Here is a 144,179-nt window from a genome sequence, read left to right as displayed (position 1 = left end):
CTGGCTTGAATATTAATATGTAGAGTAGAAGATAACAATTCAAAGTGTATGGATACACGAAGATAGATCAATTGGTAATACAATTAGACATATAGCAATACGCCAATAAGCCTTCAATCACTGATTGAGCGTCTGCAAGCGGTTGAACTTATTTATCCAACGCTGGAATGTAGTAACCGCCCAGCTTGAAACATACAAACACAGCAAGCCAGCTAAAGCGGAACCAAGCGGCAACAGCTATGCAGATGTATACATACACAGTCTCAAGATAATGCTTGTATTGTGTTCAGCATAAGTTTTACTTAGCTCATCATGTAATCTTAGGCAGTTCTCCGCGGTTGGTATGTCAATTAGAAGTATCCGTTGTCTCCGTAAGTGCAGGAGAAATAATGGCAACAGTCCGGCACACAGTACCCCGAGGTAGGTAGGCGGGGTCAGTTTGTTAGCTAGTCAGCTGATACGGTATAGCCAATTCTGACGCGTTTCTCCGGGCAGTCCGGTTTCATCAGAGGAATGGTAGTTGTTTCACATGCAAAACAATTTATAAGCCGATCCGGTCACATGACCAAAGATCGCAAAAATAAAAACTAAAAATGATTCAGATCATCCTCTTATACATTAGGTTGAGAGACCCAACCATCAAAACACTCATAGATAATTCAATTAAAAATTCATAAATAAAGACAAATATATGTTTATAAATAAACATGCAGCTTGATTCATGTTGTCATGACTACCGCATGTACTAAATAAACCAATTTAAACTTAAGATTATAATTATAATATAATTCCCTAATACAAAACAATTAGAATATAAGAAAAAATATATTGAAAATATATAGAAATTATATATTATAATAAAGTTGTCGCAAACCCATGTTACTAAGCACCTTTTGGGATGCATCAATTTGGACCAATACCTATAACTTCAGATTGATACAGGTAAGTGTAAATAATTAAATTAAATAAAGAATAAGAAGCCTTGAGCGTTAGACCACTGCTGCTGCTGCTGGGGGTGGATCTTCAACCCAGAAGCAGACCAAGAAGAAGACTACTAATATAATAAGCCAAATAACCCAGAGAACCCCTCCAGGACTGCTGCCTCTGCCAATTCTCGGGATACCCCAAATATAACCTTTACCGTTCTAACTTTTCCATGGACAACTAATAACCACCCTCCTCTTACCCCTCCTTTCACACCCTAAATTACCCTGTGCTCCCAATCTACTCAATGCCAATCTCCACTGCTTTTTGTATATGTTTATTAAAAATGATCATGCCGATATCTGACAAATGCACCCGATCTTGCCTATATAACCCAGGAGTGCAATCCTCTAAGGCCAGATGGTAAATGGCCCCATAATTCCCATATAATCAATTGCTTTCGTATTCACTATTTTAAAACTTCTGTTTGCTGCTTTACTATCAGTGGCCTGCTACCACACCAGGCGCTGTACAATTTCAGACCAGAGAACCATACACCCATTGAACACCTTAGTGACCAAAACAGAGTAATTGCAAATATTAAGTGCCAACTCTACAGAGAAAATATTTCCAATGTCATGACTGTAATATATTCCCATCCAGGCATTGCTATCACTTGCAGATTCTTGCCAACTCTGAGATCACCAGGGCCAACCACATTCCTCTACTTCTGAGCCAATGAAATTATGCTTGCACAGGGTCAAGTCCCAGTTTATATCCCAACAGCATTTCTGCTGTCCTTACTCCTGCTTAATGTATGTAGGAGCCCCTGCAAATTCAGATCTTATTGTGCTTGGTACCTACAAATGTAACAGCATAGCATGTAATACTGGTAAGCATTTCATCTTCTCCCTTCTCCCTAGGCTATTAATGATGTTGCCCTCCATACCTACTCATGGCACCTCCATGGTTGTGCCTATGTGAAGGAAATGGGTACTTACATGTGTTGCTTCAACCACTGCTGCTTTCAAACTAGATTTTTACATGCTTGCAAAATGTTATTTAGTGACCCATGTCAGATCCTCATTTAGAAATAAAGGGCCCAGAACCTGCAGGAGCATGTACAAAAATGTATTAATCCTCTGTACTGACCATATGCAAGAATCATGTAGCCTTTTCAGCTTGATCCATCTCCCTTTGACTAAGTGTGGCTTTCTTTACAGCTACCAAGGAGTAGATGAGTTCCTTTAAGTCATGCAGCTTCTGGTCTGGAAAGTGAACAAGCTGTTGCAATGTGCTAATCTCTCTGCCAAGACAGCACTGTCATTGGGCCTACCAATTTATATGCTGCTAGTAGCACCCTGAAATCCACTGTTGAACAATATTATCTACAACATCACTCTGCTTCTCTCTTATATAGACCCTTATTAAATGCCCAGCAGACAGCTTTACTCATGGTCATTTGCCTTGTGCCTTGAAAGCCAAGTACCAGCATGCCATTCCCCCATAATCTCTGCGTGTTTCTGATATGGTATGCATATTCATAAATAATGAAAAGCATTCCTGCGGAGTTTCTCCCCAATAATATTAGGTATTGTCACAAATGCCTGTAACCAGTTAATGAAAGTGTTTTGTACCTGAATCTTAGCCCACTCTTAGCCCACTCCTAAGATCACTATCTGATTTTACAAACTAGGTCCTGAAAAGCTTTTCCCAACGTGGCAATCTCTATGTATTCCCCTTTCCACAGTCTTTCTTTCATTCCCATTGTCAAGTGTAAGCCCAATGGTGGAAACAAGCACATATAAGCCTCCTTGCAATTATCCCCCAGAATTTGCACCCTTAGCTCCTGACGCCATCTCTCTTTTAAGCACATGCCGTGTTACTGGTATTTCCTCACTTGCCCCTGCCCATGCAGCTGCAGCTTGACTCCCTGACAACATAGGGGATAAACAACCTCTTAATGTTTCCTCTATTGGGCCTGTGCATGCTGACCTATCATCACCTTCCATGCTTACTGTTTCATCCATAAAATGCACAACTAGCTAAACGGTGGTTGGACCATTTTGACCTATCACACCTTGTCTTTCTACTACTACATCAATACCTGACCTCGTTTGGGCCCTTCTGTTACTTGTTTGTGAGTCTATAAATTCTGTACCACTTCAGGCAATTGTGATAGATGCCCCGTGCTGCGAGTACTCCAAGGAATGGACTACAGTGGCTGGTGGCAATGTTTCAATGATAAAAATAAGGCTTAAGTATCCTCAGTATTGAATGTTCATTATAAAATTGATGTCAGATGGGGGGGGGGGGGGGGCTGTCTTAATAGTACATGGGTAGGAGGTAGGCTATTAATTTAATGGTAGAGTTTAGGTGGCAGCTAATTATTTAATGGGTGCTATTTTATTTGTGGGGTGATGGTGTGGCAATTTAATTTGTTGGTGGCTTCTGTTAACTTAAGATGGGGTTACAGAACATTTAATTTAATTCTGTGGTGGTTTGGCGCTATTAATTGAATGTGGGGCTGAGTTTGGGGAGGAGGGCTATTTCTTAAATGGGAATATTATTTAATGCCGGTTATGGTTGTGAGAAATGGTTATATTTATTAAACGTAAATCCTATTAATTTTTGGCTGGGGCTGTTTGGAGGGAGGGAAGTAGATTTATTTATTAAATGTGAGGACTATTATTTTAATGTTTCGGACTGGACAGAGGCCTTATTATTAAATCAGGGTTTGGTCCAACTGCAAGGACAGTTGAGAGGTATGTCCTACTTCACACTGTACTACTCGTGAATGCGGAGCTTCGTGCACCTAACAGTAGTGCACACAGTATTGCCTGTGTATTTGTCTAAAATGTATCTAAAATGATAACCCCCTTGTTTAAAGTGCCCCAGGCCCACCAGAGTCTTTTTCCTGTGCTGGTGATACGTGGTTCTTGCATTGATTCTATTGCCTGCCTTCTACCTTGCACTGGTCCCATTCTCAGATCACTTTTTTGAACATATGGGCAGCCCCCTCTGCACTGACAATATCATTAATCCTGCCTCCTTTGCACTTAATATATCACCAGCAAACCATTCACTATGCCATTGTCTGCCAACCCTTCCTACACTAATTCAAACCACCAACAATCACTGGGCACATTTAGGACTTATATACCCAGTTGTTACAAAATAAGTGTTTTCTTGCAGATGCTTGAAGGATTTTACCTTTGTGGTGATCGCACTGGATAGCCATTTATTATAAGGACTATTTTTAATGCATTTTTTGAAACACACAGTACACATTTTTATATATTAAAACAGAGAGATTAGACTGGTAGTTTGCATTTCATGACATCAGTGGGGTGAGGTGCTTATATGCTTCTCTGGCAGACTGAACAAATACCATTGTGCCAACATGTTTCGTAATAGTTTAACTTATTAAACAAAGTAATATATGTTACTATGAAGGGAATATTGGAAGGATGTGTTTGTAGGCAACAAAACAAATGTGAGAACAAAGGCATAAAACAGCCGCAGATAATGTAAAAGGATTCATGTAATTTTATAGAACAGGACTGGCAGCTTTTTCCCTGTATTGCTTTAGAAATGACCCACTGTATGCTAAGTCGTCACATCTAGGTTTTCCTAACTGTTACTACAGCCAAATTCCAGTAATTCTAAATCCCTCCTACTTTTGTGTTGGCTCCACCTATAGTTGTTTTTGATCCCGCCCACATGAAGCCCCTTCAAGAATTTTTTCCAGGGCCACTTTAAGTTCCCAATCTGTCCCTGCCTACAATCCAGCTCTCACCACTTTGATTGCAGTCTTCCAACATGCCTTTGCTCCTTCCATCAAATATGCTGAATGACGGAAACTGCAGCAATTACAAATGACTGGATGCACTATGTTGTCTCTGAGTGTTCTTCTTGAATGAAAGAGAAGTTAGCACATTTTCTGTTTTTGTACTCATGCCATCCCCAGCCAGGCATGATGCTACTCACCCCTTCTCTTTCCCATCCCACGCACCTGATCTTGCGATATTCACTGTAAGAGATCCCCCCCCCCTGCAGCAGTCATGACCCGCAGGCTGATTCCTAGCAGACCTATGTACTAGTGTATTATATTAGAATTTTAACGCTAACTCTCCTTGTCTAGGTACCATGTCTTGGTATGTAAGGTGTATCAAACTGAATTCAGTGCATGGCTTTGCTTCTATGTGTGTAATTCTAATTTATGAGTTTAGCATGTATTTATTAAAGTATGACATATGAATAAAGTATGATATATGAATATCTAACTTATTTGTATATATTCAATCCTGACTCTTTTTTCCTTTCCTTTTTGTGATGTTGCTGTCACCTATCAGACGATGATTAATCCCTTAATACATTGTCATTTAATCATCAGCATTGTCTTGGTTTGTCACATCAGCTCCTATTTCTTCCTCTGATAAATACAATTTGGCGCCCTCTGCTGTTAAAGTCCTAATAATCCTTACAATCAAATATTCTCAAACATGCTGGATAAGATGCGATGATCCAAAAATCTGTAGAAAATAGCTGTTTTAACGGTTTTGTTCTTAGCACCCAAAATATATAGGTTTTTGTTTCTTTTGGGCTGTATTGCAAGACATTTTGACAAATGCTACTCTTTTATATTTAGAAAAGGCATGGGATCTTCTAGCTTATTACCAATGTAAACCCTCTGGTGCAAAAAAAATCAGTAAATTGGAATTAGTACCTTCACAATATGTCTGAACTGAAAATAATTGAAGAAAGGGGTTGTGAAAACAGGGAAAGGGATAAATAAACTCCATAATAGAGCTCACAGTATTGTCACAAAAAGGGCTAGATGACAATAAGTAGCTTGGGAGAGAACCTGATCATATATACCCATTATATTTAACATTAACAGGAAACACTAGGTCCACAAACTGTATGTGTAAGAAGGCTGTGGTCGTGGCCGCGGATTCAGTTCTACAGCCTTTAGTTCTCTAAATAAAATAAATAGTAACATAGGCCAATCAGAATTTGAGGGCAGCAGCCTAGTAACCAGCCACAGGAGGATGACTGATTAATGCAGTGTCCCTTGAGCACGAGCCCGGCTGTCAGCAAAGGCAGCAGTTGAGCCGTCTTTGGGGCAGCAGCTCGCAACAGCCTTGTCTCTCAATTTAATGTATTCAAGCAAAAGCTTACATATCAGGCTTTATAGGAATATAATGCGTTAATACGTATAATACGTTTTGTTTAGCCTTCTTGAGCAGGCGGAGGGCTCCACTCCGGAAGCCTTGGCTTACGCAGACTTTTAGGAGAGAGACATTTACACAGCAATTTGTGGTGGAAAGCAAACTTTGTATGCCTGCACAACCTCCGCACCATGCCGCTCCATCACTTTCATTGCAAATTTCCTGCACTACAAGGATAGGGATGTTATCCTGAAATTGGCCAGGCAACAGTGCCCATTGAAATTTGAAAATCAGACTGTGGCTGTCTTCCCAGAGTTTGCCTTGGATGTACCAAAATAATTGAGCACAATTTGCTCAGGTCAAGAGACATTTGCAAGACTTCCAGCTTCCACTCAATGCTGTTTCCATCCCATCTTAGAGTAATGGCAGAAAGCTGAACCCCCTTTTTCCTCGACTCCTTAAGATGCCATGAACTAACTAGACCTACGTCCCTTGGGAGAGCTCGACCTTAACAATGATTCATCCCAAAAGTGAGCTGTATCATGTGGGGAGTTTGATACTTTCTAATGGATAGTTGTATGCAGAGCTGGATTAAGGCTCTGGGGGCCGGGGCACTTTAGTCAGGAGGTCCTCTATGATGTAACATGGTTATTATTTTAGACAAATTTTAGATCATTAAACAGGCAATACTGTGTGCACTACTGGTGCAGTTCTGTATTCACAAGCAGTAAACTGTGAAGTGGGGCATACCTGCCAGCAGTCGGACCAAATCCGGACTAAGCGAGACAGTCACCCATATTTGGGACTGCCTCACCAGATTCAGGACAGTTGGCAGACTGTCCTGCTCTTTCCTTCCTGTTCTTGTCACTTTCACCACCTGTGGCTGCTGGTGTCTTTAGTTCAGTTGCTGCTTGTCTGGATTCTGGAATGCTGGATGCCATATTTTGAAAAAAATGGGCGCATAAATTTAGAAAACTCCAACCAGCCCCAAGTCAGGATCAACTGTAATCTGGGGAAAAAAAAGTGACCAGCGGGTCTGACGAGGGTTAAGGCACAGAGCGGATTCCAGATAGGTGAGGTTCTTATGATCTGTGAATACTGTGATAGGATGGAGAGCGTCTTCAAGCAGGTACCACCATTCTTCTAAGGCTATCTTGATGGCCAGGAGCTCCTTGTTTCTGATGCTATAGTTGACCTCACCGGGTAAAAATTTCCTGGAGTGAAAGCCACATGGAGAGAAAGTGCCGGCAGAATTCTTCTGAGAGAGAACTGCTCCCACACCCGCCAAAGAAGCATCCACCTCTATAAAGAACGGTCGTAGTTGATCATGCTGTCTCAAGACAGGAGCGGTGGAGAAAACTTCTTTAAGAACTTTGAAGGCCAAGACTGCATCCTGAGGCCAGTTTTTGGCTAACCCACCTTTACGGGTAAGTGACGTGATGGGCGAGATCAACGAAGAGAAGTTTTTAATAAATTGCCGGTAAACGTTGGGTAGCCTTCAGGCCAGAGGGTTGAGGCCAACTAAGGATAGATTCTACCTTCTTTGGATCCATTTGAAGACCCATGCCAGAGACTATATACCCAAGGAAGGGAACCTGAGGTTGATCAAAAAGGCACTTCTCCAATTTGCAATATAGGTGATTAGTACGAAGGCGAGACAGAACTTCTTTGACATGATCTCGATGAGAGGTAATGTTCTGGGAGAAGACCAGGATATCATCAAGATAGACGACTACAGATAGATACAAAAGATCTCTGAAGATTTCGTTGATGAATTCTTGAAAAACGGCAGGGGCATTACAAAGCCCAAAGGGCATCACGAGGTACTCATAATGTCTGTCTCTCGTATTCGTATTGACAATGCGGATAAGTTTATAGGCCCCTCTAAGATCCAGTTTGGTGAAAATCTGTGCTCCACGAATCCGATCAAAGAGTTCTGATATGAGAGGTAACGGTTCTTTACCGTAATAGCATTCAGCTTCCGGTAGTCAATACAGGGTCTAAGGGTACCGTCTTTCTTTTTGACAAAAAAGAACCCTGCACCCACCGGAGAGGAAGAATTGCGGAAAAAAACCACGTTCAAGATTCTCAGCAACGTATTCAGACATGGCCTGGGTCTCTGGAAGAGATAGGGGAAAGACTTTGCATCTAGGGATGCACTTGTCGGGTACGAGGTGAATGGGGCAATCCCAGGGTCGATGAGGAGGCAGGACTCGGCTGCAGCTTTGCTAAATGCATCTACAAACTCGGCATTGGCCTCAGGAAGAGCAGGCTGCGGAGTAGAGGCTAGACAAGAGATTGAAGACTTAGGAGGATGTACAGCAGTCAACAATGTTGCTTGCAGATGGATCCCCAAGAAATGACTTGGGCACAAGACCAATCGAACTGCAGATTGTGAGCTTTAAGCCAGAGTAGGCCCAGAATAACAGGAATGACGGACTGAGGAAGAATCAGGAAACTTATCCACTCAGTGTGAAGCGTTCCTACTGCCAGCCGTAAGGGACTGGTAATGCGATCAATGGAACCACTGCTGATACGATTACCATCAATTGCAGTCAGTGCCAGAGGCTGTGGCAATGGAAGAAAGGAGAGACGAAGCTTGGAAGCCAACTCAGCGGAGATAAAGTTTCCAGCGCATCCAGAGTCCACAAAAACTTTCAATTGCTGGGGGCCATCTAGAGAAAATAACGTAATAGACATCAGAAATTCAGAAGCTCTCAAGGAATAGGGAGTGAGGGACTTGGATCCTAGGACGACCTCCGAGTCATCGCCTAGGATGGGGCGTTTCCCGGCCTCTTGGAGCATGAGGAGAGGACCCGAGTCCCCACAATAAAGGCAAAGACGATTTTTGATGCATCTTTCACGCTCCTCCTGGGAAAGGCGAGAGCGGCCAATTTGCATAGGTTCCTCCGGAAGAATTACTGGAGCTTGGAACTGAGGCGCCAGGCAAGGGATGGAGCGCCGGGTCCACTCACGTTCTTGAATACGTTTCCTGTGGCGGATGTCCACCTTGATACACAGGGAGACCAAGTCGTCAAGATTAGACGGAAGCTCATGGGAGGCCAGATCGTCTTTGATACGGTCGTTAAACCCCTGCCAAAAGGTGGCTACCAGAGCCTCATTGTTCCAGCGGAGTTCTGAAGCCAAGGTGCGAAACTGTACGGCATACTGCCCAGCAGTGAGTGAAGCTTGACGGAGAGCTAATAGGCAAGAAGCGGCGGAGGAAACACGGCTGGGCTCATCAAAAACCCTCAAATTCTTAATGAAGGTGAAAGAATCTCGGAGCGTAGGATCGTCCCGTTCCCAGAGGGGAGAAGCCCAAGACAAGGTTTAACCAGAGAGGAGGGAAATTATAAAAGCCACTTTAGTCCTCTCGGAGGTGAAATTTTCTGGAGAAAGCTCAAACTGAATACCACACTGGTTAAGGAACCCACAACATCTCTTAGGATCGCCATCATATTTCTCCGGCGGTGGAATACGTAGGCTTCTGGAACTAGCGGTGCTGGCAGTAGACGCTGTTGTTGCGGAGGTAACCGTTACTGCTAAGGCCATGTGGCTTGCTGGAAGAGACCCCTGAAGGGTGTCTAAATGAGAAACAACCCCACGTAGACTTTGCAAGAGTTGTGCCTGATTGGAGTCTTCCTGATCCACCCTGTGGGCTAAGAGGAGCAGAAAGTCCCGAGCTGAGGATTCGTGCTGTCCACTCATATGGCTAGAGTATACTGTCAAGGAATTGCAGAGATGGCCGCTAACCGGTATTGGCACAACTGAACAGGGAGGCGCGGAGTCTAACGTACCCCCAGTATTCACCAGGGACCCCCGCAAGGGGGTTTGGGCTTAGCTGCAGAGGGTACGCAGGTCGCGGTTCTCCAAGACAGTCACCGGTGTAGCAACAGTAGTAGACAGGCGTAGTCAGGCAATCCAAGTCAGAGCCAACCGAGCGGTGCAGTACACAGGGAGGTTCCAGAGAGAAGTCAGGTCAAGCCAAATAGTCAAACCAGCCGGGCAGCGAGGTACCAAAACAAAATACAGGAGAGTAGTCACAGGAAGCCGAGTCAGAACCGAATAACACACTGGAACAGAAGTTCAGGAAACGCTGGAGCAGGAGTGAACCAATACTCTGGCACTAGAGATGTGTCAGAGGCTGCTTTACATACCCTATGGTGCATCCTGATTGGTTTAGGGAGATTTTGGCGGTCAGACATGCTGGCTGCAGACAGGTGAGCAGAGATAGCGTCCCGCTGCTAAGCAACAGGACGTGATTGTTAAGAAGGTGCAGGCGTCCGTCTCCTGCACCAAGTGTCAGTGCGGAGATGGCGCCTGACACCAAATGTTGCAACAAGTCTTTGGCTGATGGTTCACGATCAGGATCCATTCCAAATGGTCAGATCATACTGTCACGAGAGCCAGATAATGGGAATGGTCTTGATCTCTGTTCGAATGATAGTGTCAGGATTTCCCAGGTATTACCACGGAGAGAGCGTAAGTGGTTAAAGTGGCTTTATTAAGAACACAAATAACAAACCACCACGGATTGTGGCACAGATATACCGAAATGGGAAGACAGAGCAACAGTTCAATGGGATCAACAATTTAACAGAACTTGGCAATGCAGACTGGAGAGGACAACTTGGTGATGCAGACTGGAGAGGAAAACTTGGTAATGCAGAGTGGAACAACCAACTTGGTAATGCAGAGTGGAACAAACAACTTGGCAATGCAGACTGGAGATGACAACTTGGTAATGCAGACTGGAGATGACAACTTGGTAATGCAGACTGGAACTGACAACTTGGTAATGCAGACTGGAACAAACAACTTGGTAATGCAGACTGGAACAAAGCACATGGAAATGCTCACAGGAGTGACCTGATGATCTGGCCCAGACTGTTTGAAGCAGGCAGGTTTAAATAGGCCTCATGCAGCTGAAACCACTCCCAGTAATCAAGGAGAATAATCAAAGTAGCACAGTGGCCCCTTTGGTGGGCAGTGGTACTACAAGTGGAAAGCATAACAAATCCAATAGAGTCACTGCAGACAGCAGCTGCAGAGTGCAAGTTGTGACAGTACCCCCTCCTTAAAGGGCGGATTCCAGACGCCCAAATACTAGAAATGGTCAGAAAAGTCAGAGTCACAGTCCAGAATTGGGCATGTATTTGTGAAGTCTTCATGCAAGGACGGAAAGGGTATAGAAACCACGCCACAAGGGAGTTGAGATCCAGGAGAATCTTTCTTCTTCTTCCTCTTCTTCACTTTCTTTTTATGGTTTTTAGAGGGTTGCTGGAAATGGAGCGAAGAAAACGATAATTTCAAAGTTGGAGTAGCAGGAGATAGAACATGTGGCACAGATGAAGCACTGGGAGTGAGATTGGCAAGTGCTGATGCAAATTCTTCGATCACGGCCTCAGTAAAAAGCTGTAAATCAGACAGGATGGGATCCTGGGTTTCAATTAAGGGCTCTGCCCATTCCAGAGCTTCCCCTGTGAAGTTGGCCAACATGTAAAACACTTGCTTTCGTTGAGTATCAAGGAGGTTGGATACAGAGGGAAAATAGGATATACAGAATTTAATAAGAGCATGAAATTGCTGAATATCCCCATTGAAGGTAGGTGGTTGGAAGACTTGAACAGAGGATGAATTCGAATTAGCATGAGACTCGGCCAGCTCGGGTTGAACATACATCCCTGGGGACTTGGGTAGGACCCCCTTGGCAGAAGACAACCCATACTGGGCAGATGACTTGGCAGGGCGCCCGGATTGGGCGGCAGACTTGACAGGGACAGCACTGAGAGAAGCCTCAGAGCAGACAGCGCTGTGAGAAGCCTCAGAGCAGACAGCGCTGTGAGAAGCCTCAGAGCAGACAGCACCAAGTGGTAACTCGGGCTGAACCGCATAGAGTGGCAACTCGGGCTGAACCGCATGGACAGGCAACTCGGGCTGAACCGCATGGAGTGGCAACTCGGGCTGAACCGCATGGAGTGGCAACTCGGGCTGAACCACATAGAGTGGCAACTCGGGCTGAACCGCATAGAGTGGCAACTCTGGAGTGGGCTGGAGGGACAGGGCCCCCTCTGGAGCGGACTGTAAGGGCAGCGCCCCCTCTGGAGCAGACTGTAAGGGCAGCGCCCCCTCTGGAGCGGACTGTAAGGGCAGCGCCCCCTCTGGAGCGGACTGTAAGGGCAGCGCCCCCTCTGGAGCGGACTGTAAGGGCAGCGCCCCCTCTGGAGCGGACTGTAAGGGCAGCGCCCCCTCTGGAGCAGACTTTAAGGGCGCCCCTCTGGAGCCGACTGTAAGGGCAGCGCCACCTCTGGAGCAGACTGTAAGGGCAGCGCCCCCTCTGGAGCGGACTGTAAGGGCAGCGCCCCCTCTGGAGAAGACTGTAAGGGCAGCGCCCCCTCTGAAGCAGACTGTAAGGGCAGCGCCCCCTCTGGAGGAGTCTTTAAGGGCAGCGCCCCCTCTGGAGGAGTCTTTAAGTGCAGCGTCCCCTCTGGAGCAAACTTTAAGGGCAGCGCCCCCTCTGGAGCAAACTTTAAGGGCAGCGCCCCCTCTGGAGCAAACTTTAAGGGCAGCGCCCCCTCTGGGTTGAACTGGGGAACCCGGGTTCTTATGGGAGCATAACGTGTCTGGAATAGAGACAGAAGCTTGTAACTCAGAACTAGAGATAGAAGTTGAAGATGGTCGGAGTCTACGGAGCGGGCAATCCTGTAAAAAATGTACATCACTGGCACAGTAAAGACACAGTTTGTAGGTCCTCCTGCGCCATCGCTCCTCTTCGGTCAGGTGAGGGCGTGGAACACCTGGAAACCTGGAATTTGTTACAGGAATATTGGGAGGTACTGCTTGCAGAGAGTCAAAGGCAGACAAATTTGGTAATGAAATGTTAGCAGCATAGTTAGACTCCTTACAGCAGGATGTATTAGGGGTGGAAACTGGAAGTTGCTTAAGCACTTGGTTCAGCAAGGAAGATACTTGCGCTATTTGAGTGCAAAGTTGAAGAATGTCCACTTGGAGCAACTGGAACAGGGAATTTTCGGAGGAAATAGCAGCCATGGTCTTAATGTTGAATACGGAGTAGGTCACTTCCCTGGAAATCCTTTTCAAAAAAGATGAAAGCCGTGCAGCAGCAGGCTTGGTATTATGGCCAGATCATACTGTCAGGATTTCCCAGGTATGACCACGGAGAGAGCGTAAGTGGTTAAAGTGGCTTTATTAAGAACACAAATAACAAACCACCATGGATTGTGGCACAGATATACCGAAATGGGAAGACAGAGCAACAGATCAATGGGATCAACAATTTAACAGAACTTGGTAATGCAGACTGGAGATGTCAACTTGGTAATGCAGACTGGAGATGACAACTTGGTAATGCAGACTGGAGATGACAACTTGGTAATGCAGACTGGAACTGACAACTTGGTAATGCAGACTGGAACAAAGCACATGGAAATGCTCACAGGAGTGACCTGATGATCTGGCCCAGACTGTTTGAAGCAGGCAGGTTTAAATAGGCCTCATGCAGCTGAAACCACTCCCAGTAATCAAGGAGAATAATCAAAGTAGCACAGTGGCCCCTTTGGTGGGCAGTGATACTACAAGTGGAAAGCATAACAAATCCAATAGAGTCACTGCAGACAGCAGCTGCAGAGTGCAAGTCGTGACAGATAGCTTACCCCCAGAGAGGTGCAGAGTCTAACAGAGGAGAGGTATTCACAAGGGATTCCCGCAATGGTCTTAGCTGCTCTTAACCACAGGTCGTAGTCTGGGCAGAGAAGCGATGAGCTGCACAGGTAATGCTGAGAAGCGATAAAGTTGCACAATCCACGATGTCAGGAACAACAGAAGTATATGAACAGGAGTGAGAGGAGAGGCTTCTTATCAGGTAGGAAGACCTGATGATCTGACACCCATTTAACGGAGGAGGGCCCTTATGAAGGTAACTGGCTGAGGATGATCTGATCACTGCAGAGGTTTTAAAGGTTCCCAGGGTAGTGCTTTTCTTGGCCCTTTATGCGTGAAGTACTTCATAACGTGGGTACCTCTGGCCCCTTCATCAATGGTATTGCTTCATTATATTTTAATCACACAGCCTCCGTCTTAGCCAATGACTGCATCTCTGACCCTTTCTTAATCTGCAACGGCACAAGACAGGGTTGTCCCCTCTCCCACCTTGTCTTTGCCTTAGTAATGGAACCTCTGGCAGCTACAATTCGGATCAATCAAAATATCTCCGGCATCTCTTCAGGTTCTAGAACATCCAAAATCATGCTCTATGCAGATGATGTCTTACTCACCCTCATAAACCCCCATATCTCAATTCCATCCCCACTCTCCGAACTCAGAGACTATGGTATTCTATCAAACAATAGGATTAATTCCAATAAAACCGACGCCCTAGATCTTAATTTTCTTCCTCATACCCAACGATACTTACAGGACATCTTCAAGTTTAATTGGCAACCCCATCAAATTAAATATCTAGGTATCAATCTTACCAAACATTATGATAAATTATTTGCAGCTAACTTCCCCTTTTTAATCGCGTTTTTGAAACGGGATTTACATTCCTCGAACTCCCAATTCATCTCCTGGATAGACAGAGTTGCAACTGTAAAGATGAATATCCAGCCCCAGACTACTCTATTTATTTCAGACCCTGCCAGTTCGAGTCCCATCTACTGTTCTTAAAGACATTTAGTCCAATCTCCCGATTTATTTGGTCGGGAAGATGGCCGAGGGTTCGACAAAAGGGTCTTTATCGCCACTCTAAGGATAGTGACTTGGGTCTCCCATGTTTACATAAATATTACTTATCAACCCATCTCACACAAACCGTTCTAGCTCATGCCAACCCTCACACTAGACTTTACATAGACGTGGAAGCTGATCTCCATCAGATGTTTTGCATATTATTCTGGCTAGACCTTAAAGACCAGCCTCCCCTACATAGCGTCTCCCCTACAATACATCTCTCCCTGTCAGTGTGGAAATACTGCACTCAAACTTTCAAACTTATTAACAATCCATAGAGAATGTTCCCCCCCCTAGAATAATCCCTCATTTCCCCCTGGGCTCAATCCTAAATACTTTCCATATTGGACAAAGATTAATTTAAAATTCCTCCCTGATATTGTTTCAATGGATTTTTTCCTGACTTCCCCGGGCTCCATGATCGTCTCAACCTTCTCCCTTCCGCTTTCTATCAGTTCTTTCAAATTTTTCACTTGTACTACACTCAAGTCGAAATACACACAATATAAAAAATATCAGTACATTTGCAATGATATACAGCGGTGCACTGCACCCATAATTAAAATAAATATCTACAATAAGTTATTCCTATGTGACCCAGCCACAAGGCCAATTAAGGCCTTGTGGCTGGGAACCTCTCCCAGTCTCTTCCCTGTGACTCCACAAAAGTGTTAAGCATTTGTTTAAGGGTGCTATTAAGGCATTTGCACAGCTCGTTGGCCTGCGGGTGATACGGGGAAGTAATTCAATGATTCACCTGCATCTTTTTACACAGATTCTGCATCTTTTTACACAGACATGAACTGGGTACCTTAATCAGTTAACATTTCTTATGGGAACCCCACCAGAAGATAGCTATAAGGGCATCTTATACTTTGTCTGAGCAAATGTGTCACACTCCGCTTCCCTGGTATCTCTAGCCGAGCCTCTGACTGTTTCTTTCATTTCTGTTGCTAGTGTGATTATGGGCTTTGATCTGCACCTGTGACTATTACACCTGTATGCTGGCCAGTGTTACTATTGGTCAGTCTCTCTTTTTTAGGCCCTTCCTTTCTTTCCTGCATTGCTGGTTATTCAAGTCACATCCGTTATTCTGATGTCTCCGTTTGTGTGCCTGTTCCACTCTTCGTGGTAAACGCTATGATCTACACCGGTTACATGTTCCATAATCCGTGGTAAGCTGCTGTGTTCATCGCTGCTGTGTGGTCATCGGTGCTGTCTGCTGGATTTCCTAAATCTCTGCATACCCGTTCCACTGCTCGTGGTAAACGCTATGATCTACACCTGTTACCTGTTCCACAATCCGTGGTAAGCTGCTGTGTTCATCGCTGCTATGTGGTCATCGCTGTTGCCTGCTGGATTTCCTAAATCTGTGCATACCTATTCCACTGCTCGTTTTAAATGTTTTGATCTACACCTGTTACCTGTTCCACTATCCATGGTTAGCTGCTGTGTTCATTGCTGCTGTGTGGTTATCGCTGCTGTCTGCTGGATTCCTAATCTCTGCATACCTGTTCCACTGCTCGTGGTAAATGCTATGTTCTACACCTGTTACCTGTTCCACCATCCGTGGTAAAGCTGCTGAGTTAATTGCTGCCTGTGTGGTCATCGCTGCTGCTTGTTGGATTTTCCTAATCGCTGCATACCTCTTCCAGTGCTCGTAGTAACGCTATGATATACAACTGTTGTCTGTTCTACTATCCGTGCTCGTGGCAAATGTTATGAACTTCATCTGCTCATTGTTTGATCTACATCGCTGACCCTGTTACTTGTTTCAGTATTCGTGGTATACTTCAGTTACTGCTGAGTTTACTTTTATTGGAAGCTGGACTGTTTTACTTCTGCATACCTATCCCACGGCTTGTGGTAACATGAGGAGTCACATCTATTATCCGTTTGGCCTGCATGTTTGATTACTGTTCTCCATTTTACAAATCGTATCAAGCTGTGCCTATCGTGGTCGAATAGAGTTGGACTATATTGATTCTCATGCGTCAAGATTTCTATTATTGAAGAATCTGATTACTGAATTTGCAGCTTGTATTAATGAATGTTGCTGAAAGTTATTATTCCTGCATGCCTTTTATAATCATCTCTGGCAAAGCATTCAAGTCTGCACTGGTCTCTTGTATTAATATTTTATAATAATTACGGTAATCTTTGTTACCAACTTTGATGTCCAAATTTCATCATTCCTCTGCCAAGTAACTAGTTATCAGCTGTCACAGTGGGAACTTTCCTGGAGGGCCACGATCTGCAACCTGGGAGCCGCAGAAGCCCATATTCCCTTGCAGGAACCTCTGGTGAATACCTCCCAGTTTGTTAGACTCCGCGCCTCCAGGGAAGTTTAGTCAATATTCATTGGACAGCAGGATCTCACTCAATTACTTAGTGAGCTAACCTGACAGAATAGAGGAAAGAGCTACTGCTTCTGGGTACCTAGTAGCATAATCCACTATAGTCGGAATGTACTCTTTTCCTGAGCTACTGGGAATGGCTAGAGGACCCACAATATCCACAGCAACCCATTGTCACGGGCACTAGGAGTTGCTTACCCGAGTTTCACCAGATGGAACTCTGCTAGAGAGGCGGGGTTATGGCACGCACCTCAAAGCAGGCAGGTGAATGATTGAAGCAACACAACAGCAGGAGAGTAGAGATAGTCTGAGGAAGTCAGCGACTTGCAGCTATGGTTAGAGGAAAGTCAGTGACTTGGAGCAGTAAACTGGAGGCTGAAGATAATGTAGACACGAGGAGTGGACGTGGATAGGTGTTGTACCACTGTAGTGATGGGAAGAATAGTACTGGTGCAGGTAGGAAGCAGGGTAGTCGGTGGTCTGCGTTCAGCAAGTTGTACCACCGCTATGGTGAGGAGTCTGGTCCAGGTGTAGGTAGGTAATAGGAGAGTCAGTGGTCTGCGTATAGCAAGTTGTACCACCGCTGTGATAGGAGGACTTGTCCAGGTGCGGGTAGGTAGCAGGGAAGTCAGTGGTCTGCATGCAGCAAGTTGTACCACTGCTGTGAGAAGGAATGAGGACTTGTCCAGATGCAGGAGAGTGAAGTTGAAAGGCAAACTGTGGCTGTATGGAAACAGCGCGAGTAGAGCAATGTCTTGTGAGGCAGAGATGGAAGGCACAATGAATAGTCTGTATGGAGTAGATGCCTTGCAGGGAGGAGAAGCTGGTCACAGCAGATATGCACAATAACGCTAAGTAGTAGCGTGAGGAGATATCGTAGCTTGAGTGAAAGCTTGTCCTAAATGAAGCAATGCAGTAACACAGTCTATATGGGTACTTGTACCCTGTGCAGCAAACAACAATGGATAAAACTGGTATGCGAGCAATAGACAATAGTCAATAGTCAGTAGAGCATACCCAGTTGTGTAGATCTGGAATCAGCTGAGAAGTGAAGCATTGTAGCGGTATGGGAACCGCCGCTAAGTTGAGCAGGGAGCAGCGTGGAAGCTGAGGCACGAGTAGAGCTGGAAGCAGTTTGGAAACCGTACACACGAGTAGAGCTGGAAGCAGTTTGGAAACTGCACACAGGAGTAGATCTGGAAGCAGTTTGGAAACTGCACACAGGAGTAGATCTGGAAGCAGTTTGGAAACTGCACACAGGAGTAGATCTGGAAGCAGTTTGGAAACTGCACACAGGAGTAGAGCTGGAAGCAGTTTGGAAACTGCACATAGGAGTAGAGCTGGAAGCAGTTTGGAAACTGCACACAGGAGTAGAGCTGGAAGCAGTTTGGAAATTGCACACAGGAGTAGAGCTGGAAGCAGTTTGGAAACTGCACACACCTATAGTAGTTCACTGGGAGTGAGACTTCAAGATCAGGCCCCTACCTAAGGCTGCAGGTGCCTTAAGTAGGGAGGGGTGATTGATATATCAATCACATTAGTGGTCAGGTGTAGTTGTTAAAGGGACCTGCGCATGCCCAGTGCGACAGGATGGCGGACGGCCGCGGTTCCACAATGGTGTGAGCGGGAAAGAGAACCATGTACCAGAGTGGAGGCACTCACACTCCAGTGAGTGACAGTACCCCCCCTTTTAAAGGTTGGCACAGAACTGCACTCCTCTATCGGACTCAATCTCGGACGGACAGCCGTGAATTCGAAAAATCTCTTTAATAAAATGGTCAGCCAAGGTAGAAGAAGATGGTAATCCGGTGAGAGGGACGAAGTGAACCATCTTGGAGAATCTATCCACCACTACCCAGATGGTATTACATCTCTTGCTAAGAGGAAGTTCGGTGACAAAGTCCATACTTATGTGGGTCCAAGGTTTGGTAGGGATAGGTAGTGGTTGGAGCAATCCCGCTGGTGTTCTGCGGGAAGACTTAAATTGAGAGCAGATCTCACAAGCGGCCACAAATTCTCTGACATCCTTTCTGATAGAAGGCCACCAATAACTCCGGGAAAAGATCTCAAAAGTCTTTCGTTCACCAGAATGTCCAGAGAAGCGTGAAAAATGGTACCATGACAATATTCTCTTGCGTAGAGATGGCGGAACAAGAGTTCTCCCAAACGGTAGCACATTGGTGGACGAAGTGGCCAAAGTCACACATTTGGGATCCAGTATAGGATGATCGGAAGAATTCAGGATGTCAGAAGGAGGGGCAAATGCCCGGGATAAGGCATCTGCTTTCCTGTTCTTTGCAGCAGGTTTGAACGTTATAATGAGTTCGAAGCGAGAAAAGAAAAGTGACCACCTCGCCTGTCGAGGGTTTAGACATTGGGCTGTTTGTAAATAGAGGAGATTTTTGTGGTCGGTGAAGATGGTTACAGGATAATGAGCCCCCTCCAGTAGATATCTCCACTCCTCCAATGCGACTTTTATTGCCAACAGTTCTTTGTCACCGATGGTGTAGTTCTTTTCCGCGGGTAGAAGACACCGGGAGTAGAAGGCACAAGGACGGAACTTCTGATCTTTGGGAGAGAATACCTCCTAGTCCGACATTGGAGGCGTCCACCTCGAGAAAGAAGGGAAGGTTTACGTCAGGCTGCCGAAGAACAGGGGTGGTAGAAAATGCTTCTTTAAGGCTTTGGAAAGCGTGAAGGACCTCGGAGGACCAGTGTTTAGTATTGGCGCCCTTCTTGGTCAGGGCCACAATAGGAGAAGCAATAGATGAGAAGTTCAGGATAAAACGTCTGTAATAATTTGGAAACCCCAGGAAGCGTTGTATAGCCCTGAGGGTAGTTGGCTGGGGCCAAAGTAGAACGGCATTAACTTTGTCTGGGTCCATCTCCAGACCTACTCCGGACACAATGTATCCCAAGAATGGAATTTGGGATAATTCGAAGGAGCATTTTTCTAATTTGCAGAATAGGAGGTTCTTCCGCAGTCTGGAGAGAACTTCTGCCACATGTTGATGGTGGGAGACAAGATCTTGAGAGAAGATTAAAATGTCGTCCAGATAGACTACAATGCACACGTATAATAGGTCCCGGAAGATCTCGTTCACGAATCCTTGGAAGACAGCTGGGGCATTACACAGTCCAAAGGGCATAACTAGGTATTCGTAGTGCCCATCCCTGGTGTTGAATGCTGTCTTCCATTCGTTGCCTGACTTGATCCGGATTAGGTTGTAAGCGCCACGGAGATCAAGTTTGGAAAAAATCCGAGCACCTTTTATACGATCAAAGAGTTCGGTGATAAGAGGAATCGGGTACCGATTTTTTACGGTTATGGCATTGAGCCCCCGATAATCAATGCAGGGTCTTAAGGTCCTATCTTTCTTTTTCACAAAAAAGAAGCCCGCTTCAGCGGGAGAGCTAGAAGGTCGAATGAATCCGCGATGAAGGTTGTCCTTGATATACTCTGACATAGCCTGTGTCTCTGGTAGCGAGAGAGGGTATACCCGGCCCCTAGGAGGGTTCTTGCCAGGTAGTATATCTATGGGACAATCCCATGCCCGATGAGGTGGCAGGCGTTCAGATTGCGCCTTATCGAACACGTCAGCGAACGGGGCATACTGTGGAGGGAGGCCCGGAGGACCAGGTGTTATAGATGATCTGTTGATTTTGAGTGGTACCACTCGGGTTAGGCATCTATGATGACAATCCGGGCCCCAGGATGTGACTTGGGGAGTACTCCAATCAACTTGTGGTGAATGAAGCTGAAGCCATGGAAGGCCAAGAACGATGGGACTAGTAGTAGCTGGAAGGACCAGCAAAGAGATTTTCTCTCGGTGTAAGGCTCCAATTTGAAGGGTCAAAGGAGTCGTACAGTGGGTGATAAGTCCATTAATGATGCGAGAGCCGTCTATAGCGGTGACCGCTATGGCGGTTTTTAACGGGGCCACTGGTAGGGACCACTGGTTAACAAGAGCACTGGAGATAAAGTTGCTGGCAGCGCCAGAATCCAGAAGTGCTTGAGAGATAAAAGATTTGGTGGCCGAGAAGATGGTAACATCAAATGCACACACTTTGGAATCCATAGAAGATGGAGAGGAGTCCAGGGACCCTAACCTTACCTCTCCAGAACTGGTTAGGGCCTGGCATTTCCCGACTTCTTAGGACATGAGTTCAGGCTGTGAGTAGGGTCAGCACAATAGATGTAGAGTCTATTTTGTATTCATCGATCCCTCTCTCTAGATGTTAACTTAGAACGTCCTACCTCCATGGGTTCCACTGGAGGGGGAAGATGACGAACTTGAGGTGATGGGCGAGTGAACCCCTTAGAGGTGCTTGTTCTTTCAGACTCCCTCTCACGGAATCTCATGTCTACCCTATGACATAGGGAAATTAGATCGTCCAAGGAGGAGGGTAACTCTTGTGTGGTCAGTGCGTCTTTGATCTTATCCGTCAGACCCTGCCAGAAGGCAGCTATCATGGCCTCGGTGTTCCACTGTAGTTCAGAGGCGAGTATCCGAAACTGAATGACGTACTCGGCCACAGAGTGTGATCCTTGGCGTAGTCGGAGAATGCTGGAAGCCGTAGAGACAATGCGGCCAGGTTCATCGAAAATTTTGCGGAACATGGAAATGAAGAGTGCACTATCCTCCAATAGGGGGTCATTTCTCTCCCACAGAGGGGAGGCCCACGCAAGAGCCTGTCCGGAAAACAGAGAAATGAGGTAGGCAATCTTGGCACGGTGAGTGGCAAAATGGTGAGGTTGAAGCTCGAAATGGAGAGAGCACTGATTCAAAAAACCTCTACACGTCTTGGGATCTCCATCATATTTTGAGGGAGTAGGCAGGTGTAGCGTGGAAGCAGTAGACACCTGGGATGGCACTGGGGAAGGAGAAGGCGCTTGAGGTTCAATAGTCGCTGAAACAGTTTGTAGAGGAACTCCTCGGGTGGCCAGAGTCTGGAAACACTGGAACAGATGTTGCTGCCGAACATCCTGTTGTTCTACCCGAGTGATCAGATGCTGCAGCATCTCCTTAGCTGTTGGTTCCAATCCTGGGTCTGTCATGGCCTGATCTTACTGTCACGGGCACTAGGAGTTGCTTACCCGAGTTTCACCAGATGGAACTCTGCTAGAGAGGCGGGGTTATGGCACGCACCTCAAAGCAGGCAGGTGAATTATTGGAGCGACACAACAGCAGGAGAGTAGAGATAGTCTGAGGAATTCAGCGACTTGCAGCTATGGTTAGAGGAAAGTCAGCGACTTGGAGCAGTAAACTGGAGGCTGAAGATAATGTAGACACGAGGAGTGGACGTGGATAGGTGATGGTAGGTAGAGGAGGAGTCAGTGGTCTGCGTACAGCAAGTTGTACCACTGTAGTGATGGGAAGAATAGTACTGGTGCAGGTAGGAAGCAGGGTAGTCGGTGGTCTGCGTTCAGCAAGTTGTACCACCGCTATGGTGAGGAGTCTGATCCAGGTGTAAGTAGGTAATAGGAGAGTCAGTGGTCTGCATATAGCAAGTTGTACCACCGCTGTGATAGGAGGACTTGTCCAGGTGCGGGTAGGTAGCAGGGAAGTCAGTGGTCTGCGTGCAGCAAGTTGTACCACTGCTGTGAGAAGGAATGAGGACTTGTCCAGGTGCAGGAGAGTGAAGTTGAAAGGCAAACTGTGGCTGTATGGAAACAGCGCGAGTAGAGCAATGTCTTGTGAGGCAGAGATGGAAGGCACAATGAATAGTCTGTATGGAGTAGATGCCTTGCAGGGAGGAGAAGCTGGTCACAGCAGATATGCACAATAACGCTAAGTAGTAGCGTGAGGAGATATCGTAGCTTGAGTGAAAGCTTGTCCTAAATGAAGCAATGCAGTAACACAGTCTATATGGGTACTTGTACCCTGTGCAGCAAACAACAATGGATAAAACTGGTATGCGAGCAATAGACAATAGTCAATAGTCTGTAGAGCATACCCAGTTGTGTAGATCCGGAATCAGCTGAGAAGTGAAGCGTTGTAGCGGTATGGGAACCGCCGCTGAGTTGAGCAGGGAGCAGCGTGGAAGCTGAGGCACGAGTAGAGCTGGAAGCAGTTTGGAAACTGTACACACGAGTAGAGCTGGAAGCAGTTTGGAAACTGCACACAGGAGTAGAGCTGGAAGCAGTTTGGAAACTGCACACAGGAGTAGATCTGGAAGCAGTTTGGAAACTGCACACAGGAGTAGAGCTGGAAGCAGTTTGGAAACTGCACACAGGAGTAGAGCTGAAAGCAGTTTGGAAACTGCACACAGGAGTAGAGCTGGAAGCAGTTTGGAAACTGCACACAGGAGTAGAGCTGGAAGCAGTTTGGAAACTGCACACACCTATAGTAGTTCACTGGGAGTGAGACTTCAAGATCAGGCCCCTACCTAAGGCTGCAGGTGCCTTAAGTAGGGAGGGGTGATTGATCCATCAATCACATTAGTGGTCAGGTGTAGTTGTTAAAGGGACCTGCGCATGCCCAGTGCGACAGGATGGCGGACGGCCGCGGTTCCACACAGGTGTGAGCGGGAAAGATGGAGAACTACGTACCAGAGTGGAGGCACTCACACTCCGGTGAGTGACACCCATTCAAATGGATCTGACATGACAGGCAGGGGAATGAGAGGAGCCCTCCCCACATCACCAGACTTCCCAATCACCTGGCACGCATGGCATGAGCGACAGTACTTGGCTATGTCAGGCAGCATGCCAGGCCAGTAAAAATTATGCACCAAACAAGTATTAGTTCTGGCAACACCCAAATGTCCTGCTAGGGGGATCTCATGGGCTACTTTCAGCAACCCTTCCCTATAGGTTTGAGGTACAACTAGCTGCCTGTCAGCAATTACATCTGGATGCATACTCATAACATTTTTCTCACTGTACAAAAGGCCATTTTACCCAAAAATTCTATCTTGTTCACCTTCAAGACAGGACTTGTTCACCCTCAAGACAGGACATGTTCACCCTCCACCTCACTGTCGATAAACTGGAATCAGTGTTTTGTTCTGCTTTAAAAGTGTTACTTCTGAGCTTATCAGTGTGGCACACAACATGAGGTTGCTCATTCAAATCACTGCCTGAATCTGCAGCTTCTACAGTGAGAGAGGGGGGTGGAGGGGGATTAGTTCCAAGTGAACTTCCCTCCACACTTGCAGGGGTTAAGGCACAGCTTCTCTGTGCTGCTCTCCAGGTCACTACTGCTTATACGTTTGATACATTTTCACACTTTGGGTCACCATCAGAATTGGGCACATGTAAATCGATCTGACTACCTAAAACATTAGCAGACATGGTATCACATTTCGGCACAATCGCACACATTTTGCCCTGATCAAATTCCCAACCTAAGGGATTTAAAGTGTTAGTCTCTCCAACAAGAGCATTATCATCAAACACATTGGCACATTATGCCTCCCTCTGCATCACAGGTACCTGCAAATCTGCATGAGTATTCTCAGCAGCACATGAAATTTCATTACATATTTTTGTACTCATGTTATAGTGGTCAGCAGAATCGATTTTGGACAGAATGGAGTTAGTTTGCACCAGTGCATCAGAAATGACATCACTTTCATTTATATAATCAATGTGCATCCTTCCCAAATCAGTTCCCAACACTACCGTCGCAGGCAGATTGTCTAGTACCCCAAAGTCTCGTATACCTCTCCCAGATCCCCAATCTAGATACAGTCTGGCTAGGGGTACTGCAGAATGGAAGCCCCCACTCCTCGTACAGCAATAGTCATCTTGGGAATAATGTTCTCTGGGTTCACTAGAGCTGGATGTACAAGAGTCAGGTCTGCACCAGAGTCTAACAACCCAAGTGCGATTTGGTGTCCTAACTTAACCGCTTGCAGATTGTCTCTGGGGCATTTTTGGGGTCCTCCTGCACACAGGATGGCTGGCATTGGCTTTCCTGTTGGGCCTCCCACAGGAGAAGAAGTTGTTTTCTTCTTTTTGGGGCAATTGACACTGATGTGCCCCACTTTGTCACATGTAAAACACCTGCAGCCAGTTGCCAAAACAGCCCCCCCCCCCAAAAGTGCAGCAACAGCCAGTTTGGTTGATGGGGAACTCGGGGGTGATCCTCCAGGTTGCCTCTCTTTTCACGTAGTTTGCCCTGGTGCTCCCCACCTCTTTTTTGTTACAGGAGCTTTAGTAACTGTACTTGTCAGCCAGGCTAGCAGCCGCTTGCGATGTCTTTGGGTCATGATCCACAACCCATTCTCTCACCTCAGCTGGGCACAGTGTGAGGAACTGCTCCTTGAGAATAAGATCCTTTAGCTTATCATGGTCCAGTACCTGCAATCCCTCAATCCATTGATGCATCATGGGTGATAATTGCACTAGCAGTCCGCCATCGGTATCAGAGGGACTGTGCCTTGAGTCTCGGAACTTTCGCCGGTAAACCTCAGGAGTTATGTTGAAATGAAGTAACAAAGCTTTCTTAATTGCAACATAATCACCGTTCAGTTCCTGGGGAAGGTTTGCAAAGGCTTCCAAATCTTTCCCTCAGTCCAGGGGTTAAATAGCTGGCTCACTCACTGGGGTCCAGTTCCAACTGTCGGCAAGTCCTTACAGATCCCCTCAGGAACATATCAAGGTCGCCGTCTTTTTCCAACACAGGGAATTGGTTGTGACGGGCTGCTGAGCCTGGCGAGCTCCAGCTAGTGTTCGCAATTCAGCTTGTCTCTCTGCCGCCTCCCTGTCTGCAGTGGCTTGTCTCTCTGCAGCTTCCCGGTCTGTGCGGCGTTCGGCAGCCTCACTGTCTGCTCGGAGTTCTGCAACCTCTTGGAGTTGCTGGATCAGCCGCAGTGATGTTGCAGAATCAACATCCTTCAGCTGTTTGAGAGCAGTGTGAAGGTAACTGTCCAGGATAGACCCCCCACTTGGTTCAACAGAGGTATTTGTGGTAATGTCCCATGCTGTCTGCTCTCCTGAAGCAGAGGGATTTCCTCCACTGCCTCCTCTGACACTTAGCTTCTGATCAGCCTCCAAAAGCGCTTGAAAACAGTTCTTATTTCTTGCTGAGGACAACAATTCCTCTGTCGACACACAAATCCAAAAGCTCATCCTTTTTCATCTGCTTATTGTCACAATTCTGAAGCCTGAACGGTAGATGCACAGGACCCTGCCGTAAACTAGAAACAACACACCAGTTAGGTGCAGAGTCTAACAAGGAGAAGGTATTCACCAGGGACCAGCCGCAAGGCGGTTTGGGCTTAGCTGTTTCTTCATGCAGGTCGCAGCCCTTGCTAGGAGTAACTAGATGGAACTTCTAGAGGAATAAGCCTGAGGGACCGGCAAAAGTAGAGTGTCAGTTCTGCAGACAATAAGTACCACTGGAATGGGGGCAGGAGACTCAGGAGGTATTTGTTCAGCAGTCAGCAAATTTCCACAGGGACAGAGCTGAAGCGCTGTAATAATGTGTCAGCTCTGCAGACGACTAGTTACCACTGGAATGGCGGCAGAACACTCAGGAGGTGTTTGTTCAGCAGTCAGCAGATTTCCACAGGAACAGAGGAGAAGCGCTATAGTAAATTGTAAGCTCTGCAGATGACTGGTTAACACTGGAATGGCGGCAGAACACTCAGGAGGAGTTTTGTTCAACAGACAGAAGATTACCACAGGAACAGCAGAGGAGCATTATAATAGAGTTTCAGCTCTGCAGACATCTAGCTACCACTGGGATGGTGGCAGAATATTCAGGAGGTGTCACGTCCAGCAGTCAGCAGATTTCACAGGAACAGCGGAGGAGCGTTACAATAGAGTGTCAGCTCTGCAGACAACTGGTTACCGCTGGGATGGCGGCAGTATATTCAGGGGGTATCACGTCCAGCAGTCAGCAGATTTCCACAGGAGCAGAGGGGAAGTGCTGTAACGGAGTGTCAGCTCTGCAGACGAGCAGGAGGACAAGGAGCCACATCAGAATGCTAAAAAAAATAAAGAACAGGCACTGAGGGTACTGAGGAAGTGCCTTTTAAACTTTTGGAGCCAAAACTCCAACCAATAGGAGAGGGACTGAGGAAATTGACAGGACGGGTCTGCGCATGCACAGACCTGGAGCGAAGATGGCGGCACCCGACCTGGAGCAGGTAAGTGCGGATCGAGTGTATGGCCCGATCGCCCATCATGTGACACTTATAGTCAGTAGCCATCCTGGACCTCACACTTCCATCAAATAAAAAATTCAAAGGAAAACAAGAAAAGGTGGGGGGGGGGCATAAACTATATGTGCTGTATATCCTTTAAACTTTTGTAAACCTTGAGCGCAATCTCCGGTTAATTAGGATGTTGACTATCTCTAGAATCACACACCACTAGTTCACTTAAGTTCTTCTGGTAAAAAGAAAAATATTATCAATCCCACTGCTACCACCAGTTTGTCACGAATGCCCAGCCTGTCCCAGACACAGCAATCTGAACAGCTGGCGTCACCCTAGTCACTTAGCAATAAATACACCTTTTCTGCCACCACAAAGAATTTATTATGGTGTCCTTGCGTTCACCAAAACCACTTTTTAATGTTTCACACTTAAATCACATACACATGTAGCATGAGCCTCCCTGGGCTTCATAAGTTCACAAAGAATCACGGAGAACACACTAGATTAAATTTATTTAACCTGAAAAATGTTTCTAAGGCTTAGTTACAAAAAAGTTTATAACAAGACATACAATAAGTTTCAGAAATAAAATAGGAAATAAAACCAGAGTCACTACTTACTAGTAAAGACTTGGTGGTAGATTTACTAAACTGCGGGTTTGAAAGAGTGGAGATGTTGCCTATAGCAACCAATCAGATTCTAGTTATCATTTAAACTGGAAACACAGGAAATGCTGGAGGCAGGTTAGACCTGGTACTCTGGCAAAGGTGTGCACACAGGAAGCTCCTTATAAAGGCTGAGGAGCCAACGGGACAGTAGGGGGCGGCGGCACTGTTCTCAGCTGCCGCCGTGAGTCTTGAGTAGCCTCGGAACAGGACGCACATGCGCAGACGGCTGCGCCGGGAGACCCGGAACTTCCGCGTCTGTGTTAGGAACTCCAGCAGCCAAAACCACAAAACCTGGAGTCTGCTCCGAAGGTCTGGTTTTCACTGTTGCCCCTAGTGGTAGGGACAGACTTGGCCGCAGACAACGGAGGGTCGTGAGATGGGTACTGGCTGCGGAGAACCCAGGAAGGGGGAGTATAGGCAGACAGTGAATCCAGTAAACTAGCCAAGGTCAGGGGTCACTTGCAGAGAAGTCAGCAGGTCAGCAGAATCCGAGGTACAGGCCAAAAGATCAGGGACACAGGCAAGAAGGCAAAATCCAGTAAGCAGGCAAATGGTCACAACAGCAATCCAGCAGGAACAGGGAGGAGGTCAGCACAAGTGGCATACACAGACGCTATAACCGGCAGGGAGGCTAAGCCCTCCCTGCCTTATATACAAACTCTGGCCAATCAGGGCTTAGCCCTGTAATGCATCACAGGTAGGCTGATACTGACATAATTAGCCCGCAGGCTAACTTAACGCATGCGCCCGGCTGCCTCACTTTCCGGGGCGCACAGCTTGCTACACTCGGCGTCCGGCCGCGGGCCCGAGTAACCGGAAGTGACGCCCCGGTCATCATGGCGACGGCCGGGGTCGTCCTATAGGAAGGAGGAGAGTTGCGGCGGTGCCCGTGGCTGCCGCGGCTCCTGTCTGTACCCCCCCCTTTCAGGAGGGGTTAAGAAACCCCGACATCCTGGTTTTTCAGGAAATTTTTTGAAAAATTCCTTAATAAGTCTATCCGCATGTAGACATCTCCGCGGCACCCAAGAACGTTCTTGGAATCCAATATTTTTTGTATCAAAAATTCTCTGTGTCCTTCCACATCAACTGAATGAGGACTCCGAGGGGGAACATGTCTGAATTTGCTAGAGAAAATTACAGGTTTGAGTAGGGAGCAGTGGAACGTATTAGGGATCTTCAAGGAGCGCGGGAGTTTCAATCTAAATGCCACCGGATTTACCTGTTTGACAGTAACAAAGGGACCGATGAATCTGGGACAAAGTTTTTTTACAAGGTTGTCTAAGCCTGATATTATGGGTGGAGAGCCAAACCCTCTGACCAACTTTCAAAGAGCAGCCTCTACGGTATTGATCTGAAATTTTTTTTTAGTAAAAAGAGGCCTGTTTTAAGGCAGAGTGAACTTTTTTCCAGATGTTCTTCAAAATCGTCGCCGTAGAGCGAATGCCAGGAAGCCCAGAAGAATCAAGCACAGCCAGTGAGTTGGATCTAGGATGAAATCCAAAGTTGCTGTAGAATGGGGAGGTACAAGTGGAGGAGTGACAGGAATTGTTGTAGGGGTAACAGAGGGTAACAGAGTTGACCAGTTGTTGTGGAACTCAGTGATGTATAACCATAAAAATTGTTCTAAAGCCTGATTGACCCTCTCAGTCTGTCCAATAGACTGTGGATGATACGCTGAGGAGAGACTGATGTTCGTTCCTAGGAGACCACAGAAGGACTTCCAGAACTAAGCAATGAACTGCGAACCGCGGTCAGAAACAATATCCAATGGTAACCCATGGAGCCGAAAGATGTGCTGGACAAAAAGTGAGGCCAAGGTCTGTGCGCTAGGGAGCCTGGTTAGAGGTATGAAATGGGCCATTTTACTAAAGCGGTCGACCACCACACAGATAGTATTGTGGCCTGCTGAGGAAGGGAGTTCCGCTATAAAATATAGTCCACGGTCTAGTAGGGACAGACAAAGGCATAAGCTGGCCAGAAGGACGGCTCCTGGGAGTCTTGTTCTTAGCACAATTCTCACATTACAAAACAAAATCTCGAGCATCCGAAGACATGGTGGACCACCAGACAGAGCGTGAGAGATTTTCTATGGTTTTCCGGATACCTGGATGTCCAGCGGTTTTATGGTCGTGGACCTCAGTGAGGACAGCCTTCCGGAGATGGACCGGTACAAATAAGCGGTTAGCAGGGGTCTCTGAGGGTGCCAATTTCTGGAAACTGAGAAGGGTTATCCCCAAGTCCTGGGCTAGACCGGCATGAATAATTGAAGGTGGTAAGATAGGCAGCGGTTTAGTAACTGATGCATGATGTGCGGTAAAGCTTCTGTATAACGCATCAGCCTTAATGTTCTTGGACCCTGGTCGGTAAGTAATAACAAAGCGAAAGCGGGTAAAGAACAATAACCAACGAGCTTGTCTTGGATTCACTCGCTTTGCTGTTTCAATATACTGCAGATTCTTATGATCAGTAATAACTGAGATGACATGGAGGGCCCCTTCCAGCCAATGGCGCCATTCTTCAAACGCCCATTTGATGGCTAAAAGTTCTCGCTTACCAACATCATAGTTGGCCTCTGCGGAAGAGAACTTACGGAAGAAAGCACAGAGAAACAGTCAGTGGTTACCAGGATCCTTCTGGTAACGGCCGTGCCCGAGTAACTGGAAGTGGCGCCCCGGTCGTCATGACGACGGCCGGGGACGTCCTGCAGGAAGGAGGAGAGTCGCGGCGGTGCCCGTGGCCGCTGCGGCTCCTGGCAACCAGACGCGCTAGGAAGAGAAGTGGCTGGCCATCCCTAAGAGACAGCGGGACAGCGCCTAACAGTATACCCTCCTCTTCTTCCTCCTTCTCCTTTTTGGAGAAATTTCCTGAGTAACAGAGCGTGAAGATCTTGTTTATCCACCCACGATCTCTCTTCCATACCGTATCCTTTCCAATGGACGAGAAATTGCTGTTTGCCATGAAGAATGCGAGAGTCTAATATCCTGCTGATCTCAAATTCAGTTCCAGTAGAAGTTTGAACGGGTGGAGGTCGGCAGGGAGGTGGAAAGAATTCATTGAGTACAAGCGGCCGCAATAATGATATGTGGAAGGTATTATGATATTTCAGAGAAGGAGGCAGTTAAAGCACACAGGATTAATGACTTGCAAGATGGTATAGGGATCAATAAACCGTGGAGCCATTTTCATTGAAGGAACCTTTAGTTTCAAGTCCCTAGTGGATAGCCACACCTGGTCCCCCACTTTCAGGAGGGGAGTAGACCTCCTATGACGGTCTGCAAAGATTTTGTGGTGCTTTGTGGCCTTGAGTACAGCTGTTTTGGCCTTGTCCTAAATAAGAGCAAACTCTCGATAGAGGTGTCCACGACTGGAACCGATGAGGAGGATACTGGAAAGGGATCCGGAAAGACAGGATGATTTCCAAATTGTCAGGAATCAATGCAGGAATACAGCTAAGGAGTCACAATAAGGTGAAAAGCATTCAATGTTTATTTGCAGAAGAGTATGAACAGAAGTTGTAATAATGAGCTTTGCAGAATTACCAGGTATACGGCAGTTTTCAGGTAAACAGGAGGTATGGAAGGATTCCAGGCAGCAAGTGCAGGGAAATGCAGAGGTAATTACCAGGTTCACAGATGATACAGGTAAGCAGAATGTAAATAGAGATCCCAAGCAGCATAAACCCTGGAGCACAGCAGGAGGTAGTAACAACAAAGAATAACAGGATGTGACCACAGTGTGTAACATCAATAACCAGCAATGAATGCTGGGAGTCACAAGTATATATAGGGGAAATGAGAACACACCCATGTGCATGGGATAATTGGTCAACAGGTTAACCCAAGTGTGCGCCACGGCTCCCTGGGGTGCCGCGATCGCCCTCAGAAGAAAAAGAAAAAAAAAAGAGAAGAACTTGCCTATCCAGTGCCAGATCCTCCTCATCACGCCCGACAGTGTCAGTGAGGAGCAGTAGAGAGAAGACAGCAGAAAAGGAGGAAGAAGGTAATTAAAGGAACGGAGAGTGAAGGAGGCACAGAGAGAGAGAGAGAGAGAGAGAGAGAGAGAGAGATGCTGAAGAAGGGAAGGGGGACACAGGGAGATAGACTCTGAAGGAGGGGAGGGGGACACAGGGAGAGACACTGAAGGAGGGGAGGGGGACACAGAGAGAGACACTGAAGGAGGGGGACACAGGGAGAGAGGCGCTGAAGGAGGGGAGGGGGACACAGAGAGGGATGCTGTAGGAGGGGAGGAGGACAGAGAGAGAGAGAGAGAGATGCTGAAGGAGGGGAGGGGGACACAGGGAGAGACGCTGAAGGAGGGGAGGGGGACACAAGGAGAGCTGGAAAAGAGGGGGGCACAGAGTGAGCTGGCAAAGAGGAGGACTCAGTGTGTGAGATGGCAAAGAGGGGGAATCAGTGTATGAGATGGCAAAGAGGGGGACAAAGTGTGTGAGATGGCAAAGAGGGGGACACAGTGTGTGAGATGGCAAAGAGGGGGACTCAGTGTGTGAGATGGCAAAGAGGGGGACTCAGTGTGTGAGATGGCAAAGAGGGGGACTCACTGTGTGAGATGGCAAAGAGGGGGATACAGATTGATATGGTGAAGGGGTGCAGTAATATGATGAAAGGGCACAATGTGATGGTGAAGGGGTCTAAATACATCTTACGTCATTTTGACCTAACTACTTAAAAAACGGGACTACCCGGTAATTATTTTGGCTTAGGGGTGCCTTGGAAAAATTATGGTGACCCTAATTGTGCCTCGAACTGAAAAAGTTTGGGAACCACTGGGTTAACCCCTAATGCAAACAAGAAAGGCACAATAGCAGCACCTCTGGTAATAAGAGGTACTGCTGCAATACAATAATAAGGACAAAAGGCAGGAGCTGCAAGGCAAAGCAGCATGTAATGCATAAGCTTGCAGGCAGATCCTGACACAAATACAATGAAAACCGGGGAGAACCCTGTGGATTCGTAAACGTGTTGGTTATGGGAGAACTCTGCCGAGGGAAGAAATTGAGACCATTTATTCTGATTGTCAGAAGTGAAACACCGTAGAAAAGTCTCAAGATCCTGAATAATTCGTTCGGTCTGGCCATTGATTTGGGGATGATACCCAGAAGAGAACTTCAACTCTGTACCCAAATTTCGGCAAAAGGTTCTCCAGAACCGGGAGGTAAATTGGACCCCGAAGTCAGAGATAATCTCCTTAGGACAGATGTAACTTGACGATCTCTTTGATAAAGATGTCGGCAAGACGACCCACAGTGGGCAATCCAGTTAGAGGGATGAAGTGTGCCATCTTGGAGTACCGGTCAATAACCACCTGGATAGTGTTAAACCCTGCACTGAGGGGTAGGTCTGTGATGAAATCCATAGCCACGCTCTCCCAGGGAACGTTGGGAATGGGAAGTGGACAGAGCAGTCCCACCGGAGCTCTTCTAGGAGTCTTGAGTTGGGCACAGGTGGTACAGGATGCGATAAACTTGCATATGTCAGTACATACAGTAGGCCACCAGAAACGACGACAAAGCAACGCTGTAGTCTTTTTTATTCCGGCATGACCGGCAATGCGGGAGGAATGAGCCCACTGTAGGGTCCTTAGCCGTATATGGGGTGCGACACAAATGACCGGCCTGGAGGAGGAGAGGAAGGCTTGGTTCTGGTGAGAGCCACGATGTTAGAAAGATCAATGATGCACTGAGGTACCAACAGTTTTAGGCGATCAGAGTAGTCAAATGAGCGGGATAATGCATCTGCCCGTCCGTTCTTGGTACCAGGACAGAATGTGATCGTCATGTTGAACCAAGAAAAGAAGGATGCCCATCGGGCTTGCCGAGGGTTAAGGCAATGATCCTCCTGAATGAATACTAGATTCCGATGATCAGTTAACACAGTAACAGGATATAAAGCCCCCTCCAACAGATGTCGCCATTCCTCCAGCGCAGCCTTGATGGCCAGTAGCTCCTTATCCCCAATTCCATAATTGTATTCACTAGGAAGGAATCATCTGGAGAAAAACTCACGAGTGTGAGCGCCAGAAGGGGATTTTTGAAATAACACTGCTCCAATACCTACAGAGGATGCATCCACTTCTAGGAAGAAGGGTCGTTCCTGATCTGGCTGGGAAAGGACTGGAGCCGAGGAGAACGCCTCTTTTAGTATCATGAAGGCAGAAGTGGCTTCCGGGGACCAGACCCTAGGATTGGCAGATTTCCTGGTTAAGGCTGTGATCGGAGCAATGATGGAGGAGAAGTCTTGAATAAATTGGCGATAATAATTTGCAAAGCAAATGAACCTATGAATAGCTTTAAGACCTTGTGGCTGGGGCCAATCCAGGATAGCTGTCACCTTGGTGGATCCATACGCAGTCCCTGGCCTGACACGATGAAACCAAGAAAAGGTACTTGGGTCACCTCAAAAACACACTTTTCCAATTTGCAATAGAGGTGGTATTTCTGGAGTCTGCATAAGACCTCCTTGACCTGTTATTGATGAGACTTCAAATCTTTAGAAAATATCAATATATCGTCTAAGTAGACCACCACAGAGGTGTATAACAGATCCTGAAAGATGTCATTGACAAATGTTTGGAAGATAGCTGGGGCATTACAGAGGCCAAAGGGCATCACCAGATACTCGAAGTGCCCAACCCTGGTATTAAAGGCCGTCTTCCATTCGTCCCCTTTCTTGATGCGAATCAGATTGTAGGTCCCACGAAGGTCTAATTTGGAAAAACTTCGTGATCCACTGATTCTATCAAAGAGATCAGAGGTGAGAGGTAATGGGTATTGTTTTTTGATGGTTAAAAGGGCGGTAATCGATACATGGACGAAGAGACAGGTCTTTTTTTTGGACAAAGGAGAAGCCTGGGATGTAGACTTACGGATAAATCCCCATTTTAAATTCTCCGTGATGTATTGGGACATTGCCAACGTCTCCGGATGAGCCAACAGATAGGTCCGCCCCTTGAGAATAGGCTGGTCAGGAGACAAAACAATATTGCAATCCCAGGGACGATGAGCAGGCAGAGTCTCTGGAATTCCAACGTGGCCTGCTAGGGTTTGTGCCGGAGACGGTGTGGATCCACTTGGATCCACTTGCATCCATTCTAACCTTGTCTCCGTGAGTGGGCCGGTTATAATGTTAGGAACCCCTCCAGCCGGCACAACACAACCCGGAATCTACTCTGCCAGTCAGGTGTTCACTGGAGCCCCTGATGGTGGGGACAGACTGGGCCGCAGTCTGACAGAGGGTCGTGAAGTGCGTACCAGCTGGGGAGAACCCAGGCAAGAGGAGTCAGGTCCACGCAGAGGTCAAGGGCCGGCAGCAGACAACAGTATCGATGAACAAGCTGAGGTCAGGGGTCACAGGCAAATAGCAGAACGGGTAAACAGGCCAAAGATCAGGGTCACAGGAAACACGAGCAAGGTCCAAATCAAAGCCAAGGGTCATACACGGGGAGTCAAATAGAGATATCAGGATACAGGACAGGAACTAGCAGGTTAGCAGACTGGAACACAGGAGCTATAACCGGCAATGAGGCAGCAGACCTCATTGCCTTAAATACCCAGCTGAACCAATCACAGGTTGAACACACTCCTGCAGGTTAATAAAGCAGTCACTAACAGAGCCAATCAGGGCTTGCCCCTGGCCTGCACAGTTGCAGGCTAATGCCTGTAATTGCCTCCTATAATCTGGCCATATTAATTAGCCCACAGGCTGTAGAACGCTGCGCCCGGCCTCCTCCTATTGCTGGGACGCAGCTCTGAAGCGTCTACTGGTTGCCCCGGCAACGGCCGGGTTATGGCCGGAAATGACGTCCCGGTCATCATGGCGACGGCCGGGACGCGGGTGAGTGAGTCGCAGCGGCTGGGCACCGCCGCGGCTCGTAACAGTACCCCCCCCCTTGAGGAGGGGTCGAGGGACCCCGACATCCCGGTTTTCTAGGGAATTTTTTGAAGAACTCCTTCAGTTTCTTTGGGGCATGGAGTTGTCTCCGCGGAACCCAAGATCTCTCTTCCAATCTGCGATTTCTCCATTGTATGAGGAAATGCACCTGTCCTTGAACTTTTTTAGAATCAAGGACCTTTTGAATCACAAATTTTTGTGGTCCACTGGAACCTCTCCCAGGCACACTTGAAGACTGGGTTTGACCAGGAAATAGTACCGGTTTCAACAGAGAACAATGAAATGTGTTGGGAATTCTCAACGAGGCCGGAATTTTTAACCTAAATGCGACGGGGTTCACCTGTTTGATGATAGGAAACGGCCCGATGAACTTAGGGCCCAACTTCTTGCAAGGCTGTCTGAGCCTGATATTTTTTGTAGACAGCCACACCTTCTGGCCAACCTTAAAGGGAGCAGGTGGTACGATGTCGGTCCGAATTTTTTTTTGCCACAAGTGAGGCTTGTCTCAATGATGAGTGAACTTTCTTCCAGATAACTCTGAGATCTCTTGCAGTGGAGCGGATCTCCTGGATACCAGCGGAGTGGAGTGAATACAGGGAGTTAGATCTGGGGTGAAAACCATAATTGCAGAAGAACGGAGAGATTTTTGTAGCTGAGTGACAGGAATTATTACAGGCGAATTCCGCCCAGGGTAACAGGGAAGACCAATTATCGTGGAACTCCGATGTGTAGCATCGCAGAAATTTTTCTAGGGACTGGTTAACCCTTTCAGTTTGCCCATTTGACTGAGGGTGGTAGGCGGATGATAAACTGACCTTGATTCCGAGAAGGGTACAGAAGGATCTCCAGAATTGTGCTATAAACTGAGAACCCCGATCAGAGACGATGTCAGTAGGGAGTCCATGGAGCCTGAAAATATGTTGAATGAATAAGAGAGCCAAATCCCGAGCAGAAGGCAGTTTGGTTAACGGAATGAAGTGTGACATTTTGCTGAAGCGGTCTACCACGACCCAAATCGTGTTGTGTCCTGCAGAAGGTGGTAGATCCACTACAAAGTCCATAGACAGATGAGTCCATGGTTTCGCAGGAGGGGCCAAAGGAACTAATTGGCCTACTGGACGGATCCTAGGCACTTTGTTTCTAGCACAAATCTCACATGAGAGGACATGCCTCTTGACGTCGGCAGACATGGATGGCCACCAGACCGTGCGGGAAAGGATTTCTAGCGTCTTGTAAATTCCAGGGTGCCCAGCAGCCCTACTGCAATGTGCTTCCACAAGAACCGCCTTTCTTAAGTGGACTGGAACAAAAAGTCGTTGCTCCGGAGTAGCATCTGGGGCTAATTTCTGGAATCTCTGCAGTGTGACATTCAGATCTTGGGTTAACCCAGCATGGATTATGGAAGGAGGAATAATAGACTCTGGGTTAGTAACTGGAACATGGTGTGCCATGAAACTCCTGGACAGGGCATCTGCCCGGACATTCTTGGAACCTGGTCTGTAGGTGATCAGGAAATTGAACCGGGTAAAAAATAATGCCCAGCGGGCCTGTCTAGGGTTTAAACGCTTGGCTGACTGTATATATTGCAAGTTCTTGTGGTCGGTAATGACAGAGATCTGATGCGAAGCACCCTCCAACCAATGCCGCCACTCCTCGAAGGCCCACTTGATTGCCAATAGTTCTCTATTACCGACGTCGTAGTTGGCTTCTGCTGAAGAGAACTGACGGGAGAAATAGGCACATGGGTGTAGACAATTAGTATGAGGATCCTTCTGTGATAGAATGGCGCCGGCCCCGACGTCCGAGGCATCGACCTCTAGAACAAATGCTTTAGCTGGATCTGGATGTTTAAGGACCTCAGCTGAGATAAAGGCCTTTTTCAGACTTTTGAATGAGGCTACTGCTTGAGACGACCAATTAGTTGGGTCCATTCCTTTACGGGTCAAAGCCACAATGGGAGCCACAATGTCAGCGAAGTTGTGAATGAACCTTCGATAATAATTGGAGAAGCCCAGAAACCTCTGTACCGCCTTTAGATTGTTGGGTTGTACCCAATCCACAATAGCCTGGACCTTTGTTGAATCCATAGAAAATCCCTCAGAAGAGATTACGTAACCTAAAAAGGATACCTTCTGCACCTCAAACTCACACTTTTCCAGCTTGGCGTAGAGATGGTTTTCCCGCAATTTTTGTAAGACTTGTTTGATGTGAGTCTGATGTGCGAGTAAAGATTTGGAATAGATGAGGATATCATCTAAATAGACGACCACAAAACCACCCAGGAAGTCTCGGAGGACCTCGTTGATCAAGTCCTGGAACACTGCAGGTGCATTGCTGAGGCCAAACGGCATGACCAGATACTCGTAGTGGCCAGAGTGCGTATTGAACGCCGTCTTCCACTCATCTCCTTCTTTGATACGGATGAGATTATATGCTCCACGAAGGTCGATTTTAGTGAAGACAGTAGCCCCTCTTAGCTGATCAAACAATACCGAGATGAGCGGAAGGGGGTAGGTGTTCTTGACTGTGATATGATTCAATCCCCGGTAGTCAATACAAGGTCTTAACCCTCCGTCCTTTTTTGATACAAAGAAGCATCCTGCTCCTACGGGAGACTTAGATGGCCTGATGAAGCCTCTCTCCAGGTTTTCGTCGATATACTCCTGCATGGATTTTGTTTCTGGAGCAGAAAGGGAATACAAACGCCCCTTAGGTAACTTGGAACCAGGAATAAGTTCGATGGCACAGTCAAAGTCACGATGTGGCGGTAAGGTATCAGCAGCCTTCTTGGAGAACACGTCCCAGAATTCATGATACTGTGAGGGAAGCCGCTCCGGAATAGGCTGAATCATACGCAGAGACAGTGACAAACAAGACTGTGTACAATAAGTACTCCACTTGACAATCTCTCCTTTTACCCAGTCTATGACAGGGTTATGACAGGAAAGCCATGGGTGGCCCAAGATCATAGGAACCGACGAACAATCGATCAGGAAGAAGGTGATTGACTCAGAATGGAGAGCTCCGATCTTCAACTGTAGTGGCGGGGTCTCCCAGGAAATCTTGCCACCAGGCAACGGACCTCCGTCTAAGCCACAGACAGTAATGGCAGAGTTGAGTTTTACCATCGGAATTCCGGCAGAGCGGGCAAACCCGATATCAAGGAAGTTGCCTGCAGCTCCGCTATCAATGAAGGCCGACAGGTCCACAGAGCGAGCCCGGAAGGTGAGCTGTGCAGGGATTAATACAGCATTTTTCGGGGAGATAATTTGCAGACCTAGGTGAACTTTCCCCTCATTCCTTAGGCATGGTCTTTTCCCGACTTATTTGGGCAAGAACGGGAGAAGTGGCCTTTTATGCCACAGTAGAGACATAGACCTTGCGAACGTCTCCTGTCTCTCTCCTCAGAAGAGAGACGATATGCTCCTAATTGCATAGGCTCCTCACCATCCTGGGAAACAGGAACGAAGGCGGATGGAGGTGATGATGTTTCCTTTTCAGTTTTCCGCTCCTTATATCTCCTGTCAATTTTAATGGAGAGGTGCATCAGATCCTCCAGAGAGCTAGGAGACGGGTATTGCACCAAAGAATCTTTAATCTGTTCAGATAGGCCGAGACGGAACTGACTTCGTAAGGCAGGGTCGTTCCATCCACTATCAGGTGACCATCTACGGAATTCAGCGCAGTATTCTGCCGACCGTCGGCCTTGTTTCAAGGACCGTAGATGAGCTTCCGCGGAGGCCACTCGATCCGGGTCATCATACAGTAGACCCAGTGCCTCGAAGAAGGAGTCTACGGACTGCATGGCCGGACTGGTTCTGCGGCAAAGAAAATGCCCAGGACTGGGGTTCACCCTGTAGGAGGGAAATAATAATCCCAACTCTTTGCTGCTCTGAACCGGAGGAGCGGGGTCTCATCCGAAAATAGAGCTTGCAGCTCTCCCTGAAGTTCTGAAACAGGGTTCTATTTCCGGAGAACCGATCTGGTAAGTTCATTTTGGGTTCACAGATGGGACCTGGAGTCGGTTGTGAAGCTTTTGTGGCTTCTTCTTGAACAGACATACGCTCAGCCAATCCTTGCATCATCTGATACAAGGACTCAACGTGGCCTGCTAGGGTTTGTGCCGGAGACGGTGTGGATCCACTTGCATCCATTCTAACCTTGTCTCCGTGAGTGGGCCGGTTATAATGTTAGGAACCCCTCCAGCCGGCACAACACAACCCGGAATCTACTCTGCCAGTCAGGTGTTCACTGGAGCCCCTGATGGTGGGGACAGACTGGGCCGCAGACTGACAGAGGGTCATGAAGTGCGTACCAGCTGGGGAGAACCCAGGCAAGAGGAGTCAGGTCCACGCAGAGGTCAAGGGCCGGCAGCAGACAACAGTATCGATGAACAAGCTGAGGTCAGGGGTCACAGGCAAATAGCAGAACGGGTAAACAGGCCAAAGATCAGGGTCACAGGAAACACGAGCAAGGTCCAAATCAAAGCCAAGGGTCATAAACGGGGAGTCAAATAGAGATATCAGGATACAGGACAGGAACTAGCAGGTTAGCAGACTGGAACACAGGAGCTATAACCGGCAATGAGGCAGCAGACCTCATTGCCTTAAATACCCAGCTGAACCAATCACAGGTTGAACACACTCCTGCAGGTTAATAAAGCAGTCACTAACAGAGCCAATCAGGGCTTGCCCCTGGCCTGCACAGTTGCAGGCTAATGCCTGTAATTGCCTCCTATAATCTGCCCATATTAATTAGCCCACAGGCTGTAGAACGCTGCGCCCGGCCTCCTCCTATTGCCGGGACGCAGCTCTGAAGCGTCTACTGATTGCCCCGGCAACGGCCGGGTTATGGCCGGAAATGACGTCCCAGTCGTCATGGCGACGGCCGGGACGCGGGTGAGTGAGTCGCAGCGGCTGGGCACCGCCGCGGCTCATAACAATATGCAGCAGGAAGAGTGGTTAGCTTAGAGTGAGCTATGATCCGAGACTTGGGAGGCAGAACCTTGGACAGGCATCTATGCAGACATCTTGAACCCCATGCTGTAACTTAAGTGCGACCTCAATCCATTTAAGGTGAATGCATCCTTAACCCCGGTAACCCCAACATGAGGCAATTAATGGACTTGGGCAAAACCAGAAAATGAATCATCTCGCAATGAAGAGCTCCTAACATCAACCGGACTGGGGAGGTAACGGAGGAGATGGAGCCGTTAGTGACACGACTACTGTCAACTGCCGTCAAAGATAGCGGTTGAGGCAAAGATTGTAACGGAATTTGGAGCTGCGAGGCAAGATTCGCAGAAAAGAAGTTCTCGGAGGAGCCAGAGTCCACAAAGGCCGTGGTGAAGAAAGGACCTTTAGAGGTGCTCAAGATGACAGCCATAAGAAATTCTGGGGAATTTCTGGAGTAGGGAGCAACAGTGGATTCTCCTAAAGCGGTATCCCTGCCACCTTTCAGGAGGAAGAGTTTCACGGTCTCTTGGGGCAAACTTTCAGAAGATGTCCAGAGTCTCCACAATATAGACACAGACGTCGTTTGAAATGTCTCTCCCTCTCCTCTGGGGACAATTTAGAATGTCCTACTTGCATAGGTTCGTCCACGGCCAGGATAGGATTCTGGAACTGAGGCGCCAGCCGTGGCATGAACCGTTTATTAGTGGAACGTTGTTGCATGTGCTCTTGATAGCGCAAATCCACCTTGATACACATTGAGATGAGGTAATCGAGATCCGAAGGGAGGTATCTGGAAATGAGCTCGTCTTTAATACGGTCAACCAAACCTTGCCAGAAAGTTGCCACTAGCGCTTCATTGTTCCATTTCAACTCTGAAGCAAAAGTCCGGAACTGAACTGCATATTGACCCACGCACAGGTTGCCTTGACGGAGGTTCAACAAACTTGTGACTGCAGAAGCGACTCTTCCGGGGGTCATAAAAGACCCTCCTAAAGGCTTTGATGAAGGAGGTTGTGTTATTAAGAAGGGGATCCTCTCGTTCCCATAGGGGCGAGGCCCAGGCGAGTGCTTGACCGTTGAGGAGGGAGATGATAAACGCCACTTTGGTGCATTCTGATGGAAAGGCCCCTGGGTTACATTGAAATTGAATGGCACATTGGTTCAAGAAACCCCTGTATCTTTTGGGATCTCCATCAAATTTTTCAGGTGCTGGAATGCGCAGACTGGAGGCAGCTGTAGAGACCGTAACCACACTGGAGGATGCAGCCGCAGAGGACGTTATGGCTGGAGTAGAGGGCAAGGAGCCCTGTAAAGCATCAAAGCCGGTAGTGATACCTTGGACACATTGTAGATGTGCTTGGGCTGCTTCCTGTTGTTCAACCCACTGGGCTAGGTGCAGAAGTAAATCCCGGGCTGAAGGTTCACCAAATCCCTCTTAAGTCATGGCTGGAGTAGATTGTCACGACTTATACTTGCGTACCTGTTATTGTTGGCACTGTCGAAGTCAGCAAATTGGATAAATTAATTTCAATTAAAGTCTAGCAAACTTGGTTGTCTTTGTCTGAAAAGATGCGTACGGTACGCATCGACGTACAAGGGCACGCTACGGCGTGAAAGGGCGTACGCATCCACTACACGTGGCAGCAACAGTAATTGGTCTTTTACCATACATTCGCACAAACACGCATACTTATAAAATAGTACACATTAATGGTAGTTGCAGTTATGTCGAAATATAGTAGTATTTATATGTTATATCAGAGTTACATGCATATTAGTGAAATACACGGAACAGGTTGAAGGAATTACATCATGAGTGGTATCATAATGAACCTCGTTACATATCCTACTGTTTGGTTCACTCTGCGAGGGAATCGCAGAGTGCATACAAAGGCCGGTAAAATATCTCTAGCGGTAGTGTTGAAAATTAGTGGCTGAATATTGTGTTATTTCTGGAACCCTATTTTGTGGCAGAATATTGTGATATTTCTGGGACCCTATTGTTCAATATGGGTGCTAAGAAAACGCTAGAGAAGGCCAAGGTACTGCCTAAGGAAGGTCCTATTGGTTCAGCGAGATTTCTCATGTGTAAGAAATATGGTGCATACGCAACTGCGTATTGCGACACGTGGGTCAAGATGACCAAAGGTTGTGATAGGCCTTTCCCAACAATAGGGAGTTTTAATGCAGAGGTACTAAATACTGTAAAAGATAAAGTATGGTTGATTACCTCAACGAAAGTGAGGAATAAACATAATGATTGTTTAAAATTGTGGCAAATGGAAGGCAACACGTGGCAGAGCAGCGAATGCAAAGCGGAAGTAGGCGTGGCTAAAAGTACGCGCACAACGGAAGTAACCGTTGAGAAGCGTGGCGAACTCAGCGCAAGCGCGCCCCCGCCACCTTATGTGGCGGGAGCGGTAAGTACAGCCGGTATTAAAACTGAAAAAAGAAAAATTGCTAAGTTGTATCCTGTTTTAAGCCAGTTTAAATCAAGTGTATCTGAAGATGAAGATGAACCCACTGTGATTTCGGCCATTGCCCATGCTGTTAGTGTACTAGAGGCTCAGCGCAAGTATGAGAAAATGGCTGAGATAGGTGAGAGTAGCGTGATCACTAGGAGTGAAAGCGTTCTAAATCTTGAACCAGCAAATCCTGTAGTGTCCCCTGAAGTCAGTGAACCAGAGGGTGCGTACCCAGTCCGCACAATATCAGTTCCCAATGGGAAACCGGACAAGGATGGTGTAGTTCCTTTAAGAAATGTTACAATGCATTGTCCCTGGACTAGATCAGAATTACGGTTCATTATGACTGAATTCCCAGATCCTAGAAAGGAGTTAGCTAAATGTCAGAAATTTGTTAAAGACTTAGGAAATGCCCACGAACCAACCAATAAGGATTGGCGTGTAGTGTTGAGGGCGTGTCTTCCTCCCAATACTAACATACAAAAATTTATTGAAGATTGTTTGTTGGAGGAAGATGACACCTTGACTGATGAGATTAACCAAAAGAATATAGAAAGAATTGTCAAACACTTGGCCATATATTTTCCAGTAGTGGTAAATTGGAGTAAGATTTTCACCATAAAACAAAAAGACAGTGAAACTGCAGCGGATTATTTTGGTAGAGCTCTTGCATCAATGACACAGTTTACGGGGGTATCAGATATAAGGGAGAACCCACATCATAGGGAAGTAGCGGTAACAGTACTGATGGATGGTTTAAAGGAAAATCTAAAAACAAGAGTACAAACCTCAACCCCTGGTTGGAGAGGCAGCACGGTAGATTCTCTTAGAGAAGTTGCTGTGGAACATGACAAAAATATCTTTAGGAAAAGGGAAGAAAAGAGTGACAAGTTGATGACGGTGAGTATACAGGCATTAGGGGGAATGCAAACACGACCACCAGCATATAACCCACATAACGGGAAACGCAGAGTGTTGAGATGTTACAATTGCAAAGAAGAAGGACATATGAGAAAAGATTGTACAAAGGGAAGGTATAATCCTAATGAAGGGTCACATAGATATCCTCCAAGGAGGGATTCACATAGACTAGAAGACTCACATTTACCCGCGCTTATTACAGCAGCAAATGCTGCGTGGGAAATCAATAGTCAGCGCTAGGGGTCCGGTCATACCTGTAGTCTACAGCCAGTGAGGTTAACTGAGAGTCAGAGTGAAGAACCAACAATGATAGTTGACATAGCTGGTAGGAAAGAAACTTTTCTTGTAGATACAGGGGCGGCCAGATCTGTGATAACCTCTCCTTTCAATCTACAGGTGACCAGTAAAACTATTGCAGCTATGGGAGTAATGGGAAAAGTGTTACATTATCCTCTAACTAAACCCGCTGAAGTTACTATCGGGCCTCTGCATACTAAGCATTCGTTTCTCTTGGCTGCGGCGGCTCCTACTAACTTGCTAGGGAGAGACTTGTTATGTAAAATGGGATGTGTCATATACTGTACTTCTGATGGTGTGTTCTTAGATATACCGGAGAAGGTCGCACATGAGGTACAGGATATATTGGACACCCCTCAGAGGTTAATGTTACACTCTCCTGTTATAGAACAAAATCCATCTCAAGTAAAGGGGATGTTGCTGGAAATACCAGGTTCACTATGGACCAGAGATGGACAGGACACTGGACTGATGGCAAACGTAGCCCCTGTCATGGTCAATCTAAAAAGTGGTAGGATAGCTCCAAAAATTCCACAGTATCCATTAAAACCGGAGGTGGAACTAGGGGTATATCCTGTTATTGAGAGGCTGTTACAACAAGGGATTTTAATTCGTACAGCCAGTACAGCAAATAGTCCCATTTTCCCTGTGAAGAAGAATGGGGGGAGGGGCTATAGATTAGTCCAGGACTTAAGGGGAATTAATAAAGTTGTTGAGAGCCAATTCCCCGTAGTGCCGAATCCAGCTGTCATCCTCATGCAGATTCCACCGTCTGCCAGTCATTTTACTGTCATTGATCTATGTTCTGCTTTCTTCTCAGTCCCCCTTCACCCTGACTGCCAATACCTTTTTGCATTCTCCTACAGGGGAGTGCAATACACATGGACCAGACTACCCCAGGGGTTCATTGACAGCCCCAGTATTTTCTCCCAAGCCTTACATGACTGTTTGCAATCCTTTCAACCCCACAATGGGTCTGTTCTAATTCAATATGTGGACGATTTGTTGTTGTGCTCTGATTCTTTTATGTCATGTTTACATGATACTAAATTGTTGTTGCTTCATCTTTCACAAACAGGGCACAAGGTGGCAAAGGATAAATTACAGCGATGTCAGACTAAGGTCAAATACTTATGACACTGCCTCACTAAGGGGCTAAGACACCTGACAACCGACAGGATTGAGGCCATACAACACATGACTCTGCCGCAGAGCCAGAAGCAGATTCATACTTTCTTGGGGATGTGTGGATACTGTAGATCCTGGATCCCAGGTTTTTCTATTCTGGCATTACCATTGCAGGAGCTAGTCTCTTCCTCAAAACCAGAACGTGTTGCACACACAGAAGAGTCAGAGCAAGCGTTCTTTAATCTTAAAGATAGTCTGACTAGAGCACCTGCATTGGGAATACCTGATTATGAAAAGCCTTTTGAGCTATTTTGTACAGAAGCTGATGGTTGTGCAGCAGGTGTCCTCGCACAGAAACATGGTGACGCTTCACAGACCGGTAGCATACTACAGTGCACAATTAGACAATGTGGCAAGATCACTCCCAACATGTCTCAGAAGTGTAGCAGCAACGGCCCTTCTGGTAAGTAAGAGCGAGGACGTAGTATTAGGACATAATTCAACTATCTATACACCCCATGCTGTATCAGCTCTGTTAAATTCAGCCCAAACCAGACATGTTTCTTCAGCTAGATTCACAAAGTGGGAACTAGCCCTGATGGCACCCTCAAACATCACCATCAAACGATGTAGCACCTTAAATCCAGCTACATACCTTCCGTATGTGTCTCTAGAGACACAAAGGGTGGGAGGTGAGGAAACCCTGGTTGATGATGAGTTAGGCAAGAATACTGACACGCATGACTGTATGGAACACCTGAATCAGACCTTTACTGCAAGGCCCGACATACGTGACACCCCATTAGAAAATGTAGATTTTACGTTTTATACAAACGGAAGTTGCCATAGACAGACAGAGACAGGAGAGCTATGTACTGGTTATGCTGTTGTAGACGATCAGGATGTGGTAGAAGCTGAACCCCTTGGTCCACCTCACTCAGCCCAGGTGGCGGAACTAGTAGCACTAAGGAGAGCATGTGAATTGGCAGAGGGTAAATCAGCCAATATATATATACTGACTCTAGGTACGCCTTCGGGGTAGTGCACGATTTTGGGGCCCTTTGGCGTCTTAGAAACTTTACGACAGCAGCAGGTACACCAGTGGCACACTCACAACACATAAAAGGACTTCTGACAGCGATACAGTTACCCAGAACTGTAGCCGTCATAAAGTGCAAAGCCCATACCTTTGAAGAAGACCCAGTGTCATTGGGCAACAACAGGGCAGACGAAGCTGCTAAATGGGCAGCAGGGCAACCTATGACTGTATCGACCGAGACTATGATGGTTTTTCAGACATTAGACATGCAGAAATTATTTGAAATGCAAGATTTGTGTTCCCTGCAGGAAAAGGCGGTCTGGAAGGTGAAGGGATGTGGTCAAGAGTCCTCAGGACTCTAAAGGGATGGACAAGGTAAGCCTGTAGCTCCCCGAACATACTATCCAAGCCTGGCTGAAGCAGCACACGGCCTGACTCACCTGGGTAAAGAAGGTATGTGCAAACTGTTGAGAGCATACTGGTGTGCTCCCGGATTTTCCTCTCAGGCTGGTAAGAAGGCAATGTCATGTCTTACTTGTTTGAGGAAAAATGTTGGGAAAACTATTCCAACTGAGCCATCCCACATCCCTCCTACAGACGGACCTTTTCAGGTAATACAAATTGACTATATCCAATTACCACCGTGCAGGAATTTAAAGTATGTGTTAGTGTGTATTGATGTGTTTTTTTCCGGTTGGGTAGAAGCATATCCGGCAGCCACTAATACTGCTGTGTTCACTGCAAAGAAAATTGTACAAGACTTTGTGTGTAGGTTCGGTATCCCTAGAATCATTGAAAGTGACAGGGGTACCCATTTTACTGGTGATATCTTCCAAAATATGTGTAAACTCATGGGAATCAGTAGCAGACTTCACACCCCTTACCGACCACAAGCCAGTGGTAAGGTGGAGAGAGTAAACGGTACTATAAAGAATAAGCTTGGTAAGATAATGGCTGAAACTGGGTTGGCATGGCCTGAGGCTTTGCCATTGGTCCTCCATAGCATTCGAACCACTCCTAGACCTCCTCTTAATCTGTCCCCCTTTGAGATACTGTTCGGACGACAACCTCATTTGATCGTGAGTCCACAAGACGACTTGAAGTGTAATAATGAAGTGACTGTACAATATCTTATAAGAATGAGTAGACAGCTAAAACAACAACAACAAAAACTAAAAATGCTGTCATCTGGTATGCCAGAAACGAACTGTCATGATGTTGAACCTGGAGACTATGTTATGATCCGCAATTTCTTACGTTGATTGTTTAACAGACCGTTGGGAAGGCCCGTACCAAGTGCTGCTGACCAGTACTACATCACTGAAGGTTGCAGAGAGAGACACTTGGGTCCATTCCACCCACTGCAGGAGAGTCCATAATCCGGAGAAAGTGCAAGATAAAACTAAGACTGACGATATAGAGCTGTCACTTGTGAGCCTGTTCCGGGAGACCTAAAGCCTGCATTCGAGACACCTGAACCAGAGACGTTGCCTCAGAACTATCTTTTCAGCGATGGAGTGGCGGTTTATGTTTTTCTTTTGTTCCAGGATTTTCCTTGTTTTTACTCTTTCTAGGACATTCTGTTTTTGTGAAGGAGGATGGAGGATGGAGGAGAGTTCTGGGAGTGATACGGATGAAATGGAGGCAGAAGAAAAGTTATTAGGATACTCAGAGCAGCCCATTATCAAACTTGGTCCGGGGGTTATGAAAAGGTCTGCTAGCTCAGGAACTCAGAGGCAGTGTGAGGGGCTATTGTCTGATGAGTATTGTATCTGCAAGTTCTGCGTCTCCCTAGTTGAAGAGAGATGCATCCAACGATGCCAGTCCCCCAGTACTCTGAATATAGACGGGCATCCTTTGGAGGATTATCACTTCCTGGTGGGTAAGGTGCTAAACCAAACCGAGTGTTGGGTGTGCTCTCACGTGCCAAAAGGGCAGCATAATATAGGACTAGTGCCATTCCCTCTAAACATATCTGAAGTACTCGAATTGAGGGGTGGGAGGCCCATAGACGGGAGGTACAATAACACTATGTCCCCTAGTCTGACGCTTCGACAATACTCCATAGGCAGATCTTTGCTGTGCCTAAACATATCTCATGCAAAGCGCCTGGAGAATTGGGAGGCTGACCTATTGGATCAGACAATGGCTCGTCACACTCATTTTAGAGGGAGACTCACAAGGTCACTACTAGGCAGGAATGTTGATGGAAGTCACAAATTAGGGCGTATAACCAAACATAAGAAGGTATCCATTGGAAAAGTCTCTACAGATAAATGTAAAAATGTCATTAATGCCGACACGTGTCTAGAGCAAATGGAGACACTAGGCATGGGTAGTTTTATCAAAACTCTGTGTGATATAATTCATGGGCATACTGTTCCTTATGTTCTCCCTGATGATGTGTATTTTGTTTGTGGGAGGAAAGCTTATTCCTGGGTGACTCCGAGTTCCAAGGGCTTGTGTTTCTTAGCTAAACTGGTTCCTGAAATCATGACTATTACTCATGAAGAAATGGTTGGTATTCACAAGACTACATCACCACCATACATACACACACAGTATGAACACAGTAGCAAGAGAAATATGATTCCTGGTGAGGAACCCATAGCTACAAAATTGATTAGTGAAACTGCTGGTTTCCAAGTTATGGTTGCTCTAGATCTCACCAGGACCGCTCGGGGAACATTAAACTTTAAATATATCCAAGACCTAGCTAAATTAATAGATAATATCACTGAGATGTATGATGACACTTTCAGGTATACTGGAAGGGAGCTCCAAGCGTACAAGAAGGAGTTGGTGCAACGTAGACTGGTACTAAATTATCTCACCTCTATTACTGGTGGGTACTGTGTGACACTGGCCACCCAGTTCGGTGTCAAATGTTGCACGTACATTACTAATAATACGGATGACCCTAAAGAGGTTATAGACCGGAAGATGGATGAAATTTTGCAGCTGAAATGGGAATTTCGAAAGAGCCATTATTCTTCGTTATATGAGGTCGGGGAAAAGGTGGCGGGTTGGTTCTCGTGGTTGAACCCTGTGAAATGGTTCTCCGGTCTGGGGGAGTGGGTACAGGAAATGGTTGCTAGTGTAGGTAAGCTCCTTCTCCTTATACTGGGTGTCATCTTAGCAATTGGTTTAGTTGTCAAATGTGTTCCTACTTTGTTGAAGTGTGGAAAACGGTCTCATAGGAGTAACACTGAGAAAGAGACTGAAAGGGTGGTACCAGATACCGAGATCATGGTCTGTGAAGAAGTATTGTATAAACCTGAACTTGAAACGGTGATTGGGTGATAGTTTAGTACACTATCAAAGGGTGGAGCTGTCGAAGTCAGCAAATTGGATAAAGTCATTTCAATTAAAGTCTAGCAAACTTGGTTGTCTTTGTCTGAAAAGATGCGTACGGTACGCATCGACGTACAAGGGCACGCTACGGCGTGAAAGGGCGTACGCATCCACTACACGTGGCAGCAACAGTAATTGGTCTTTTACCATACATTCGTACAAACACGCATACTTATAAAATAGTACACATTAATGGTAGTTGCAACACATAGTCAGTTATGTCGAAATATAGTAGTATTTATGTTATATCAGAGTTACATGCATATTAGTGAAATACACGGAACAGGTTGAAGGAATTACATCATGAGTGGTATCATAATGAACCTTGTTACATATCCTACTGTTTGGTTCACTCTGCGAGGGAATCGCAGAGTGCATACACAAGTTATGAATAATAGGGAATTATGAACTACTTAAGACTAAGGAATCTTGGCAGGAAGAGCCGAGCATACCCCCTGGAGAGGTGACCCCCTCCTTTGGATTCCTTAGGATGAACTAGCCAATGATTGACAACCCCTTAGACCTTCCTGAGACCTGGACTAATAGATGCAAGCTATACCATCTTCATTGTATTACTGTATTTGATTGTGTATATAAGCAGCAGCTTCACATCCAGTGTTCAGACATCTTGTCCCCAGACTTCAGGATTGAATGACTGCACTGGATCCAGAGCGCCTGCGATAAGTAACGGCTGTATTTATTATCACTTCGCTTGAGCATATTATTCTACTATTTGCGAATAAATCTTTGTGCGTTGGAAACACAAATCGAGGTTCGACAATCGTTATTGGTTAGCGACAATACGCACATAACAGCACTACTCAGAGGAAGGTGCGGTAACTAACGTGCCCCTGGTGTTCAGCCACCTCAATTAAGCAGTGTCCCAGGCTTGGAGAGGGGTTTCCAGGCACTAGGAAACCCCCCTCGGTTTGCCTATGGACCTAGGCTATGTGATTCAAGTCCAAGTGGACCAAACATCAAATGTTCAAAAGTTACTCTTAAAACTTGGAAAATCCGTTGAAAAAAGGTGTCGGAATATAAATATATATATGTTTATAATGCAAGAATCCCTATGATCTCAACCTCTGGTTTGTACTGTCATTACGACTGCTCTCATTAAAATCCAAAACATTTGTATTGAGCTGGGATAATTTGTATGAGCCGAGAAAAATGTCCCTAATGTATTATGTATATAAAGAGGCAAGTTCTGTTGCAAACCACGGTAACTTCCAAAGATAACTTGTACAAGCCTAGATCTGTCATGGTACATTTGGGACAGTTGCCAGCTACATAACTTTAACCGCATTCATAGCACAAATAAAGAACTATACAGTACTGAGAAGAAACCCCCCCAAAAAGTACTTTATAGCGGACGGCGATATTTTACTACGCATGCGCGTTCCATCATAACATATTCTGCGCATGGTAAAGGTCTTTGATGAGCGAGCATGGTTGAAAATCCTTTATACACGCGCGCAGTAACGATACAGTGGGCGTGGCGAGCCGTGAGAGGCAGTTGCTGGGCCTGGATCTAGTTCCCGCCCAACACGACCCGCCCCCTCACTGTGAAAGCGGCCGCTGAGCATTGTGGGAGCGGCTGAGGCGGTAAAATGGAGGATCTGGCAAACGAAGGTAAGTAGCAGAAACGCGGGGTGGCGATAGTTAACGGGGTGGCTGTTGCAGTACATAGTTATCGGGACTTCGAGGTCTCGAAAATTACGATGGCTTCGGCACCGACTTGAGCTGTGTATCTGTACCCGGCCCTGCAATGATGAGGCTGGAGGCGCGGCTCAGGAGAGACCATGGTCTACAGAAGGCCTATAGTAACCAAGGCCCTGTTTCTGTATGATGTTCTCTTATCCAGCTTCTGCCTATACTTTCCGGGTGTGTGATGCATTGTTCCTCCCTACTGCTAGTTACTCTGTCCCTTTCTCTAGGCTATACAGATATCTGACTATAGGAAATTCCCACAACACATGGAGCAAGTGTTCACTTTTGCCCAGAGTGGTGGAGAGGGTAGTTGTAAACAGTCTATGGATAGGTGTAGTATTGTATTCTAACATATGTAACCAGAGCAAAGCCTACATTAGGAGAGACCTAATACTTTCATTCATTGTACTTAAAAGTGCCCAAGTACAAAAATACATGTATTAAAAGTGAGTTTCACATATTGGCAGTCCTATCTTATGTGTCTCACAGTAGCTAATATTTTCTGTTATAAAAAGTTAAATAGAACTTGATATACATACACTGACTCTAATAAATAAGGAAATTCACCTATTCTTACCAAATATATTTGGCACTTAAGCTGGGTACACACTACACTGTTTTCGTCCAATAATCGGCTCAAACAGCTGACATACGACCGCTCGTTCAAAAGTCGGGTCAGTGTGTGCAGTGACACGATGGTCGAAAGTCTGCCCAAATGGACGATTATCGCCTCATTTGGTTGGTCGTACCGTTTAATATTTTCGTTCCAATCTCGTTTCTGTTGTGTAGTGTGTATAAACTTCCGACCGAACCACAACAGTGAGTACGAAATTAGTCATTGCTCACGACAACATGGCTGTAAAAAGTCGCTAAAGGGACGTCTGCTCTTCCCTTTATTGTCCTAAACAAGGCTAGTGTGTATTCAGTCCATGGACTGAGCGATCGGAACATCGATCGCATGTAAAATCGCTCGGCATAAAAAGTTGGTCGAAATTTCTGTAGCGTGTACCCAGAGAATTTGGTTTAGGTCTTGTTCACCATAAGAAACAAGTCTAGTACATAAAAATATCTGTCTAAAATCTGGAAAATCCTAACTCTCTAAAGTGGCATTCTTATGGTATAGTCAACTCCTGCATCAATTTGAGAGGAAATTGGCTATATGTGGTGTAGTGTACTGTAGCCGTACTACTACACTGTAGTACTGTACTGTAATATAACACACCTACTCTCCATACCTGCAACACTGAGAAGCCTCAAACAAGTCTCATTGGTTTGTAGCTCACAGATATTAAGTGGTTCTAATCTGTAAATAATACAGGACTAGACCATTGCATATTAAAAATTACTGCTGGTGCTTAGATTTTTGAATAATTTCTATTCATACTGGATGCACATATTCCCTGGCTACTTAAAATAACCTGCTTGCTCCTAGATGTGACACTCGCGTTATTTTATTCATCCCTGATCTAATATAGCAGCTAGTATTTGGTCCAACCTGTGTATGTGCTGCCTAGCATTGAAGCCTAATTCAGATTTCAAATTATTGACCTCAGAGCATGAATCTCTGGTGATATCATATGAAAAAATCAGAATTTATTCAGTACACTTCATTCAGAATCATCAAACACTACAACAACTGGTTGGCCAGCAACCAAATGTCATGGTTGTTGGCTGGGTAGGTTCAAGAATGAAGGTGTGCATGGCAGTATACAACTATGTTGTGTGTCAGAGTTATATATTTATGCTGTGGAGTGACATTTCAAGCATGGCTTCTATAAACAGACAATGCAAAGGGGTTAAACAAGTAGCGTGAGCATGCAATTTTGTGCGTTTTAATGTCTTTCAGTCTGGCAAACTTGAGGTAGATCTCCGGTTAAGTACAGTCATATTTAGGTTTTGTAGCCACAGCATAATCTGATTGTTGTTGAAAGTCAACAGTGCTGTCAGTGGTAGAGATGCTAGCTGTCTATCTGCTATTTAAATGTAAGACAATGAACTACTTTAACTTTGAAGGGATTTAAACTTCTATTTAGACAGATAAGTGAATATAGCACCACACCCTGACCTCTCCTTTATATTTGTCTTGTGGATAATCCTGAATTTGTCAAACATAATATATTCTTTTTGCCTTAAAATCATTCCTGCGTAACTAAAAGTAATTGGGCCTTCAGTTAGGCAGTTTTTGTTTAAATTGGATGCCTAGTGCCATGTCGTTCTTTATCCTCACCTGAAATTGATATACAACATTGCATTTGTTGTCCAATGTACTGAAGTTGGAGGTACATTGCGTTTGCATCTTTCAGTTCACACTTCGAAATATCCCCTCACTTTGTATACTTGCCTTATTTGCTATCATTCATGTAGCATTCTTTTGGAAAGCTACAGTGTACAACCAAAGTAGGATAAATGAGATTGCATAAATGATCATGGAAGTGAAGCACAATCTTCTTGACATAAAGAAGCTACTGACAACATTCACAAATACATACATAAGTGTTCTCATACCTTTTACATAATTTGAATTGTTTCAGATTGTTACTGAGCAGCCCAGTGCAAACATTTGCGCTGTCAGCACCTGGGCAGGACAAATATCATTAGATAGGTATTCTTAGTTCTTTATTAAGAAAAAAAATAAAACATTGTTTTTACCTTATTCATGGGGATCTGTACTATTGATGACAATAATTGCATATCTTTCCTGCCTACTTAAAAGATCTTGGTGGCCCTAGATTTTATTTTCCGGCTTTTGATTATTTTTCCACCCGTTTGTCAGTCATTTCTAGCCAGGCAGAGGCTTTGACTACATTGTCCTTTAACAGGATTATTGACAGTCTTTGTAGGTAAAAATGTTCCTCCATTGTTACAACTTTATTTCAAATAGTTTCAGTCGTGCAAAGCTCCTAAAATGTTTAAATATGTTTCTGAATCTTATTCGTTGCTTTATGTAATGCTGCGATATTGGTTGTTTCCCCCCTAGATAGTTGCAGTGCCTGCAGTTGAAAGATTGCCCCTGTTTGCCTATGTGAGCACTCATCTTTTGACTGCAGTAACAAGTCTTAGGGAGCCACCTGCCTTATTTGGCTAATCATGTGGGTATCCAAATCATAGAGTGATTCTGTTACTTGGAACTTGGCGTGTAGTAGACTTCTATTTTAGTTGTACTTTACAAAAGGGTCTATAGTAAAGCATAGATCACTGGTTCCTGTTTATTAGGCTTAAGGTCTGGAGTTGTACATGTGCTGTTGGTATATGCTAATACTTTTAGTTTCTCTTCCACAACTAAATGTGATGCTATTTTGCTGGCCTACTAGCAATGTAAGAATGCATTGTGTTGATTATTGTAAATTATCTAGTAATGTAAGTATATTTTCCTTTTGATGGAATGCATTAAAATAAATACAAAACTTTTAAAATTTGTGAATTAAAGTTAAGAGGACATGACAAGTGTGTATATATACATTTTATATATGTGTGTGTGTGTATATATATATATATATATATATATATATATATATATATATATAAAATCTCTTACGAACTGTGCACACTGGCATAAAAAACATGTATCAAAAATGAAAACACATCCTTGACATTTGTCCTCACTTTTTTTAACCCAGCATTCAAAAAGTGATCAATGTCTCCCTGCAATATGGTGAACAAAGTGGCGATGTTGCAGTTGACGCAAAGTGAATGTTTGTCAAAAAGTCTGTACTTGTCCATTCACTTAATTTTTGGATGAGTTAAAGGGCGTTTAGCAGGCTTTTGGTAGCAAGCACGTATACAAGCTTTAGACTGCAATTTGATTTTGTAGCCACAAGAGGCATGAACATGCCCAATATTGCACAAATAAATCAAGCTTATTTAGTGGTATGTACACCCACTGTTTTATATTTGATTTTTAGCGCGAATGAAAATGTATGTCACGCATGTGTCACATGTGCCTGTGGGTATGTAGCCTAAATGCTGTAGCGTTCACCAATTCACATACACCAATATACAGTTAAATTGATTTCTTCAACAGGTTTTTTTTTTTTTTTTTTTATCAAATACACCTGATATAACGCTGTGTTTGATGTCAAATCCTTTTGACTACCGTTCAGTACACTGGACAGCTACAGTGACCATCAGATGCATTACATAATTTACTTTCTAACTACTCCATGATGTTAGCACTTGATGAGCAAGGTGCCAGGGCAGCACAGTGGCTAAGTTGTTAACATTTTTGCCTTACAGAACTGGGGTCATGAGTTCAATTCCCGACCAAGGCCTTATCTGTGAGGAGTTTGTATATTCTCCCTATGTTTGCGTGGGTTTCCTCCCACACTGCAAAAACTTACTAGTAGGTTAATTGGCTGCTAACAAATTGACCCTTGTCTGTTTGTCTGTGTATGTTAGGGAATTTAGACTGTAAGCCCCAATGGGGCAGGGACTGATCTGAGTGAGTTCTCTGTACAGCTCTGCGGAATTAGTGACGCTATATAAATTGATAATGATGTGTGATCCCCTGATGTTCAGATATGCAACTGTAGCCTCTAAAGGGGATATTTAAAAATAACAAAATTTCACTTGAGTTCACGTTTAACATGAGAGCTCATGGTGCTTAAGGCTGGAAAAACCATGTTGGGCTCACCAAAACACTTTGGTTGTAGAGGGTAATATGCATTGTATATAGGTTACCAGAATACAGTTGAATTGTGTTACATAGTGATCACTAGGGTGGTGCTGCCTTCTCGGCAAAAATTACACGTTTGCTGTTGTAAAACTCTGCCCTCAAGCCGGGAAACAATAGCTTCAACCAAACCATGCCCATATTCTGAGGCAACATCATCATGTCTAGCTCTATGCCAGTACTATCCATATTTGAGCACAGGTGGCGGCAATAACTCGTCTGTACTCAAGCATGGGTATATTTAAACCCAGGACTGTTAAGAGGGCATAGTGACCGAAGAGAAAAAGACCCTTAATCCAGCATGGAGCTAACCAATGTCTAATTGTCATTTTACATTGGGCACCACTCATTCCCAAATCCTTCACCTTCTCGTTCTCCACGTTCGGTGGAATTTACCAACAAAGGTTAAAGGTTCTGATTACAATCTTTTTCCCAGCTTGTGGTATATGAGATACAAGATTTCCTGGTTATGTTGATTTAAGCAGTATATACATTTAAAGGACTTCTCATTCTGCTTCTAGGGGACCACTAAGGAAATAGTTACCACAGAGATTGCCTGAAGTGCATAGTGTACATAACATGTGGGACCTGCCTGCATGTAACAATATATTGCTGATTCAGCCAGCCAATGTAATGTCCTGGAAGTCGCAGTGTGGTGTTTTAGTGCTATGGCTTTCACATGTCAATATGTCAGCTTCCTGAACCAACATACCTTGTAGAGACCCAATTTCATCATGATTGTCATGGGGAGGTACTCCCACAAAACGTGTAATTAAGGGTCAGTCGATTTTATAAAAGTAGAACTTGTCTTGAGACTTTATGTCAACTGTGTTCCTAGCATTAATGTGTATTGTCATCAGCAATCATTTACTACAACAAATGTTAAATTCTGTTTAAAATTTATGATATACCTAAAAGAGAAAATACATTTTGGGGTTTGTGCTTTAGCTATAAAACACTGAAAATAATAATAAAAATAGAATGAACTAGAATTATTTTGTTTTGGGCCAATCATTCACAATCCCCATGACTGGAACTTGGCATTTTGACCTCTATTTAAATTTCTTTTTCAAAAGAGTTGCAGTAAGCGCTTGTTTCTGAAAATACTTAAAGCTTTTCATTTTTCTCTGCAGAAAAGCCTGCCATAGCACCTCCCGTGTTTGTGTTTCAAAAGGACAAAGGCCAGAAGGTAAGGAAAATTTAATGTATACACACATATGTTGATCTCATAGGCTGTAGCTTTAATTGGCTTGACCCAGCCAGTGCTATTTTAAGTTAATCTCATTCTGAAGGTGTCATACTGCATATGTTTTAAGCTGTAGATATTTTTGCATGTAAGATACGTTTATCCAGTTGTGTGATCAAAAGCAATAGTTCCATAGCAATCTGCTTCTGGTTGAAAATATATTTGTATCGTTTGAAAACAAAGTGGGGAAATAAAAAATACCAAAGCACAGCTGTTGTTCCCTACATTTAACTACTGTATACAATTTCCTGGTTCTGTTTAGCATTCTTTCCAGCATTCTCCCCAGAAATTTTACCAGCCGGTGGCATTAAGAAACGGCTGTGTGGTAGCAGTTGTAATATTTTGCAATAATAATAAAATATGTTGGAGGGTATTGCCCACACCTGCCAGGACAGGTCAGACTGGTGGTCAGTGGTCTAACACACACTGCTGGCTGTAGTGCTCACATCGTGTCTGTTATAATAGGAAAAACAATGGTTTATTCTATTATAATAGGACTCTGTTGGGCTCCAAGAGCCGGGTGGCAAGTAAAAACAGCCGGGTGGAGCAACCGGAAAAGAAGTGCTGGAGAGAACACTGCTTTGTAAATATTTTTGTAGCAAGTTTACTATATTGCTCTGTGTTAATAACTCTATAGGCTCATTAGCAAAATAGATACAGTACCTTACTTTCTAGGCATTCTACAATCATCATCAATAGAAAGTTTGAAAAGGACAAGGTCCAATATAAATCTTTTGTGGAACCTCACTAATAATTTAAACCTAGTCCCCAGAGTTTCCAAAACCCAGTCCTCAGGGAGCCTTAACGATGCAGTTTTTTTCTGAGTCATCAGTGACTTATACCACTTGTGGGTCTTTTACAATGTGTCGGTCAGTAATGAATACACCTATTCTCCAGCAAGGAGATATGGAAAACATGCACTGTTGGGGCTCTCTGAGTACCTGGGAAACCCTGGCCTAGACTGTATATATTCCATTTAGAGGTGCTCTTTATCTTCTATCTTTCAACAATTGTCTAGCCATATACATGCATTTCCTCTAGAAACAAATATATCATCAGTTGCACTACTACGGTCCAGTGTAAAACTTGCTTTCATCTAAAAACTAGTCACTTTTGTTAAGAATGTTTCATTAAACCCATGCTGACACGGTTATCAAATTATTTTGTGTAATATTTTGAAGTATCATTACTCACACACTTTAAATAATTTGCGCCTGATAGAAATGTGGCTCGCTGGTGTATAATCTATTAGTACTGATTGTCACCTCTGTAAAGATTGGTATCATATTTGCTTTGCGTCAGTCTTGTGTCGCTGGTTTTTTATGAGGCAGAGATGGATAGATAGATATAGATATATACATATACATATACATATATATATACATATACATATATATATATATATATATATATATATATATATATATATATATATATATATGCAGTGCTTTTTTTTGTCATAGAACTCACCGGAACTGAGTTCAGGCACCTTTTTTCAATGGATTTTCCAAGTTTTAAAAGTAACTTTTGAACATTTGATGTTTGGTCGTGGACTTGAATCGCCCTGTTGAGCGTAGCAGGTCGCAGGCAAAATCATTAAAACGGTGCATGCGGGCTGCTTGTGTGTCGAGTCCGATGCATGCGTACTTCGTCCGCGCTGGTTGTGTTGGCACTGCTTGGCGCGCTACTTACTGTGGGCGGCGACCGTTGTGTTTCGTTACAAAACTGACGTGTGTGTACAGTGATTGACAGCATGATGTGAGTTCTGGCACCTTTTTTCTTACCAAAAAAAGCACTGTGTGTGTATATGTATATGTATGTGTGTATATATATATATATATATATATATATATATATATATATATATATATATATATATATATATATATATATATATATATATATATATATACACTTAGAGATACTTCCAGAGAGGGGGAAGGTATAATAATTTCGGACAGGCTCAGAGGAAAAGTAGGGCATGTCAGAGAGAAATTAGGGGAGGAATTGGCATGAAGAGTCTTGTGCTTGGATACCATGGTCTCAGTGGAAGATGCTGTGCAAGCATATTTCAGAATTCAAACTTTTACATCTAGTGGCATCGTAATATGAGTGTCAGACTGACCATATACTATTAGAATTGTTTGGGCATTCGTAGTGAATACTTGTAATGTGTGTATCTGCCAAACTCTATTGATCACCATTGTCTTCCATTTGGATGCTATAGAGCAATTTGCTGCAATTAGAATGTGTCCAATCAGTATTGTTGTTCGCTTTAGTATATATGGAAAAGGGTGATGCTTCTGCAAGTACAAGGAGCATGCAGGTAGGTGGATTCCTGTTATATTAGTCTGGATAAAGTTGTGTATGTCGCAACAGGACCTAGATATCTTGCGGCAATTACTGCATAGTGCGGACTGGAGGGCATCCTGTCCCATATATCTCCCAACATCTGCTAGTAGAGTTAAAGAAGATAGCGTGAAGCCGAGTGGGGACCAGATGCCATCTTTAGAGCAACTTAAGTGTTTTCCTTTATTTTGACATATAAGGCACTTTACTTTCTCTTATTTGGGCTCACTCTTCGACCTCCAAGTTCCTGTCCCATGTCATCTTCTCATTCTAGCCCCTGCAGGTTCTTATCTGGTTGAATTTGTGAAATAAATAGTCTGATAAGCTTCTGGAATTTGATCTGCAGTGACAAAAAATAATCCAGCGGGAATGGCTGACTTAGACCAGTAACTTTTAATGGTGTGTGAGGTATTGTTACTCAACCTATTTCCTAGTATGTTTTCCTCTGCGTGAATACAGAGCAAAAAATATATTTCAAAGATCTGCTTTCTCTTATTTTCTAACTTCATTTAGTTGTCCAATATGATTACATTGTATTTTTCTTGCAGTTTTTGGTTTTCATACTTTAACATTTGGGATTACACTTGCTATCTTTTTTGCAATTGATTTTTCAGTTTCGGTTTTTGAAAACACAATTTCTTTTGTGCATATTTTGCTACATTACTTTAGTTCCACAAGTTTTCAGTTTCTTCTAGCTGTTATAATATAAATGGTGTCCTGTGTCTCTTTCACTCGGGTTTTTTTTTTGCTCCAGTACACTTATTTAGCAACATTAACTGCTTTTGTATACTGATATTTTGTTGCCATACAAGTATTTTTCTTAAAACAATATTTAAAAACCTATATGTAAATAAAAAAATGCCCTATATGCTGCATGCTTTTATTTAATAGTACACTTTTCCAGTATACAAGCTCAAGTGCTTATTGACTTGATTTACTTAAGCCTTCTAAAGTTCATAGTTTTTATAGCTCTCTTGCAGAACCTTTTATTGAAACTCAAATCAAATGTTACCATGTTATGATTGCTATATCCTAAATGGTTTTCTCACCTACACAATATATGGATGTTTTATTGGTACAAAGTCCAGCAGTACTCTGAACCTCTAGTCTGTTCTTCGACCACTTGTGCACGTTTTTTTTTAAGATGTATGAAAAAAAAACACAACTAATTTTTTAGCACCATTTCATATTGGGTAATTAAAACCATCCATGAGGAGGGCAGCTTTTTCTTTGCTGCCCTTTCAATTTAAAAGCAAAATAAAAAAGTACAGTGAATCATTGGTATTCAAATAAAGTAATTTGCCTTTTTTTCAGAAATACATAAAAATTCAAGGGTGCCAATAATGTTGGCCAGAACTGTATTAGCTGTACAATGTCTTCAGAAATGAAAAATGTACCAACTTCGAATCATCAGAATACTTTAGTATGTTGGTCCAAGCTTATGAACCCAAAAATCTTTCCTTTTCAAATTACATTTAGTAATGTTAAAGATAAAATATACAATATGACCAGGACAGTATTAAAGGCATCCTTCCTTAATATTATTGTTGCCAAAGAGTGTGCAACCAGACTGCCTTCAGACATTTTTTTTGTATCTATAAGCTGCTTGCACCAGTCCGGTGGTAGTTTCTCACACTCTTCCATTGTAATTTTTTGAAGCTCCTGAATGTTTAGGCTTCCTTTTCCCTATGGAAGATTTAATCTCCAAAGATTTTCAATCAAATGGATTGACATCAGGACTCATTATTGCGCAGTTTGAAACGGTCCTTTTTTTTTTTTCATTTTCAATCATTCTTTTCTGCTTTTGGGCATGTGTTTTGGGTCTTTATCGTGCTGAAGGACCCATGTTGTTTGACCCAAACCCAGTTTTCTTACATTGGGTAGCACATTTCACTCCAAAATAGCTTGGTAATCCTCTGATTTTTTTTTTTGATTTTTTTTTTTTTTTTCTCAATATGGTCAAGACCTCCACTTCCAGAGGCAGAAAAGCAGCCCACAATTTTATGGATCCTCCACCATGTTTAACTGTAGGTAGGGTTTTCTTCTCTTTAAAAGTTTAATTTTGGTGCCTATAAACAATTTGGTGGACTGCTGTCAGATTTGTGAATTGGATGGAACTAGTAACTGGTATTGATGATACTGTACAAGGTGGCGCGGAGTCTAATGCACCAGTGACCTCGCAAGGAGGTTTGGACTTACCTGTTAAGAGTGCGCAGGTCGCGGTTCTCCAGGACAGTTACCAGTTTAGTAGTGATGCGGGTGGTCAGGACAATCCGGGTCAAGCCAATCGGACAACACAGTACCAAAGGAGATGCAAAGGAATGGTCAAAATAGCCGAAGTCAAACCAGGAGATCAAGCAAACCAAATCTGTATCCAGGAGAATGATCAAGGAACAAGCTGGGTCAAACATAAGGTCAATAGCAGGTGAATAACACATGAAACGCTGGAGGCAGGAAAAGACCTGATACTCCGGCACCCTAATGGTGCCAGTCAGGTTAAAATAGTGGTGCAAGGCGAGTAATAGGTCGGCAGTCAGTGACATCCAAGTCCGCCGACGGGAAGCCAAAATAGCGTCCCATTGCCTAGCAACAAGACACTACTGCGCCTGCTCAGGGAGCGGTCTGACGGCCGAGGAACCAACGTCTGTTACCTAGCAACATAGCTCCATTGACCGGAAGTGGCAGGCAGACGGATGCGATGCAGGGTGGGTGCCAATGAGCTCTATTTTGGTTTTTTCTGTCTCTGTCCACAGAACATTTTCCAGAAGGATTTTGGTGTGTCTAGGTACATTTTTTTGGGAAAGATCAGTCGTTCCTTTTTATGTCCTCCCCTTTTTTTATGTTTAATACAGTGGCTGGGTAGTTCGCACCGATTTCAAAGTTTTTTTTGTTTTTTTTTTCTTTTTCTCCGATTTTTCCTCTTGCTTCCACGTCCAGGGAGGTTCTTCACACTTCCTTGAGTAGCAAACTTCTTGATAACATTGTACACTGTTGAAACTGGAATTTCTTTGGACTTGTCCTTGTACTCTGTAGAGGTTTTTGTCTTTGGTGATGATGGCATTTCTGGTGCTCTTATCTTCATCATTGTGACAAAGTAACAGAATAAAAAGCCTTTTTAAACATTAAAGCTATCATTCATTGGTTAATTCAAGTCATATGAGTGCTGATAGTTTATCACAGGCTAATGTCTAATTTATCACACTTGTCTAATTTAGCTCTTTTTCAAATGTTTATTGCTCAAAAGGATGCCAATAATTGTCATGGCTGTCTTTTTCAATATTTTTTTTTTATCAATATATTTTTATTGAAACTTCAAAAATATATGGGGTGCAGAAAAAAGAAGAGGGGAAATCACACAAGGATGAACACATGGGGGGGGGGTCACTCAGTTGAAGCAAGGCTCATAAAATCAGCAATATACATACAGAAGAGTGCAAATATACAACAAAACACATTAACCTTAATTTTGACAGTCTGAAAATACTCCCAGCATGGCAGGGATACCAGAGGGTGTAGTCTGTTTGTTTGAACTGGGGGAATTCTATGAGGGCCACTGAAGTGGGGAGTCCAGAGTGTCTTGGGGTGCCCCAGGGCCGTCTGTGACATATTCATGCCACCTAAACCATCTCATAATGGGAGCTGATGCAGATGTGGAATAGGGCATGTCTATTGTTTCCATCTCAAAGCTGTACAAAATCTTAGAAATGATTTGGCTACTAGTAGGAGAGGCGGGGGCCTTCCAGTTTATTGTCGCTCTAGCAGCTATCACTATGTGCCCCAAAACATATCGGTCTTGTTTATGAATGGAAATCTGGTATACATGAAGAACAGCTAATGTGGGGTCTGGAGCAATGTTGGTTTTTCAAGCAGTGGAGATCAGGGCAAATACATCGCCCCACAGTGGCTGAAGCACTGGGCATGTCCAGAAGTTGTGAAAGACATCGGCTACCTGAGCACAGTAGTGCCAGCAGAATTTTGATTTGTTTGGCCAGATCTTGTGTAGCCGCTCTGGGGTAAGGTATAGCCGATTGAAGCATTTGACCTGCATCTCTGTGTGATTTATGCATTTTGACATGCGATGGGAAGTTGCATAGATTTTCTCCCATTGTTGCGGGGTGAAGCTTAAGCTCACATCTGCTTCCCACTAAAGTTGGGCTGGGGCTTTAGTGGAAGGGATCAAGGAGAGGAGGTATTGATACCAGAAGGTTATTCCGCTTACATTGGCACCCTTTGTCAGTCTATCTAAAACAGGCGATTGGAGCGAGGAGAGGAGAATAAGGGGTCTTGGAGACAGTCATCATCCAGTGCCTAACTTGTATGTCTGCGATGAGGGTAAGCTATAACGTTCTTGGAGCAGAGAGAAGGCAAGAAAGAGGCTCTGGGCAAATATCTTATAGGAAGGCAATCTCCCTGTCTTTCCAGGTGGAGATTTAAATTTGGAATGACTTTGCATACTGCTTGAAGGGAGAGATTGCGGGATAGAAGTGCAAAATCTGTATGTAACACAATAACCCTGTCCCACACCTGCATGGCGTCTGAGGTGGTCTGTAGTCTATAGACAGCTAAGAGGCGGATGCGTCTGGGAATCCAGAGAATGTCCGATAAAGGATAGCTAGGGCACCGGGCCCTTTCAGTGTCTACCCATTTCTTAGAGGCTTGGGGAAGTCCCCAATCCCGCAGGTGGCTCAATATACAGGCTTCTTGGTAATGCGTTAAGTTGTAAAGCATCAGACCTCCACACTGCTTAGATGGAGCCAAACGTTTGTAGGTGAGGGGGCGTTTGTCTCCACACGTATGTCATTAGTGTATGGAAGTGGGCCATCAATCGTTTAGGTACAATGTATGGTATAGTGCGAAAAATATACATGAGTTTGGGTAACATCATCATTTTAAGGCAGTTATGCGGCCCAGCCAGGAGACCTCGAAGTTAATCCAATTCTTGGCCAAGGAGGAAAGATGGAGAAAAATCACGGAGAAATTGATAAGGCAGAGAGTCCCTTACCCAAACAAAAGGAAATTGTTTTTGCAGGGTCGATAGAGAGGGCCTCATATTTAGTGATGTTCAATATGTAGAACAAGGCTGCATTATAACCGGCAACGAGGTCTCTGTATTGGTAATAAATAGGAATACATTGTCTGCGAACAGACACAGTTTGTGTGTATAGGATGAAGAGTAATACCTGGGAAGTTTGAGTCTAATTGCATGTGCTAGAGGTTCTATGGCCAGAACAAATATCAGAGGGGAGAGGGGGCACCACTGCCTTGTTCCATTGGTGATAGGAAAAGGTGAAGATGGGAAACCGTTACTAAATACCCTCGCAAAAGGTCCCTGAAATATGGCCAATATGGAGTGTAGTATATATCCCTGTATACCAAACTTAAGTAATACTACTTTCATTTAAACCCTGTGGAGCCTATCAAAAGCTTTCTCTGCATCCAGAGGAAGCATAACAAGCTCCTCTCCGGTCCCAGACAGGAGGTCCACCACATCCAAAATGCGGCGCGTATTATCTGGCGACCCAATATGAAGCCAACCTGATCTGAATGGATCAACTGTGGTAAAAAAGGATTCAGATGGTCAGCTATCAACCTAGGATAAATTTTTAGGTCAGTGTTGAGTAGCGCTAGGAGTCTGTAGTTCTTACTCGGAATGGTCCATATCAGGTTTGGGGATAGTTATTATTTGTGCCTCCCAACATCTTAACTGGGAAGCTACCGCCCGTCAACAAATTGTTATAAAGATTGGTGAGAAGCGGGCCCAACTAAACGTGGCGTAGAAGGCATTAACGAAACCATCTGGACCAAGAACTTTGTCTTTCGGGAGGTGTTTGATGACCTCTTCAACCTCCCGTTGGGACCAAGGGATATTAAGTCCATCCCACCCATGTAGCACTCAGAGAAGGAAAAGGGGGACCGCAACAGCGTAGCAACAATATAACATCAAATAATACATCTGATATATTGCAGGTAACAATATTATCAGTGCAATGCGAGGGAGGGGGGTCCGCGTCAGCCTGGGGACATCAAGGCTCCCCACTGCGACATCCCAGGCCCGCAAGGCTATAAAACTACCCTAAAGTAAACCTATTATCATACATCATGACTTTTATGTATCAAAAACTTAGAACGTAATATTTCAAACATTAGATGGTAAAATTGCTAATATACTTATCTAGTCGGAGGTAGAAGCTGTAAGACTTCAGCAAAAACAGTAAACCTCAGTCCTTAGAAACACGAGTCCATTCTGGCTGAAGCCGAGGCTTGCTAGAAGCGGTTCTAGATGGAAGAGGCATGTGCTACTCCTCCAGAAGTTTAGTGCCAGCTTCAAGGGACGAGATGACATACGTGGAATCTTCACGTTGGACCAGAAGCTTGACCGGGAAGCCCCCACCGGTAAGAGATTTAATTTGCTCGCACGGCTGCCGTGATTGGATGAAGAGCTCTTTTTTGGTTTATGGTAGTGAGTGAGAGGTCTTGAAAAAGCTGCAAATCGCTAAGCACCGCCGCATTGCTCGGATCACGTGCCGCTTGGAGTATGGCCTCCTTGATATGAAAGAAATGGACCCGGAGGAGAGTGTCTCTTGGGACATTCCCTGGCGCAGATTGAGGACATGGGAGGCGGTGTATACGGTCAATAAGAAGGTTCTTAACGTCCACAGAAGGTAGTAGTTTCTTGAACCGTGAAACGGCATAGTCTTGTAGATCTGTATTGGAGACAGATTCCGGAATACCTCTGATTTTGGTGTTTCTGCGGGAGCGATGCTCTAGATCCACAACTTTATCTTTCAGAAAGGCAACTTCAAGGTGTGTAAAGGAAGAACGGTTATTATGGGAGGCAACCAATTCCACCATCTCCAGATGGTCAGTATGATCTCCAATCTCAGAAATGTAAGTTTTCAGGCCTCTGATCGCCGCACTCATCTCAGAAGTCACATCGGCCTGAAGGGCAGTTAAAGTAGAGTTCAAAATACGCGCTGTTAATGGGGCTTCCAGTGCTCCCTCAGATCACAAATCGGGGATGAGGACGCGGATTGGGGACCTCCAGTTCCTGGGTCCGGACCGATTGAGGAGAGTCTCCTGACGTAGAAGGTGAGCTTGATGCAGACTTGGCCCTTGGTTGGAATTTAATTGGAGGAGCCAAGACATTAGGCTTGATCTTTTTAGGAGTTATGACTGACTACCTATTATGTAGGAGCTGCAGGGTTTGAAGGTAGACTCCGACTAGCGATCTGTTGCTTAGGGTGTTACACTGGGTGGGTATCCTACATGGTAATTCAAAAGACTATCATTAATATGCCGGTCACCACCAGAAATGTGCAGTGTTATGGCCCGCAGTATAGTAGTAGGTGGGCTGGTGCACTATTGTGCTGGATGTTCAGCTGTGGCTGTTGCGGTTACTGGGCAACTTCAATGCGGAATGGTGAACAGTTGAGTTGCCAGGGAATGTATGCCAGCCAGTGGCAGAACAGTCCTGTGAATGTCTCACGGGTCCCCTGTTCGTGTTTAGTTGGTAAACTGGGTGCCAGGAGGCACTTAACAAATGCTCAAAAGAGGGGTATTCGTGAGTGACAGGGAGCAAATAAGGTTAAAGGATGCAGTGTTATGAGACTGTGACAGGTAATTTCTCATAGTATTTGTCTTCCACGTGAGACAGCCAAATACACAATGTATGTACAGATTCAACAATTAGATGGCAGTGGAATTCACTCTATGTTGCAATTATGACAAAAGGACACAAGATGGCAGCAGTGAGTTCCGAATTTATATTCTTGAGAAGATGCTGTTAAAAATGAGTGCTGAAGACATCCAACAAGTGAAAATGTGTGGTGACGGGGTTGCCCAGTTATCACAATTTGTCTATGGGAACCCAATGCTGAGTAACTGATATGCTTTGACACGCAAGGAGTGCCGATGAGTAGATTGCAGCCCTGATGTTAACCAGAAATAACACAGACTACATTCGCAGCACTCAATTTAAGTGTCTCACCTGTCGGGCAGCTCTAAAATAGGTTTCACAGTCTTTAAAGCACGTCTGAGATAGCTTGTGTCGGTAGCCTCCGCAGCTGTGGAGTTTGCCTCACCCCCAGTCCAGCCATCAGGTGAGCAGCCTGTGCAACCTGATCTTCAGCCAGACAGCTCAGCAGCAGGGGCAGGCAAGGTAAGAAATATGACTGTTTGCTGCTGGCACATCGTTCAGAACTGAGGGGAGAAGATGGTCTTTCCAGAGAGGGACACAACCCACAGGATATTTTCATGGCAAAATAGTGCTCGACTAAAGAGTGACCAAATACAGTGTAAAACTGGTTTTCTGACTGGCAATATGCTCCTGGATCGGGAGCTCTCCTGTTGCTGAATCACAGGCTTAGTAGTTTAAGGAGATAGTATCTGATTTGTGCAGATGAGTTCAGCTGAATATTCAGGCTGCATGGAGCTCTTAGATTTTGCCTGTGGTCATCTTGGCTGCCAAGCCACGCCTCCAATTTTTGATTTTTTTTTTTAAGATTTGAATTGTTTTATCCTTGCCAAACATGACGGTCTATAAACCAAAGCTGTTTCACTACATTCCTTTTTTTTCAGGCCATGTTGTACATAATATACTTAAAATTCAGGGGTGTAATAATGCAATAATGACCACAACTGTACATCAAAGTGTTGTAAATGCAATAATATTTCAACTGTCAATTTTGATCAATTTATGTGAAGAGGCATGTAGCCTGTGTGTGAGACAAATACTTTTAAATCACTCTTAAGGAATTTTAATTTTGCTAATGCTTTTTTATTTCAACATAAGTGCAAAATTTTGCAATGCAGTCAAATTCTCATTTTTCATGGTAAGGAAAATATTTACTGTAAAATGCAGGAAAGTGTACATCGAGTTAAAAGTTTAACACCACTAAAAAGCAAGAATTTGTAATTGATAATGGTGGTTCATTATGTCACCGTTTTGTTCCAGCATGTAAAATGATTACACTTTGAACTTGCTATGAAAAACTCAGTATTTTAAGCAAATAAAAACGCAATTATCTCTACATTATCTGATCAAACCTATCCTACCCTGTTAACTACAAATACAGTGAAATGCAATTGTTACAGGTAATCAGCAAGTAGTTAATACAAAAATATATGACAAAATACTACTGTAAAGCACTATAACATAATGTCTGGGTAAATTATTTTTTTCTAAGTCTGGGAAAGGAATATTAAAATTAGAAAATAATTGGGATCATGTTTAAAAAAATAATACCGTAATTAGAAATTGGAAATTGCGGGATGTGTACAATTGTGGAATGCCAATTTGGGGTTCGATGGGGGGGAAAAGGTTCACATTATTTGACGCACAATCTTTCATAACTAAAACATGTTTTTTCTTTTCTTTGTTACTATCCATCTTCTGAGTTGTTGTTTTTTTTTCTGTTGTAGAGGTCTGCAGATGGATCTAGTCCAGAGCTAGGAGAAGGTACTGAACGATCGAACATAGATTATTCTCAATTCTGCAGACTTAATTTTTAAGTCTTGCGACTTACTAAGGATTCTGCAGTCCATGTGTATCTTTACATCCCATATTTTTTCTTTCCCTGTTTAGATTCTGATAGAGAGGATGGGAGTTACTGCCCTCCACCAAAAAGAGAACGAACTTCGTCCTTCTCTCAGTTCCCACCTTCTCAGTCAGGTATGTTTATGAATTTATCAAGAAGTGCATAGAAAAAAAAAGGTGAAATGTTGATTATATATTGCTGTTGGTATAGGTGGGCCCAATGGTATGTACTTTTGTTTAGTCATTTGTGAAAGACCCACATGCCGTAAAATAGGCTCTTTCATTGCCTGCATTAACTATAAATCTATACATATACCACTTTATTGTAATAATATTGTGTCGCTCTTTTTAATTCTTTATAAACCTGTTTTCAATGATATTTAGTTCAGCCTTTGGAGACTATTATTGCTTATTTCTTTTTCTTTTAATTTGGGGGACATGCCTACCTTTGGGTATAGAGCGCTTGTGCTGGAGTAGGTCCTAGGTTTGAATCTATAGCCCCTCCACTTCTATGCACCTAAGCCGACAGACAATCTGTTTTGAAACAAGTGTCCATGGAGTAGGGCACTTCTACACTAAGCTGTCAAGGGCAACCGTAAAACTAAATATATTTCATTTTCTTTATACACTTTTTGTGTCAGTGGTTAAATAGCGCTCCGCAGGGTGACAGGTTTTGCTTCACAGCCTCCCTTTGTGGGACTGCTCCTGCAGGGGAAGCATTGTCACGTCCTCCATCAGTAGTAACCAGGGAACCGGGCACTAGTGAGAAGTTCAGCCACATCTCTGTACATACAGACTTCGAGAGCAGTGGCACCTCTTTTGTGCAGCCCCCTGTCTCCCTCTTAAGGTATATAGACGGGGCTTGTGACTGTCAGTCCCGGTTACTGGGTCCCACATAGGAAGCATTACAGGGTCCTCTGTAACCAGGAGAAGTCAAGTGGTGGCTCCATAAGCAGCCCCTCACTAGAGACAGATATTGGCAACAGGGTTCCTGTCTTTCAGACAGTGCCATATCTGTACTGGGCCATGGAAGGAGGCACATAACCCCTGATTCTGACATATCTTCCTTATCAGGCTTTATCTCACACAGAAAAGCCCCCCCAGAACTGACAAAAACCTCTCTCCTCGGCAGTGCAAAAGGCTCCTCTTCTCTATTCTCATATGGGGAAGGTTCTGTTGTCTGTCCTTGGGTCACTATAAGGAGATATATTATATATTTTTATTCTATTGCCTGTAAATTTAGTCTCTCTGCCTATTGTATTGAGTGCTACAGTTTTACCTCTCCCTCCTTAGGGCTAAGGATATTTCCGAGGAGGTCATGTAGACCATGATAAAGGCTATGATATCAGATAGTGTAGCAGACTTACATTGCATGGTGCAAAATAAAGGGTTTCTATTCTCTCCCTGTAACTTGAGACATCTGGAGTCTATTTTACAAGGTGGTTTTGACAGTGGCTTGGGACTTGTCCCCATTGTGGTCTATCTGCCCTGTCGGTTTTCTTTCAGAAGAAATTGGCCCTCATCCCTTGAGAATCCAGCCTTTACTACAGGGATTCTTGCACGTTCAGCCATCTTATGTCCCGCTGCTAGCTCCTCAGGACCTAAACGTGGTCCTCTCGACCCTACAGCTGTCATCATTTTGAGCTTTCAGAATTTGTGGACATCAGATTCCTTACCTGAAACATGGCGTTTGTTCTATCTATATCCTTTAGCATGTTGAGTCTCTGAATTGGCGGCTCTGCCTGGCAGATTACCTTACCATGTTTTTCAGGATGACAGGGCTGTCCTGTGCACCTAGTTAGCCTTTTTGCTCAAGGTGTTGTCAAGTTTCACTTAATCCAGTAATACCTACTGTGAAGAAACCACCCATAGCTCACCAACTCACTTGGGCAGGCCAAAATAAGGCTTTATTCAGCAGCATACCACCATACAACATTCACAAGGTACAGGTTAATTGATAGCAGGTACCCTCCAGCAGCCTCTTGCAGTCAGCACTCCAAAGTAATAATCTCAATATCTTTCTGAAGCATATCCATCCACAGTATTAACAGTACTGTTTAACTAGACAGTCCTGTATCCCCCAGTCAATGCTACTGGCTCACACTGTAGGGTTTCTTCCGGTGGCATTGCAATGTCTTGTACACCAGGATCCCCCAAGCAAGAATAGCCTCTATTGGCATTCTGTTCTCCTTATTTTCATGGCTGTTTACACAGGAAGTAGGGTCAAATGTCTCGGTTCTCCCCCTTTCAACAGTAGTCTATCAGTGGACACTTAAATTATTTAACTGTTGGACATACTGTCTGTTACCTTGATTATACAATGGAATGGCTTGGCTGAATTGGCTATTTGGCTGGATACGCTTACCAAAAGGTTACAATATTTCATCAGTTGTTGACAATTCATGCTTGCATGAAACCTTAATATATTTAACACATTGTATCTCCAGTGTTACACAACCTGAGTCTGTGATACATTTTGATACAATAACATATTGATACATATATTACAAATAATATATAATACCTTCCAAAATTCTATTTCAGCCTGCATAGTACTGTGGAGGCACATACCATATAATCTAGAAGTTCTAATCTATTACCGGTTGATCTAGCTACTTAATTTGGGCTGCCAGCTAGCTACCTTAGCAGTCACTCAGACATTGTTCTGATTACAACCCTGATCTAAGCCACATCTCATAACAATGGACATTTGAGACAAATGGTAATTACCTTAGCTAACACAAGCAAAATGACTTCTGTTGTCCTGCAATTTTTACACAATATGGCAATATTCTTTCTACTTCTAATATATACAATATTACAGGTAATGGCAAGGGCAAAATGTACCTAATAACATGAAATAACAATACACATAGTACACTGATGCTCTGGTGCATATACTTAGACTGGCCCAAGGATTAAAAAGGTACAAAAACTGAGAAACGTATGATGAGTAAAAAGTCCCCAGTGCATTGGGGCCCCATTTTGTAACACCTACTCTAGGATAGAATTTGTTCTCTGGTGGTGGTGGGGCGGGGATTGAAGACTCTTTTCATTGTTGGACGTGGTCAGAATCGTGAAGGTCTTTATAGAACATCATCCTTGCTTAGAACGGATTGTCTTCTAGTTCTTTAAGATGCTCTGTAAAAACAGACAATTTCCAGATAGATTAGGGCTGTGATCAGGCTTAAATCACAGCTGGAAATGGGCCCACTCTAACAGATCGGTGAACGATTCCTGGCCGCTGCTACATGAAGCCTCAGTTGAGCAGTTGTCTCGGGAGGCCACCTCCATACATTCACAAAATTGTAATATTTGTCTCGAAATATACTAGTTTTGGAGGGAAGGTTTTGAGCACAGCTTTGTCTGAGCGTATCCTCCCCTTTGGCATGTCCTCTAGCTAACAGTGTTCCTCAAATTTGATGAAAAAGAAAACAGGATTTTTTATTTTGAGTTAAACCCATTTCTCTGGTTCCCACCCCTTCTTCTTAACGCTATGAGTTGTTAATACTGAATGTTCTGTTCTTTTTGTGAAGGTTATTTTAATCATTTTTATCCTATGCATTAGGACTTTGTTAGTAAAAAAATCAAAGCAAAACAAAAAATGATTTGTCTGCTGGTGCAGGGGTGGGTAAAGGGAAGGAGCAACAGATTCAAACAGATTTGAATAAGCTTCAAACTAAGTGCGTGCCTACTCCAGTACGTGCCCTCAATACAACCCCGGTAGCAGTGTCCCCCAAATGGAATCTGAGAAATGGATTTAACATAAGTATAAGAATCCTGTTTTTGCTGCAAGACATTTCTCTGCAAACACCCATTTGTTTTTCCCTCTTCACTTGTTGTTTATATTAAGTTGCTGTGGTGGATGCATTATATAACATTTCTGAATGTTATCTGCAGTGACAAAGAACAATGTATTCATGCCATCCAGCTTTTGTCAACCTTCCACTGGTAACTCAGACTCGGAACCAGGTGAGTTGCTTTACCTCTAGTTTAAAATGGTTAGTAGGTTATGTAGTAACTGCCGGGAACACATTAAAGGTCATTTAGGAAAACGCAAATAATATGGTCTACAAATATAGTTTACAAAACATTTCTATTTATGCAAGTGTGCCCATTTGTCTGCCTTGCTTATGGATTCTGTTTTTCCAGAATTGCCCCAGAAAATCAGTCTGCATCTACTGTTTTCTGACAATGTCCATTGTGATACTGTGACTTTGACCTATTTTTGGTTGAGTTTTGGGTTTGCAACTATATTTCTCTGGGATTAAACTTCCATGCACGTGAATGACTAGTAGAGAGGCAAGATAAATGCTCAAATGTCTCTTGCACTTGCTATCCCCAAGAGCACTTGTCAGGGGTGCCCTTTATCCTCAAGTTACTACTACTCTGCTATGTTGGGTAGACTCAGTTTAAGTACTATATACTAATATACTATAGTACCGTATATTTGGATTCTGACAGAGGAATCAGGGAATATTCTTCTAAATGCATCTTTTCCACCTCTTGAATTTCATTTCAAAGTTGTTTTCCTAAAATGAAATGTCATTTTTGCATGTGGTTGCCAGTCTTGGCAAGGAATTGTCCACTTCCATCAGAACATGCAAAATTGACACCCCCCACAATATCACCATTTCCACCTGTAAAATCAATTTCTGTTGCTTAAAATCTGGCATATTTCTGTAAAAGATTCAAACGCCCTTTTGGCACTTTTGTAAATTACTATTAATATCTGCCATGCAGTCTTACCTGTTTGTAACTAGAGGCCATCTAGTTAAGATGGAATCTAACATCCCAATCAAACAATTGAGGCTGTATACAGATCTTCACTAATAATGTTTAGATAAATTAAAGATGATGAATGACAGGAACTTTTTCAAATTTGGCCATCTATCTGATTTCATTCAATTATTGCGGTGAACATATACAGATCCCTGTCATCACCCCACTGTAATTTTCCACATGTGAAAAATAAAATTCTAATTTGCTGTTGTCGGTTGTGAAAATCCACACACAATACTATATATTTTTCATAATTTTGATTTAGACTTTACCTGACCTGGCGATTATGTACTTTCTCCTTCATCCTCTAGGCGGACATTTGGTATCATGGGGTATAGAGGCTGGTGCAGGAGCTCGGTACTTGGGGGTTAGCAACTAAATAAAGTTTGAAACGCCTCTCTTCTATAGCACCTGACCAGCTGTTCACTAGTTTTTAACGACGTTCCTAGGTTGTTGGCACCTCCTACTTTGCACACTTAACTTCAGAAAGGAAAAGCCCACCAAAAAATTGCTCTCATTGTGTAAAACTGCTCCCACATTGTGCTGCTCTGGGTGGTCAGAGGCTCCTCCTGATAGGGTTCTCATCTCATGAAGGATCCTCTGTGCTGTGACTCTCTCTGGGATGCCTTTTGGCTACATACCTCTTTCATTTCTTTCTTTTTGAAAGTTGTGTGGTTGTTTTTAAGTATTAAGTATCTATTATTACTCTGTAATATCTGCTGGTTTATTATAGTAATTGTTCTCTGAGCCATATTGCTTTCCCTCCAGTATCTGTACCAGAATTGTTTGATTTATCCATTCCTGGTACCAGGGTTCTCATTTTAGTCTGTTATTGTATCACTACTGCCATGTCATAAAATGGATCTGTTTCAAATCTAAGTCGGGAAGGGGAAACTGATCTATTTTGCCTGTCCCAGGCAAAATTGCCAAATGGATGACAGGAAACATATGCCTGGTGTACAGCTGTCAACGTGGAGGATCACAGATGGGCAAGATCACTTGCTCTATCTATTGCTAACATGGCTCACTGTGTGTTCTAAGGAGGTGAGTGAAAATCGTTTCTCTATTTCCCCAGGAAAGCAGATTAATTCTCTTGCTCTAGAGCAGTGTTTCTCAACGCCAGTCCTCAGGACCCCTAACAGTGAATGCTTTCCAGGTGACAAGGGAAATAATTATACCACCTGTGTATCGGTTAGAATGTCAGTCAGTAATGAGTACACCTGTGCTTAAGCAATTAGATATGGAAAACCTGCACGGTTAGGGGTCCTGAGGACTGAAGTTGAGAAACACTGCTCTAGAGATTATCGCTCAATTGTCTGTAGATTCTGCTACAGTAACTCAGATTGAGCCACCTTGGTCTAAAAGTTGGAAAAATCAGTTATAGGATTGGCACAAATGTTGTCCACGTTGGAGAATTTGCTAGTCTTTCTCAACCCAAAGACCTCATAAGTGCCAAATATAGTCCAGGTTCGTTTCTATGAGAATTCTGAATTCTCAAAAGAAGAGTGTAAACTGCTGGGGTCTTCAAATTTTGAGGACCCATCAGGGTTCAAGAAAGACCTGCAGAGGTTGCTGACCCTGTTAAGGCTGTGCAACATGCATTTACATGCTAGATCCAGAAGATTCTCCAGTTTCCTTATTTAAAACGAAAAGAAATTGGTTGTTTCTTTCCATCCTCACCCCATCTTTCAGAGTTCCTTGGGGAGGCTGGGTCTGAATTGGATAAAAGATTTCGAGTTCAACACATATCTGGTGGTTTATGCCTTACTGTCTGAAGAGATTGCAAAGTGAGTTTCTGCTTAAGATGGACACATTAGTCGCCTGTCTCTTCAAATCGAACACCATACCAATTCTGAATGTTGCCACTCTCAGACACACATCAAGGACCGTGAGGGTGTCTTAAAGTTCATTTATGGGTCATCAGGTTCTGCTTTAAAACTGATCTCCTAATTGGCATAGGCAGTAAGAAGGTAGAAAAAAATGTTCTAAACAAGTTATTCAGGGTTTACAATCAGACAAATATGGCTATATTCAATTAGCTGTGACTTTCGCCTGTGGGGGGCGAAGAGAAATCTGCAATGCACTCCACGGCTCATTGAATATGCCCCTTAGAGAGCGGTTATATTTTGGACCTCCTGCTTCCTCAGCCCAGATGGCTTATTTCCGCTAGTCTCCTTGGGGAAAGGACCACACAATTAGCGTTTAGGCAATTTGGTCCCTGCAGTCAGCAGAAGTGATTGTCCCGGTCTTGGACGAGCAGAAGAACCAGGGGTTTTAGTCAAATCTTTCTGTTTCAAAACCCGGGGAAAAAAAAAATCTATCAACTCATCTTGAACCTGAAATACCAGTCTTTGAGTGTACAATTTCAAGATGTGAGTCCCTAAAATCCATCATCATTCGCATGGTGTACAACAAATGTATTGTCTCTAAGGACATAAAGGACGCTTATCTTCACATCCTGATCTGGAAGGTAAATCAGAACCTCAGATTTGCAGTTCAGGACTAACACTTTCAATTCAGAACTCTTTCCTTTTGGCTTGCCACAGCTCTCAGAGTGTTCACAAAGGTCATGGCGGTTATGGCTGCGCTGTTACTATCAAGGGGACTCACTGTGGTCCCCTATTTGGATGATCTACTTCAAGGTGTAGTCTATTCCTCCTCTTCAGAACCACCTCCACATAAAACTCAGTTGTTGGAGTCCCATGGGTGGATCATGAATTGTCACAAATGAAACCTGATTCTAACTCGCTACATTGTGTTTTTGGGTCTTCTATTCAACACCAAGCTAGTTGGTCGATAATTTCGGCAATATACATAGCGGGAGAGGCTGATTTTCTGAGCAGACAGTGCATGCTACCTGGGGAATGGTCTTTTCACTCAGATATTCCATCAAACCGTGGGAAGGTGGGATCAGCTGGAGGTAACCAAAGGTCTTTTAGAGAGGTCATTCAGACTAGGTGTAAAGTCTGAAAACCAACATCTGCGAAGAATCATCAATTTACAAAGTGTAAATCTCTTGGTGTGAAGGAGAAGCTTTCCTCACCTTTTGTCTTTCTTACAGAACAGCTAAAGTGGCTTTATAGGCTGTTCTCTCAAGGTTCAGGCCACCTGTCAATTTTCTTCAGAAGAAATTGCCTCTGAGCCCAGAGGTTCAGACTTCTTCCAAGGCGTACTCCATGTACAGCCACTATGATTCTCCAAGGGCACCTTGGGATGTGAGTTTGGTACTCTGCAACTCCCACCATTTGAGTCTTCAGACAAGGTTCATTTTAAGTTTATGTGAAAGAATGTGTTCCTTTTGGCCATATCCTCTACAAGGAGAGTTTCTAGTATTTCATGATGACTGTGCTGTCCTAAACAGAAAACAATCGTACCAGGCCATGGTGATGTCAGGGGTTGCGACTTAACCAGTACATTATTTATAGATCTGCAGGGGATGAAGACTCGCTTCATTTGCTAGTTGTGGTCAGATCACTGAAGATCTATTTGAATAGAGCTCCTGATTTTTAGGGGACAAAAACTCTTCTGGTCTGTAATGATGTGCAGTAGAGATGTTGGTCAGCAACAAAACAGACCATTGCCAGGTGGGTTAGAGCGGTTATTCATCAGGGGAGGAGATTCAAGCTTTGTATGGTTATTAACCCCTAAGTATCAAGGCCGTGCACCTGACTCTGCCCCCCCCCCCCAAAAAAAAAAACCCCCAAAACCTTAAATTCTTGTTATATTGCCTGATTTGTGGCATCTTACAAAGAGATGTTAATTGTTGTTGACTCGACTACTATCTTTTTAGAAGAAAAATCCAGTGGATTCAGACTAAAGCCTCCCACGCTCATTCACGGACAAGCCCCCAGTGCAGGTATGTATTTTTCATTGTGATTTGGAAGCCTCTTGTCTTGTACTTTTTTTTTTCTTTTTCTTTTTCTTCAAATAAACTGAAATAGTACTTTTACATATAGAGATATAGAGTACATGATACATTTTTAGGAATGTGATTAATTTTACAGGGTAAATTTGGAGAGTTGGGGATGAGGACTGAGTTTACAAAGATCTGGGAAGACTATCGTACTAGTAAAAATTCTGTTACTCAAAGATAATGTAATAAGTGCAAATAGACGAAAGGTAGATGAGTAGGCATGAAATGAAATGTAGTTTTGTCAAGGTATTTAAATAAACAGTGCCCTATTTATGTCTGTACAATCTGGGTAGCAACAGTAGCTGCTGCTCCTTTTATGTTTATCAGCACGTTGATACAATGGTTAGCATTGCCGCCTCACAGCGCTGTGGTTATGGGTTTGATTCCGACCAAGGCCCTATCTGTGTGGAGTTTGTATGTTCTCCATGTGGTTACATGGTTTTCCTCCAGGTGTTCCTGTTTCCTCTCACACGCCAAAGGCATACTGGTAGGTTAATTAGCTGCTGTCAAAATTAACCAATTGTGTTTAGGGGATATAGATTGTAATCTCCACTGGGACAGGGACTGATGTGAATGATTGATTAAATATTGATGGAAAGTGGTGAGTAACATAAGGGATGCTTATTTCTTTCCATCTTCTTGTGACCGTGGAAGCATTAGAAGGTTTCACTTAGTAGTATATGAGGCAATCTGCTTTTAGGATCCCTTATAAGGGAAAGCAGCCTTTAGCTACCCCACTGCCTGGCATTTAAAAAAGTTAGTCATGCGTCACAAAAAGTTAGTGTTCTATGATGGAACTATAGCAGACTAGTGTTTCATGAGCTGCAGAACACCACATATTTGTACCTAAAGAAGCACTGTGTTTGTTGCAGGACCCAGCAATTTAAATATTTTATTGGACAGGAAAAGTCAAAATTATTGTTTTAATTCTTTCATCTACAATCCATTGGTGTTTTGGCGCTTATGACATTAGCCTTAGTAAATGCAAAATATTTTGATATGTGAGGAGCATGCTGTCTAACTTAAATATGGATGAACAGTTTTTTGGGGAACTACTTGGTGGTAGTGTGAGGTCTCTTGGATACAAAAAGTAAATGGCATTTATTTTTATTTTTTTTTAAACTGCTGTGCAAAAGTGACAGGTAAAGATATTAAAAATTAAACATGCTTAATAAGGTAAAATAAATATGTAGCGAAAAAATGAACATAATTCATAACTGACCCATGAACCTGCTTTAATATATATAGATCACACACCGCAAACTAGTCTAATGCCCACCACATAGAGAACATTGACCCCATATACTGCTCTGAACCCAGCATATTGGCCTAATGCCCAACACCTATCTGCGCTTACCACATAGAGCCCCATATCTACCAATGTTCCCTACATAATAGCATCCTGTCTACTAACCTCGCATACACCCACAGTAATACTGCTTTGTGTCTTGATTAATAAATATATGCCAATCACTGTCTGATGTCCATTATTGCAGTTTCATGACCCATATTTTGTCTTATTCCCATCAGTTTTATAAATAATTACAACGTTACCAGGGACAAAACAGCCCTCCTAGCAGTGGAAAGGAAGCTCCACATTTAATCCAGTTAAGCTGTGGAGCTTCTGTCCAATAATACCACTATGATTTTATGTAGTGAAGCAGCAGCAGTTGAAACTATGCTGCTTTTATTTGTAGCAGAAACCAGTTTCCGCTAATCAAATAGCTTGTTACTGTGAGGGGCGAATGAAACCAAAGCATTTTTTTGATACTGCTCCGCTACATAGACACCACTGTTCCAACATCCCCACTCATGTTTTCCAGGCCACAGTTTGGACATTGTTCGTTTAGGGAATAAACTATTAGTGATTGCTGACATTTACAAATCTCAGATACAGTATTTTGAGATGATCTGCTATTACTGCGTCTAGAGCAACACTGGTATTAGAAAACCTACAGTCAGGACTCCACTTGGGTTTCATGTAATACTGGAGTGCAGCTGTAACCACAGTAATAGCGGAGCATTTTCAAACCCTGCCTTGTACGTTCAATTGACAGAAACCAATGCCAATATCTAAGCCAATGAATGGTGTAATCTGACATGCTATGTTGTGTGCCCAGTATGGCATACACGGTCTGTGTGTTTGTGCTGGCCGGTTGTGCACCATGGTATATAAAATGCTATTCAGTTTTGGATAATTGGGTACTGGTCTTTGTTAGCATGCTCTTGGAGTATGTTCTGTATGCATAAATTGTTATTTATGTAAATAAAAACAGCAAACCCACCTACCCTCATAGCCAGCCTTCTAAAATGTGTGACTTAAATATTTTGTTTTCCTTTTAAAAATTGCTGGCTCTTGACATTTGGCGACATCTGTCCAGGCTTGTCTTGCGTGGTATGCTGTTTTTCCTGTAATGCCAGCTGGACCTGTTTAAAGCTAATAATTATAATGCTCTGGTCTCTTGGAGTCTTTGTCACAGCTTTTTTGTTTTGGACATTCCAGGGCTCCCCAGCCAGAAGCCCAAGGAGCAACAGCGCAGTGTGCTGCGTCCAGCAGTATTACAAGCTCCACAACCTAAGGCTTTTTCCACACCATGTAAGTAAGGTGCTTTTGCAGAAAACTTTGTACTCAATAGCAGAATTCATATGTGTATACACTCATGGATTGTTTCCTTTTTTTCATTTTCTTTTCTCCCACAGTTTTCAGTAGTGGAACAAATGGCATCAGTGTGCCCTCTGAACCATGTGGCTCCTCTACAAATAAAGCTATTGCAAGCCCTACTGCCCCAACAATTCCTTCTGATAAGGTGAGCCTCCCTTGAAGTTATGAATTGTGTGCACTCCTTTACAAAACAGCAGCAAGAAAAAAATGTGTGTACAAATATCTAAAGTTTTTTGTTTAAAAAAAAAAAAAAAAGAGTTTGATGCAAAGAGGAGGGTATTCTCTGTTCAAGCACCAAAGCAGATTGTTTGGTGTTTTGCCTGCAATCAATAACTGGTTGTTGCTGACCTCTCATACTGATGCTGCTTTGGCAAAGCAGCTACTCCCCGGACCACAGCTGAACACCAATGTGAACAATCGCTGCCAATACCAGGCTCTTCCACTGGCACCTGGAACCACTTCATCATCATCATTTATTTATATAGCGCCACTAATTCCGCAGCGCTGTACAGAGAACTCACTCACATCAGTCCCTGCCCCATTGGGGCTTACAGTCTAAATTCCCTAACAGACAGACAGACACACACACACTAGGGTCAATTTGTTAGCAGCCAATTAACCTACCAGTATGTTTTTTGGAGTGTGGGAGGAAACCGGAGTACCCAGAGGAAACCCATGCAAACACGGGGAGAACATACAAACTCCTCACAGATAAGGCCATGGTCGGGAATTGAACTCATGACCCCAGTGCTGTAGGGCAGATGTGCTAACCACTACGCCACTGTGCTGTCAAACCACTTGCTTCTGGGTGATGTGTGTGTAGCAGCTTGTACCATATCTTTTGGTCATTCTGGCTGAATTCTTCTGACCACTTTGAATCTGGGCAAGAAATTGTCTTAGAATGCTGGACTGCACACAGGACACCTACAATGACTTCCAAGATCGGCATTAGGGTCTAGTTTCACCTGTAAGTAAAATTTGGCACCAAGGCTGCAGACCTGCAGTTACTGTTTTTGTGCTTTGCTCCCTGGAATCTCCAGAATGGATCGGAATTCCTGTTGCCCTCTGATCCCTTCAGAAAACACACACTTTTAAAATATTTTAAGCCTATAAAAGACTTTATTACATGTACGCTAATATACACCAGGAGTTGTAAGGCCGAACTTTAAGTAACAACGTTCTCAGTAGCCTGAGTGGGTAGAGAGTAAGGGGGGACATTTTTTAAATAAAAAAAAGTGTATTCAAGCATATATAATTGAAAATAGTGGTGCCCTCTTAATATGAATACTATAACAAAAATACAATTGGAAAATACCATCTAACCCCAGATGTTCACAAGCATTAAGGGCCTTGTAGTTCGTTTCTGGTGTACGGAACATTGACGCTGAGATCTGGTGACAATTGTTCTACACTGGTCTGAGATGACATTTTTCAACTCTAGTCCTCTTTGTCAGTGACTGTAGGACAATAATTAAATAGATGAAAAGGCCTCTCATATGAGACTAGGTTGTAGTATATAATTCTCTGGTTGCTTGTCTCTAACCTGCTAATTTACAATGCTACTGGCCTGACTTGAAAATGTATCTCCTTCAAAGAAACAGATGAACGCAGCGTTTTGTTTCAACTGACAACGGATGGTGGTAAATTTAGACTGCCCACCATGTTTGAGTAATTTATGACCCTTGCCCTTAAATGAACCAGTATAGATGGTCTACCTTTCATACTGTGTATGTTTAATGTGTCCTCTTTTCCTTCGAGTTTCTGCTTTAGTAGTTAATTGATTGTTGTGCTGTTTTGGTTAGGGTGCAACGGGGTTAGGAGGACCCAGGTGGATTTGACTTCTACATATTAGACATTTTACCAAACTTGTTTACTACTCTCTGGTACACTAGCTTGCTTAGTCCACAGTGAGTGTCAGCATCACTACCATGGAAACCAGCATGTGGTTGCTAGTTACTATGGTAGCTGATGTAATTTGTTATCAACTGCATGCTCTTCTAGTAAATGCATTCTTATAAGTACATTTTAAAATGTTATTGAAGGGAAATAACCTGCAGAACCCATCACCACTCTACCCCCCCCCCCCCCATATTTTTTTTTCCTTTTTTTATTTATTCGCTTTGAATGGCATTTAAATTGTGGTACATATCTGTTTTTTTTCCCCCTTAGACAGTTTGAGTAAGTGTAATTAGTTTTCTGTGAAATTTTTAAGAAAGTGATGCAGGATCATGTATCTTTACAAATGAATGTGCACAGTCAGAACTTCCTGTAACATAAAAACACATGCATATATAAATAGGCCATACTTTACTCTAGGCCAGCGACGCTCAACCCGAGTCCTCGACCGGTAAATTTGGTACTGAGGGCTCAGAGCGGGCAGAGCAGAACTCTCAGCAGTCCTTTGTTTTTGGTCAGAATCTTCGAGACAGAGTGAAGGTAAGTTGACCAATTCATTTAAAGTAATACAATGATTTTGTAATGGTAGCCTTGTAACCCTTCCCTACTCTTTCACACACTGAGCATTCTCAAAGTGTTGTTCCTACATTTTTTTTTAATGTTTTAAGAATATTTTTTTAAATATAAAGATATTATATATGTATGTATTGTTGTTTGCCTCACAGCTTGGAGCAGAAAGTAAAGATTCACTTGATGGAGAGAGTTCTGGGCCACAGAGTGCAGATGCTCCAGCACAGACCAATTATTTTCTACAGTACATCAGCTCCAGGTGAGGTCCACTGAAGAAAAAAAAACACTAGAAAGCAATAAATACATTGTAAATGGTTACTATTTCTACTAAACACTTTTATTTTGGTACTTCATTAAATTCTGCCCCCTATGGACTTTTTTTTTTTTTTTGTGGAAGCCTAGAAATACTTAGTGAAGCTGGCACAATTTTTAACAGGTGCTATTCCCATTTTAGTCTCTAACGTGACTGGTTGGACAATACAGGGTAGCAGTTTAGAAAAGCCATCATCAAGTGTTAGGCGTTTATTGTGAAACATTTTCTGTCAAATATGCTGGGAAAGTATTGTTGACTATATTGATTCAATATTGCAATGTGTAGCTCGTAAATGGCTGTGTTGCACAGAAATAGTCTGGTTGGCTCATGATCGGGCATATTGGTAAATGTGGTTGGAGCGACAAACCCAAGTTATGCCAAATTGACTTCTTGATCCAGACACTCATACCCTAAATTGTCACCTTTGTTTCATGGGTAATTCTTTCTTGCTTGTGTGTAATTGTTCAATAAATACAAGATAACTGTAGTGCTCAATCCCTCTGAATGCTCTAAACCAATGGGTTTTTTGGTTTGTTTATTGCCTTTTTGGCAAGCTGCACCCTTTGATTCTCCCAAAAAAATATATACAAGTTAACCCGTGCATGATACTCATGCATTCTAGTCAAATCAAGCTACTTAAGGTGTTAAAAAGGTTCTTGTCATGCATTTGGGCCTAGCCCAGGCCTCCTCAATGGAAGAGCGTTACTTCCCGACGCAAGCGCCCTTTTTTAACGTGGTTTTGTCCACATGTCACCACCTCATCATTTTTCTCCATCACCTCATCCTTCATCTTCATCACCACATCCTTCATCAAGCTACTTAAGGTGTTAAAAACTCCCCACTGTCACCCCCGGCAACCACCAACCACTCCCAACTGTCACTTCTCCTTCAAGAAATATATAGGTCAGTGTATAACTCTGCCCAGCAGGTGGCGCTGCAGCTTGTTTTTTTTCCCCACATGCCACTAGGCATTTATATAGTAGATAGATATAGATATATATAGATATAGATATAGATATAGATATAGATATCTATATATATATATATATATATATATATATATAATCTATATATCTATATATATATATCTGTATATGTATATATATGTGTATATATATATATATATATATATATATATATATATATATATATATATAGATATTATACTGTAATAGAATATTGGTGGGCTTATGTAATAGTGGGACATTGTATAGTTTAGATACTCTGTTCTTACATATTGAAATTGTTAGGGATAAAATCTCTTGACACTGTCCTAGATTGGTTAGTATCTTCTGATTATTCTGTGTGTGTGTGTGTGTGTGTGTGTGTGTGCGCGCGCCTGTTTGGTATTGGCTGTACTGTCCCCTTAAAATGTCTGATAAGGGAAAAGTACCCAAAGCCAAATACTATACTTGTTCCAAGTGTAATTCTGAACTACCTAGTGAACAACTGGACCCGGGGGCACTCTGTTCTGACTGATATGGGGCGTCCATGGTGGCGCAGTCTCAGAATACGGTCTTAAGTTTGACAGAAACTCCAGCGTGGGCGGCTGTATGGGTTTAGTACATTGGTACAGCTGCTCTCTAAGCCCTCAGAAATTCCAGCGGTGGCGGCTGTTCTCCCTTCTACCTCTGGAATGGTAGCCCTTCTTAATTCTGGGGTGACTGTGAGGAGTGCTGAATCAGTTTCTTCAGGATTGGTTAGTCACTCTTCTGTTTTGCGTTCTCAGGCCTCCCTTGGGGGAGAGCTGGCGTCGTCTGCTTCTCTGGTTAAAGGTCTGGATCGGTTAAACAGAGACCGCTATCTTAAGAACAGAAGACATAGATCAGCCAATCCTCTTCTGACACTCTTGGATTCGGAGAGATCCTCCTCCTCCTCGGAGGAGGATGAAGTTGGGGAGCACTCAGATTCAGCTCAGGCAGATTTAGAAGAGTCTCCTATCAGGGAATTGATGACCTGGTAATGGCAGTTCGTCAGGCCCTAGGGTTTCTATAACTGAATGAGCCTAGATCTATGGATCGGAATCTTTTTAAGAAAGCTGAAAGACAGGCAGTTTGGTTTCCACCTTCTGTTGAGTTGAGATATTGCAGAGGCATCTTCGAAACAACCAGACAGGAAGTTTGTTGTTCCGAGAAGGTACTTGTCATTATTCCGTTACAGGAGGAGGATCTAACTCGTTGGGAACAGATTCCGAGAGTGGATACTCCAGTGGCGCGGTTAGCTCACCAGACTACGCTCCCTGTTCCAGGAACAGCTTTGTTACATGATCCTACTGACCGTAAGTTGGAGTCCTTTTTAAAGACAGTCTTTACGGCAGCGGGTACAAATTTCAGACCAGCGTTCTCATCGGCCTGGGTGGCCAGGGCAATGAAGTCGTCGCGGGCTGAGCCGTTAGCTACTGCATTACAAGAGTCTGAGTTACTTCCGCTGGCACTCCACCTTAAGGAGGCTGCAGGGTATGTGTATGAAGCTGCGCAGAATTCCGCTTCCATTTCCTCTGCTATATCGGCTACGGCGGTGGCAGCCAGGAGAGCGTTATGGCTGAGATTGTGGGATGCAGACTTTGAATCTATAAAGTCTCTAGAGTCCCTTCCTTATTCGACCGTACTGTTGTTAGGGCCGGAATTGGATTCTATGATTTCTCAGGCTACAGGTGGCAAGAGTAATTTTTTTGCCCATCAATTCTCCAAGGCCTAGGACTCCTAGTTTTAGTTCGTTCAGACAGCCCTTTCGGGGGGGCTCGTCTGGCAGGGGTCAGACAAATAGATCCAGGTTGGCTGGTGGTAGGAGACACTCTCTCCGAGGTAGGTCTTCCTCCTCCTTCTCAAGCCGTCCCTGTTCCAAACTTCCGGATAAGCCAGCGGAATGACGACCACTCTCCACTGTTGGCGGCAGCAGCAGGTGTTGGCGGCCGTCTGCTGCCTTTCAAAGATCAGTGAACAGAGTCCTCGGAGGACAGCTGGATTCGCAGGATCATGACTAGAGGTTATATGATAGACTTGGTAGGCCCAGCCCCTCGAAGGTTCTTTGTAACCAGCTTGCCCCGCCATCCACAGAAAAGGCAAGCAATGCTTCATTGTGTCGCTTTGCTTCTTTCACAGGGAGTTATCATAAGGATACCAAAAGACTCGGGTTCTACTCCAATCTCTTTTTGGTCCAAAAGCCGGATGGATCTTTCAGGCCAGTGTTGAACCTCAAGCAGGTGCATCTGCGGGTAGTTTCATTACGAATGGAATCCCTGAGGTCAGTTATCAACGGACTGGAGGAAGGTCAGTTAATGGCTTTAATAGATATCAAGGACGCCTACCTCCATGTTCCAATATGGAAAGGGCATCGGGCTCTTCTAAGATTCACGGTGGGGTCTGCTCACTATCAGTTCAGGGCTCTTCCATTCGGACTGGCAACAGCACCAAGAGTGTTCACAAAGATCATGGCGGTTATGGCAGCTTATCTTTATTCCAGAGGAGTGCAATTGGTGCCCTATTTGAACGACTTGCTGATCAAGGCTGCGTCAGCTCAGTTGCTAGAACAACATCTTCAATTTACCATTCGTATTCTAGAAATGCATGGTTGGCTCTTGAACAGGCCGAAGTCACAGTTAATTCCTTGTCAAAGGATGTCTTTTCTTGGACTAATAATGGACACTAGATGTCGGGAGGTATTCCTTCCAGCAGACAAGATAAGGTCCCTGCAAGGATTTACAAATCGAGCTCTGTCCTGCCAGAGGCCATCAGTCCTCCTGTGCATGAGTCTACTAGGGAAAATGGTGTCGCCGTTCGAGACTCTTACGGGCGAATTCACTCTTGATGTTTCCAATGTGATCTTTTGAAGAAATGGACAGGATACTTTCAGTAGTCAGAGCGTCAACTGATTTTCTTGTCGCCAGAAGCAAGACCGTCTCAGATGGTGGTCAGTCCACACCAATCTGGTTATCGGCAGGTCCTTTGCCCCATGGTCTTAGTATCCACAGATGCCAGTCTTCAGGGTTGGGGAGCGGTAGCTCCTCATCTCAGACTTCAGAGACTCTGGTCTGCCCAAGAGACCTCTCTCCCTATAAATGTTCTGGGATTAAAGGCCACGTTGAAAGTATTTCAGGGAGTGCAGCTAATCCTGCAAGGATTTCCTGTTCGTCTGCAGTCCGACAATGCCACGGCAGTGTCGTATGTAAACAGACAAGGAGGCACCAGCAGTGGAGGTGACGTATCAGATTTTTGATTGAACCGAAAGACACATTCCTGCAATATTACTTCAAGGACCATTTCTGCATCAGGATTTAAACTGTCTGAATTTAATGGCATGGCTGTTTAAGCCAACCTTTAGAAATCCAGAGGGTTCTCTTCTCGGGTAGTAGATACCCTTATTAAGGCTAGGAAGCCAGTCTTGGCTCGGATTTATCACTGTATCTGGCTTACATATATGAAATGGTGTAGGAACAAGGCCTGTAATGCATTCCATCTTGCTAAGTTTCTCGCATTTCTTCAGGATGGACTGGATGGAGGTCTTCGCTTAAGGTCTTTAAAAGTTCAGGTTTCGGCTCTTTCTGTGATTTTTCACAGGCGTTTAGCAGAGATTCTAGATGTTGGGACTTTTTATTTACAGGGAGTCCTACATATTCAATCTCCATATGTTCCACCAATGGCTCCTTGGGATCTTTATTTGGTCCTTTGAATATGCTGTAGGAGCCTCCCTTTGAACCTTTTCAGTCGGCAGGTTTACAGATTTTAATGTGGAAGAGGGTTTTCCTACTTGCCATAGCCTCAGCCCGAAGGGTGTCCGAGGTGGGGGCTTTGTCTTGTCGGGAACCTTATCTTGTCTTTCACGATGACAGAGTGGTTCTAAGGACGATTCCATCTTTCTTTCCTAAGGTGGTGCCTGGTTTTCATGTTAACCAGGAGATAGTAGTTCCTGTGTTCACAAAGGATCCTCAGGGGTCTGAAACAGGGAACATGAAATTACTGGATGTGGTTAGAGCGCTACGAATTTATGTCAAAAAGACTGCAAAGATTCGTAGGACAGATTCTTTATTTGACTTTTTTGATTTTTCAAGACGTGGTTGGCCAGCGTCTAAGCAATCTATTGCTAGGTGGCTTACCCTGACTATTAAGCAAGCTTATGTCAGTGCTAACCGTCCTGTGCCAGAGCGTATTGTTGCCCATTCTACCGGTTCTGTTAGGGTGTCTTGGGCTGCACGAAATGGGGCCTCAGCGGATCAGTTATGCAGAGCAGCCACCTGGTCCTCGGTCCATACGTTCACAAGATTTTACCAATTTAATGTCTTTGCGTCACAGGCGCCAATTTTGGCTGTAGGGCTCTACATGCCGGGCTATCAGAGCAGTCCCACCCTTCGAGGGGGGTGTTTTAGAAAGTCCCCATGGTAGCAGTGTTCCCCAGATGGATGAAAGCGAAAATAGAATTTATATACTTGCGATAAATCTTTCTCTGATTCCTTCTGGGGGACACTGCGTTCCCACCCTTCTGCTGTTCTTCTTGTGTTCTTGGTTGTTTGGCCTATCTTCTTTGGGGTTTGATAATTAAACTGAGCACTCGGGAGTTGGCAGGGGGGAGGGTTCTGTTGACAGTTCTAGATTAACTAGTTAGGTGCCAACTCCAGCTTCCCCATACTCAACCTGAGGTAGCATTGTCCCCCAGAAGGAATCTGAGAAAGACACACACACACACACACACACACACACACACACACACACACACACACACACACACACACACACACACCATTTTCTACGATAATAGCCTACTTTAAAACTGTTTCTAATTTATATATGCAATGTTTGTAAATGATCAGCATGAAACTAAAAATTAAGGGAGTGCCTTACACCCCCACTTTTTCCAGCAACGATTTTGAAACCTGAAATAATTTTTTGTCTCGCAAAGTTCTGATGTAGACTGTGACAATGCACTTGTTGAATTTTGTGGACTCCAAAATTATCATATACATTATTGAGCATTGATGCAGAACACGTGCACAGACTTTGTATGTCCAAAGTGACTGAGGACTGTGCTTTGCTGAAATGCTATTAGACTGAGTATAGTTAAAAAATCAAATGTGGTTTTCTTGTTTAAGATTTAAACTAATATTTATACACAAAAGTACAAAGGCTGGTTTAATGAGCAAAACACCTTTTTCAATGGAGTGCATGAGGTTATGATGTCTAACACTTTCTTCAATGTTTGTATAATTAAGGCATAGTTATCTGCCTTTTTGATGATCAAAAAGGTATTAGATGCAAGTTCTTTAATGGCAGATTTCCTCATCCTAATAAAATTATGCATTCATTTAAATCCTAAATTGTCTGAACTTTTAAAATCCTGCATTACCATTTCTTCAACGATCTAAGTATTTAAAAGCTGGATCGATAAATATTTCTTACACATTAGTAAAGCTAATTTCAGAATACCCCAAAGTGGTCTCTTTTCTCTTGTTTGGGCTGTGTTTGTCCCCTGTTTTCTACCCCCACCCTATAGCACTAAACAATCCAGCAAATATATTTTTAAACTTGCACATGCTCATATTACGCTAAAAGCTTCAAATTAATCTCTTTTAAATAGATGGGAAGGGGCTCTTAGTAGGCATACAGTACGGGGGAAAACTGTACAAATATTTCTATAATAATACTCAAATCTATTACGTAATCTAACAGGCTGTATTTTAAAACTAATGTTCTCCCTGCCATCCTAAAATGAATAAGGTCCCTATATTTACATATGCTTCTTTTACAGTGCTGACTGCTATGTATAATAGCAGGGTAAAGCACATGACTTTCAAAACTTCACTGCCTAATAACCAATTGACAGATCTGGAGACTCGTATCTCCTGCGTATTGCTAGGCCTGCACATTATGTGCTGTATGTGTTAACACACTTTTATTGTGTGCTTTCACATATAGACTATAGAGCATTTGGGTATTAGAACTTGGTGAGTATTAATTTGATGGTAGAAAATATTCAGTAGGCTTTCTATAGTTACTAATTAAGATGATGTTTGTCTTTTTATGACTGCTTTATAGTTTATAAATGTAATAAAATTATGTATGCTGCCTAAAGTAATTGCAGCTTCCATCATCACCACCACCACCACCATTTATATAGTGCCACTGATTTTGCAGCGCTGTACAGAGAACTCATTCACATCAGTCCCTGCCCCATTGGAGCTTACAGTCTAAATTCCCTAACATACACACAAAGACAGAGACTAGGGTCAATTTTAATAGCAGCCAATTAACCCACTAGTATGTTTTTGGAGTGTGGGAGGAAACCAAAGCACCCGGAGGAAACCCACGCAAACACAGGGAGAACATACAAACTCCACACAGATAAGGCCATGGTCTGGAATTGAACTCATGACCCCAGCGCTGTGAGGCAGAAGTGCTAACCACTTAGCCACCATGCTGCCCTTAGTCTGCCATCTGTGTTTGGATTATTTAATAGACTATATAGAGCGCTGTCTTAAGGTAGTTTTTGTAAATGGTCTTCAAAAGAATCGTCGCCAAGGTGAGTTTGGGGAAATGATTCTATAACCATCTTTACTTTTTTTTTTTTAAATCACCTACAGATAACTTATTGCTCCATTTGGTTTGAAATTTTTGAAATTTATGGTACTATGTAAGAACATGATTTGAATATTTGTAATGTAGTCAATGACCCACAAGATTAAGTAACTTCTCTATATTTTTTAAAAAACTTTTGTTGTGTAATGTACATCTTTACTTCCGGAGATGTCATCTGAGCTGGCAGATCATATATAGAGAATACATTTTTAAATGCCTACTTAATATGAATGCATCAATGTGTTTCGCAATGTTCATTAAATTCAGCCTTTTGTCTTTGCAGCCTAGAAAATTCAGCACACAAGGCAGAGGCAGCCTCCAATAACTTTATTTTTGGGCAGAACATGATTGCGAGAGTTCTGGTGAGTTGCCTCCTTGTGTGATTTATAGGCGATATAATGTGCAGTAACTTGGAAACTTATTATTTATTTTATTTTTGAATACTGTTTTTATTTAGATTTTTAAGGGACAATACAACAAAACAAATTGCATAACATACATATCCAATTCCAGGATAAGTATTCTAAAAGTTATTGTCGCTTTTAACATATAACAGACAAAGATATAATTGACTCTAATCAGATTAAGTATTTTCATTGATAATGTACAATGAACTACACTCCGGAACCAACCTAAATAAATGAGGTTCAACCTAAAGCTGCGCAGGGCTGTTACTAATATTGTAACTGGTGGTTCGCCATACACATCAAACCATATCATCTTGGAAGGGGAGGACAGCAAATTGACTCGTACCAGTGGTGCCAGATTTTGATACTTGTGTAAGGCCTTTCTACTATCGTACACAAACCATTCATGCCTACATATCTTGGTAACTAAATTAGTCCAGTGATCAACATAGGAACCTCTGGCACCATCCAACCCCTATCCAGGACCACCTTGGCCACGGAGGTCAATATAAATATATATTTGAAGAGTGGCTGGTCTAAATTCTCATCTAATGTAATACCAAACATATCTTGGGGCACATAGGAGGGGTGAGAGGTAGTGTAGAGGAGCTGCAATCCCATATTTTTCACTAAAATGATTGAACTGGGCATATCAGAAGTACATACGGGCTCTCCGCACTTAGGACACTCAGAGGAGGTGTGAAGTCTCAACATGTGTAGGCTAGAGGGGTTTAAATACACTCTATGTAATATATAAAAATGTATTTGCTGGAGCTTGAGACATGAGGTGGCATTTTTTGTACCACCTATCACCAAGCTCCATTCGTCATTTGAAAGGACGCCCAGATAAGCCTCCCATTTATTTCTCAACTGAACCAATCCTCTAGGTGACACCTGAGGCAGTAATGTGGCATACAACACTGATATTAATTTACAGGAACCTAGAGAACCCATCACATTTTTTAAAGGAGAGTCTAGGACCTGTGGCTGCTCTTTAGGAAATTGAGCGTTAATGGCATGCCTCAATAGCAGATATCTGAAGAACCGGGAGTTGGGGCGCCAAATACACTGGAGAATGTTGCAAAGTATATAAATATTTGGGTTGGATTAACATTATATGTCTTAACTTAGAAGTATGTTGTAAAGTGCTTGAATGAATGAGGTAGTATTGTATTTATATACCATGATTCTTCTTTATTTTGAATATCTAACATTTAAAGTAAACAAACATTATTTTTTTTTTTAAAATTTGTTTCATCCTATGTGGGAAACTGGAACATTGGTGTACAATCTTTTGCGGCGCCTATGCAGAGTGACAGAGCAGGGATTCCCCACCTCCAACTCTCCCTTTTCTGGTGTGATTGACTAGGAGCCTTTCGGCCTCTCAGCAGCATCGCCAGAGAAGCCGGCTTGGCACAATGCCTAGCAAAGTCTGTACATGGCCTGGTCAAGGTTTCATCTTCCTTGAGAAGGATCATGGAGTCTGCCACAGCATCTAAACCACAAACACGTCGGACTCCTGTGGTTCAGTCTTGAGCGAGAGAGGGATCAGACTCTAAATAATCCTTCCTGGAGCAAGGTGAGGTGGCGATTCTGACCTCGAGGTTGGTTTGTTTTCGGAAAGGATTATAACGGAGTAAAAAAAAATAATTTTTTTTAAAGTCAAATATTTTTATTGAGCATTTTCCAAAACGCAAAGAAAAACAAAAACCAGTACGGTCAAGAAAAACATTGCTAGTCTACAAATGTTTTCAATCTAAAACAATGTGACGTGAACTGTGTTAAATAGTCTTCTACAATAGTAACTTTATTCTGGTGCAACAGTCTAAACATTTGATTCCATACATGTCAACTTCAAACCATCCCAGGGGCAGTAAAGCAGTAAGTGGTGTGCTAGGAGGGACCCAAGGGCAGAAAGACAAATATATTTGTAGATCTCACATGCCACACAAGCATGAGGAGCACTCCGGGTCAAAGTCAGCCGCCAAGAGAGTAGAATATTTAGTTTGTCCGTCAAGCACTAATTATTCAAGATGGCGAGGAGTAGCATGTACCCGACAATTTGCTGTTTAAGCGGAAGATGGATTGCACTGCTGCTTTCTCCTCAGTTGAAGACAAATTATGCTAGGCGTGGACCAGACCGGATTGGAGATTTAAGGTCTCGTGCAGGATACACACCCTTTATTATCTCCCTAGCATGGATACAGTTAAATGGGAGTCTCCACCTAAGGTCGATGCTGCCATAATGCAGTTGTCTAAGACCATCTCCATTCTGAATGCTGCTTCCCTTGGGGATAGCACAGATAACAAGATTGAAGCCGCCCTTTAAATCCCTTTACACTGCTATGGAGGCCTCCCTTAGACTCTTCTTAACTTCCGAGGTCAGAGCAACTGTGATTTTCACTTCAGCTGCCAGGGTAACAGGAGTCGTAAGTTGGGGGATACATCACAGATCTCCTGCAGGCCACATCCAGACTTTCCTCTTCCTCCTCCATGTCGCATACACTATGGGGTTAATCACCCCTTGCATGTGAGTCAGGACAGGAAACGAGACACTTCCGGAGGGTATATTGGGCCATGCCTCCCTGCTTCCTGTGTCGTCTTTCCTTTCGTTGTAGTAGTCAGGCAGTTCAGGTTTATTGTTCTTCTCTGTTATCTACTCCTATGGCCAGAAGGAACAGGACGATAGGAGCTCCTCCTGAAAGCTCTGGCAACTGCACTTCTTGAGTGTTAACAGTGTGTAGGTGGTGGGACCCGCCTACTTCCAAGTGACGCCCCTCCATGGGAGCTTGCATCCTCTGGGAAGCCATATGAGCCTGCATAGGCCCCAAATTTGGAGTGACACCCTCCATATAGGAGCGTGAAGCCTCTGGCCTTACCTAAACGACATCCGAATAGCCGCATCTTCAGAGAATGTAGAAAGAACCACCAGTCTGGCGCTGGATAATAAAAACGAAAGGATTCCTTTTATTTCCAACACAAAGAATAGAATAGAATTTCTGGAAGTTGTACAGATAAAGCGCAAAAGAGTTCTTTTTCTGATGTCAAAAAGAAAACCAAGATTTAAACGGGGTGTTGTCTCAAGAAGAACACCTTGACCCACGGCAGAGAACTGCCTCAGAGTGTTGGGTCTTATGGAAGTTGGTCATAGAGGTTGTGCTAGGGGACGGATTATATATAAGAACTTTTCAAATAAATTGCTCTGTCCAGATGAAATAGGAATACACAGGATCAGTCAGCTGATTTCACTAGCAAAGGAGGTGAGACATTAACTGCAATGGTAGTCCACAAACAGCACTTTGGGAGGCGACAGTGCCTTTACAGACGAGTCTATTTGACTGGGGCGCAACATGCGTACAGATAGCGCAAGGCCAGTGGCTAGAAGAGACAGCCACTCTACCCTCAGATGTATGGGAAATGCAGGCTGTGGCCGAAGCCTGCATTCAATCCAGGTTAGCATGTCAGAATACATCCAGACAACCAGTCTTGTATAAATCATCACAAGGGAACATAAAGCCGCATTATAATGGCCTCTACTGATGTGGGCAGAGAACAACTTGGCAAGCCTCAAAGCACTGCACATAGCTGGCGCTATCAACATCCGTGCAGATTTTTTTGAGCTGCAGTATCTTGCACACAGGAGAATGTGCACTAGACAAACTGATATTTTTACAGACTTGCAAAAAGGTGGGCCACCCACAAGTGGATCTCATGGCGACTTCACAAAAATTCCAAGAGTTTTTTGCCTGGGATATTGGCAAAGAAGCAAAGGTTATGGATGCCTTCTCAGTAAACAGCAATTCAATTGGGTGTGGCCTGGCGGAGCATGGCGTAGGTTGTGCAGACTGAAGCTCCCCAGCCTAAATATCCTATAAAGACATCCTGGTGTGTTACTGGCTCCTTCTAACAGACTAATTTGCAGTCAGAACTGGCTCTGCTTACCCTGATCTAGCTGATGTATGTGTCGGAGGTTCGGAAGAGCTCTGTTTAGCGCTGGTGTCCGGAAAGTTGCTCAGTCTGAAAGCGTGCTGGCAGGGAGGAAGTATCGGTCGGCGAAGGAGCTGAGTGTGATCACTTACCTGCCCTGAGGGAGTGAGCCGTGCGGAGAGAGGTCATCTGGTTGCTGGGGCAAAGTGAAGAGCGGAGTGTCAGGTCCCGGGTGTTCCCACCGTGAAGAGGCGCGTGGCACAATTTTGGAAGGTAGTGTCGGGGAAGAGCAGAGCCTGCACAACTATTTTGGATTGGAGGCACAGTGGATAGATAATTGCTGGGCAATAGAGCATATTCAAAGCAGTGAGATCTCTATCTGTGGCACAGTAAAGTGAATATATATAAGGGCATCTGAAGCTGCTTGGGGGCATTCCCTCTGTGAATTATCTGCGTGCAGGTGCTGTCTTTACTGAGCATTCACTACAGTGGACAGTTGGCTGTGAATCCAGCTGAGATCTGGGCGCTCTGTTGGGACTCTCTCCTGCAGTATAAGCTGTTTATTTTATGTATAACATATATAACATAACAGTGCATCTGTAGTAATCTTTGTGTAGCAGGTGCTATTATGGGTAAGCACTCTACAAGCAATACTGCTGACAGCAGGCTGGAGAAATATGCTCGTTCTAATCCTGCTACAGCCATCTGAGCTGCAAGTACCCCAGTCTTCTAGGGATGCAGACTTGCCCACTGATTCTACTCTTCAGGAGGTCCTTTAAAGCCATCGTTGTCTCTGGAAAGAAGGTAATGGATAAAATTGGAGAGGTGCAGGTTGATTTGTCATTTAATGCAACAGGATTTTCAGAAAATTCGGGAACGTGTGTCAGAGACGGAGGCCCGCATCTCTATACTTGAAGGCACTACAGTTCCTTTACCGCAGAAAGTTGCTGGTTTGGAGGCTCAGATGGTGTCGGTTAAACAGAAGATGTCAGATATGGATGGTCGCCTCAGACGCAGTAATATTCGGCTGGTAGGTCTCCCTGAAAAGGCAGAGGGGGATGCTCCGGAGACATTCTTGGAGAACTGGATGATACAGCTGTTCGGCAGAAAGGCGTTCACAGACCAGTTTGCGGTGGAGAGGGCGCATCGGATCCCCACTCAGAGGCCGCCTCCTGGTGCGCAGCCACGCATAATGTATAATGTAACATTGCCAAGATGTTACATTATAAGGATCGGGATGCTATCCTGCGCTTGGCTCGGATTAAGGGCCCCTTGATGTACCAAAACCAGAGAGTAGCTGTATTTCCTGATTTCTCGGTGGATGTACAGAAAAGCAGAGCTCAATTTATACAGGTGAAGCGTCGTCTTCGTGAAATGCAATTGCCGTATGCTATGCTTTTCCCAGCAAGATTGAGGGTGATTGCGGATGGAACTACCCTTTTCTTTGGATCATCGTCAGAGGCGACTCACTGGTTGGATAGGAGAGCTCCTAGTGGTCTTCATCCGGATTGAAAATGCTCCTGAACTGAGATGCTATTAAAGACTGTGTGCCTTTGATAGTTATAATGTTTGAGATTTGCTCCGTTAATGTATATCACCTTGATTTATCTTTATATATATATATATATATATATATATATATAAACTGAAATGCTTTGATTAATATTGCAGTTATTTGGATGCTTATGAAAATGTTAGCTATAAGGTGATATTATTTGAGAATGCTGGATCTTATAGTTGGTGCTAATGGATTGGTTGGATGTGGGGGGTTAGAGGAGTACTAGGGTGAATTTGTGGGCTGGGGAGCTTCCCTTGCTTAAAGGGTCGCGGTCTCCCTCTCCTTATTTCGGTGCATTTCGGTGTATTTCCATAAATACGTGGGGATAGTTGGGTGCGCTGTTTAAGGAGATGCGGTGTAGTTATAAGGGGATCCAGGTATGTCTAAGTTGGGGGTGGATATATGAGGAGGGGGATTGTTTGAATAGGGTAGGGAGGTGTAGGTTTTTTCAATACAGTGACAGGTGTGGTACTTTATCTCTGTGCAAACACTTTCAGATGTTGAGATTGACTATTTTGGTATGTACTAATGTGGTTGACTGGTGGCTGGGTGTCTGCCTGGGCTGGAGGGGGTTGATTTCTATGTGGAAATGTCTTGTGTATTCCCTGGTGTTATGGAGACTGGGAAGATGAATAGGGGGGGTCTATTAAAATCCTGACTTGGAATGTTCGTGGCCTAAATGATAAAATTAAACGGTCTTTGGTCATATCCCAATTAAAAAAAGTATGAGGCGGATGTTATATGTCTGACTGAAACTCATCTAGTGGGGGGTAAAGTGTTGTCCCTTAAGAAACCGTGGGTTGGATGGGCATATCATGCTACTCACACAAGTCATTCTAGAGGGGTATCTCTCCTTATACGTAAAAAAGTAAATTTTATCTTGAAAATGGTGGAATCGGACCCATTAGGTAGATATGTTTTTGTAAGGGGCATTTTTGATTCTAAATGTATAAACTTACTGTCAGTTTATTACCCGCCCCATTATAGTGGTGAAGTTCTAAAAAAAAAAAAAAAAAAAAAAAAAATGCAGTGATTTTATCTCTCTCCTGACACTCATGTGATTTGCTGTGGGAATTTCAATAATGTGTTGGATCCTAATGTTGATAGGTGGAGGGAGGTGGGGGATACTACACATGTTAGAAAATCGAAATTTGCTGATCTGGTGGAAGAGATGGGTTTGGTGGACGTGTGGCGTCTGAGACATCCGGCAGAGGTCTGTTTCTCCTGTTATTCCACTTCGTATAATGCTTTCTCCCGAATTGATCTAGGACTTGTATCAAGGGGGTTGCTGGCGGCTGTCTCGGATGCTGCATATTTACCAAGAGGGATTTCAGATCATTCTCCATTGGTATTAACAGTAAAGCTTAATGTTTCTCGAGGTCAAGCATTTTGGAGACTTAACCCCTTTTGGTTGACATTATTGCAGGATGGAAATACTTTAGAATCTCAATGGGAAGGGTACTTTGCTACTAATGTGGATACGGCGGCTCCGCCTCTCGTTTGGGATTCATTCCAGGCTTTTTTAAGAGGATCCTTAATTAGAAGTATTAACTATTTCAAAAGAGAGTCTAGGTTGAGAGGTGATAGATTAGAAAAAGAGGTTGTGCGGTTGGAGGAGGTGTATCTCTCTTATATGGCTTCTGACAGGATGGCTTGGTTAGCGGTACAGAGAGAATGGTCGGATTACTTGTTCGATAAATCAAGACGTAAGTTATTTGCTAAGCATACTCAATACTTTGAAGGCGGATAAATGTGGCAGGTTTTTGGCGTATTTAGCTAGGTCAGAGAGGGCGGCGGCTGCAGTGGTGGGAAAAACAGATACTTTGGGTGTTGTGCATACCTTGACCAAAGAGATCAGTGATGTTTTCTATGTATATTTTAAAGATGCTTATGCGTCTAGAGCTGAGTACTCAGATTCTGATTTAGACACGTACCTGGCGGCTGTTTCCTTGCCTGAGCTAAGATCAGATAGTAGAGAAAGTTTGGACCTGTCAATCACTGATGAGGAGATTGTAGCTGCGATATCCTCGTTTCCAAGTGGCAGGGCTCCTGGCATAGATGGGATACCCATAGAGTTGTATAAGAAGCATTTGGTGTTTTTGTGCCTCGCTTGCAAGACATGTTTGCAAGTTTTAGAGATCAGGGGTGTGTGTCTCTGTCTGTCTGAAGCTCTTATAGTCCTTATCCCTAAAACGGGAAAGGATCCCTTGTTTCCAGAATCATACAGACCTATATCGTTACTGACAACGGATATTAAGATATTGGCAAAAATTTTGGCGTCACGTTTGAGTCGGGTGATTAGTGAGATTGTGGATTCTGACCAAACTGGTTTTATGCCGGGAAATTCTACGGCTATAAATTTGAGTAGGCTTTTTTGTCATCTGCAGCTGCCCCACCCTGCGGAGGAGAAGGTGGTGGTGGTATCATTAGATGCTGCTAGGGCCTTTGACTCTGTGGAGTGGAGGTACTTGTGGGCGGTGCTGTTGAAATTCGGATTTGGACCGGTTTTTGTTCAGTGGGTACGATTGCTGTACTCTTGTCCTACAGCTAGTCTGTGTGAATGGCTTTGTGTCTCGTTAGTTTGTTATGGGCAGAGGTACCAGACAGGGTTGCCCTCTGTCCCCCACTCTGTTTTCCCTGGCCATAGAGCCGTTGGCATGTGCGGTTAGGATGCAGTCAGATATTACTGGATTGAAGGTGGGCTGCAGGACGGACACTATCGCCCTCCACGCAGATGACATGCTACTTTTTTTGTCCAGCCCTGATAGGTTGCCACCTGCGCTTCTCCGGGTGGTCACAATTTTCGGTAGGTACTCGGGGCTTTTGATCAACTGGGATAAATCTAGTGTAATTCCGATTAAGGGTATTTGCCCTACGGGTCAAGTCTTGCAGACTCCTCTTAAATGGACTCCGGTATTTAAATATCTTGGTATCTGGATCTCTAGTGATATGGGTCAATATGTCCAGCCTCAGATTGACTATCTTAAGAGACGGATCGGCGTATGGAAACAGCTGCCATTAACGGTAACAGGTAGAATTAATCTGGTCAAAATGATAATTCAACCGAAGTTTCTGTATGTTTTGCAGCAGTCGCCGGTATATATCCCTCATAGTATATTTTGTTATATTGAGCGTCTCATGGCTTCTTTGGTGTGTGCAGGCAAGAGAGCAAGAGTTAAGCTTACCACTTTATATCGTTCTCGAGGGTCGGGGGGTTTGTCTTTGCCGAATCTGCGGCTTTATTATTTTACCTCTCAGCTGACACATATTGAGGTATGATTCCGGGCGCGGATGGGTGTAGATTTGCATGATTTTCTAGTCTCTGGGACAGGTTCTTAACATACACGGGTGCAATTTATTTTGGCTGGTAGAAAGGTCGGTGGGGACCCCCCCTTTATTGATACAGGCCATGAAGGTTTGGCGATTTTCATCTCATTGGAGGTGTATTCGACTTGGACCCATGCACTCCACTTTGGGATAATTTGGACTTTGGAGAGTTGGTTAGGATGGAGGGAGCTGGAGCTTGTCCAATATGTATTATTTTGTAAATTTGCCAACTGTATGAGAATGGGATACTATATTCATTTGAGCAACTGCAGGGATTACATGAGCTACCTAGGAGTTACTTTTATAGGTATTTGCAAGTAAGACATGCTCTTGCCTCGCAGTTTCGGGGAGCTGCCCCGAGTTTTAATGTAGATTCTTTGAGAGTGCAACTGTCAAGGTTGGGCCAGAGGCGGCAAATTTCATTTTTGTATTCCTTATTGGTGGAAGGATCTGGTGTGGGGGGCTTGCCGGAGCTGCGATGCAGGTGGGAGGGTGATCTTGGGCGGATTAGTGATAAGGCATGGGATATGCTGTTGTGTAGCCCGAAAGAGGTCACTGCATCGGTCAAATTTCGCCAGGTTCAGTTTTTTTCTGCTGCACAGAGCGTATCTTGCTCCTCTTCAGCTTTCTAAATTTAATAGGGGTCAGGTGGTTTTGTGTCCTAAGTGTGGGAGTGAGAAAGGGAACTTTTGGCATATGCTCTTGGAGTGTCCATTGGTTTCATGCTTTTGGGGAGAGGTGGAGGTTTGTATTAAACGATTGGAGGTGGGAGGTGGGAGTGTCTGCCTTGACGCCAAAACTATGTATATTTGGTTTAGGCTTGAACAAAAACACCCGTAGACTTATTAGACTGCTCATTAATACGTTACTTATGTTAGCAAAAGTGGTCATAGCTAGGAAGTGGATGGCACCCGAAGGCCCGACTCTGAATAGCTGGATTGACCTTGTTAACAATACAGTCGGCCAAGAGAGGTTCATGTTCACCAGCAGGAACCTAGTGGATAAATATGAAAGAATATGGTACATGTGGAGAATATCCCCATATGTTACAGAAGGATTGAGGGAGGTGGAGCTCTCCTAATGCAATGCTCGAGGCAGACATCCAGCCTCCTACTTTGTTATTAAGGTCAACGTTTGTTTTTTATTTTATTAATATTGTGTTATTATCTCATTGTATCTCGAGACTTTGGAGGATGTGCATACCATGGTTTGAAAAGCTGAATATCAATGTATTTTGACTATACTGTGTATGAATATTTGACACTGCCTGTATCACTGTGTGGGTTGTAGTTGTTGTTTTAGCCTATTGTTTTGGGCTTTTTTGCTGTTAAAAAAAAAAAAAAAGTTAAAAAATGCAATAAAATTTTACCTGATTTAAAAAACAAAAAACAAAAAAACAGCAATTCAATCTGGACTATGCGTTTTTACCAACACCCATGATCCCACCTTTAGACCTGGTGAAAGCGCAGATGGTATTCACAAAGCACATGGTCTGTTTCTGAGGTGCAGGGGTGTGATTATCATTGCCTACCTGGACGATTTGCTGATAAAGGTGGAATCTCCAAACTTGCTGTAGGCTAAATGCCTGAGACGGCCCAGACTTATAATATCATGGATGGATTATTCATTTCAAGAAATCCAACTTAACACCATTTTTATCATGTACACAAAACATGTCCTTCACTGTGTTTGACGGGCATATATCTCTTATGCGTCTGTCTGTACCTTGTGAATTTTTTTCTTGATGACCGTCTTAAAAAAAAAAAACAGTAGTCTGTTAATGCCATATATTACCATGCTGCTCCATCAAAACCATATTCTTAGGTCTTTCATTCATGTAATGTACACAGTTTGTACTTGTCTAATTTTTTTTTTTTTTTTCATTGTACCTGTTTGAATTGTGTCCCCCCTCTTGTACCCACCTTCTTTTTTTTTTTTTTTTTTTTTTTTCTGAACCAGTTATTTATCTTTGTAAAACATTCAAGAAAAATTGATGTAATGAAATGAATTAGAGGCAATTGGTAATGGTGAAGTGTGCAATTTGTTTAGAAATAGGGTACACTTAAATGGCAACATAGAGTATCAAACAGTGAGAAGCTCAAAGCAAACCAAGAAGTAAGCCCTAGTCTTTGAATTGAAATTTGGATTCGATATGGGCAGTTGAAATTTGGCCCAATATGTCTTAAGATAAGACAAAATGTCTTAAGATGTAATACAGTGGGGAATTCAATTAGCCGTGTTACTCGCGAAAGTACCACGGCCGACACACTCGCTGTTCATAAGGTAATAGTGCACATTATTACTGTTAGTACGGTAATCTTTAATGCTGATTTGCCGCGTTCAGAAATCCAGGTTAAAATTACCATGTTAACGGTAATACTATTATCACCGCGTTATTCCTGCCATAATTGAATCCCCCCCTCCCCCAGAGTGTTTACAGAACCTAATCTCTTGTTCCCTCTTATTCATGTTTAAGCTAATTTTCTGATCAATTCCCAAACTGCAGAGTCCACCCAAAGCAGAGGCAGGTTCTGACAGTAATAAGGAGAATGCTGGAATAGAGTCTGGATCAGATGGATCCTCATTGGAAAACACCCCAGAGAAATGTAAGAACTAATTTTAATGCAAAAATGTCCATTCTATGCTGTATTCTTTTCATTAGGGGTGGTTGTCTGTGAGCATGCATGTCAATGGAGGCTGCTGAGCTTGTGCATTATGACAGTTTATAAAACAAACACTACTATACATGCACACTACTTGTAAGGTATCTTGACACACTAGGTTTGTGTTTCTTCAAGTCCTGCTGTTTCTGACCATGGCTTGTGATGCCCAGCTGATCTCATATGATGTAACACACCAACCCCATAAGTGCCATATGCCATATTAAATAAATAAAAAATAAAACAGCGCTGAAAAATGATTCCAGAGTAGTGAATCTCCCTCGATGATTTATCTGAGTGATAAGTAAATAACTATCCAGGGCAATATGGAATACAGTACAACGTTTTATTACACAATAAAAAAATCACATTCTTCAATAAAAAGGTGTATAAAACTTCAGAAATGAACAGTAGAGAGATGTATGTATTAATTGAGAACCATTATTCGTTACATCAAGTGCAACGCCAATAGAAATATTAAGGTTGTAAGGACCATCAATCCCATTAGCAATTGACCACTAATGAAAATCGGTAGTGGGAGTAAAGTAAAACTCTTTGAATTTATGAGCATAGACAGATCTTAGCTAGTTCCCATTTCAAGGGAAAAGCGTTTAGAATATCATGATTCTACTGTAGACGTTTAGGATTGGTATATTAATTCCTCCACAAGACAAATAACGTTCCAGGTAGAATGTGTATGATAGCCGTAGATGAAGCAAATATAATAAACGGAGCTTAGGAGATATTTCTAAAGGTTCAATCAAGTGTGTAATGTAGCAGGAGAAACTCCCCGCAGTAACTCCGATATCTCTCCTCCAGATAACTGACACTATGTGTCTAATGAAATATACACGTAGCCATCCAGACAAATAAAACTACTGAAGCCACGGAGATTTGCCAGTAATTGAGATGGATTGGGAGAAATTGGCAAAATATGCACTCACAGTCTCTCTGTTGTCGCTCCACGCAGACCACAAACTCACACTGGCTCTCCGCTGGCTCTCCGATTCACGTTTGGCTATAATGAGCTCCTAATGGTGTTGCAGGTGCGCACCTGTATAAATTCCATGTAGCAGAAAAACGGCTGAAAAGAGTTCCTGTTGTAAATCGTCTAGTTCATTCAGAAGACAATCAATAAGTGTAGATAGGTGTAGAATCAGATGAATTGTAGGCAACGCGTTTCGTCCACCACATGTGGACTTTCTCAAGCCTCTTAAACTTCCATGTCTCTGATTCCTTAAATGTATCTCTGATTCCAATCTCATTGGATACCGCACATTCATTGCCTAATTAGGCTTAATGATAGCACTCCCCTTCGGTGAATATCATGATGGGGTAATCTCTATTCATTTTTGTTGTTTATTTTTTATTATTTGTATTTTTTATCTTTTTGTATTTTATATTTATATAGAGTTTTAATCTTCTCATCTCTTTCTATAATAAACAGTATACATAAAAACAACATGCATATATGTATCTCCAAAGAAATAATAATATAAAAATAATAATAATAATAATACATATAAAAAAAAAAAAAAAAAAAAATATTGCATAAAAAAAAAATATATAAAATATATATAAATTCATAAATTCCTCATGAGGGAATTCTGCATCGTTATCTATTGCCCTGGATGTTAGGATAAATACCTAAAAAGTACATTCAATAATACAATGAAACCATACATATGCATATATAGTATAAACTAAAATAAAATAATACCAATTCTCGTACATTCTTTTTAACAGTGCCAATCATTAAATTCAATCGTCTCATTGAGGCCTTCAGGATACATAGTTTGTAGTTTAAAAATACACATAGCCTCACTCAGGCACAGTTTGCGATATCTATCACCCCCCCTAAAAGTACACTCTATTTTCTCTAATCCTATAAGAGTGATATGGGATGGATCACTATTATGTTTCTCAGCGAAGTGTTTAGAAATCCCATGTGTCAAAACTCCTTTCATGATGTTTAAACGATGCTCTCTAAATCTATTTTTTAATGGGCGAGTGGTCCTTCCCACGTATTGAAGGCCACACAGGCACTTCAACACGTAAACCACATAAACTGTTTCACAGTTAATGAATTGGGTGATTTTATATTCTGTCTTGTTAGTGGTGGATATAACTTCTTTTGCCCCATTGACAATATGTTTGCACGTAAGGCAAACTTTCTTATTACATCTGAAGCAACCTCCAGGTTTTGATGGTATCCAGGATGGTTCTATGTTTAACTTCATTTCAGGTTTAAAGAAACTAGGAGCCAAAAGGTTCTTTAGATTACGATTCTTTCTAAATACAATATTAGGTCTCTTCTATCAAGTCCCGCAGGATATTATCTTGCTTTAGAAACCTGAAATTATCCCCGATGATTTTCTTAATAGTCATGGATTTACTATTAAATTTTGAGACAAAACATAATGAATTATTCTGTCCCCAAATTCTCCCCTTATCTTTCTTTTCTATTTTTGGGATTAGAAGATCTTCTCTATTTTTACTAAAAGCAGATTTATTCGCTTCTTCAACCAATGCTATTGGATACCCTCTATCTGTAAAGTTTTGTTGTAATATGTTTGCTTGAGTTTCAAAATCTTCCAACCTGGTACAGTTTCTACGGATTCTACTCATTTGTCCTTTGGGGATATTATTCACCCAAGGGCGGTAATGGCCACTGGTGTAGTGCAAATATGAGTTAGAATCCACCGGTTTACTATAGTTATTGGATATAATTCTATCATCCTCCAAAGAGAAGGTCACATCCAAGAAATTCATTTCTACCGGGCTGAACTGATGGGTAAATTTTAAATTATAATCATTAGAATTTAAATAGTTAACAAACTGCAAAGCCAAATCATAACCCCCCTCCCAAATTATAAATAAATCATCAATATAACGGCCATAGAGCACCAAGTTCGCCCCGAACTGGCCACCCCACAGGTGACATTCTTCAAATGCCCCCATGTAAAGATTGGCATAGCTCGGGGCAAACCTGGTGCCCATGGCCGTCCCCAAGGTCTGTAAATATAAAACCGAATCAAATGAGAAATAATTATGGGTCAATATAAATTCTATGGCATCTAGAAGAAAATCACTGCACTCTGTTGAGATGCCCTGATCTCCTCTTAAGACCTCTTTAATAACTGCCATATTAGCATTTATATGACTTAAGTTGCTAATGCACAACCTGTGTGCTGCAAATGTTTTACTTCAGACGTGAGTGAGAATGTTATAGGGGCTGGTTGGTGGAGGGCTGCTACTGGGGGCGGAAGAATTGTGTTAGTGGTGAGGAGGACCAGAGGGTCCATTCTGAACATACAGTTCTATCCTTTCTTAAGATTACTTAACAATGTTGAAAGGGAAGTCATGAGTGCAAAGAGGTTCCTCTTTTCCTGTAGTATATTCTGTTTGCTGTGGCCACTTCAAATGAGTAGAATTGCCCAATGTGGCCTTTGGGCAAAGAAGATTGTGCACCCCTGCTATAAACTAAATGGGTATTCTATCTTGATGAGATTCATTTAGTGGCTTGTACATAACCACCTACAACTCTTACAAAATCCATTTTTGTGTCTTTCTAGTAGCTTGTAATTACTCTATGGATACTACTCTATAAATTGCAGAAAGTTCAGAAGAGCTGTCATATCTCAATAAAACAATTATACATGACCATGTGGAAACCTAGCTGTATTTCTTATGCTTGCTTTCAGGGTCTTTAAAGAAATTCAAGCTTCCAATTAATGTGTTGAATCTTTCGGTGGGTCAAGCGAATCGTTCAAGCCATAATGGCAGGCTTTATTCAGGGGTGGAGAATTCACTCTGGCGTATGGACTCCTCATTTTGAAGGTCTTTTGCCAGATTGTAGATAGGGGGGGTCAACATGGTGGAGTCTTTGTTGAACCACAAGATGGAGCTTGTCTGCTCCAGGGCCTGAGATCCTTGGGCTGTCTTGGCAGACGCCATGTCACCTCCCTGGCAGTTTCACCTGGTTTACCTTTTCCCTCCAGTAGTAATGCTTCCGAGGGTCTTGATAAAAGGTAGAGAGATGGCATTTGGATCATTTTAGTAGCCCCAGATTGGCCTTGAAGGACCTGCTAAGCAGGCGTTCTCCCCATAAGGGTGGGTCCATTGTGGTGACTGCTGCTCAGACCAAATCTACTAAGTCAAGGGCCGTTTCTACACCAACAGAGAAGCTGGCTTTAACGGCGTGGATGCTGAACCATGATCCTTGGAGCAAAAAGTTTATCTGATTGTATTCTTGCTTCGAGAAAGTAAACCAGTTTTGGACTGAAATTATAAATGGAGGGCATGTGTTTTCTGCTGCAGTAGGAAAAGGTTTCCTACCTCTTCTCATTTACTGAGGTTGCTTATGTTCTTACAAAAGGGGTTGGTGGCCAGTCTGCGCCTTAGTGCTCTCGAAGTTTAGATATTTGCTCTCTGTCATCTTTCAAAGAAAAGATGCCCCTGTTTCCGGATGTTAAGACATTTTTGCAGGTTGTACTTCACGTACAACAACCTTTTTTATCCCTTTGGAATTTGATTTTCTTGAATGCTCTACAGTCATGGCCAAAAGGTTTGAGAATGACAAGTATTGATTTTCACAATGTTTGCTGCTTCAGTGTTTTTAGACCTTTTTGTCAGATGTTGCTATGGTATACTGAAGTAAAATTACAAGCATTTTATAAGTGTCAAAGGCTTTTATTGACAATTACATTAAGTTTATGCAAAGAGTCAATATTTGCAGTTTTGATCTTCCTTTTTGAAGACCTCTGCAATTCGCCCTGGCAAGCTGTCAATTAACTATTGGGCCACATACTGCCTGATGGCTGCTCATTCTTGCCTAATCAATGCTTGGAGTTTGTCAGAATTTGTGGGTTTTTGTTTGTCCACCCGCCTCTCTAGGATTGACCACAAGTTCTCAATGGGATTAAGGTCTAGGGAGCTTCCTGGCCATGGACCCAAAATTTCGAGGTTTTCATCTCCGAGCCAGTTGGTTTTCACTTTCGCCTTATGGCAAAGTGCTCCATCATGCTGGAAAAGGCATTGTTCGTCACCAAACTGTTCTTGGATGGTTGGGAGAAGTTGCACTTGGAGGATGTTTTGGTACCATTCTTTATTCATGGCTGTGTTCTTAGGCAAAATTGTGAGTGAGCCCACTCCCTTGGCTGAGAACCAACCCCACACATGAATGGTCTCAGGATGCTTTACTATTAGCATGACACAGGACTGATGGTAGCGCTCACCTTTCCTTCTCTGGACAAGAGTTTTTCCAAATGCCCCAAACAATTCGAAAGGGGATACCCCAGAGAAATTGACTTTACACCAGTCCTCAGCAGTCCCATCCTTGTACCTTTTGCAGAATATCAGTCTGTCCCTGATGTTTTTCCTGGAGAAAAGTGGCTTCTTTGCTGGCCTTCTTGACACCAGGCCATCCTCCAAAAGTTTTTGCCTCACTGTGCATGCAGATGCACTCACACCTCCCTGCTGCCATTCCTGAGCAAGCTCTGCACTGGTGGTGCCCCTATCCTGCAGCTGAATCAGCTTTAGGCGACGGTCCTTGTGCTTGCTTGGATGTTCTTGGGTGCCCTGAAGCCTTCTTCACAACTATTGAACTTCTCTCCTTGAAGTTCTTGATCCGATAAATGGTTGATTTAGGTGCAATCTTACTAGCAGCCTTGCCTGTGAAGCCCTTTTAGTGCAAAGCAGTGATGACTGCACGTGTTTCCTTGCAGGTAACCATGGTTTAGAGGAAGAACAATGATTTCAAGCACCACCTTCCTTTTAAATCTTCTAGTCTGTTATTCTAACTCAGTCAGCATGACAGAGTGATCTCCAGCCTTGTCCTCGTCAACACACTCACCTGTCAGCTGTTCCTTTTGTGGCAGGGCTTAAATGCAGTGATAATGTTGATTTTGGGATAAAGTTCATTGTCATGGCAAAGAGTCACTTTGAAATTAATTGCAATTCATTTGATCACTCTTCATGATATTCTGGAGTATATGCAAATTGCTATCATGAAAACTGAGGCAGCAGACTTTGTTAAAAATATTTGTGTCATTCTCAAAACTTTTGGCCAATGACTATATGTCAACTTTAAACTGTATCTGCAGCAAAAATTGGGGAATGTAAAACTCTTGTGAAATGTAATAAAATTTGTTCATAATTTAAGATTGGCACTACCAATTTGTTCTTGGTCCCAATGTGGCTTTCAGAGGTGTGCCTATTTAGATGCAAACTAAGGCAGCTGTCTGGAGAAATCTTTGATTTATCTAGTGTTAACTTTTAAAAAATAAGTGGCGAAAGAACCTTTGGCGATTAGGTTGGCATTTTGGCTTTTTTTCACCACTTTTTAAATAGATCCCCTAGTATTACTGATTAAAGTGTTAATAGTTTCCGTGCTAACTTACACATAATACTGTCCCATTAAATTTCTGCAGCTAATAACATCTCTGAATCACTGGCGGAATCTGCAGCTGCATACACAAAGGCCACCGCAAAGCGGTGTTTATTGGAGAAGGTGGAAGTTATTACAGGAGAAGAAGCAGAGAGCAATGTATTACAGGTAAGCAGACTACATTTAAGCAGATGACAAATAACTTGCCTGAAAAGTTTGAGTTTATTAGAGGCAAAACAGACCTGTTTAAATCTAATGTCCAAGTTAAACTCAATTGAGCTCTCCTAAGCTGACTGTATAATTTTGACTTGATGACCTGGAAAGCAGAAATCCTCATAATTTAATCTGCTGCCTATTTCAGTATTGCCTTGGTAATTATCCTTCACTTAAGTATAGGATCATGGCCACATGTCTCTTAACACTCAATTGAGTGCATCCATGTTTGTAACTGACACTTAATGTTCAATTTTTAACTATCTTTTTCCCAACCCCCTTTCCCTGACTTTTCCATCTACTGGCAGATTCAGTGCAAATTATTTGTGTTTGATAAAGTGTCGCAGTCATGGGTTGAGAGAGGTCGTGGTCTTTTGCGACTCAACGATATGGCCTCCACGGAAGATGGCACGTTGCAATCTAGACTGGGTGAGTTCATTGGGGGTTGCAAACAGTAATGTTTTTGTCATAAGTGAGGCAGTATTTAGCTTGCATGCAAGTGAATAAATGACCTAAAAACCTTTGAGTTTGATATTCTAAATTTACTAGTCTGCATCAACCAGCCCTTTGCATATAGACATTTTCAAGGCTATATTAGTCTATCTTCCTGAATTTCTCTAGATTTTGGTGCAGGGAGAGGGCATAAAATCGTAACTGAAGTTACATTAAGGCCAAGCCAAATGTAACATGCAGCTTCCATGTGAGGACCCTGAAAATATGGGAAATAACGAAGAAACAATTATAAAAAAAAAAAAAGTTTGCAAAGTGTTGTGATGGTAATTATTCATATTCTTACATCGTAAAAAAAAAAAAACAACTATGTTTTAGTGGCCTCCTGAAGAAAGCTAGTTCCTTTTGGGTGCTTGTTTAGTAAAAAATAATTTCATGGAATATTAGTTTTTTGCAATGACCTCCACTCTTGCAGTTAATGTGTTTATGTATCTGTACAGAAAGAGTTCAAAGAAATGTTTTACGGGCCTGTATGGTCCTGGGAGCTTGGAACATCAGGGACAATAAAATTGGTCTACCCCGCGGTTTTGTTTTGTTTTTGTTTCCTATAAACCTCTCCCAACTTTTAGGGTGGTGTCAAATGGGAGCGCTTGAATGCTGCACTTTTCCAACTAGACATGGTGACAGGTTGAAGTGAAGGGGAATTGACCCTCCCCTGTCAGGTAAGAGGGATTCTGCTCAGAAAATATTGCATGCAGCATCTTTAGAGCTTAATCGCACCTTTTGTAGCAGGGGAGGAGCAAATCCCCTTTGCTTCATCTTGTCACCACAGTAGCAATTAAGCTATTCTGAACTCTAGAAAAGTGCAGCATTTAAGCATTGTTATGCAATGCCTTCCTCAGGGAATGTATACTACCAGCTCATATAGAGTGGGTCCCGATGGTCGTCTATATGCAAATCTGTTGTATATTATCAACAAATATACTAATTATTAATCATCTTTTTAGTTTTATGTCCCTAAATTATGATGTTTAACAATAGCATACTAGATCTGCAACAAAGTACATTATTAATGGAAAATTTGAGCAAATCTGTTTCAGAGATATAGTATTTGTTTTGCACCGTAAGCAGCTTCGGTGTATGAGGTACCAGAGAATCTGAGTAAAAAAAGAAATAAAATTCCCCCTCCCCTGTGACCAGGAAAAGGCTCTGGATGCAATCTTTGTTTTGAATACTTGCCTGCTCCTCCCCTGTTCTATCCTTTTACAAATGTTATTGAACATGATGCATACAAGTACACATTTCCCACAAGGTTTAATCCCCAAATTCTCCAGACTGCATTTGAAAGAACTCCAGGCTTATATTTGGTAGGCTAACATCTAGCAGCTTGGATCTCCGTTGAATTGCCCCTGCTGCTTTTAGGAAGGGGCAGGGTTTGCTCCTAAGCTAACCACACTGTGTATGTTTGTTTTGTGTATATACCCGAGTGGTGCTGTGTTCCTACTGGGATAAAAGGCTGAATTCTCATTAAGATTTAATTAAAGTGTTCCTAAGTCTGGAAGCCCACCATTGTTTTTTTTGTTTGTTTTTAAGGTAGATAACTGTGGCAGTGCAGGATAGCATGCATACTCTGTAACTACCTTTCTATATAATATGAATCTTCTCTCAGTAATGCGCACACAGGGCAGTCTGCGACTAATCCTCAACACTAAGCTCTGGGCTCAGATGCAGATAGACAAGGCCAGCGAGAAGAGCATTCGGATTACTGCAATGGACACAGAGGACCAGGGTGTCAAAGTTTTTCTCATATCTGTGAGTGTTAAATTAGACTTTTTCAGTGGCTTTAGACCTGGTATTACCACTAATGCAAGTTAATCATTTTACTGAACATCTGAAGTCCCCTAGTTCCATTTTGTCTTGGTAATGTTTTCATTACCACTTGACAGTCTATTATACTAGTTAGCCCACTTAGTTATCTTTTCTATATATACAGGCAAGTTCTAAAGACACAGGACAGCTTTTTGCAGCAATTCATCACCGCATCCTTGCCTTGAGGAGCCGTGTAGAGCAGGAGGTAGAGATCAAGTGCCCTGAGCCAGTGAGGGAGGTGACACAGTCCAATGAGGAAGACAGTGATGATGATGTCCTTACCCCTGCAGTTGCAACTACAAGTGGTAAATATCCTTGCGTGTGGGTTACATCCTGGCCAATGTGTGCCTGGTTTACTCATTTTAAAGTTTGTTTTGCTACAAATTTGATCATTTGTAAAAGCCTTTGTTTTGATATATGCATTTTAACACATACCTCTTTCTTTAGCGCCTAGTGACGAAGGAGACAAGCCACCTGTATCCAGTACATAGCAGCCACTTACCTCATTACCAGAAAGATGGTGATCCTCATCTGGCAGGGTGACAATCCACAGCTTCCCCTGCTTTTATGCCTCATGGAGTATTTAAGACCAGCTCCCCATTTCAAGGCTGGACTGAGGACACAGACTTTACACCCACCCCAGGAACTGTTCTCTTTTTGTTCTACTTAAGTAAACCAGAAAAATACATTGGATATATAAATATATATATAATTTTTTTTTAATAGTGTTTTTGGAGGGGATCAGGGTGTTATCCAACCTAAACACAGTGTAGAATGCTTGCCTGGATGTATGAGAATATAACAGCTCATCATATTGATGAGCTGAATGAATTCCTATTTTTCTCCCCTCCTGTTAACAGAGCTGTGCAATCTGCATTACTTTTTTCAAACTCACTTTTTTTTTTTTATGCAGGATTTTTAGTTTGTGGGGTTTTTTTTTTTGGGGGTTTTTTTTTTTTTTTTTTTTTTATAGTTTTGTTTTTCTTGCCAACCCATTCTATGTACATATTGTTTCCTCTGGTAGTTGGTTGCTTTCATGTTTGGATTCCAGTCCTGTGCAGGAACAAAGTGGTTACCGAACATGTACAGGAATTCCTTGCCTGAACCTTTCACCTCTAAATGCCCTCAAATTGGATGCCTTTCAGATTGGAATAAATACTTCAATGACACTGACTTTTACGATGCTCTTAAAATAAGAACCTCTTCTTTCTTAAGGACTTGTCAGGTTAATGAAAAATTCTCATTCTGTTTCCATTTCTCTCCTTTTGGTAATTTTTACATATTTTTTTTTTGCTTTTTTTGGTTTTTTTTTAGTTTGACATTATAATGCTTCTCTTTGTGTGCTGAAAAAGTGAAATGTTATTATTATTTTTTTTATATTCATATTTAAGGGAAAGAGTTAAGGAGCATTGTATACGAAGGTGTGTTCTTCAGTGAGTTTTATTTTTTTTCCTATCTGGTATCTGTTTTCCACATCCAATAGTGGAAGGAGAACTAAAGGCAAAAATGTTTTCATATGCTTTAGTACACCGTTAAATGTACTCCACTATTTATTTATTTTTCTTTTCTTAGAGTAGCTTCATAATCCATTTCTCACACCCACTTATATGCTGCCATGATGGTGAATGTGACTGTCCAATTTTGAATTGTCCCATACACTGAATTATTTCACACAACTACTACCGAAGTACTTTACAATTTCCATTTTTAGGTGTGTTCTGCAAAAGCCAAGAAACACCAGTTATGCTCAACTGCTTGGTCTATATGTACAGTACTTGATAAACTGCTCCCATCAATGATGTAACTCATTTTGAAAGGGTGTTTCATTGTGCCAGGCATAAATGAAGGAATGCAAAACACACCTAGAAAAGAGGATTACCTCATATTAAGCAATGTGTTCCTCTGCTCAGAACATAGGTTCTGCTGTCTTTCTGCCGTCTGACATGAGATTATATTTTATTATGTAGTCATTTAGCCATTATATGAATGACCAAGATGCGAGCTGTGTGTGTATGTATATGTGTGTGTGTGTGTGTGTATGTATATATATGTGTATATATATATATATATATATATATATATATATATATATATATATATATATATATATATATATATAAATAATGTGTGTGTGTATCTAATATATAAAAGCCTAGAGGTGTGTGTTAGTGTGTGTGGAAAAAACTACCGGGTGACAGAGTGCTCAAGCTGCAGTGCCACCTGCTGGGCGGAGTTATATACTACACTGACCTACTAAATTCTTAGCATTATCTAATATATAAAAGCCTAGCGGCGTGTGTGTGTGTGGCGATGAAGATGACCAGAACCTTTTTAACACCTTAAGTAGCTTGATTTGACTAGAATGCATGCGTATCATGCACAGGTTAACGTGTGTGTGTGTGTATATATGTATGTATATGTTTGTATATACATGTATGTATATGTGTGTGTGTGTGTGTGTATGTATATATATATATATATATATATAATATATATATATATATATATATACTGTGCAAAAGTTTTAGGCAGGCGTGGAAAAAATTCTGCAAACTAAGAATGCTTTCAAAAATAGGAGTGTTAATAGTTTGCATTTTGCTAATTGATGAAAATAATCTGAATGAACAGAAGAGAAATCTAATTCAAATTAATATTTGGTGTGACCACCCTTTGCCTTCAAAGCAGCATCAATTCTTCTAGGTACACTTGCATACAGTTTTTGAATGAACTTGGCAGGGAGGTTGTTCCAAATATCTTGGACAACTAACCACAGATCTTCTGTGGATGTAGGTTTGCTCAAATCCTTCTTTCTCCATGTAATCCCAGACACTCTGATGTTGAGATCAGGATTATATGGGGGCCTTATCACTTCCAGGACTACTTGTTCTTTTTTTTCTTTTTTATGCTGAAGATAGTTGCCTGTTTCCTTGTGCTTCTTCAAAAGAGCTTGAACAGCACATCTTGAAATCCCAGTCTGCTTTGAAATCTTTGCCTGGGAGAGACCTTGCTGATGCAGTATAACTACCTTGTGTCTTGTTGTGGTGCTCAGTCTTGACATGGTGTATGACCTGTGACATAAAACGGTCTTCCATAACTCCCCTTTGTTTAGGAGGATTGAAACTGGGTAATTAACAGCCAAACTCTGCTACAGCTTTTTCTGTTTAATGACTATTTTTCAACCTACATATGAAAATGATGATCATTATTACCTGTTTGGTATGATTGGTTAGTTATACCTGACTATAATCCTACAAAATCCCAGACTTTGTGCAAGGGTCCCTAAAAAAATTCATGCTGTTTTGAAGACAGAGCGATCACACCAAATATTGATTTGATTTAGATTTGTCTTTTGTTCATTCACTTAACCGTTTACTTTTTATCAATTGACAAAATGTAAACACTTCTATTTTTGAAAGCATTCTTATTTTGCAATAGTTTTAGGCAGGTTTGGAAAAAAAAAATGCTGCACAGTATGTGTGTATGTATGTATGTGTGTATGTATGTATGTATGTATGTATGTATGTGGATGGGATGCGGTTAAATTTACGACACTGTTGGCAGTTCTGTCGATGTGAATATTGTTGGCATGTAATCACATTCCATTGTGGTTACAGCTTGAAACTGTCAGTGTGATTGTTGACAGTCACAATGCCGACATTATACATGCAATGCTATACAGCCGGACCGGCCACCATTGTGATTGTCAACATTGTGAATGTGAAACCTTTTCAAGCTGTCTCCACAATTGAAGTGTAGGCATGTAGCCTGCCAACGTTTTCATGTCGACAGGATAACTGTAGACATTTTCAGTGTCTACATTGCGTACCCAACCCATATTTATGCATGTTTACACATCTGCTTTTCACCTACAGGATCAAATATATTTTTCATGTCGAATTGCAGTTAATAAAAGACTGTGTACATACATTGCTAAATATTTAACCTTTTAATAACTTTTTTTTTTTTTTACATATTTTAAATATGGCTTTCCTATTAGGTCTTACTTGGGAATTGCAATACTTCCTCCCTGTGTGGTATACAGTGTATCATACGCTGAATTGTATTTTTTTTCTTTAAATATATAAAGAACTAGGTGTTGAGTGTCTTTTGGGGGGGTGGTCACATAGTTTGAGAATATCATATAAATGCTTCACACAGAGACCTGGTACTTGTGGATCCAAACCACAATGTTTTTAGTAAATTACACATTTTTAGTTCATAAACTTACACCAGTTTCCAAGTCACTTTGCTCAATGGTATAGTTTTACGCTAATTTCGTTGGCCCAAATCTGAGATTTCCTTTTAAATAAAGGCCATTTACTAAAATGCAGATGGTGATGACAGTGAAAATGTGAAATCAAGGTCCTGCTTTCTGTTACTTTAAAGTTACCCCATTAATTTCCACATACACTCTTTTCTCCTAAAATATGACTTGCGTCTTCAATTAATCATGAGTTTGAAGTACCAAATCTGTATTGCATTGAACTTTTTTTTTTACACTCCACATATCAACTAAAACTGGAAGGTGCAGTAACTTACCCAGTTAAAGTATTTGCCAACATCGTGTCCATAATTTTCAGAGAAATTTAGTCATTTTTGCAGAAAGTAAAATGCTCTGCTGCCCTGCTCATAAGAACACATTTGAATTACATTTAATTTCTGTTGTCCTGCAGAGCAAAATATTTATCTTTGCATGTAGTTGAATAACAAATATACCTAACCTGTAAGTAACACCCCAGTCTGTTCAGCTTCTCCCCTAGAACAACAAAAAGCACAATTTGAAACTGAAATACAATTTTGACATGTAAAATATTTCCGTCTTGCTACTCCATCTGATCTGGCATGTTTACTGTAGGAGGTGTATTTATAGAAATTGCCAATTGTTTTACCTGCAGTAGACAGAGAAAATCTGATTAGTTGATAGCAATTATGTGCAGATTGCACCGTTAATTGTTGAAGTAAGAAAAACCCATCAGAGTAGTCAAATATTCTGCAAATTAAGAAATACTGTAATAGATGTACCATAAGCTATTGTAATACAAAACAATGTATTCACAGCTGAATATATCTGTTTAATTCTGGCTATGTATAGATTGTCTTGTATTTTACTTTACATTATAGCAGTCAGACTGGTAGTTTGACTATTTTAGTATCCTTTTCTTATTGGGATACATGTTTCTGATACTTTTTTTTTTTTTTTTCTCTCATTCATTTTAAAAAGAGGCCAACTATCATAGTAAATGCTATTAATAACTTGCTTCATGCTATATTTTGTTCTATTCATTTGCATTAATCATGTGAGTTTGTACACGTCTCACCACATTCATTGCTTTTTCAACCTGGTGCAGGTTAGTTAAAAACATCACTTTTAATGTTCTTTTATTTTATAGTGAAGCATTTATTTGATTTACATTTCTAAAATGTTCTTAGCGTAAGTAGAGATGACTTGTGTGTGATAAGGTCAGAATACCATACACCCACTCCTGCAGCTATGCTGAATGGATAGCTTTGAGATCCGATTAACCACATTGGGGGGGAAAAAAAAAACCTAATGTAAATTTTACTTGGTATTGGAGCACAGAAATGTTTATGCCCTCACCAGATTGATGTTTACCTATGGCAATAGGAAAAATACCATGTATTTTATGCATATAAGTAGGTGCAAACAGGGCACATCTGTAGATAGGGGTCAGCAGATATAATACTGTCATTCTGCTTGTTCAAAGAAGCTTTATACTAGGACAAATAGAAATAGGTAGGTAGGACTTCTAAATAAGAAAAAGATAGGGTACACGATGAGGACAGATATAGAGATACAAACGCATATAGCGTAGATGAGGTTGGAAGGAAACAGTCCAGGCGTATAGGAGGAGATTCAGTTGGTCACAATGTGTCATTGGACATCACTGCAATATCCAGCTATGCACATTGCCAGCCATTATGGTAAGGAATCTGCTCATTTAGTCCTTGCACCTATATGGAGTGTGAGGAAAAATTAATGTAGATTCTAGCCTCAAGATCAGTGCAATGTCTCTGGACTGTTCTGGAGATGTGTTGAATTGATTCACCTCTTTACACACACAAATGTTTGACAGCTGCAGTTCACATACTGTTTTATAATGTCACAAGCCAGCTGGTGTGCTAATGGACTGTAAGGTTGGTTTTTTTTTTGTGGGTAAGGGCATACATTTGAGAACCAAGATGGTGGTGTCTGCTGCATAAGGAGGGAGTAAGGAGCTGGGTTATTTGAGGGATTTTTTTATTTTTTTTTGTATGTTTAATAGCTAATTCAGTGCTACTTTTGCACTCGTAGAAAGACAAGATTTTGGTTTGCAGGACAAAATTTTTTGTGACACAAGGGTTGGTCTATCTATGGAAATGGACACTCAGTAAAAGTGTGAATCAATGAAAAGGGAAGGTATGTTAAAGTAGTAAGGTGGACGTTTAAATTAGTTTTGAGTTTTTTTTAATGTGCATTTTTTGGTGGATTTGCAAACCCGCAAAATAGGTTCACTTGCACAAATATAATAAAGTGCTGGTCTGCGTTATTTGTGGTTCATAAATAAGCCTTCGTGCAACAATTGGGTAAGCAGCGGTGGACAGAAAAGCTGCAAAACTGGATTCGGCACTACATGAATAATGAAAGATTTCTAAATCTGTTAATTGATTCTAGAAGCTCTGGGGCATATAGTCTTTCTCGTAACAGAAAATCTTAATTATTTACACATAAATTTTGAGGCACATGATTTATACATATGTGCCTCAAAATGGTTTCCATGTTCATAGCCTAATACAGACTTGTCACTTTTGTCCCTCCTGAACTTTGATGATTTGAGGGAAAAATAGGGATGCATGATCTTGGCATAAAATGTTGTAACCAGTTTATGGCGATAAAACGCTTTTTCTCTGTCTGATGTGATCGCTGGCAAGAAAATAATTTTAAGAGACACATTTTCCAAACAAATGTACTGCAGTGGGCCAAAAGTTTATTTCATGAATGAGTTATTCCACATCAAATCAACACAGGCTTTCAAACTGACAGTTTCAGATTATAATGCAATTTGGTATAATTAATGCTGTCATTGGTACAAAGAAAACTCCCAAATCTTAGGCTGATATGTGCACTGGTTTTGAAGTTATACATCTTTAAAGTTCCACTTTTTAATGGAAAAAAAACTTGCATTTAACATTTTTTAAAATTGTATTTGTAGCTCACCTGATTGAGCTAGCGAGTTGGGCAAGGCCTCTTTTAAACCACTTTTTATGGGCTTTCATGTGATATATAACCAGGGCTGCATTAAGACATTGTAGGCCCCTGGACTCTGAGGTCCCCGTTTCTCAAGCGACTTGTGCCCAATCCGCTAGTCATTACATAGAGATGGCACAGTCACACTCTCATGAGACCTTCTCACGAATCACCGTGCCGGTGCTAGGTTGCTCGGCACCCATGGCAAATCTTCAGCCTACCGCCCCTCCTCCTCACAATACTCCCTTCCTTCTCCCTCACACACTTGACAATTGTAAAATAAAAATAACTTACCTCTTCCTGGTGGCTGGGCAAGGCTGTAGTCCAGATGCACTGATGTCTGATGCAGAATGCTGTCCATTTTTCACTGCTGCCCAGGAGCAAACGCTGGATATCTAGAAGAGAGGCCCCAAATGTTAGATTTAATAATACAAAACAAAAAAAAATGGTCATCACTCACCTGTTACACACAGACATGTCCCCTGCTGCCGACCAACTTTTCTCTCCCTATTCTGCCCATCCCCTCATTTTTCTGTAGCCCTCTCTGCCCACTCCTTTTGCTGTAGCCCTCTTTCTGCTCCTCTCGTTTTTCTGTAGCCTTCGCTTTCTGTCCCCCTCGTTTTTCTGCAGCCCTCTCGATCTGTCCCCCCCCCCCCCCCCCCCTCGGTTTTTTCGAGAGCTGTTTCTGTAGTCAGTACTTCTATGCTTCTTTTCTCGCTTCTCTGCTTTCTTTGGTTGATCACGGCTCCTCTCACTGGCAGCATCACTAGGAGCCTGAAGCCAGCATGGCACACACTAAGATGCGGTGTTGCATAATGGTGCATACTTGGTGAGTAGGGAGTGGATGTTTGCACCGCCTGCGCTAACTAATAATGACTCGATTAAGTCGGCATTGAAGAAAAAAAATAATAATTATAGAACACATATTTTTGTTAGGGGCCCCCCAGCTGCCCGAGGCCCGTGGGCTCTATCCCAGTAAGCCCAGCGTTTAATACAGCCCTGTATATAATAAAGTATCATGTTTCAATAAAAATTAAAATGGCAAAATCTTAAAATTTTGATTTTCTCAAAAAGCCATATTTTAAAATTTTTGTTAAACATCTCAAAATTGTTCATTATGATGCTAATAAATCCCCAAATTTTTATTTTGGTATTGTGATGGGATCATCTGCTACAAGAGCTTTAATTTTGGACTGTTTATTAATAAATGAAAATGAGAACTATCTAGGCCTGTTCCTTTTGATTTATGTTATGTACAATGATACATTGTTAAATACTGAAATATGTATATATATATATATATATATATATATATATATATATATATATATATATATATATATATATATATCTGTACCATTTGGTGTTGCTGCTCTGGATGGATGGTGCTACTTGATGGGTTGGAACTGACTGAAGGCTTCATTTGTTTTTAGTATTTCCATTTCAAAAAGGGTGTACATTCGACCTGTTGGTGTTAACAGATTCACCTTACACAGAACATCTACCATAGTTGTCCATATAACATCCACCTTCCTTGGGTGTGAAAAAGGTGGTGATGGAGGAATGTCTCTTTCACTTCATCAATATTTTCATCTTTCTCCAGAATAAATGCGAGCAACCATTTGTTGTCATAGACAGCAGTTACAGACCTCCTGTCAGCAAGTGGGAGCTGATACATTATCTTGCGGAACTGAACAATGACCCTTTTGTTCTTTTCAATGTGTTCCAATTTGTTTGCAACTTTTGGCATTTCAGAAAATTACACCCATTCTGAAACCGTTCTCAACCCCTTATTAGAAATATGATTAGCCTTTTTAAATGTGTTGAAACAAGGTACCTGTCACTTTCCTCCATCTTTATTCCTTATATCTATAAAAATTTAAACACCACAGCAGGCTTGGACTGGGCTGCCAGGGAGTTGAGGATATAATTTCCATGAGATTCTGCTGAGGGGTGAGCTGAGCATGTGCTGAGCTCTGATTGGAGGAGCCCATCGCATGCTCATGGAGGTCAGCAGCAGTATCATGGGCTGTGTCTTTCCTTCTCTTTCCTTTCCTTCCTTCCTGCTTGGCTGGGTGACTGAGGCTTCTTCTTGCTAGTACAATGTTGCTGCCAGTCTGCTGTTTTTCTGCCTTTCAGCATCCTACCTCCAAACTGCTGTTCCTCCCACCTCCTAACACACATTTTCTCAGTCTAATACTCCACTGTAATTAAACACTCCGCTCCTTCAAATGGTCCAGGGTCAGGTTAGGTTTGGGTGGGCTTAAATTAGTGACCAAGGGGCTTTTCTTCACTAAGTAAAGCCCACCCAAACCTAACCAATCTCTGGAAAGGCCAGCCTATTCAACACAACTGAAGTGTCTTTCCATGTAGAGTATCTTTATACATAAGTATATAAGCCTGCTAGAAGTGGGAGCACTGTCTGTAAAATTTTGTTCCCAAACACACCTGAAGAGGAACGTGCATTCCTCTAATGAAGTGAACTTATTTTCTCAGATGGGTAGTGCCTCAATAAATACAATTTTCACAAATCGCTCAAAACTGAAAAATCTTGTAGCAAATGATCCCATCATGATTCCAAAATAAAACTTTAAGGATTTATTAACAAAAGTATGAACAATTTTTAAGTTGTTTTTCAAAAAATTTAAAATGTGACTTTTTGAGAGAATCAAAACTTAAATTTTTATTGAAATATGATGCTGTTTATATATTGTATGAAAGCCCATAAAAAGAGGTTTAAAATGAGACCTTGCCCAACTCTAACTCAATCAGGTGAGCTTCAAATGCAATTTAAAATAATCTTAAAAGCAATTTTTTCGTTAAAGTGTAAATTTAAAGACGTATAACTTCAAAAACAGTGCACATATCAACCTAAGGTACCAAATTTAATTGAAATTAGAGAATGTAAGGTAGAATTTTTTTATTTTTTTTTCAAACTGTTGATTTGATATGGAATGACCCAAATGTATAAAGAACCAGAGGAAGATCACATGGAGTAGATTATCTAATATGTCAAGGAAATGATTCTTACAATTATCTAGGTATTGTTAGAACAGGTTTTATTCCAATAGAGACTATAATTTGACTGGTTTATATTCTGACAAAACAGTGACTGTTACATTTACAGATGCATCATTTTCATAGTGCACAAGCATTTGGATGTTGGTACATCATATATAGTATGTGAAAATCCTTCTACATATCACTTATGATACCTTTTACCAGTGCTCACTCCTGCATTTAGGCCTTTGCATTTCAGTTCTCATGACTGTGCTTACCATAACGGGAATGTGCTTTGACATCATCAGGTTATTGCATTTCAGAACAAAAAAAAACATTAAACCTATGAGATCTGGATTATGATAGTTCAAACAAAGTGGCCTAGTCCTTTTTCAACAGGTTTGATGAAGGTTGTAACTTGGACTGGGGGGTGTTTTCTCTGCAGCAAATAATTGCATATTACTCAATGTCCCTGTCAATATATTCATGTGAATTCTAGTATGAATGTTTGCTTCATGTAAATTTGGTGCATATGCAACTGATGCAGAGCTGGATGTATCTTGAGATGCACATGAGCATAAATATACTATATTATTCTTACATGTGGCTTTTCATAAAAAATCTGAAGTCACATTTAATACTGCAACAGTCAAAACTACCTCCCTATATTACGCAAACTGGTATAGCCTTGCACAACAATCTCCCCTCTGAGTCCCACTCATTCCTCTTGTCAGACACAAAAACAAAGCCCTGATCATATTTTGACAACTTTGTATGTCCTTATTTTATGTATGCCCTATTTCCCCACTATCTGGCGCTGTGGTGCCTTACAAATAATTATTATTAATAATAATCTTTATAGGGCACCACATGAGGTTTGCAGTGTTGTACAGATGGCAAACAACAAGGCAGTACATGGTATAACAGTTCAATACGGTAAACAAATAACACTATAACTCACACTACAGCTACTGATAGCCTGGGGAAAAAAGTTCTAATTAATGAGAACAGGAGCGAAGAGGGCCCTGCTCATTAGAGCTTACACTCTAAAGGGAATGGGGCAGACAAACGATTGATATATGGGATGAGCCAATGTAAGGGGATCTGAGGACAAGAAGCAAGATAATGAGGTTAAAAGAGGGTAAGGTATACTACATGGTGAAATGGTTAAGTGGAGGACTGGTAGTCTTTTTTAAACTGGCATGTTTTTAATGACCATTTCAAGTTATACAGGCTAGGGTCTAGTTTGATAGAATGAGGGAGATCAGTGGTGGGAGTAGCACAGGTTAAATCTTGGATAAGGGAGTGAGATATGGTTACTAGAGAGGAGGAAAGGAAATGTGTATGGAGATGTAGAGAGCAGTGGAGTTGGAGAGGGCCTGGTATGTGAGAGTGAAGAGTTTGAAAAGGATTCTGTAGGGGAAGGGGAACCAGTGTAAGGCTTAGCAGAGAGGTGAGGCAGATGTGGAGCGACTAAAGGAAGATAAATCTAGTTGCGGCATCAAGTATAGATCAAAGAGGAGCAAGATTGGAGCCGGGAGGCCAGTAAGGAAAAGATTCTAGAGTCTAGGCGAGAAATGATCAGTAAATGGATGAAAGATTTGGTGACATCCTGGGAAAAAAAAAAATGTTATACGGGCAATGTTGCAGAGCTGGAAGAGACAGGATTGGGCTAGAGATTGAATGTGAGGGGCAAAGGAGAGGGAGCAGTCAAGAATGACACCTGGGGAACAGAGAAGATAGTGGTGTTGTCAACAGTGATACTGACGAGAGGGGAGGAAACTTGCTGGAGGGAAGAAAATGAGTTCATTTTTGGCTATGTAAGTTTGAGAAAGCATAAGGACATTAAGGGGGAGATTGGCAACTGGAAAACAGGAGGGAAGGGGAGATATCAGGAGATGAGAGGTAGACGAGTGTCGTCGGCATAGAGGTGTTACTGGAGGCCGAAGGAACTTATGAGCTCACCCAGGGAGGAGTTGTACAGAGGAAAGGGCTGAAGGCCCAGGACAGAACTCTGTGGGACTCCTACAGGAAGGACATATGGGGGAGGAGGAATCAGAGGTAGAAACAGTGCGCTTGGCAAGGTTGTGGAGGGGGCGGAGGCCAGATTGGAGAGGATCAAGGAGGGAGTTGTCAGACATGTAGCTATTGATACGGTTGTAGACAAGCCGTATTTTGGAGGCAAAGGGGAGAAGAGTAATGGGATGGATGTTAGAGAGTGAGGTGGGGTCAAGATTGGGTTTTTTAAAAATAGGTCAGACAAGAGTATGTTTAAGGGATGAGGGAAATATTAAAGAGGTGAGCAAGGAGCAGGCAGTGGGGGAGAGAGAACAAAGGTGGAGAGGATAATATAAAACAATGGACTTCGTCATCTATAGTGGGGCGGAAGGAGTAAAGGTGGTGGATGGAGGGAGAGCAGGGTGGAATGATATGGATGCTAGAAAAGCGATGGAAGGAGAGTTATTTAATTGTCTCAATTTTGAAAGTGAAAGAAGAGGCAAAGTCATTGGCAGTAAGAAAAGATAAGAGGTGGAGCAAAGGAGTTTGTTGAATGTGGCAAAAAGGCGGCAGGGATTAGAGGACTGAAGGGATGAGGGAACTTGATGGATTGTTTAGCAAGGGAGAGGGCTGAACTGTAGGATGAGAGGATGACCTTGAAATGAAGAAAGTCTGCCAATGAATGTGATTTCCTCCAGTGGTGTTTGACAGTATGTGTGCATTTTTGAAGCAACCATGTAAATTTGGAGTGCCAGGGTTTAGAGCGGGGAAGGTGGAGAATAGACGGGACTGCAGAGACAAGAGTGGTAGTGAGCGTGTGGTTGTGGAGAGAGGCTACCTAGTTAGGGCAGGCCAGTGTGGAAAGAGGGGAAAGGAAAGTTTCCAAGCAAAGAGGCGAAAATAGCAGGATCAAGATTGTGTCTAGTAAGGGTAGATTTGGGTTTGGAGATGGGTACAGGAAATTAGGAAAGAGTGAAGGAGAGGTGATGGTAGGATGGGAGAGTTGAAGTCAGTTAAGCATATTGATGGGAGAAGACAATGTCAAGGGAGAGACCAAGACAGTGGGTGGGGAAAAGCTTCATTGTGAGAGGCCAAAGGAAGAAGAAAGAACAAGAAGTTTGATGGATGCTGAGTCTGTGAGATTGTCGATGGGGATATGAAAGTCAACTAGGATGATGGAGATGAGGTCTGAGGAGAGGTAGTGGGGATGAGGTAGAAGAGACCGATATTATTATTATTCTATATATAGGGCGCCACAAATTTTCCACAGTGCCGTACAAAATACAGACAGTATAGAAGCATACGGAACAATAAACAAAAATACCCGGACTTCAAAGCTCCAAACATAGCTTGCACATGGAAGATGGAGCAGAAGAATAGTTAGAGGGACAAGAGCCCTGCTTGTGAGAGCTTGCATCCTAAATGGAGGGTGTGAAGGGGGAGCCGCTGTGTGCATGTGCGACGAGCTCGCACATACAGGTATGTGTGCTCGCGCGCACACGTACAGGGTACAGCTGTGCACAGTTGCATAGCAGAACCCACACTGTGTGTGCCAACTCAAGTCGGCACATACACAGTGGGGAGAACCGCCAGGGGTGATGACATCATCACCACACACATTGGGAGTCTGGGAGTTTCCGGGTCTGGACTATAAAAGCCAAACCTGGGACCCCCCCTCGGTCTCTTCCTGCCTGGCTGCCCCTGGACAACGAGCACTACACTACAGGAAAGGGTTAATAGGAACACTACACTACAGGAAAGGGTTAATAGGGACACACTACACTACAGAAAATATATAAATTACACTATAGGAAAGGCAGTATACTATTCTATAGGGACACACTTCACTACAGAAAATATATATTCTACTACACTACATTACACTACAGCAAAGGATAGGAATACACTATACTACAGAAACCTACACTACGCTACAGAAAAGGACTCTATACTACAGGAGCGTGACCTACACTGCAGATCAAGAATTTGATCCAGGATACAAGGATTTGATAAGTATCATTGATAATATATATATATATATATATATATATATATATATATATATATATATATATCAGTTATATGTGTTTGTAATATTGATTTGACTTGTTTATCTGTGATAGTGAAATCAATATTATAAGTAATAATTCTTATCAAGGATACATATGTAAAGCTAGGTTAGTGTAAGGAATAACGTGGTGAACCTAGGGTTAATTTTATATTGATATACTATGTTATGTTGGACAACGTTATGATATATGTGTGAACTGTGAATACAAGCTTTTCTGTGTTAACAATAAAATACTTTGATTTAAATACATACATATGTTGTGAGTATTGGTTATTTATAACGAATAGATATTGTGAAGTACTGCTGAGATACAGTGGTTATTGGATAAATAATTCTGTAAAGCTTAAGTGTTATTTAGTGTGGTCAAAAGACTGAGTAACGCAACATTGTGTAAGGAAAAGTGTATCTGAGAACAGAATAAGAGGATAGCGTGCGCATGTGAGGCGAAACCACAGGTCCTTTTACATTGGCGAGCCTTGCCCCAACTGTTTTATTTGTAATATTTATACTTGGATATAGTAGTGAAAATTGTTATATTGTAAACCTAATTCGGTAAAGGGGCGGGGACGAAAAGCATAGGTACACAAAGGAGGCGATACTTATGTGTTATTAGCGTATGCTTTTTCTGGAAAGAGGTTTGGACAGATAACATTGTTTTACTTGAGGCCTAGAAGAAATACAATTAATTACAGCAAATCTAGTTTAAAATTTAAAGTTTCTTGGATACTCGTTGTTTTATTTCTTTCTTTAAGAAGGAACGGTTTGTCTCACTGTGAGCGTTTGTGAGAAACATGGATTCACTTTTCAAGGTTGCAACAGTACTTTGGAAGGGTCCTGCTGAGAGGAGAAAGACGTTCCTGAACTGAAGAGGATCTTTCTGGAAGCAGCATTTTTAAGTCTTGGAGGCTTAAGGGGACCGGTATTACTACAGTGAGAAGTAACACTGAAAACAGAACAAAAATGACTTCTGTATCTGGACAGGCGAGTATGAATTTTATTACCATTGAGAAGTTGTCAGCAAATAGTATGTTTAACCCAGTGATACCTAATAATTACACATCTGCTGAAAATTTATGGGCAACACTTTAAGACAGGGTTTCCCAAACCCAGTCCTCAGGGCTCCCCAACAGTGCAGGTTTTCTGGATCACATGTGACATAATTAGCACCACCTGTGGATCTGTTACAATATGTCAGTCAGTAATGTATACACCTGTGCTCCAGCAAGGAGATATGGAAAACCTGCACTATTGGGGAGCCCTGAGGACTGGGTTTGGGAAACCCTGCTTTAAGAACAGGCTTATATACATGATATGCTGTGTATTAACAGGAGAACCGTGTTCAACAAAAAAGCTAAACGTCTCCATATGTTAGCTAAATTGGTACATGCTTATGAAGATAGGATTTGGACATCTGAAAACGCTGAGATGTTAGTTAAAAACAAAAAGGCCCCTGATGTAAATTCGCATTGTCAGTACTGCATTGAAAAGGTTAAAAGTGTTTCCATACTTTAAGCACAACTGGAAGACAAAGATATGGCCAATATAGATAGGGGAAGGCAGATTTGTATGCTCAATTCCCAATTATTAGAGTGAGAAAAATATTACACAGATGTTAATAAGGAATTTGCAGAATTGTATACAGAGATCAATGTATTCAGGGATAAGGTAGTATCTAATGCTGAATTACAAAGTGATTTAATCAATAGAGCACAGATGATAACCAATATGCAAAAAATAATCAATGAGTTATCACCCTTCTCCACAACACACAATACATCCATGCCTAGAAAGCAGGTATGTATAACAAATAAGAGAAGCAGTGAAAGAGGGAGTATAGGACATAATATGCCCATACTTACTCCTGTGATAGATCAGAGAAATCCAATAGCCTCAGTGGCTGACCCTGTAGCATGCACATTAACTTATTCCCCAGCACCCATGGGGAATGGTTGTGCACAATTTTTGGATGGTCAAGTTTTTGGCCTAAGCAGTGATTGGAAAACTGTACATACCGCTCCTACACCACAAACAAGTCACGGTAATAGCACAGGATTGCATGTTCCCCATCGAAATTATAGTTTGGAGAAGACTCAATTTCTGTTGAAAACCCGTAAGGAAATTCCAAAATATGATCCCATTATAGACCCTTTTACCTCCTGCGATATTTTTGAGGGACATTGTGACAAATTTAGTGTCGCCCCAGAACATCGCATGGACTTGTTTTAAATTGTGGTTACCCACTCACCTCAATCAGAGGTATGCAGCAACTGGAAAAACTGCTCCTAAAAATGGTTAATTTCACGATGAGAAGAGAGAGTTTCTGTCCTCATGAAATTGGCAACTGGTCATTGGGAAGTTACCCTAGAGATCCTATCTAACTTTAAACCAACCATTCACGATGAACCATTGTCTCTATGTGGTAGGTTTGAAGCAATGTACAGAAAAGTAACCAAAGATCAAGGTACAGTAGTTCCACAAGGCATGTTACGCATGTTTGTGGAAAAGTTTCCTTACGTTAACACAACAATTTGCTTAAGTGCGGCTAAAGAACCAACGCTTGCAGACGCAGAAATGGTTATAGAAGAGTATAGACAAGATTTTATGAAAAATAGGATGTCACTGAAGATCAGGGAATATGTTGTGGTAAATGGCAGATTACAAGATAACCGTTACACAACATATGGCAATGTACTCAGACAGACACAAATTACCCCTACAGCTCCTCCACAGGAGAAATGGGTGAATTTGCAATGTTATGCATGCCTAAAGTTTGGCCATGTAAGATGTAACTGTCCACAAGGTGTTCGCAAAGAGTATATAAGGGACTCTGAGCACTTGGGCAACACTGGCTTTAAAAATAAGCCTCACGTTGGAGAATTAGATGAGCAAACACATACCCAGCACCTGAATCAGATGCAAAATGTGTGTCGCTTGTAAGTACACATACTGGCCAAACAGGACAGTCTCATGTACAGTCACATAACTCAGTGACTTCACAGACACAGAACTCTTTAGAACAGGTAAACAATTGTGACGTACAGAAAGCACAAGTAGCAGTTCACACAGCAGTTGTCCCTACTGGGAATCTGGTGCAACTAGATTGAAGGTTAGGGACCCCTAAGGACCTGGCACCAATATGCAATATCATATTGGATTCCTCAGGGAGACCCCACATAATGGCCAGAATAAAAAATGAATTACTGAAAATTATGCTTGATACTGGGGCAGAAGTTTCAATCACTAATGTAGAACATGACTTACTACCAGACAGTGTGTGGTGACTGGATGTGATCAAAGCCAAAAGAATTAAGGAAGTCACTGTGGAAATCAATAATGATTTCACCTTAAAAATTCCAATGTGGTATTATTCAGGTTCTGATAACATTATCGGAACTGATGTAATGACACAGAATGGCTGAATCTTAGATCTAGCAAACTGTTTGCTATGGAGGGGCCCACGAAACTCAAACGTCTGTGTGATAAAGAAACATCACTTAGGACCACCCATACATGAAATTAGTGGAACAGTCAACATGGTTGTACACAAATGGTCAGAGGTCTCGCAGACCTTGAGTCTATTGTATACAAATTGCCAGCGCTATGGGCTCAAGGGAAGAATGATTGTGGAAAGATGATTCATGTTCAGGTGGACATACAAGTACCAGATCCACCACCTCAACACCAATATCGTTTCCCCCCTGAAGCTATGGAACCAGTGATGGAAGCTGTGACTGGGGTGGTCATAAAGGGAAATTCCAAGTGCAATAATACCTTATGGCCTGTCAAGAAGAAGGAGACTAACACCTGGAGACTCACAATTGATCTCAGGGTTTTAAATAAATATACCCCCATGTCAGCACAGGTGGTAGCAGAGACGCCAGACATATTGGCAAGAATAAACGGCAAAAGTAAGGTATTCTCTACCATTGATGTAGCCAATGGTTTCTTTTCGATACTGTTGACGTATAAATGATTCAAAATAAATATAAGTATTTGAAAAAGCAAAGGTTATCTTTATTCTTACAAATTGCATATGCAATGGCTTGTATTCAACATGAAACAGGCAATCTTCTCCATGTAAGACACAGATTATATAGAAGTAACACCACCCCTCTTACATACGTCACTAATCACTTCACATACTAAAGAATATACCTCATAAGGACAAAGTTGGTTATATATATACTTTACAAACTCATCATTATACATAGAATTCTAGGTCTAAGCAGGTCAAAAGGCATATGTGACCTCTTACACTCTTCTCTCTATATAGCATGACAACTGTTAACTATTTTAACATCCTATTAATAGTGGTTCATTGTGAGTTATAACATACAAAGAAGAATTTAACCCATTGCACAGAATACAGAAAGAAACCATTTGACCATACAGATCTCACACATATCAACATTGTTTAATCCAACATATATTTATACCATAATTTATTCCATTACATTCCCCTCTTTGTGAAAACTATTCACACACTATAACCTTTAACTAAAAAAAAACATATCAACTACAAAAATCTAAAAAGAGAGATATTAATATCCTCTATTATAAAAACTAACAATCAGAGAGAAATGTTTATTTAAGTTGTGGTACAAATATTCTATTCTCCTTAACATTCTTTAATGCAATAGAAACATTCCTTTGTGAATCCGAGACTATATTTATTTTGAATCATTTATACGTCAACAGATACCATTTACAGAAAGCAGCCGTTACAAATTTGCATTCACCGTGCAAGATATGCAATACATGTTTTGCATATTACCCCAAGGATTTCACAGTAATCCTACATATTTCAATCAGGCATTAGCAGAAATAATGAGTGTATTTTCACACCCAGAATGCCTGCTGCAATATGTGGATGGATGATCTACTACTCCATACAGAGACTATGGAGGAACATTTGACACTCCTACAGGAATTGTTAGCCCTCCTTATACGTGCAGGGCTCAAACTGAGTCCTCACAAAGCAAACCTGGCTAGGTCAGAGGTCATATTTCTGGGAGTCAAGATCGCTCATGGGACAAAAGGTATAATGGCCGCCGAGTTGAGGCAATGGTCAATGTAGCTAGGCCAAATACCCTACAAGATTTGCAAAAATTCCTTGGGGTTACAAACTTCATGAAGGAGTTCAGAGAGGATTTTGCCACAAAGGCGAAAACTGTATGAATTGCTCAGAGGTGAGGAACATTCTTTGAAAGGATGAACAGTAGCACAGGAAGAGGCATTTTCTACTCTGAGAAGAGATCTCTCTTCTGCCCCAGTTTTGCCCACTCCACACCCAGAGGATGAGCTGGCAATTTAGGCTCACGCTGGCCCAGAGTCCATATTAACAGTCTTACTGCAAAAAGTAGGATCTGTGACTAGACCACTTTCCTGTGGAAAGAGGTTTTGATGAATGTGCAAAACAAGTGGCTGCAATACATTATGCTGTCAAAGTGACAGAAGATATTGCGGGTTTTAGACCCCTCACTATACAAACCCCACACTCTCCATTAACTATTCTACTCTGGGATATGCTGCCTGGCATCTCTCAACAGAGGTTTGGGAGATGGATAATGGATTTGAGTGGGTGCAATCTCAAAGTAAGTCACAAGGCCACATATGTATTGTCTCAATGGCTAAACACAGCAGGGACGGAACACGACTGTGGACAAATGCCATATGATGAAACAATTCTTTGTTCAGCCAAACAGCACATCCGGATGACAGAGTCATCTTTGTTGATGGGTCTCAAATGGATGGGAAATATGTGACAGGTTATGCAGTCTTGGATAAGACTACATGGCTTCAGAGTCTTGTTAAATTACCTGGTCACCTGTCGGCACAAAGGGCAGAATTGGAGGCAGTAAAGGAAGCTTTACTACTCCAACCTTCAGGACCACATACTATATATAGCGACAGCTCATATGTAGTTTGGTCCCTGATATTTCACTTGGATACCTAGCACAGTGCGGATTCGTGAACAACAAGAATAAACCCCTGGTGCATGTTTCAGTGCTCAAAGAGTTATGGGAATGGGGAATGATAGATCCTGAAGAGGCTGCGATCATTAAAGTTCCTGCTCACCAGAAAGGGAATAAATCCCTTGTCATGGGTAATGACACTGAAGATGAAGTGACCAAATTGGCTGCTTTATCTGGGATTTTCCGAGACCCAGATTACAAAGAAGTATCCTATTTTGAAGTGACGATATGAAACAAAACTCTCGAAGAAGGCCCAGTGTCATTTGAAGAGGAACAAGCAAAGGATCCTCTTCTTATACCCCACATTACCACACCACAAGGTCCCTGGTGAATTAAACAGGGCATTCTGTGTCACACGAACGATGAGGGTTCATATCCCCTGCCAGTTGTTCCTGCACATCTTCAGGTATAGCTGACAAGGCTCAACCATCAGCTCCTCGGACACCCTGGCCGAGGTAAAATCATGTCCCTCTTAAAGGACAAAGCAGGGTCAGGGTCAGGGATGTCAAAGACAGTGGAAATTATCACACAACAGTGTCTTGTGTGTGCACAAGTGAACCCCAGAGCTACAGCTCTCAAGCTGGTTCTACAGCATGTGCCCCCTGCAGAAGGACTATGGGCTGCCCTACAGATAGATTTTATAGGACCACTAAGCCGGCAGTCGCAATTGTCGGTATGCCTTGGTATTTGTGGATGTATTTTCAAAATGGGTTGAGGTCATTCCAACTGTAAATAACTCTGCCACTACCACAGCAATGGTCTTATGGAAACATATTATGTCACGTTTGGGAGTTCCCAGGATCATTGAATCTGATCGGGAAACAAACTTTACTGGCAAGGTTATGAAAGCGCTTTGTGAACTACTGGACATAAAACAGCGATTTCATGTACCATATCATCCCCAGTCAGCAGTAACAGTAGAACGAATGAATCAAACAATTAAATCTCATTTGACCAAGACACTGTTAGAGAAGGGCTCCTCTTGGGTGACAGCCCTGCCTGCAATACTCATGGGTATTCAGGCAACTGAGGCAACTACAACTACAACATTTGAGCTCATGACTGGTCGCAAAATGCCACTTTGCTTCTCCAATGAACCACAGTAGTCAAACCCCATCAAAGAGATGATTGCCAGAGATGTGTTCTTACAACAGGTGCAAAATAACCTGAAAAAACTGCTGCCATATGCAGCCATCCGGCTGAACAAACCCTATCTACAGGGGGAGACTCCCATGTCTCCAGTATATAGTCTGGTAATGATCAAGACATTCCAAAAGGCAGGTCCCTGGAATGCATACTGGGAGGGACCATATCAGGTCCTTGAAATCCTGGGTGATACAATGCTAAAAGTACAAAGGCCAATGACTACAAAGAAAGACTCTTGGAGAAGACTTAAAGTTCTCTGGGTCCATGTTGATCAAGAGAAAACCACGCAAGCCTCCTTAACTCAATGGAGTGCTTCTGTGCAAATTGAGATGGGTAGATTAAGAAATCATACCCCTTTCAAATAAGATAAAGAAAAGAAGGTTTTAACTGATCATTGAGAACCATAATGTAAGGAAAGGAAAATACTAGAGCCCTACCCTGATTACATTTTGTACCGTATATGCAACTAACTGCGCTCAAAGAGGGACACTCCTCCGAGAAGCATATTGTACTCTTTCTCCCACTCTGGGTGTTGATGTAGCGGAAGAGATGGGAAGAACACCAGTGACCCCAGAGAAGCAACCAGGTACCCATCCAGATACTTCCGCCGTGAGGCTTCAGGAAATTTCTCTTGGTTTTGGTTCAGAACTCAAGAATTGGCAACTCAACTTCGGGAAGGAAGAAGACCTACTGTAGAAACTTTCTGAGAATCAAGCTACAATCAAACTGGAACCTGATGCTAAAGTATCCTCTTCTTATTCATCCCGTAATAGTTCTCATTATATTGGTATTAGTCATGCACTTTATTTTAGCAATAGACTGGCTAAACAACACGGTGAAGCAGCATACTGAAGAACAACATATGAAGACTAAAAGACAACAAATGATGAACTATTAAGGTAAGGGGGTGGGGTATGAGCATTATGGACTTTGCGGGCATTATGGACTTTGCGAGCACGGGAATTGCTTTACGTGAATGTCTGTTTTTTTTTTTATTCCTTTGTGCCTCTTCTCTTTTTCTTCTCTATTCTCCTCTCTTCTTTTTCTTTTTCTTTTCGACTGCTCTTCACACCCTCGGGGAAAGGGTGTTTTTCCACTATAGTTACCCCCTCTAAGAGGTTTTTTCCTGTTTTGAGCCAAGAGGTTTTTCTTTTATCTCCTCCATAGTTGGTAGGGAAAGGAAGAGAGAGTTAAAAATTATCGGGGTCTCTCTCCCTCTCTCTTTATTTTTTGTTTAGTTCACCACCAAACGTAACTGTTATTTAGTATGATCAAAAGACTGAGTAAGGCAACACTGTGTAAGGAAAAGTGCATAAACGTGCGAGTTTTATAACGAGTGTATCTGAGAATAGAATAATAGGATAGCGTGCACATTTAGGGCGCAACCACAAGTCCTTTAACACCCGCCCCTGATTATGAGATAGATGGTGCACTTATCTATATAATCATTTTTCTTATCTTTTATGCATGGACCTTTTGATTGTTCATATAGTTTGTGGGTCCTATGGTTCAATGTCAGTTAAACATTTCTAATTAACTGCATAAATACCAAAATGGACACTAAGAAAATATTTCCCTGTATCCGTATCAGACAGTTACAAGAGGAACGAAGATCCCAAGATCAAACAATAACAATAATAATGTCCAAATGCAGAAAGGTCAATCCATATAGAAAAAGCTTATTTCAACTGTAATTCTGAAATGAGAATGTTGTTTAATTTAACCTAAGTGACAATAGTAATTTACAGATATGAATATACACTCTTTGGAACAATTCCATTCCCGTGAATATACTAGTGGGTCTTTAAACAACTATTCTTTGGATACGGAACAAAGTTTCCAATTTCCTCCATGACAATGTGACTGCTTTGTAGCTAAGCATGTCCTTTTATATGACTAAAGTGTTGCAGATTACTTTATCTGTTTCCATCACCAATGCAAGCTGATATGTGTGAAGATACCAAGCTTTTTGCCCCAATTCTACCCACTTCATGCTGACTGGCCACCCACGGGTGCCTTACTATGCCAGAGAAGTCTATCCAGTACCTTCTAGGGTTCTCAGTCACTCAGGCAAATGCAGTTAGAAAGTAAAATAATACATTTATTATAACATAAACAATCACTAGATTTTTATGTATACACAGTAAATAAATACAGGCAGGTTTACCACTTCATCTGTCCCTTACCCCACTAGCTTGAAGAGTTACAGTCACCTGGTTGTCCAGAGTTGCCGACCCATGGATCTCAGCTCTCAGCTGCGTATGTAGACTCTGGTAGAGAATGACAACTCAAAACCAGACCTTGCACCTTCCAGCAATCACATCACAGAATGAACACCCCCTCCCCCCCCCCCCCCCCTGGAGTGGCTCCTTATATCTACGGTCTAATTTCCACAAAGCTTTCCCTTCCGTGCACACCCCCTGGGCCTCTCCTTGTTAAACATTGGTCAATGCTGGACTAGGGGGGATTGGAGAGGGGAATGAAGATGAGCTGTCCTTCCACAAACTTACCCTGCTATATGGCCTGTCTGGACTAGTCTTGTGAGAACAATGGACACTAATTAGTCTTCCCCTTCCAGTATCTTGCAACATGATACCTACCCATATCCCCCCGGCTTCACTTTAAGGACAATGAATAACAACTTCACTGCCACATCACCAATATACAATAAACAATTTACATATTCACAATGAGCTACAATGTCCCCTTATTCAAATGTAATTAGTTGTACTCTGTCAAGCTGGGGAAAAAAAGTACTTGCTATAATCCACAAATGAGGAACAGGATGGTTACAGTGCTATCAAACTTATTTTGTCACAATATGTTATATGATTTTACATGTAGCTCAGTTGTCCTATGTCCTTAGTTTTCAATACCTACAATGGGCCGCAGTGAATCCAACTAGAGGGTGCAATTTTGCTCTCTGTCAGAGCCGTGTTGTGTGGCAGGGGCGTTAATTTGTGTAATTTTTACCTCTAAATTGCAGTGTTTAAATGAAGTTGGCAAGTATTTGTAGTATTTGTGTGTTAAATACTTGCACAACTGTATTTTCCCTGCATGCACCAACAAGCACAATTTCACCCCTTGTCAACCGGGTCTGGATTTGCTTCTTTAGCTTCACTTGCTCCTAACTGTAAATGAAGCCCAACATAGCTAGACAAATTGCATTTTTGCTTGGAGCTGATTCAGAAAAACATAAAGTCCCATATGCGTTTGACAATGTTAGTAGGAATGAGGTAGTTGTATGGTGTAATAAGTCACTATGAAAGACACCTTAGTGCAGGCCTGACCAACCTGTAGCTCTCCAGGTGGTGTGAAACTATGAACCCCAGCATTCTTTGCCATTGGATAGCCACACAATAGCTGGCAAGGTATGCTGAAACTTATAGTTTCACAAAACCTGGTGAGCCACAGGTTGGCCAGGCCTGCATTACTGGGTTTTTGTCGTCATCTTATAGAACAGGTGGCAACCTTTAGTGCTTGTTTTGTCAGTCAGGCACATGGATAAAGTATCCTTTCGGAAGTTCCAATTGCTGTTAGGGTCCCTTAATTTTGCTTCCCAAATTATCCCTATAGGTAAAGTTGTTGTTTTTTTAGAAATTGCAGAGGCTGGTGTGACTAATTTGTTAAGTGCTACAGTCACTGCTTCCCGTGCGTTTAGGCTTATTAGGCATTTAGTTTTGCGATCCCTTGCATATAACATTGGGTTCTATACTCAGCATGTGCCGGGTATTGGGAACGCTTTGGCTGACACACTTTCCCATCTTTAAATGAGTTCAATTCAGGGAACTTGCTCATCGTGCTGATCTTATTTGTACCCTTTGTTGCGTCTGCTGATAGATGTGGTTCGGGGAGTGACGGCTACCGATTATGAAGCATTTTTACGTTTTTTGCTGACCTTTCGAGCCCTTAGAGTTAGCAAGCTGTCAGGTTTGCTCACGAAGGAATGAGTGAGATTCTGCTGTCTCAACTGTTATTGGCTAGACTGCCCTAGAGGCGCAGAGTCTAACAAGATGGAAGGTATTAACCAGGGATTCCGCAAGGGAATTTGGGCTTCAGCGGCTTCCACCCTGCAGGTCCCAGTGAGACAGGTGGAGAACAGAACTAGGCAGCATAGAGATATATACAGTTCAGATGTCAAATGGTGATAATAGGAATTACCACTTTAAGGTGGAGCATAAGTACAAAGTTCAATGAAGTGTTGAGTATACTGCAGGTGATGGGTCACGGCTGTATACAGAAGAGTAGGAACCATCAGCGAAGTTCAATAGTGCAGACCGAATCTGTAGTGAGCATTGGTCACAGCAGTACCACTAAGGAGTGGAACATAAATACAAGTTCAAAGAAGTTTACTGCAGATGAGCAGTGCAGCGGAATCCAGATATGCAGCAACGATGAGCCACAGCTTACCACAGGGATGTGGAAGGAGTCAGCAGTAGTCGGCGGTGCAGGCAAAGTAGATAGCGAGCGTTGATCATAGCGATTACCATTGGTAAGTGGAACAGATGTACAAAGATCAGCGGAGTCCAGATACACAGAAACGATGAGCCACAGTTTACCACAGGGATATGGAACAAGTCAGCAGTAGTCAGAAGTGCCGACAGAGTGGATAGCGACAAGATAATAACGGAAGGGGCATCTGAACACAGCCAGGTGTAGACTTGAAGAACCAGCTATGAATAGGTGAAAGGAGGGGCCTTATAAAGGAGGGCTGACCAATGGCAGAACTGACTAAAACACAGGTGAAGTAATCACAGGTGCAAACCGTGGCTGACAGCCTGTACTCAGAAGAAAGGTTTAAAGTGATAGTCAGTGTTTTGAGGCTCGGGTGGAGATACCCGGTGAGCGGAGTGTGACACAAGCTTTTATCTGCATCTAAACTCTCCTGCTTCGTGGTTTATTGGCTATGGATGTTATTTTAAGAGATGCATCCCTGATTTGCAAGTTTCATAAATCCTAAACTGATCAATTTGACAGGTGTTGGGTCACAATGGAGGCACACTCGGACACAGCCATCTGCCCTGTAGCAATAGCTATGGCTTACTCGTTGGTTAAACCATCGGTGGTCAAGTTTCGCTACTCCATCGCCTCTTACCAAATACATATTCAGTTTTATTTTTAAAAAATGTTACGTTTATAGTGCTGAACCCAGCCGAATAGGGTACCATTCCTTTAGAATAGATGCGGCTACCCCCCAACAGTAGAAGGGTCCTCCGTGGAAAACACCAAACAATTGGGCGGTTGGAAATCCTACGCCTATAAGAGATACATTAGACCCACTAAATTGTAGTCCTCTTTATCCTATTTGGTAACCCAGGACTTGTTCGCTCATCACCTTTTGGAGGTGAGGGCATGAAGGGGTTTACCTAATTTTTTCTCAGATGAAGGACCTCACCTTTGTTAAACAAGTATTAAAGAGCTTTATTGAAGAGCTGTGGCAAATTTTAGACCTATGTTTCCTTGGTCCGACACGCGGCTTCATGTCATGGAGGAGAGTCCTGAGGTGCATCACCTACTGTCAGATTCATAAATATTGGGACATCGACACAATTCTCATATTTTGGGCTCTATACACAAAAATTTCTTCCCTGGTGAAGAAAAACCCCTTCACAACAGTTGGCCAAATCAAGAACACTCTCCAGGAGGTAGATGTATATGTGTCAAAGTCAACAATCAAGAGAATACTTCACAAGAGTGAATATAGGGGGTTCACCACAAGATGTAAACCATTGGTGAGCCAAAAAAACAAGAAGACCAGATTAGAGTTTGGCAAACAACATCTAAAAAAGCCATTACAGTTCTGGAACAACATCCTATGGACAGATGAGACAAAGATCAACTTGTACCAGAGTGATGGGAAGAGAAGAGTATGGAGAAGGAAAGGAACTGCTCATGATCCAAAACATACCACCTCATCAGTAAAGCATGGTGGTGGTAGTGTCATGGCGTGGGCATGTATGGCTGCCAATGGAACTGGTTCCCTTGTATTTATTGATGATGTGATTGCTGACAAAAGCAGCATGATGAATTCTGAAGTGTTATGGGCAATATTATCTGCTCATATTCAGTCAAAGGCTTCAGAACTCATTGGATGGCGCTTCACAGTGCAGATGGACAATGACCCGAAGCATACTGCAAAAGCAACCAAAGAGTTTTTTAAGGCTAAAAAGTGGAATGTTATGCAACGGCCAAGTCAATCACCTGACCTGAATCCGATTGAGCCTGCATTTTACTTGATGAAGACAAAACTGAAGGGAAAATGCCCCAAGAACAAGCAGGAACTGAAGACATTTGCAGTAAAGGCCTGGCAGAGCATCACCAGGTATGAAACCCAGCGTCTGGTGATGTCTATGCATTCCAGATTTCAGGCTGTAATTGACTGCAAAGGATTTGCAACAAAGTATTAAGAAGTGAAAGTTTGATGTAGGATTGTTTAGTGTGTCCCATTACTTTTGGTCACTTTAAAAAGTGGGAGGCACATATAGAAACCGTTGTACTTCCTACACCGTTCACCTGATTTGGATGTAAATTCCCTCAAATTAAAACTGAAAGTCTGCAGTTAAAGCACATCTTGTTAGTTTCATTTTAAATCCATTGTGGTGGTGTATAGAACCCAAAATATGAGAATTGTGTCGCTGTCTCAATATTTATGGACCTGACTGTAGTTGTATAATTTGGGGGCACGTTATATTTGGAGGAGTGGGGTTGTCCAAAACTGGTGCTGTTTGTAAAGGTGTTATCAGTTTAAGAAACCTCTCTGAACTAAAATCATTTCAATGACTAGTTTAAAACTTGTAGCTCTTACTTGGTGATGGTACAATGATAACCACAACAGGGACACAATTATTCCTGGTTATACCCTGATTAAAAAAAATAACAAAAAAATTATTGGAGTTGCTTCATATGTGGAGGATGAAATAAAACGACTCTAACATAAGTCACTATAACTCTAACATAAGATAGATATACTGTGAGTAATTCTAGAAACTGGTGACTTATTTTTGAAAAGGAACAAATTATAGATCCCCAGCAGAAGAGAATTGGAAAGATTATCAATAGAGTAAATTGCTGAGCTATCAATGAAAGGTGAAGTGATTATTATGGGAGATTCTGGATTGCTTGTGTGGTGTATCTTTTAGGATAACAGAGGACAGGAATTGGCGCAAAGGCATATAAGTGTCCATGTTGTGTAAAACAAATGGAAAAGTTGAGCCCTGCAATAGGTAATATTACTTGATCTGTTGTTATAGTTGGCCAGCTAGTAAGTAAGTTTGTTGTGGGGAAGAGCCTGAGCTGGGGAGGTTTTATAAGAATAGCCATAGGCTTATCTAATTCTCTTGCCACTGGAAATTTCTAGTAGGTTACCTGCTGGTGAGTATCATACCTGTGGTAATTATTGTCATTGCCTCCTCTCTGTTCCACTTGCTCTTTTCTCCCTTTGTGACTGGATCACTTATAAGTAACTTATGGTATAAATTTATTTAACGAAAATAGCGCAGGGCGCTTATTTATATAATTGCAAGTGCACTTATTTTTGATATTGTGTATATTTTGGTAATGGAAATATCTTTATTTCTGAGACCAGGGGAAGAAATTTGTTTTGTTTTAACTTGGCTAGAGGAAATGCATTATTCTGAGGTATATATCTGATACAATAAGCTATTATTTAGGAAGTCTTTTGTGCATCTTGGTGTAAGGAAATACCTTGTTTGGGGTTTTGCAACTTTTCTTTTTTTGTTTTCCTTTCTTGAATTCTTTTCTTTGGGAATGTGTATTCTGCAACTGTCGGAAGAAAGGACCCATGTTAATGTCATGTTAATTAGACCTTTTGATGTGAGTGTCCCCTTAAGGGAAAGGAAGGGGTTATTTGACTTGCAAAATAAGATGCAGGAAATCACAGCAGGTTTTAGGATATCACAGATAAGTTTAAATATTGTTAGTTTTTCATTGCATGTAAATCCATGTTTGGGTAAACAAATTGTATCCTGATTCTAAAAATAGCTCAGACCTCATTGGACTGGCTTACCCTTAGAGGCTGTGTCCAAATTGTATAAAAAGCACTGTTTTGTATTAAAAGTTGTTCTTCTGATTTCATCTGACCTTAGCACTAGTACCTCCAATCAGTGTGACTGCAAATAAACATCACTTGCTTCAAAGTCCTGCTTGAAAATATCTTCCATGCTGAAAACCCTGTGACTTACAGATTAGACCCAAAATCCAATCTGTTCCCAGCAGTTTCTGAGGTTTGGACCCAGCATCCAGTACCACCGCTCTGCCCGCTACCCAGCAGCTTTGGCCAGTGTGATAGGCCAGGGGGGATTCATCCACCGCAACCCTGATCCATGGAAAGATGTCGGGAGTACCAGCCCAGGTACACCAGTAATGGGGTACACTCGCAGCATCAGTTACCCAGAAGGAACCCGGTTCTGGATACCGGTTCTGGAGTCCAGTGGTGGCAGCATTAGTAAGCCCTTCCTACTGCAGCAAGCGGGCGCATTTGGGATAACGAAAGGGAACGGTGGCAAAGTAAGCCCAGCTGGTTCCCAGCAACAACAGATAGGGTGGCATAGGTGGTCCATCCTGTTACACTCTTGCTTTTGCATTTCCTTCCCTTCCTGTTTTTATTGCATTTCCTTTGATTTTCTTCATTTTCATTTTATTCCTCCTTGTGTGTCCTGCCTTCTTCTTTTTTCCTTTCCCCTTGTCTTGTTATTCCCCCCTCTTTTTTCTTTATCTCACCCTATTTTCCTTTGCTGGTATGCTTCGTCTGATGAGGCCCCGTGTCCATCATTGTGGCTTCTGTAGGCCCCCTGTATTCTAGGCCTCGGCGCTCCAGCTGCCTGTCTCTAACCCCTTTTCGCTCTGCCTGTCCCGGCAAATGATCGGGGAGCACACGGCGCCTCCATTGCTCTATGGCAGCCAGCTTTGTGTCCGGAGCAGCAAACCCTCCACCAGCGCTTGTGGCAGTGGCGGGTGCACCTGCTGCCTGCACAAAACCCCCACAGATTCTGCCCCATTCCTCTTCTCTGCCATCCCACTGCCCCACTATTTGCAGTCTATTTCCCTTCTGGACAGCACTCCAGACTCCTTGCACCCTTTTCCTGCTGTACCCCCTTGTTTGCTCCTCAGTTCTTGGGCATCCCTTTCATCTTTTTGTCCCTGGCAATGCACCCCCTGGACTCTCCTTAGTCCTCGGTTGTCCTGCACCCCGCCTCCCTCTCCCAACCCCGAACCTCCTCCCTGCACGATCCTTATGCACAACCCTTGGTTTACTGGCACTGCCCATCCTGAATACTCTTTACCCGGCTTCCCCTCTACTGCTCCCTAAGTGGCCAGGTTTTGTGTCAGGGTGGTTCCCGTATGGCTCTGGTCCCGCCGCCTTTCCATATGGTTTTCCCCCTCCCTCTTAGTGCTTCCCAGCCCTCTCATTTTCTGTGCCCTGCTCCCTGTTTGACTGCCCTTCTTTAACCTGGGGCCCTGGTTTCTCAGGTTGTTCTACTGGCCCCACATGCCTGGCCTAGTTAACACCACCTGTTGCTGCCATCCCCGATTTTGCCCGGGGTGGCCTATCCTACCTTCATTGCCCCTGCCCCATTTTCCTGCCCTGTCCCAGCCGATCCTGTTGTTTCCTGTCCTGGTTTCCCCTGTCCCTGTGCCCTTGAACCTGCCTTTGGTCCATTGTGGGCCCCCGTTTGGGATAGGTTTTATGTCCACCCAGGTGTTCCTGTGTTTCCTCGTGTATTCAGCTCCAGCTGATTCCTGTCTACTACGATTGTGGTTTCCAGACCACTTCAATTCTCCTGTGTTCATTGTGTCTGCACTCAGCTGATTCCTATCTGCTACTGCTGCCAGATTTCAGACCGCCTCAACTCTCCTGTGTTCAGCGTGTCTGCTCTCCGCTGCCTCCGTTACTACTGCCGGGTTCCAGACCGTCTCAACTCTCCTGTGTTCATCGTGTCAGCTCTCCACTGATTCCTATCTGCTACTGCTGTCGGATTCCAGACCGCCTCTAATCTCCTGTGTTCAGCGTGTCTCCCCTCCGCTGCCTTCGCTACTACTGCCGGATTCCAGAACGCCTCTACTCTCCTGTGTTCAGCGTGTCTCCCCTCCGCTGCCTCCGCTACTACTGCCGGATACCAGACAGCCTCAACTCTCCCGTGTTCATCATGTTTCCAGTTTTACTTACTACTGCTTCCTGAGTATTGCTCCGTTGATTACCGGTTACCTTTCGTGCGCTGCACCAACCTGATTACCGCTTCCATCCTCCAGTGGTCTCTCCTCCTGCCGGCGTTCAGCCGTTCAGGTATCCCTGCACTTCTCCTTGACAGCCTGCTCTCCTGAACCGCGGTATGCATACTTTCCATTGACTTTGCTATTGTATTGCATATCCGTCTGGACTGTGTTGTGTTCATCTCCGGAGTCTTCCATCTACTGAAGCTATTGTTACTATTGACTTTGTTTCCTATTACCTGGATCTCTATAGTGACTTTGTATACTTCAAGCAGTGCTTGTCAGTTATTATTGTATTTGTGGTTATCATCGTGGGATCAAGTTCCGTGTGCCGCCCGTGTATCCTCTGTATTCCATTCATCTCCTCGTGCCCCTCCTCACATATATATAGCAGTGGTACAACTTGCTGAACGCAGACCACTGACTCCTGTTTCCCATTGGCACCAGTTTC

General features: G+C 42.8%; 1 protein-coding gene across 3 annotated transcripts; it reads left to right on the top strand.

Annotated features, from left to right (window-relative positions):
* The first annotated feature begins 51,583 nt into the window (after window positions 1–51,583).
* RANBP3 (RAN binding protein 3) lies at window positions 51,584–113,314 on the top strand. Of its 3 annotated transcripts, XM_075204657.1 has the most exons (17): window positions 51,584–51,685; window positions 57,566–57,621; window positions 69,448–69,484; window positions 69,611–69,697; window positions 73,463–73,534; window positions 78,135–78,200; window positions 80,761–80,853; window positions 80,958–81,064; window positions 83,236–83,355; window positions 83,541–83,644; window positions 91,547–91,625; window positions 102,989–103,088; window positions 109,574–109,698; window positions 110,052–110,172; window positions 111,863–112,005; window positions 112,187–112,367; window positions 112,510–113,314. In XM_075204657.1, exons 1-17 carry the CDS (start codon window positions 51,664–51,666, stop codon window positions 112,551–112,553), a joined length of 1,557 nt encoding a protein of 518 aa, XP_075060758.1. In that variant the 5' UTR covers window positions 51,584–51,663; the 3' UTR covers window positions 112,554–113,314. The 3 variants fall into 3 exon arrangements, with proteins under 3 accessions (XP_075060758.1, XP_075060759.1, XP_075060760.1); XM_075204658.1 differs by lacking the exon at window positions 83,236–83,355 and having other exon boundaries at window positions 112,510–113,231; XM_075204659.1 differs by lacking the exons at window positions 112,187–112,367; window positions 112,510–113,314 and adding an exon at window positions 110,823–110,915 and having other exon boundaries at window positions 111,863–111,943.
* The last annotated feature ends 30,865 nt before the right edge of the window (window positions 113,315–144,179 follow it).

Source organism: Mixophyes fleayi, chromosome 1, assembly GCF_038048845.1.
Source record: "Mixophyes fleayi isolate aMixFle1 chromosome 1, aMixFle1.hap1, whole genome shotgun sequence".
Classification (NCBI taxonomy): Eukaryota; Metazoa; Chordata; class Amphibia; order Anura; family Limnodynastidae; genus Mixophyes; species Mixophyes fleayi.
Note: the sequence above shows the minus strand (reverse complement) of the source record. Positions and strands in the feature narration are given on the sequence as shown.

Bases quoted from the DNA above. Each gene is read 5' to 3' on its own strand.
- RANBP3 (XM_075204657.1), top strand. From the start codon at position 51,664: ATGGAGGATCTGGCAAACGAAG. The intron at 73,535-78,134 runs GTGAGTTGCTTT...CTATCTTTTTAG, and splicing joins TAACTCAGACTCGGAACCAG to AAGAAAAATCCAGTGGATTC. The intron at 81,065-83,235 runs GTGAGCCTCCCT...ACTTTACTCTAG, and splicing joins CAACAATTCCTTCTGATAAG to GCCAGCGACGCTCAACCCGA.